The 144,179-nt window shown below is 48.8% G+C and overlaps 1 protein-coding gene across 1 annotated transcript; it reads left to right on the top strand.

Moving 5' to 3' along the window:
* Positions 1–36,339: 36,339 nt before the first annotated feature.
* LOC147665986 (uncharacterized) lies at positions 36,340–102,546 on the top strand. The gene is made up of 3 exons (XM_086949343.1): positions 36,340–36,448; positions 53,798–55,413; positions 100,682–102,546. Exons 2-3 carry the CDS (start codon positions 53,829–53,831, stop codon positions 102,058–102,060), a joined length of 2,964 nt encoding a protein of 987 aa, XP_086805469.1. The 5' UTR covers positions 36,340–36,448; positions 53,798–53,828; the 3' UTR covers positions 102,061–102,546.
* Positions 102,547–144,179: the final 41,633 nt, after the last annotated feature.

The raw sequence follows: 144,179 nt of genomic DNA, 5'->3' as shown, positions 1-144,179 counted from the left end.
TAGCGAAGGAACAAACCCAATGCAATTCGTGGAACAGTGGCTACAAGACACGATCGCCCGGAACGACTAACCGAATCCTTCAGCGTGGAAAGGGCACACAGAATCCCCAAGAGACCACCGATAGCTGGGGCACCACCAAGGCCAATAATAGTGCGAATACTTAATTATAAACATCGGGACACTTTACTTAGAGCTGCCAGGGAGAAGGCCTCAATTCAATTTGAGAACAAACAAATCTCGCCATACCTGGACTTTACGTTGGCAGTTCAGCACCAAAGAGCCTCCTTCCAGGAGGTCTAAAAGATGCTCAGAGCTCACAATCTCAAATATGCCCTCCTATTCCTGGCCCGACTAAAAGTGATATATGAACAGAATTCTTATTTCTTTGAAAACCCAGAGGAGGATGTGGAATAGACGTAGGTCACACAGGCTCCCGACACATTGCAGGGGTCGGCACAGTCCCCCAACCAGAAATCACAAAAGTCGCATAAATCACGTAAAGAAAGATCAGGCCGCAGAAAACCATTCCGTACAGACAAAGCTCAAGGGAACCGTATTGTGTTTCGTCATAAATGGAGCGCACACCGCTAGCCCCTCCTCCAGATCGCCCCTCGGGACTCTGGTACTTGCAGTTCTTCAGTGATCACCCAGGTGGGTGCAAGTCGGTACTTGTAGGACTGATGAATCTCTAGACCCGATACATATCCCGGGTTTTAGGATATCGCCCGAGACATGTCTCGGGTTTCGGGATGACTTCCCTCATCAGTAGAGAAAGAATGTTTAGGGGTGGAAGAGAAGGCCGCCACACAACAGTCAAAGGCTTTGATGCCGATAAGCAGTGAGAGCAGCGCGTCTGTAAGGCTGTGTATTGCGCCAGGAGCCCATACCTAGAACTGCATCTGCCCAATAAAATACAGGTACAAATAGAAGGAACCCCCTGGGCATACACCACAGAACTTGTACCAGCGCACTCCAAAAGTAGTGGTGACTCTTGAGTAAGGCCCCACCACCCTATAGAGACCTTGTTGTTTTTTTCTGGGGACTATCCGGCAAGTTACCTCACACTGCTTGCAAGGAGCAAAGATGCTGAGAATTACATGTGAAAGAAGGTGACACTGACCTAAAAGATAATCACCTCTTCAATCACGCCCTTGCATAACCAAAAATGGGCCGTACAAGGGAGAAACAACCAGACCCACTCGCATCGGGGGGAGCAGAACATAACGAGCAGGACGGCGCAGTCCAAGTACCTGATACAGACTGCCTTTCCCTAACAGCCGCCGAAGACCCTCAAGATAAACTAGATATTATCCTACAGGAAGTCAGGGAATCAAGGAAGGTGGTTGATCAACAAATAAGCACACTAGCAACAGGCTTTGCGCTCCTAATGGCGGATCACGACAAAACAGCTACGACTGTGAAAACCAATAAAATGCTCCTCACTGAAATGGTATCACAACACAAAGCCCGCGCAGAACAGATAGAACAACTGTGGTGCCATGTCTCCAGCCTGCAAGATAGGGTGGACGACGCCAAAGACCGTTCACGGCAGAACAATGTGAGAATAGTGGGGCTTCCAGAACATAGCGAAGGAACAAACCCAATGCAATTCGTGGAACAGTGGCTACAAGACACGATCGCCCGGAACGACTAACCGGATCCTTCAGCGTGGAAAGGGCACACAGAATCCCCAAGAGACCACCGATAGCTGGGGCACCACCAAGGCCAATAATAGTGCGAATACTTAATTATAAACATCGGGACACTTTACTTAGAGCTGCCAGGGAGAAGGCCTCAATTCAATTTGAGAACAAACAAATCTCGCTATACCTGGACTTTACGTTGGCAGTTCAGCACCAAAGAGCCTCCTTCCAGGAGGTCTAAAAGATGCTCAGAGCTCACAATCTCAAATATGCCCTCCTATTCCTGGCCCGACTAAAAGTGATATATGAACAGAATTCTTATTTCTTTGAAAACCCAGAGGAGGATGTGGAATGGACGTAGGTCACACAGGCTCCCGACACATTGCAGGGGTCGGCACAGTCCCCCAACCAGAAATCACAAAAGTCGCATAAATCACGTTAAGAAAGATCAGGCCGCAGAAAACCATTCCGTACAGACAAAGCTCAAGGGAACCGTATTGTGTTTCGTCATAAATGGAGCGCACACCGCTAGCCCCTCCTCCGGATCGCCCCTCGGGACTCTGGTACTTGCAGTTCTTCAGTGATCACCCAGGTGGGTGCAAGTCGGTACTTGTAGGACTGATGAATCTCTAGACCCGATACATATCCCGGGTTTTAGGATATCGCCCGAGACATGTCTCGGGTTTCGGGATGACTTCCCTCATCAGTAGAGAAAGAATGTTTAGGGGTGGAAGAGAAGGCCGCCACACAACAGTCAAAGGCTTCGATGCCAGAACCGGCACGCAGGTGCGTCTTCCAAGAGCCCGTCGGCCCCAAGCTCGAGGGAGCCGTTTTGTGTTTCATCATTAATGGAGCGCACACCGCTAGCCCCTCCTCTGGATCGCCCCTCGGGACTCTGGTACTTGCAGTTCTTCAGTGGATCACCCAGGTGGGTGCAAGTCGGTACTTTTAGGACTGATGAATCTCTAGACCCGATACATGTCCCGGGTTTTAGGATATCGCCCGAGACATGTCTCGGGTTTCGGGATGACTTCCCTCATCAGTAGAGAAAGATTGTTTAGGGGTAGAAGAGAAGGCCACCACACAACAGTCAAAGGCTTCGATGCCAGAACCGGCAAGCAGGTGCGTCTTCCAAGAGCCCGTCGGCCCAAAGCTCAAGGGAGCCGTATTGTGTTTCGTCATAAATAGAGCGCACACCGCTAGCCCCTCCTCCGGATCGCCCCGCGGGACTCTGGTACTTGCAGTTCTTCAGTGGATCACCCAGGGGGGTGCAAGTCGGTACTTGTAGGACTGATGAATCTCTAGACCCGATACATGTCCCGTGTTTTAGGATATCGCCCGAGACATGTCTCTGGTTTCGGGATGACTTCCCTCATCAGTAGAGAAAGATTGTTTAGGGGTGGAAGAGAAGGCCGCCACACAACAGTCAAAGGCTTCGATGCCAGAACCGGCACGCAGGTGCGTCTTCCAAGAGCCCGTCGACCCAAAGCTCAAAGGAGCCGTTTTGTGTTTCGTCATAAATGGAGCGCACACCGCTAGCCCCTCCTCTTGATCGCCCCTCGGGACTCTGGTACTTGCAGTTCTTCAGTGGATCACCCAGGTGGGTGCAAGTCGGTACTTGTAGGACTGATGAATCTCTAGACCCGATACATGTCCCGGGTTTTAGGATATCGCCCGAGATATGTCTCCGGTTTCGGGATGACTTCCCTCATCAGTAGAGAAAGATTGTTTAGGGATGGAAGAGAAGGCCGCCACACAACAGTCAAAGGCTTCGATGCCAGCACTGGCACGCAGGTGCGTCTTCCAAGAGCCCGTCGGCCCAAAGCTCAAGGGAGCCGTATTGTGTTTCGTCATAAATGGAGCGCACACCGCTAGCTCCTCCTCCGGATCACCCCTCGGGACTCTGGTACTTGCAGGTCTTCAGTGGATCACCCAGGTGGGTGCAAGTCGGTACTTGTAGGACTGATGAATCTCTAGACCCGATACATGTCCCGGGTTTTAGGATATCGCCCGAGACATGTCTCGGGTTTCAGGATGACGTCCCTCATCAGTAGAGAAACATTGTTTAGGGGTGGAAGAGAAGGCCGCCACACAACAGTCAAAGGCTTCGATTCCAGAACCAGCACGCAGGTGCGTCTTCCAAGAGCCCGTCGGCCCAAAGCTCAAGGGAGCCGTATTGTTTTTCGTCATAAATGGAGCGCACACCGCTAGCCCCTCCTCCGGATCGCCCCTCGGGACTCTGGTACTTGCAGTTCTGCAGTGGATCACCCAGGTGGGAGCAAGTCGTTACTTGTAGGACTGATGAATCTCTAGACCCGATACATGTCCCGGGTTTTAGGATATCGCCCGAGACATGTCTCGGGTTTCGGGATGACTTCCCTCATGAGTAGAGAAAGAATGTTCAGGGGTGGAAGAGAAGGCCGCCACACAACAGTCAAAGGCTTCGATGCCAGAACCGGCACGCAGGTTCGTCTTCCAAGAGCCCGTCGGCCCAAAGCTCGAGGGAGCCGTTTTGTGTTTCATCATAAATGGAGCGCACACCGCTAGCCCCTCCTCCGGATCGCCCCTCGGGACTCTGGTACTTGCAGTTCTTCAGTGGATTACCCAGGTGGGTGCAAGTCGGTACTTTTAGGACTGATGAATCTCTAGACCCGAAACATGTCCCGGGTTTTAGGATATCGCCCGAGACATGTCTCGGGTTTCGGGATGACTTCCCTCATCAGTAGAGAAATATTGTTTAGGGGTGGAAGAGAAGGCCACCACACAACAGTCAAAGGCTTCGATGCCAGAACCGGCACGCAGGTGCGTCTTCCAAGAGCCCGTCGGCCCAAAGCTCAAGGGAGCAGTATTGTGTTTCGTCATAAATGGCGCGCACACCGCTAGCCCCTCCTCCGGATCGCCCCTCGGGACTCTGGTACTTACAGTTCTTCAGTGGATCACCCAGGTGGCTGCAAGTCAGTACTTGTAGGACTGATGATCTCTAGACCCGATACATGTCCCGGGTTTTAGGATATCGCCCGAGACATGTCTCGAGGTTCGGGATGACTTCCCTCATCAGTAGAGAAAGATTGTTTAGGGGTGGAAGAGAAGGCCACCACACAACAGTCAAAGGCTTTGATGCCAGAACCAGCACGCAGGTGCGTCTTCCAAGAGCCCGTCGGCCCAAAGCTCAAGGGAGCCGTATTGTGTTTCGTCATAAATGGAGCGCACACTGCTAGCCCCTCCTCCGGATCGCCCCTCGGGACTCTGGTACTTGCAGTTCTTCAGTGGATCACCCAGGTGGGTGCAAGTCGGTACTTGTAGGACTGATGAATCTCTAGACCCGATACATGTCCCGGGTTTTAGGATATCGCCCGAGATATGTCTCCGGTTTCGGGATGACTTCCTTCATCAGTAGAGAAAGATTGTTTAGGGGTGGAAGAGAAGGCCGCCACACAACAGTCAAAGGCTTCGATGCCAGAACCGGCACGCAGGTGAGTCTTTCAAGAGCCCGTCCGCCCAAAGCTCAAGGGAGCCGTATTGTGTTTCGTCATAAATGGAGCGCACACCGCTAGCCTCTCCTCCAGATCGCCCCTCGGGACTCTGGTACTTGCAGTTCTTCAGTGGATCACCCAGGTGGGTGCAAGTCGCTACTTGTAGGACTGATGAATCTCTAGACCCGATACATGTCCCGGGTTTTAGGATATCGCCCGAGACATGTCTCGGGTTTTGGATGACTTCCCTCATCAGTAGAGAAAGATTGTTAAGGGATGGAAGAGAAGGCCGCCACACAACAGTCAAAGGCTTCGATGCCAGAACCGGCACGCAGGTGCGTCTTCCAAGAGCCCGTCGGCCCAACGCTCAAGGGAGCCAAATTGTGTTTCGTCATAAATGGAGCGCACACCGCTAGCTCCTCCTCCGGGTCACCCCTCGGGACTCTGGTACTTGCAGTTCTTCAGTGGATCACCCAGGTGGGTGCAGGTCGGTACTTGTAGGACTGATGAATCTCTAGACCCGATACATGTCCCGGGTTTTAGGATATCGCCCGAGACATGTCTCGGGTTTCGGGATGACATCCCTCATCAGTAGAGAAAGATTGTTTAGGGGTGGAAGAGAAGGCGGCCACACAACAGTCAAAGGCTTCGATGCCAGAACCGGCACGCAGGTGCGTCTTCCAAGAGCCTGTCGGCCCAAAGCTCAAGGGAGCCGTATTGTGTTTCGTCATAAATGGAGCGCACACCGCTAGCCCCTCCTCCGGATCGCCCCTCGGGACTCTGGTACTTGCAGTTCTTCAGTGGATCACCCAGGTGGGTGCAAGTCGGTACTTGTAGGACTGATGAATCTCTAGACCCGATACATGTCCCGGGTTTTAGGATATCGCCCGAGACATGTCTCAGGTTTCGGGATGACTTCCCTCATCAGTAGAGAAAGATTGTTTAGGGGTGGAAGAGAAGGCCCCCACACAACAGTCAAAGGCTTCGATGCCAGAACCGGCACGCAGGTGCGTCTTCCAAGAGCCCGTCGGCCCAAAGCTCAAGGGAGCCGTTTTGTGTTTCATCATAAATGGAGCGCACACCGCTAGCCCCTCCTCCGGATCGCCCCTCGGGACTCTGGTACTTGCAGTTCTTCAGTGGATCACCCAGGTGGGAGCAAGTCGGTACTTGTAGGACTGATGAATCTCTAGACCCGATACATGTCCCGGGTTTTAGGATATCGCCTGAGACATGTCTCGGGTTTCGGGATGACTTCCCTCATGAGTAGAGAAAGAATGTTTAGGGGTGGAAGAGAAGGCCGCCACACAACAGTCAAAGGCTTCGATGCCAGAACCGGCACGCAGGTGCGTCTTCCAAGAGCCCGTCGGCCCAAAGCTCGAGGGAGCCGTTTTGTGTTTCATCATAAATGGAGCGCACACCGCTAGCCCCTCCTCCGGATCGCCCCTCGGGACTCTGGTACTTGCAGTTCTTCAGTGGATCACCCAGGTGGGTGCAAGTCGGTACTTTTAGGACTGATGAATCTCTAGACCCGATACATGTCCCGGGTTTTAGGATATCGCCCGAGACATGTCTCGGGTTTCGGGATGACTTCCCTCATCAGTAGAGAAAGATTGTTTAGGGGTGGAAGAGAAGGCCACCACACAACAGTCAAAGGCTTCGATGCCAGAACCGGCACACAGGTGCGTCTTCCAAGAGCCCGTCGGCCCAAAGCTCATGGGAGCCGTATTGTGTTTCGTCATAAATGGAGCGCACACTGCTAGCCCCTCCTCCGGATCACCCCTCGGGACTCTGGTACTTGCAGTTCTTCAGTGGATCACCCAGGTGGGTGCAAGTCGGTACTTGTAGGACTGATGAATCTCTAGACCCGATACATGTCCCGTGTTTTAGGATATCGCCCGAGACATGTCTCGGGTTTCGGGATGACTTCCCTCATCAGTAGAGAAAGATTGTTTAGGGGTGGAAGAGAAGGCCGCCACACAACAGTCAAAGGCTTCGATGCCAGAACCGGCACGCAGGTGAGTCTTCCAAGAGCCCGTCGACCCAAAGCTCAAAGGAGCCATTTTGTGTTTCGTCATAAATAGAGCGCACACCGCTAGCCCCTCCTCCGGATCGCCCCGCGGGACTCTGGTACTTGCAGTTCTTCAGTGGATCACCCAGGGGGGTGCAAGTCGGTACTTGTAGGACTGATGAATCTCTAGACCCGATACATGTCCCGTGTTTTAGGATATCGCCCGAGACATGTCTCTGGTTTCGGGATGACTTCCCTCATCAGTAGAGAAAGATTGTTTAGGGGTGGAAGAGAAGGCCGCCACACAACAGTTAAAGGCTTCGATGCCAGAACCGGCACGCAGGTGCGTCTTCCAAGAGCCCGTCGACCCAAAGCTCAAAGGAGCCGTTTTGTGTTTCGTCATAAATGGAGCGCACACCGCTAGCCCCTCCTCTTGATCGCCCCTCGGGACTCTGGTACTTGCAGTTCTTCAGTGGATCACCCAGGTGGGTGCAAGTCGGTACTTGTAGGACTGATGAATCTCTAGACCCGATACATGTCCCGGGTTTTAGGATATCGCCCGAGATATGTCTCCGGTTTCGGGATGACTTCCCTCATCAGTAGAGAAAGATTGTTTAGGGATGGAAGAGAAGGCCGCCACACAACAGTCAAAGGCTTCGATGCCAGCACCGGCACGCAGGTGCGTCTTCCAAGAGCCCGTCGGCCCAAAGCTCAAGGGAGCCGTATTGTGTTTCGTCATAAATGGAGCGCACACCGCTAGCTCCTCCTCCGGATCACCCCTCGGGACTCTGGTACTTGCAGGTCTTCAGTGGATCACCCAGGTGGGTGCAAGTCGGTACTTGTAGGACTGATGAATCTCTAGACCCGATACATGTCCCGGGTTTTAGGATATCGCCCGAGACATGTCTCGAGTTTCAGGATGACGTCCCTCATCAGTAGAGAAAGATTGTTTAGGGGTGGAAGAGAAGGCCGCCACACAACAGTCAAAGGCTTCGATTCCAGAACCAGCACGCAGGTGCGTCTTCCAAGAGCCCGTCGGCCCAAAGCTCAAGGGAGCCGTATTGTTTTTCGTCATAAATGGAGCGCACACCGCTAGCCCCTCCTCCGGATCGCCCCTCGGGACTCTGGTACTTGCAGTTCTTCAGTGGATCACCCAGGTGGGAGCAAGTCGTTACTTGTAGGACTGATGAATCTCTAGACCCGATACATGTCCCGGGTTTTAGGATATCGCCCGAGACATGTCTCGGGTTTCGGGATGACTTCCCTCATGAGTAGAGAAAGAATGTTTAGGGGTGGAAGAGAAGGCCGCCACACAACAGTCAAAGGCTTCGATGCCAGAACCGGCACGCAGGTTCGTCTTCCAAGAGCCCGTCGGCCCAAAGCTCGAGGGAGCCGTTTTGTGTTTCATCATAAATGGAGCGCACACCGCTAGCCCCTCCTCCGGATCGCCCCTCGGGACTCTGGTACTTGCAGTTCTTCAGTGGATCACCCAGGTGGGTGCAAGTCGGTACTTTTAGGACTGATGAATCTCTAGACCCGAAACATGTCCCGGGTTTTAGGATATCGCCCGAGACATGTCTCGGGTTTCGGGATGACTTCCCTCATCAGTAGAGAAAGATTGTTTAGGGGTGGAAGAGAAGGCCACCACACAACAGTCAAAGGCTTTGATGCCAGAACCGGCACGCAGGTGCGTCTTCCAAGAGCCCGTCGGCCCAAAGCTCAAGGGAGCAGTATTGTGTTTCGTCATAAATGGAGCGCACACCGCTAGCCCCTCCTCCGGATCGCCCCTCGGGACTCTGGTACTTACAGTTCTTCAGTGGATCACCCAGGTGGCTGCAAGTCAGTACTTGTAGGACTGATGATCTCTAGACCCGATACATGTCCCGGGTTTTAGGATATCGCCCGAGACATGTCTCGAGGTTCGGGATGACTTCCCTCATCAGTAGAGAAAGATTGTTTAGGGGTGGAAGAGAAGGCCACCACACAACAGTCAAAGGCTTTGATGCCAGAACCAGCACGCAGGTGCGTCTTCCAAGAGCCCGTCGGCCCAAAGCTCAAGGGAGCCGTATTGTGTTTCGTCATAAATGGAGCGCACACTGCTAGCCCCTCCTCCGGATCGCCCCTCGGGACTCTGGTACTTGCAGTTCTTCAGTGGATCACCCAGGTGGGTGCAAGTCGGTACTTGTAGGACTGATGAATCTCTAGACCCGATACATGTCCCGGGTTTTAGGATATCGCCCGAGATATGTCTCCGGTTTCGGGATGACTTCCTTCATCAGTAGAGAAAGATTGTTTAGGGGTGGAAGAGAAGGCCGCCACACAACAGTCAAAGGCTTCGATGCCAGAACCGGCACGCAGGTGAGTCTTTCAAGAGCCCGTCCGCCCAAAGCTCAAGGGAGCCGTATTGTGTTTCGTCATAAATGGAGCGCACACCGCTAGCCTCTCCTCCAGATCGCCCCTCGGGACTCTGGTACTTGCAGTTCTTCAGTGGATCACCCAGGTGGGTGCAAGTCGCTACTTGTAGGACTGATGAATCTCTAGACCCGATACATGTCCCGGGTTTTAGGATATCGCCCGAGACATGTCTCGGGTTTTGGATGACTTCCCTCATCAGTAGAGAAAGATTGTTAAGGGATGGAAGAGAAGGCCGCCACACAACAGTCAAAGGCTTCGATGCCAGAACCGGCACGCAGGTGCGTCTTCCAAGAGCCTGTCGGCCCAAAGCTCAAGGGAGCCAAATTGTGTTTCGTCATAAATGGAGCGCACACCGCTAGCTCCTCCTCCGGATCACCCCTCGGGACTCTGGTACTTGCAGTTCTTCAGTGGATCACCCAGGTGGGTGCAAGTCGGTACTTGTAGGACTGATGAATCTCTAGACCCGATACATGTCCCGGGTTTTAGGATATCGCCCGAGACATGTCTCGGGTTTCGGGATGACATCCCTCATCAGTAGAGAAAGATTGTTTAGGGGTGGAAGAGAAGGCGGCCACACAACAGTCAAAGGCTTCGATGCCAGAACCGGCACGCAGGTGCGTCTTCCAAGAGCCTGTCGGCCCAAAGCTCAAGGGAGCCGAATTGTGTTTCGTCATAAATGGAGCGCACACCGCTAGCCCCTCCTCCGGATCGCCCCTCGGGACTCTGGTACTTGCAGTTCTTCAGTGGATCACCCAGGTGGGAGCAAGTCGGTACTTGTAGGACTGATGAATCTCTAGACCCGATACATGTCCCGGGTTTTAGGATATCGCCCGAGACATGTCTCGGGTTTCGGGATGACTTCCCTCATCAGTAGAGAAAGATTGTTTAGGGGTGGAAGAGAAGGCCACCACACAACAGTCAAAGGCTTCGATGCCAGAACCGGCACGCAGGTGCGTCTTTCAAGAGCCCGTCGGCCCAAAGCTCATGGGAGCCGTATTCTGTTTCGTCATAAATGGAGCGCACACTGCTAGCCCCTCCTCCGGATCACCCCTCGGGACTCTGGTACTTGCAGTTCTTCAGTGGATCACCCAGGTGGGTATCAGTCGGTACTTGTAGGACTGATGAATCTCTAGACCCGATACATGTCCCGTGTTTTAGGATATCGCCCGAGACATGTCTCGGGTTTCGGGATGACTTCCCTCATCAGTAGAGAAAGATTGTTTAGGGGTGGAAGAGAAGGCCGCCACACAACAGTCAAAGGCTTCGATGCCAGAACCGGCACGCAGGTGCGTCTTCCAAGAGCCCGTCGGCCCAAAGCTCGAGGGAGCCGTTTTGTGTTTCATTATAAATGGAGCGCACACCGCTAGCCCCTCCTCCGGATCGCCCCTCGGGACTCTGGTACTTGCAGTTCTTCAGTGGATCACCCAGGTGGGTGCAAGTCGGTACTTTTAGGACTGATGAATCTCTAGACCCGATACATGTCCCGGGTTTTAGGATATCGCCCGAGACATGTCTCGGGTTTCGGGATGACTTCCCTCATCAGTAGAGAAAGATTGTTTAGGGGTGGAAGAGAAGGCCACCACACAACAGTCAAAGGCTTCGATGCCAGAACCGGCACGCAGGTGCGTCTTTCAAGAGCCCGTCGGCCCAAAGCTCATGGGAGCTGTATTGTGTTTCGTCATAAATGGAGCGCACACTGCTAGCCCCTCCTCCGGATCACCCCTCGGGACTCTGGTACTTGCAGTTCTTCAGTGGATCACCCAGGTGGGTGCAAGTCGGTACTTGTAGGACTGATGAATCTCTAGACCCGATACATGTCCCGTGTTTTAGGATATCGCGCGAGACATGTCTCGGGTTTCGGGATGACTTCCCTCATCAGTAGAGAAAGATTGTTTAGGGGTGGAAGAGAAGGCCGCCACACAACAGTCAAAGGCTTCGATGCCAGAACCGGCACGCAGGTGAGTCTTTCAAGAGCCCGTCCGCCCAAAGCTCAAGGGAGCCGTATTGTGTTTCGTCATAAATGGAGCGCACACCGCTAGCCTCTCCTCCAGATCGCCCCTCGGGACTCTGGTACTTGCAGTTCTTCAGTGGATCACCCAGGTGGGTGCAAGTCGCTACTTGTAGGACTGATGAATCTCTAGACCCAATACATGTCCCGGGTTTTAGGATATCGCCCGAGACATGTCTCGGGTTTTGGGATGACTTCCCTCATCAGTAGAGAAAGATTGTTTAGGGATGAAAGAGAAGGCCGCCACACAACAGTCAAAGGCTTCGATGCCAGAACCGGCACGCAGGTGCGTCTTCCAAGAGCCCGTCGGCCCAAAGCTCAAGGGAGCCGTATTGTGTTTCGTCATAAATGGAGCGCACACCGCTAGCTTCTCCTCCGGATCACCCCTCGGGACTCTGGTACTTGCAGTTCTTCAGTGGATCACCCAGGTGGGTGCAAGTCGGTACTTGTAGGACTGATGAATCTCTAGACCCGATACATGTCCCGGGTTTTAGGATATCGCCCGAGACATGTCTCAGGTTTCGGGATGACATCCCTCATCAGTAGAGAAAGATTGTTTAGGGGTGGAAGAGAAGGCGGCCACACAACAGTCAAAGGCTTCGATGCCAGAACCGGCACGCAGGTGCGTCTTCCAAGAGCCCGTCGGCCCAAAGCTCAAGGGAGCCATATTGTGTTTCGTCATAAATGGAGCGCACACCGCTAGCCCCTCCTCCGGATCGCCCCTCGGGACTCTGGTACTTGCAGTTCTTCAGTGGATCACCCAGGTGGGTGCAAGTCGGTACTTGTAGGACTGATGAATCTCTAGACCCGATACATGTCCCGGGTTTTAGGATATCGCCCGAGACATGTCTCAGGTTTCGGGATGACTTCCCTCATCAGTAGAGAAAGATTGTTTAGGGGTGGAAGAGAAGGCCCCCACACAACAGTCAAAGGCTTCGATGCCAGAACCGGCACGCAGGTGCGTCTTCCAAGAGCCCGTCGGCCCAAAGCTCAAGGGAGCCGTATTGTATTTCGTCATAAATAGAGCGCACACCGCTAGCCCCTCCTCCGGATCGCCCCTCGGGACTCTGGTACTTGCAGTTCTTCAGTGGATCACCCAGGTGGTTGCAAGTCGGTACTTGTAGGACTGATGAATCTCTAGACCCGATACATGTCCCGAGTTTTAGGATATCGCCTGAGACATGTCTCGGGTTTCGGGATGACTTCCCTCATCAGTAGAGAAAGATTGTTTAGGGGTGGAAGAGAAGGCCGCCACACAACAGTCAAAGGCTTCGATGCCAGAATCGGCTCCTGGGTGCGTCTTCCAAGACCCCGTCGGCCCAAAGCTCAAGGGAGCCGTATTGTGTTTCATCATAAATGGAGCGCACACCGCTAGCCCCTCCTACGGATTGCCCATCGGGACTCTGGTACTTGCAGTTCTTCAGTGGATCACCCAGGTGGGTGCAAGTCGGTACTTGTAGGACTGATGAATCTCTAGACCCGATACATGTCCCGGGTTTTAGGATATCGCCCGAGACATGTCTCGGGTTCCGGGATGACTTCCCTCATCAGTAGAGAAAGATTGTTTAGGGGTGGAAGAGAAGGCCGCCACACAACAGTCAAAGGCTTCGATGCCAGAACCGGCACGCAGGTGCGTCTTCCAATAGCCCGTCAGCCCAAAGCTCAAGGGAGCCGTATTGTGTTTCGTCATAAATGGAGGCACACCGCTAGCCCCTCCTCCGGATCGCCCCTCGGGACTCTGGTACTTGCAGTTCTTCAGTGGATCACCCAGCAAGTCGGTACTTGTAGGACTGATGAATCTTTGGACCCGATACATGTCCCGGGTTTTAGGATATCGCCCGAGACATGTCTCGGGTTTCGGGATGACTTCCCTCATCAGTAGAGAAAGATTGTTTAGGGGTGGAAGAGAAGGCCGCCACACAACAGTCAAAGGCTTCGATGCCTGAACTGGCACGCAGGTGCGTCTTCCAAGAGCCCGTCAGCCCAAAGCTCAAGGGAGCCGTATTGTGTTTTGTCATAAATGGAGCGCACACCGCTAGCCCCTCCTCCGGATCGCCCCTCGGGACTCTGGTACTTGCAGTTCTTCAGTGGATCACCCAGGTGGGTGCTAGTCGGTACTTGTAGGACTGATGAATCTCTAGACCCGATACATGTCCCGGGTTTTAGGATATCGCCCGAGACATGTCTCGGGTTTCGGGATGACTTCCCTCATCAGTAGAGAAAGATTGTTTAGGTGTGGAAGAGAAGGCCGCCACACAACAGTCAAAGGCTTCGATGCCAGAACCGGCACGCAGGTGCGTCTTCCAAGAGCCCGTCGGCCCAAAGCTCAAGGGAGCCGTATTGTGTTTCGTCATAAATGGAGCGCACACCGCTAGCCCCTCCTCCGGATCGCCCCTCGGGACTCTGGTACTTGCAGTTCTTCAGTGGATCACCCAGGTGGGTGCAAGTCGGTACTTGTAGCACTGATGAATCTCTATACCCGATACATGTCCCGGGTTTTAGGATATCGCCCGAGACATGTCTCGGGTTTCGGGATGACTTCCCTCATCAGTAGAGAAAGATTGTTTAGGGGTGGAAGAGAAGGCCGCCACACAACAGTCAAAGGCTTCGATGCCAGAACCGGCACGCAGGTGCGTCTTCCAAGAGCCCGTCGGCCCAAAGCTCAAGGGAGCCGTATTGTATTTCGTCATAAATGGAGCGCACACCGCTTGCCCCTCCTCTGGATCGCCCCTCGGGACTCTGGTACTTGCAGTTCTTCAGTGGATCACCCAGGTGGGTGCAAGTCGGTACTTGTAGGACTGATGAATCTCTAGACCCGATACATGTCCGGGTTTTAGGATATCGCCCGAGACATGTCTGCATGCCGGTTCAGGCATCGAGGCCTTTGACTGTTGTGTGGCGGCCTTCTCTTCCACTCCTAAACAATCTTTCTCTACTGATGAGGGAAGTCATCCCGAAACCCGAGACATGTCTCGGGCGATATCCTAAAACCCGGTACATGTATCGGGTCTAGAGATTCATCAGTCCTACAAGTACCGACTTGCACCAACCTGGGTGATCCACTGAAGAACTGCAAGTACCAGAGTCACGAGGGGTGATCCGGAGGAGGGGCTAGCGGTGTGCGCTCCATTGATGACTAAACACAATATGGCTCCCTTGAGCTTTGGGCCGACGGGTTCTTGGAAGACGCACCTGCGTGCCGGTTCCGGCATCGAAGCCTTTGACTGTTGTGTGGCGGCCTTCTCTTCCACCCCTAAACAATCTTTCTCTACTGATGAGGGAAGTCATCCCGAAACCCGAGACATGTCTCGGGCGATATCCTAAAACCCGGGACATGTATCGGGTCTAGAGATTCATCAGTCCTACAAGTACCGACTTGCACCCACCTGGGTGATCCACTGAAGAACTGCAAGTACCAGAGTCCCGAGGGGTGATCCGGAGGAGGGGCTAGCGGTGTGCGCTCCATTGATGTCTAAACACAATATGGCTCCCTTGAGCTTTGGGCCGAAGGGCTCTTGGACAACGCACTTGCGTGCCGTTTCTGGCATCGAGGCCTTTGACTGTTGTGTGGCGGCCTTCTCTTCCACCCCTAACGATCTTGCTCTACTGATGAGGGAAGTTATTCCGAAACCCGAGACATGTCTCGGGCGATATCCTAAAACCCGGGACATGTATCGGTTCTAGAGATTCATCAGTCCAACAAGCACCGACTTGCACCCACCTGGGTGATCCACTAAAGAACTACAAGTACCAGAGTCCCGAGGGGCGATCCGGAGGAGGGGCTAGCGGTGTGCGCTCCATTGATGACTAAACGCAATATGGCTCCCTTGAGCTTTTGGCCGACGGGCTCTTGGACGACGCACCTGCGAGGCCTTTGACTGTTGTGTGGCGGCCTTCTCTTCCACCCCTAACGATCTTTCTCTACTGATGAGGGAAGTTATCCCGAAACCCGAGACATGTCTCGGGCGATATCCTAAAACCCGGGACATGTATCGGGTCTAGAGATTCATCAGTCCAACAAGCACCGACTTGCACCCACCTGGGTGATCCACTAAAGAACTACAAGTACCAGAGTCCCGAGGGGCGATCCGGAGGAGGGGCTAGCGTTGTGCGCTCCATTGATGACTAAACACAATATGGCTCCCTTGAGCTTTGGGCCGATGGGCTCTTGGACAACGCACCTGCGTGCCGGTTCTGGCATCGAGGCCTTTGACTTTGTGTGGCGGCCTTCTCTTCCACCCCTAACGATCTTTCTCTACTGATGAGGGAAGTTATCTCGAAACCCGAGACATGTCTCGGGCGATATCCCAAAACCCGGGACATGTATCGGGTCTAGAGATTCATCAGTCCAACAAGCACCGACTTGCACCCACCTAGGTGATCCACTAAAGAACTACAAGTACCAGAGTCCTGAGGGGCGATCCGGAGGATGGGCTAGCGGTGTGCGCTCCATTGATGACTAAACACAATATGGCTCCCTTGAGCTTTGGGCCGACGGGCTCTTGGACGACGCACCTGCGTGCCGGTTCTGGCATTGAGGCCTTTAACTGTTGTGTGGCGGCCTTCTCTTCCACCCTTAACGATCTTTCTCTACTGATGAGGGAAGTTATCCCGAAACCCGAGACATGTCTCGGTGATATCCTAAAACCCGGGACATGTATCGGGTCTAGAGATTCATCAGTCCAACAAGCACCGACTTGCACCCACCTGGGTGATCCACTAAAGAACTACAAGTACCAGAGTCCCGAGGGGTGATCCGGAAGAGGGGCTAGCGGTGTGCGCTCCATTGATGACTAAACACAATATGGCTCCCTTGAGCTTTGGGCCGATGGGCTCTTGGACGACGCACCTGCGTGCCGGTTCTGGCATCGAGGCCTTTGACTTTGTGTGGCGGCCTTCTCTCCCACCCCTAACGATCTTTCTCTACTGATGAGGGAAGTTATCCCGAAACCCGAGACATGTCTCGGGCGATATCCTAAAACCCGGGACATGTATCGGGTCTAGAGATTCATCAGTCCAACAAGCACCGACTTGCACCCACCTGGGTGATCCACTAAAGAACTACAAGCACCAGAGTCCTGAGGGGCGATCCGGAGGATGGGCTAGCGGTGTGCGCTCCATTGATGACTAAACACAATATGGCTCCCTTGAGCTTTGGGCCGACGGGCTCTTGGACGACGCACCTGCGTGCCGGTTCTGGCATTGAGGCCTTTGACTGTTGTGTGGTGGCCTTCTCTTCCACCCCTAATGATCTTTCTCTACTGATGAGGGAAGTTGTCCCGAAACCCGAGACATGTCTTGGGCGATATCCTAAAACCCGGGACATGTATCGGGTCTAGAGATTCATCAGTCCAACAAGCACCGACTTGTACCCACCTGGGTGATCCACTAAAGATCTACAAGTACCAGAGTCCCGAGGGGCGATCCGGAGGAGGGGCTAGCGGTGTGCGCTCCATTGATGACTAAACACAATATGGCTCCCTTGAGATTTGGGCCGACGGGCTCTTGGACGAAGCACCTGCGTGCCGGTTCTGGCATCGAGGCCTTTGACTGTTGTGTGGCGGCCTTCTCTTCCACCCCTAACGATCTTTCTCTACTGATGAGGGAAGTTATCCCGAAACCCGAGACATGTCTCGAGCGATATCCTAAAACCCGGAACATGTATCGGGTCTAGAGATTCATCAGTCCAACAAGCACCGACTTGCACCCACCTGGGTGCTCCACTAAAGAACTACAAGTACCAGAGTCCCGAGGGGCGATCTGGAGGAGGGGCTAGAGGTGTGCGCTCCATTGATGACTAAACACAATATGGCTCCCTTGAGCTTTGGGCCGACGGGCTCTTGGCCGACGCACCTGCGTGCCGGTTCTGGCATCGAGGCCTTTGACTGTTGTGTGGCGGCCTTCTGTTCCACCCCTAACGATCTTTCTCTACTGATGAGGGAAGTTATCCCGAGACATGTCTCGGACGATATCCTAAAACCCGGGACATATATTGTGTCTAGAGATTCATCAGTCCAACAAGCACCGACTTGCACCCAACTGGGTGATCCACTAAAGAACTACAAGTACCAGAGTCCCGAGGGGCGATCCGGAGGAGGGGCTAGCGGTGTGCGCTCCATTGATGACTAAACACAATATGGCTCCCTTGAGCTTTGGGCCGACGGGCTCTTGGACGACGCACCTGCGTGCCGGTTCAGGCATCGAGGCCTTTGACTGTTGTGTGGCGGCCTTCTCTTCCACCCCTAACGATCTTTCTCTACTGATGAGGGAAGTTATCCCGAAACCCGAGACATTTCATGGGCAATATCCTAAAACCCGGGGCATGTATCGGGTCTAGAGATTCATCAGTCCTACAAGCACCGACTTGCACCCACCTGGGTGATCCACTAAAGAACTACAAGTACCAGAGTCCCAAGGGGCGATCCGGAGGAGGGGCTAGCGGTGTGCGCTCCATTGATGACTAAACATGTCCGGATACCGACCTCTCTCTTTATTAAACACTGAATATAAAATATTAGGCAAAATATTATCCCGTAGACTACTTCAATATTTGCCAAAACTAATAAACATAGATCAATGCTGTTTCATGCCTGCCCATAACACCTCCCTCAGTACTAGGCGACTATACCGAGTATTGACTTCTACAACTACGGATAACGCTGGAGTTGGTTGCATCTCCCCATAACTGAGGCAAGCTTTTGACACACAAATCTGGAAATACATGCTAATTGCCCTTTCAAAATGTGTTATCCAGCGGGAGTTTGTGAGATGGGTTAACTTATTATAGACGCACCCACTGCACGGGCCCGCACGGGTGCCCACATTTCACAGCCCTATGCGGTAGCCCGTGGCACACGTCAGGGATGCCCGCTGTCTCTGCTTTTGTTCATATTAGCACTCGAACCATTAACCATCAAACTATATTCCGTTGCAACAGAAAAGGGTTTTAAGATCGGAAACACCACCCATATTCTCTCATCATACGCATATTATATTATTCTTTATTTAAACAACCTACAGGGTGATCTCGAGCCCATCCCAAATATATTTGTTCCCTTCCAAAGTCTTTCAGGCCTTTCCATGAATGAGTCCAAATCGTATGCCTACTATTTCAATGACACAGCACGGGTAGAGCCGATCCGCTTTGGCCCCTGGGCATTCCCAGTTGAGCCCACTACTTTCAAATACCTCAGCATACAAATATATAGGGGAACGCAGGAACTACTGGACGGTAACTTTTTACGTGCAACCAAGGCACTTAAAATCAGATCGCATTCTGAACCTCATTTCCACCTCCGGTGGCGGGAGAGCTGCCATTTCAAAAATGGTTATGCTCTCAAGACTGCTATATTATGTCACAAATCTTCCCTTAGTAGTAGAACCAAAAACCATCTTCAAGACCTTGAACAGGCTGCTTTTAGAATTAATATGGGGTGGGGCTGCAGGAGAGTGGGGCTCTTTAAAATTCAGCTGAGTACTGACCAGAGAGGCTTAGAGGTCCCGGACTTTAAGGCACACTGCTATGCGAGTCAACTTCAATGGCCATCACACTGGACTGCAGGTCATAACCTCCATGAGACAGGGACGACGCAACAGACACCAGAGCAGAGGACCCTCCATGAGACAGGGATGACACAACAGACACCAGAGGACCCTCCATGAGACAGGGACGACGCAACAGACACCAGAGCAGAGGACCCTCCATGAGACAGGGATGACGCAACAGACACCAGAGCAGAGGACCCTCCATGAGACAGGAACGAAGCAACAGACACCAGAGCAGAGGACCCTTCATGAGACAGGGATGACGCAACAGACACCAGAACAGAGGACCCTCCATGAGACAGGGAGGACGCAACAGACACCAGAGCAGAGGACCCTCCATGAGACAGGGAGGACGCAACAGACACCAGAGCAGAGGACCCTCCATGAGACAGGGATGACGCAACAGACACCAGAGCAGAGGACCCTCCATGAGACAGGGATGACGCAACATACACCAGAGCAGAGGACCCTTCATGAGACCGGGATGATGCAACAGACACCAGAGCAGAGGACCCTCCATGAGACAGGGAGGACGCAACAGACACCAGAGCAGAGGACCCTTCGTGAGACCGGGATGATGCAACAGACACCAGAGCAGAGGACCCTCCATGAGACAGGGATGACGCAACAGACACCAGAGCAGAGGACCCTCCATGAGACAGGGATGACGCAACAGACACCAGAGCAGAGGACCCTCCATGAGACAGGGATGACGCAACAGACACCAGAGCAGAGGACCCTCCATGAGACAGGGATGACGCAACAGACACCAGAGCAGAGGACCCTCCATGAGACAGGGATGACGCAACAGACACCAGAGCAGAGGACCCTCCATACCCTGTTATTGCCTGGAGAAAGGACCCCAATAGCGGCTCCCCCTTTGCTGAAAACAGCCCTCCGGTATTGAAAAAAGACAATCCAATACACTAAGAGGTTACTCCCCTGCGCCGCTAATGTTCCATGGTTAGGGATCCCCACACAAACAAGAGTAATAAAAACTAGAAGCATCTCCAGAAGGACACGAGAAGGTGTGAACACGGTTGGGAGGCTGTTCACTTTCAGTGTTGTATTAGACCATGAGAACTTTGATAAAAAGCAAGGGGTACCAAATTCCCTTTACATTCTACATGCGGCATCAGTAGGTACATAAGACGGAACTTGACACCAGATAGCAGAGAGCCCCCCACACACAATTTAGTACATACATTACACCTTATGGGCAATGGAAGGCATTTAACCCCATGGCTGTACAAGGGAATTCACTCCTGCGCGAAGTTTCACTGGAGGCGCTCAGAGAAAAGTGGAGCACTGATATAGGTAAAGAAACAATTGACAAAGAATGGGACATCACATTAGAATACTCCAAAGAGGTATCCTGCAATGCCAAATTAAAACTTATTAAACACATGTATGTATGTATGTATGTATGTATGTATTTGATATTTGTTAGGCGCATGTATCACCCGTAGGTCTCACAGCGCCAGCAGGTGTAAGAGAGGGATTCACAGTGGAAGACTCACTCGTTTCGGAAAAGCCACGTTTTCAGGAGTTTGCGAAAGCTTTTGTGATTAGTTACATCACGTAGCTGAATTGGAAGGGAGTTCCATGATTGAGGGCCTAGTTTGGAGAAAGCTCTATCCCCTGTTCTAACAGTTCGCACTTTAGGTACGGTTAGAAGTTGCTTACTGGATGAGCGGAGAGCTCGAGCTGGCACGTAGCGTCTTAGCTTGTTTGCTAGGTACATAGGGCCTTTGCCGTTTAGAGTTTTGCGAATTATGCAGCAAGTTTTAAAGATACTCCTCGAATGAGAGCAAGGAGGGAGATTAAGGACCACTCTTGCTGCCGTGTTCTGCAATACCTGAAGATTGGCGAGGTGTTCCTCATTGCTGCCTGCGAGTAGTGCATTGCCGTAATCTAAACGGCTAATGATAAGGCCTTGAACAAGAGGCATCCGAGAAGAAAGCGTAATCCACTTGAAGATTTTGTTTAGAGTTCTCAGGATGCCAAAACTGGTGCGTACACTTGTGTTTATGTGCTCGGCCATGGAGAGCTTGTCATCAATGAGGAAACCTAAGTTACGTGCAGACTTTTTTTGGGGGGGGGACATGGACCTAGGACCAATGGCCACCAGTCGTTGGTCCAAACTCTATGCGCATTACCGAGGAGCAGGATCTCTGATTTTCTGGCATTCATTAACAGGTGGTTCTTAGTCATCCAATCATTAACTGAGGCCATACAGTTGGAGAATCTGATTTTGGTGTCACCAGGGTCTGTTCCGATCTTGATCACCAATTGTGTGTCGTCAGCGTTCGACACTGTGTCAAACCCATAGTTTTGGATGATTTTTGCTAAGGGGGACACGTAAAGATTAAAAGGCGTCGGGCTCAATATAGACCCCATGGGGGACACCTTTGTCAATATTCAGTTTTTTGGAAGTGAAGGCGCCAATTTGGACCTTGGAAGACCTGTCAGACAGGTAGCTCCTGATCCACCCCAGGGGTCAGGCCTCCGACACCAATCTCCGACAGACGAAATAGCAGGGTGTTGTGGGAGATGGTGTCGAAGGCCGCGGAACGATCGAGCAGGATAAGGACTGCGGATTGCCTGGCATCAAGGGAGAGCCTGATGTTATCTACGATTTCAAGGAGGGCGGTCTCTGTACTATGGCAGGCCCTGAAGCCAGATTGGGATGGATCAAGCAGTTTATTTTCTTCCAGGTAGTGACAGAGCTGGTGGTTAATCAGTGATTCCATAGTTTTTCCGAACAGAGGTAGAAGAGAGATCGGACGATAGTTGGACAGTTGAGTTGGTCAGCAGCGGGCTTTTTTAGAATAGGACGAATGGTGGCTTCTTTCCAGTGTATGGGGACAGTGGCTTGTGTGAGGGAGAGGTTGAAAATATTGGTAAGGTGAGGAATCAAGACTGGGGCGATTTTAGAGATCATTTGAGCAGATACTGGGTCGTCTGGGGATCCGGATTTGATCTTGCTGAGGGCTAAACCCACCTCTTCCTCCGTTATTGTATGAAATTGCATAAGAGAGGGGGAGGATGGCATGCCGATTGCATTTATTTCCAGAGGGGGATTGGTGTGAAGCGGAAACTGTTTGTAAATATTATCTATTTTCTCTTTGAAGTAGGCTGAGAGGTCATCGACCCACCCGACTTGAGAGGCATTGAGGGAAGTTTGGCAAGCGGGGGGGTTGGTGAATTCTTTGACTATTTTATAGAGTGCCTTTTGTGAGTTGAAGGCTTGATCTATTCTGTTTGCAAGGTATGTTCTTTTTGCTGAGGCGATATGGCCCATGTAGATTTTATGCAGTTTTTAATATTTTTGCTTGTCTTGTTCATTTCGTGATTGTCGCCATTTGCGTTCAGCCTTCCAAGCCATGTTCTTGTCAATTTTTAGATCGGGGGTGAACCAAGGCGAGAGTTTAGCTGGGCATTTGCTAGCCTTGACGGGGGCGATAATGTCCAAGGTGTTACTAATTGCTGTTTCCAGGTCTTTGGTGTATATGTCAATTTGGGTAGTTTCTGTAACAGAAGAGATGGAAAAATGGATTGAAAAGGGCTCTGTTTGAATACTTCTCCACGGTCGGCATAGTTTGAGTTCACGTGTCGGGGGAGATTGTCTTTGTGTCCCTTGGATCTGAAATTTTATTATACGGTGGTCTGACCATAAAACTGGGAATTGTTTGATAAAAAAAATGTGAGGTGTGCTCGAAAATAATAGGTCTAGCGAGTGGCCGGCAGAGTGTGTGGGACCGGTGACTATTTGGTTTAGTCCAAGCATGCTTAGTCTGGTGATGAGATCAATGGTGTGGGGGTCAGTCACAAGCTCTGCGTGGTAGTTAAAATCGCCTAACAGAAAAAAGTTATTGGAGGCGAGGATGTGAGGGGCGATAGCTTCAGACAGTTTATTAATAAAGTGAGTTTTGGAGCCCGGCGGGCGGTAAAGAATAGCTCCTCTCCGAGGATCTTTATTGGAGAACTCGATGGTGAAAACACAAAGTTCTCCCCAGTCTGACTGGTGAGATTCCATGATGTGAACCTTCAGTTTACTGTTAAAAACAATAGCTAATCCTCCACCTCTTCTGTCCTTCCTGTCCTATTTGGTTATGCAATAGCCGGGTGGAAGAGTTGTACCTATGTCAGGCAAAGAAAGCTCTTGCAACCAGGTCTCGGTAATAAAAAGGAGGTCAGGTTTTTCTGAGTCTAGTAAGGCCCAGATATCCAGAGCATGTTTGGGTAAGGAACGAGCATTTCAGTAAAGAGAGGTCAGGTTGTGTGGCTTATGTATATTGCTAGACTTTAGAGTGGTGTACACTGTATTGAGATTTTCACTAATGGTGGGGTGACTGGAGGGAAAGTGAAATTCAGCTTTGGAGTTTTTAATCTGAGGCAGAGTAGTCAGAGGACCCAGATGGGCATCCAGAGGTGCTCTGTTCAGATAATGTAGCTCACGGCTAGTATATTTGACAGTTGCCATCTTGAGTGTAACAGGGAGGAAGATACAAGGCAAAGAGGGTAGAGTGTCTGGCGCTGGTCTGGCGCGGGCGGGCGCAGACGGGCTTGCCTTTGGCTGCGCACGTCCGCTCGGCGCACCTCTTTTTGAGTGCGAGGTGGGCGGGACCGCTGCAGCGAGGAGTGGAGCGCTGACCTGCCTTGTCAGCTGTGGTGGGAGGCGGCAGCCTACGTGAGCAAGATGGTGCTTACCCCTCCGCACAAACGGCACAAGCAGCGGAGGACCGGGGGGTCACAGAAGGAAGAGCCAGGTACAAATACAAGGACAAACAATTCGCTACCAAGTAAGTGTGGCAATTTTAAAAGAAAAACAATACAAAATTGGTTTAAAAAGACGGGCGCTCTATTAAAGCGCGACTAGCGAGTCTGTCTCACACAGATGGTTCAGTGTCTCAGTTTCTAACACACCGCTGCGCGCGTCCGCTCGGCGCACCTCTTTTTGAGTGCGAGGTGGGCGGGACCGCTGCAGCTGTGGTAGGAGGCGGCAGCCTACGTGAGCAAGATGGTGTTACATAGGGCCTACCTTACACTGCACCGATTAAAAAAAGATGTAACCGGAGGTGGGAGATCACTGTCCCCAATGCTTTGAAGAGGCTGCTAATCTGCTACGTATGTTATGAGCTTGTCCTCAATCGGTCCCCTTCTGGGCAAATGTGATGAAGGTCTAAGGAACTGTTACGAACATAATAGGGGGACACACCGCAGAATACTGTATACTAGGACTGCGCCGTAAACGCAAGAAAACAACAGTGCAACCCGATTTGCGAACTTAGCCCTGAAATTGGAAAAACCCTCAATTACTATGAGGTGGAAATCCGCATTGCCCCCTGCAATGCTCACCTGGCATGGAGAAGGAGTCAGATGGGGAAGGGCCGAAAGCATGGCAATAAGGAGGGAGGAAACCAGGGGATTAAGAAAGACCCCTATTTCACTAGAATGGGACGCAGGGCTTGAACTCTTTATATCCTCTGAAGCTTCATTACATTAAGACGCTGTCGTTTAGATACTCACCCACCAATACAAAACGTAGAAAACCAAAAGCAAATCCCCCCCAGACATTAACAAACCAGATACGCACACAGTTGTAAACCAATTATTTGAAATATACATACGAACAGGGACCAAACCAAATATTTATCGGCTCATGGGAGGACAGGAGGGAGTAGGAATGTTTATGCTGTAAGTTATAGGAAGGCGGGGGTATGTTAAGTTGATGTAGAACGAATGAATATACCAGTGACACCAGCACTGCTACTACGAGTTAAAACACTGTCACAGCATCTTCTACAGTGGTAACACCTTTTTATAGGATATAAGTAAGTTTTAATGATCGTCCTCTGATTACAGTAGGAAACTCCGATATGCATTTTGTTACATATGATTCGCTGTCTCGCTGGATTGTTAAGCATAAAAATCAATAAAATATGTTTTTTTTTAAACAGAGAAGCATGGGAACTTTTGATAGTACATTTGCGATGACGGTTGTCTGGCTTAAGAATGTTATAAACTAATCCCTCTCCTGCAGTACATAGCAACACATGACATGTGGCCTCAGAGAATCATAGAGATGGAGAGGCATCATACATGCATCTTACACAGCTATTCACGCACACTGGAGTGTATGCCATAATTGAACATTTAAAGGGCTTTCTGTGAGCTGGATATTGTTCATATTACTGGAGTGTACAACGTAACAGAAGATTTAGATGGATAAAAGGTTTAGCAAGTTTTGTGCCAAGAACTATCAATTCTATTAACTATACGAAGGTGAGGATTATGCTCCTCAATCTTTGCTGCAATATTCACAGCGGCCATTAAGAACAGTCAAACACAAAAAACTACATTTACCATCAACTCAATGAATAATCAGCGCATACACTAGCAATTACACTAGCAAAAAAGGCTTTTTTTGCAAAAAGAATTGACTCAGCTTGCAACATCAGCAAGGAAATATTTAATATAGTCAGGGACTTCACCTCCCCCCCTGCTCTAAACCCCAAATTCTCTCCCTCTGAACTCTGGGTCAATCAATTGGCTAGCTTTTTTTACAATAAAATTCTGAACATCCAGGCATCTTTTCCGCCTGTTGTCCCCACCATCGATTCTGCTCCCTCCTCCTTTACTGGGAACACATCACAGGGTACCCATATTCTGTCTGATTTTCCTCCCTTATCGTTGGAGGCCTCGCTTGACCTGTTACTAAAACTGACATCAGGCTCCCCCTCAGACCCTTGCCCCGCCAATATCCTCTCAAAAATGGCCCCCGTTCTTAATTCTTTGATAAATCCTCTCCTTAATGCCTCCTTTACCTCGGGCGAGGTCCCAAAGGCCTGGAAAAAGGCTCATGTCATCCCTCTCATAAAAAAATCTAATTTGAATCCGTTGGAGCACTCTAATTACAGGCCTATATCTCTGCTCCCTGCCCTGGCCAAACTCGCCGAAAAGCATGTCCATTCTACCTTGTCACAATTCATAGAGGCCCATGACATTCTCCACCAGACGCAGTCAGGTTTCCGCTCTAACCTCAGTACAGAAACAGCATTACTGGAGGTAACGGAGACCATAAAGGGAGTGACTGACCGCGGTGGGAAGGCTATGCTGGTACTATTAGACCTCTCAGCGGCCTTCGACACCGTCCCTCACAACCGGCTCCTTTCCAGACTTCAGGAGATCGGGATTAGAGGGACGGTGTTCAATTGGCTTAAGTCCTTTCTCGCCGAACGTCAACAATTGATCTGGTCACCCCCTTTCTCAGCAACAGTTCCATCTCTTGATGTGGGAGTGCCACAGGGATCTGTCCTTAGCCCCACTTTATTTAACATTTATCTCTCCCCTCTGGCCGAACTAGCAGAGACCTTTGGCGCGCGTATCGTGTCCTATGCGGACGACACGCAGCTGCTATTTACCTGTGACAAGAACACTGATTTCGCGGGTGACTCTATTAAAAGCTGTTTAGAGGCAGTTTTTTCCTGGTTTCAGCTGAACCAGCTTAAATGTAATTCAGACAAGTCTGAAATTATATTTTTTGGCTGTTCTCCTGACACTCAATGGAAATCTTGGTGGCCGGCAGATATGCATCCTCCTTCCTCTCCTACTGCGGTCGCTAAGAACCTGGGCGTCAAATTTGACAATGGTCTTACCTTCAAACCCCAGATCCTTGCTTTGGTCGGCCAATGCTTTGGCCAGCTACGAATACTTAGGAAATTTCTTCCTCTATTGTCTCAGGCTCATAGGAGAATGTCGATTCTCCAATTATCATGCTGAGAGAATCTTGATTTCATTAAAGACAACGGAGGCTGACATTATGCAATAACCTTTTATTGCTCCCAGGACATGCAGCCCTTTAAAGTGTAACAAACATCATAAAGAAACATTCCATAGCAACAACAAAGCACCATGACGACCAGCCATCTTCCTCTTAGAGCTGCAAACGAATAAAACAACTTCTTCCAAAAAAACATGCTCCATAGATTCTTTTATAATTATGAAGATTCTGAAAGGAAGAAAGAAATTAATGGTAAAAAACGCACAAAAATTAGAGGCATAAAAAGCAGGCAAGGATTAAAGATGTGACATCCTGCAAAAGTTAAAAAACACAGAATAAACAAATCAACCACCAGGGAGTGGTGGGGGGGATAATGTCAGCCTCCGTTGTCTTTAATGAAATCAAGATTCTCTCAGCATGATAATTGGAGAATCGACATTTCATTACAAGACCGGAGGCTACATTATGCACGTTTAAAGCTCTGTAAAGCAACGTTACTCACATGTTCGACAGGTTTAAGATAAAAATTAACAAAAGTGGAGGCATTAGACCAATCAGCTGCTTTGAGGATATCTGAAATAGAGCCACCACTCCAAAAAACCTTGCTGGCCATAGCACCTCGAGAAGAGTGAGCACCAAATTTGGCTAGATCTATGCCAGCTTCAAGCATAACAGTTCTCACCCATCTCGAAATTGTAGCAGAAGAGACTGCCCGAAAGGGTTTAACATATGAAATCAGTAACGGATTTTCATTTAAAGGTCTTAAAACACTCATCTTTTGCTCATAAGCTTTGATACAATTAACAACACAGAGTTTGGGACAATCCAAAAAGTAAGGATAAAAAATATTTTCAGACATAGTTTTGCTTTGTTGTTGCATGGAATGTTTCTTTATGATGTTTGTTACACTTTAAAGGGCTGCATGTCCTGGGAGCAATAAAAGGTTATTGCATAATGTAGCCTCCGGTCTTGTAATGAAATCACTGTTCAAGCAATGATTGGATCCAGGCTGGACTATGCCAATGTGCTCTACTTAGGGCTACCAGAATACCTCCTATCTCGCTTACAGTCTGTCCAAAACTCCGCTGCAAGGGCCATCTTCGGTTTAAGCCGCAGATCTCATACCTCGCCCCTCCTTGAGGCACTCCACTGGCTTCCGGTAAGGAAACGTATCATCTTCAAGACTTTAACCTTGACCTTCAAGTCCTTACATGGTACCGGTGCAGTTTACCTCAGGAAACATGTTCAGTTCTACCATCCCACAAGATCGCTCCGGTCAGCCACTCAAGCCCTTGCTGTTATTCCACCTGTAAAGCATTCACGCATTGGAGGCCGCTCTTACAGAGCCTGTGCCCCGCAGCTTTGGAACAAGCTCCCCCTCTCGCTGAGGAAAGCTGACAACCTCCTGTCCTTCAGGAAAGGCCTAAAGACCTGGCTTTTCAGCATCTAGTGCGCCTGTTCTACGCCCACGTCTCTCCACAGATCTACACAGCGCCGGGACACTCTGCCTGAGTAACCGCGCGCTATACAAACCACTTGTTAACTTAACATAACATACATGTCCCTTTATCAATCAGAGGCACCAAAACTACTCTTGTCTCTTTGCTCAATTGACCAAAAGATCAACACCTTGGAACTTCACTTCCAGAAGAACGAAAAGTCACTGTAATCAAACGGAATTGTAACAATCCGGAATTCCACTATAGAGTAGAACCCTCCGGGAGGTCATGGAAGGGAAACTTGTGTCACTAAAGACAGCAACTCCAGATGAATCACAGATCCAACCTGTTAATGGCGCAATGCCTATAAGACCTGGCCACTTCCTAAAGAGGCCTTTCCTGCACTTCTGCTCAGTACATCAAATAAGGTAACGTCCCACCCAAAACAGAACATTCAAATAATAGAGAGGGACTTCAAATGAACATATTCAAACAAGACACAATTATGGAATATAATATTATGGGCTTGATTTATTACTTGGAGGATGGCCTGCAGTTTTGCCAATGGAACAGAATATATTACTTCATACCCATGGTGGACAGCCTGCTTGGCAGTCATTTATCAAAATATGACGGCGGTTCCTGGCAATGTGTATTACTCTCTTCTACGGGGCTGTGCCAGCAGGACGCAGCCCAGTAGCATGGAGTTATTGTTTATTGTTTGCAAAAAGAAAATCCTGAAACTAGGTTTTCTTTTTGTAAACAAAAAATATAATGCTCCTTTCACCATGAGAGTCTTCTCCCATGGTGAGTGGAGCATTATAATGCTTTTATTGTTCCTTCTGGCGTTAAGAAACAGCATAAAGTTACTACATGTCCAGGATCTAAACTGGATGGGCTTGTAACCATTTCTCCATTGGCCCTTACTCCTGTGTGTTGTTGGAGAAGTTATGCCACGGTGGAGACAAAGTAGTCTCATTTGGGACACACTGAAGGCCCACCTGCAATTAAATCAAGCAGATGGACCCTAATGTTGGTGGTATGCATATTCTGTCACTGTTGTGATGGAGTATACCCAACACCAACTTAATATTCAGGACCTAATTCATATCTAATGCACATGTTGACTAACACTGGGATAATCCTCACCCTGTGCCCTTAATAGAATTGAAAATAATTCTTGATGCAGAAGCTAGATCATTTTTTATTCTATGTCAGGACCGGAGGCTGAGATTATGCTTGTATAAAGCTGGTCAACGAGCACAGATGGCACATTGGATATTGGTTTATAATAAAATATCTTGAAAGTAAAATCAGATGACCAATCTATACAATCATTAGATCATCTAACCTGGCACATAATAAAAATGTTTTGGGCACTACTGAGCCCCTGAGTGTGCCCAAATTTACTCATGTCAACCCCGACTTCTGCCATAAAATGCCCAACCCATCTGACCAGATCAGCTGATCTGACAGGACCATATGGCTTTTGGAAATCAACAAATGGCCTTCAGCATCTTGCTTGAATCCCATCGAGCAAAGCTCATACGCTTATAAACATTGTACAACACAAAATGTAGGCTCATTAGGAAAACCTAAATATGAAACATTTGGGAAAGGTGATATTCCGTCTAGAAATGTGGAAAGACATCCTTTCAGGGGAAAATAACTCTTTGATCTTAAGCTCTTATAACCAAAGATCCGCTACATGACATCCAGCATAAAAGCATCGTCAGTCTGAACAACAGTTGTTTCACAATCAGGAGAAATGGCTTTTCTCAACCCGTCTGCCTTTTAGTTAATTAATTCAATAGAGCTCCCCACTAGCCTCAACTCCACTCTACTCCTCTGGACTCACCTCCCCTCTATACCCCTGGACTGACCTCCCCTCTACACCCCTGGACTCAGCTCCTCTCTACACCCCTGGACTCAGCTCCTCTCTCCACCCCTGGACTCAGCTCCTCTCTCCACCCCTGGACTCAGCTCCTCTCTCCACCCCTGGACTCAGCTCCTCTCCCCCCTGGACTCACCTCCCCTCTCCCCCCTGGACTCACCTCCCCTCTACACCCCTGGACTCACCTCCCCTCTACACCCCTGGACTCACCTCCTCTACACCCTCTGGACTCACCTCCTCTACACCCTCTGGACTCACCTCCTCTACACCCTCTGGACTCACCTCCCCTCTCCCCCCTGGACTCACCTCCTCTCTACACCCTTGGACTCACCTCTCCTCTCTACACCCCTGGACTCACCGCCCCTCTACACCCCCGGACTCACCTCCTCTCTACACCCCCGGACTCACCTCCTCTACACCCCTGGACTCACCTCTCCTCTACACCCCTGGACTCACCTCTCCTCTACACCCCTGGACTCACCTCTCCTCTACACCCCTGGACTCAACTCCTCTCTACACCCCTGGACTCAACTCCCTTCTATACCCCTGGACTCACCTCCTCTACACCCCTGGACTCACCTCTCCTCTACACCCCTGGACTCACCTCCTCTCTACACCCCTGGACTCAACTCCTCTCTACACCCCTGGACTCACCTCCCTTCTATACCCCTGGACTCACCTCCTCTCTCCTCCCCCTGGACTCACCTCCTCTCCTCCCCCTGGACTCACCTCCCCTCTAAACTCCTGGACTCACCTCCACTCGCCCCCCCCTGGACTCATCTCCCCTCTCCACCCCTGGACTCACCTCGCCTCGCCCCCCCCTGGACTCACCTCCCCTTTCCCTCCTGGACTCACCTCCCCTCTTCCCCCTGGACTCACCTCCTCTCTACACCCCTGGACTCACCTCCCCTCTACACCCCTTGACTCATCTCCCCTCTCCTCCCTGGACTCACCTCCCTTCTCCCTCCTGGACTCACCTCCCCTCTCCCCCCCCTGGACTCACCTCCCCTCTACACCCCTGGACTCACCTCCCCTCTACACCCCTGGACTCACCTCCCCTCTACACTCCTAGACTCACCTCTCCTCTACACCCCTGGACTCACCTCTCCTCTACACCCCTGGACTCAACTCCTCTCTACACCCCTGGACTCAACTCCCTTCTATACCCCTGGACTCACCTCCTCTACACCCCTGGACTCACCTCTCCTCTACACCCCTGGACTCACCTCCTCTCTACACCCCTGGACTCAACTCCTCTCTACACCCCTGGACTCACCTCCCTTCTATACCCCTGGACTCACCTCCTCTCTCCTCCCCCTGGACTCACCTCCTCTCCTCCCCCTGGACTCACCTCCCCTCTAAACTCCTGGACTCACCTCCACTCGCCCCCCCCTGGACTCATCTCCCCTCTCCACCCCTGGACTCACCTCGCCTCGCCCCCCCCTGGACTCACCTCCCCTTTCCCTCCTGGACTCACCTCCCCTCTTCCCCCTGGACTCACCTCCTCTCTACACCCCTGGACTCACCTCCCCTCTACACCCCTTGACTCATCTCCCCTCTCCTCCCTGGACTCACCTCCCTTCTCCCTCCTGGACTCACCTCCCCTCTCCCCCCCCTGGACTCACCTCCCCTCTACACCCCTGGACTCACCTCCCCTCTACACCCCTGGACTCACCTCCCCTCTACACTCCTAGACTCACCTCCCCTCTACACCCCTGGACTCACCTCCCCTCTACACCCCTGGACTCACCTCCCCCTCACCTCCCCGCTACACCCCTAGACTTACCTCCCCTCCACACCCCTGGACTCACCTCCCCTCTACACCCCTGGACTCACCTCCTCTACACCCCTGGACTCACCTCCTCTACACCCCTGGACTCACCTCCCCTCTAAACACCTGGCCTCCCCTCCCCTCTACACCCATGGACTCACCTCCTCTCTACACCCCTGGACTCACCTCCCCTCTCCCCCAGGACTCACCTCCCCTCTACACCCCTGGACTCACCTCCTCTCTGCATCCCTGGACTCACCTCGTCTCTACACCCCTGGACTCACCTCGTCTCTACACCCCTGGACTCACCTCCCCTCTACATCCCTGGACTAACCCCCTCCCCCCCTGGACTCACCTCCCCTCTACACCCCTGGACTAACCTCCTCTCTACACCCCTGGACTCACCTCCTCTCTACACCTCTGGACTCAGCTCACCCCTGGACTCACCTACCCTCTCCCCTGGACTCACCTCTGCTCTGCACCCCTGGACTCACCTCCCCTCTCCCCTGGACTCACCTCCGCTCTACACCCCTGGACTCATCTCTCCTATACACCCCTGAACTCACCTCCCCTCTCAAACTGGACTCACCTCCCCTCTCCCCTTGGACTCACCTCCCCTCTAAACCCCTGGACTCCCCTCCCCTCTATACCCCTGGACTCACCTCCCCTCTACACCCCTGGACTCACCTCCCCTCCCCCTCTGGACCCCCCTCCCCTCTACAACCCTGGACTCACCTCCCCTCTCCCCCCTGGACTCACCTCCCCTCCCCCTCTGGACTCCCCTTCCCTCTACATCCATGGACTCACCTCCCCTCAACACCCCTGGACTCACCACCCCTTTCCTCCCTGGACTCACCTCCCCTCTACACCCCTGGACTCACCTCCCCTCTCCCCCCTGGACTCACCTCCCCTTTCCACCCCTGGACTCAACTCCTCTCTTCACCCCTGGACTCAACTCCTCTCTCCACCCCTGGACTCACCTCCCCTCTACACCCCTGGACTCACCTCCTCTCCCCCTCTGGACTCCCCTCCCCTCTACACCCCTGGAAAGACCTCTCCTCTCCCCCCTGGACTCACCTCCCCTCTCCACCCCTGGACTCACCTCCCCTCTACACCCCTGGCCTCTCCTCCCATCTACACCCCTGGACTCACCTCCCCTCCCCCTCTGGACTCCCCTCCCCTCTACACCCCTGGAAAGACCTCCCCTCTCCCCCCCTGGACTCACCTCCCCTCTCCCCCCCTGGACTCACCTCCCCTCTCCACCCCTGGACTCACCTCCCCTCTACCCCCTGGACTCACCTCCCCTCTCCACCCCTGGACTCACCTCCCCTCTCCACCCCTGGACTCACCTCCTCTCTACAACCCTAGACTCACCTCCCCTCTATACCCCTGGACTCACCTCCCCTCTACACCCGGACTCACCTCCCCTCTACATCCCTGGACTCACCTCCCCTCTACCCCCCTGGACTCACCTCCCCACTCCACCCCTGGACTCACCTCCTCTCTACACCCCTGGAGTCACCTCCCCTCTACCCCTGGACTCACCTCCTCTCCCAACCCTGGACTCACCTCCCCTCTACACCCCTGGACTCACCACCCCTTTTCCCCCCTGGACTCACCTCCCCTCTCCCCCTTGGTCTCACCTCCCCTCTCCCCCCTGGACTCACCTCCCCTCTCCACCCCTGGTCTCACCTCCTCTCTACACCCCTGGACTCACCTCCCCTCTACACCCCTGGACTCACCTCCCCTCCCCCTCTGGACTCCCCTCCCCTCTACACCCCTGGAAAGACCTCCCCTCTCCCCCCTGGACTCACCTCCCCTCTACACCCCTGGACTCACCTCCCCTCTACACCCCTGGACTCACCTCCCCTGGACTCACCTCCCCTCTCCCCTCTGGACTCACCTCCCCTCTCCCCTCTGGACTCACCTCCCCTCTACACCCCTGGACTCACCTCCTTTCTACACCCCTGGACTCACCTCCCCTCTACACCCCTGGACTCACCTCCTCTCTATACCCCGGACTCACCTCCCCTCTACACCCCTGGACTCACCTCCCCTCTACACCCACGGACTCACCTTGCCCCTCCCCCTGGACTCACCTCCTCTCTACACCCCTGGACTCACCTCCCCTCTACACCCCTGGACTCACCTCCCTCTCCCCCCTGGACTCACCTCCCCTCTACACCCCTGGACTCACCTCCCCTCTACACCCCTGGACTAACCTCCTCTCTACACCCCTGGATTCACCTCCCCTCTACACCCCTGGACTCACCACCCCTCTACACCCTTGGACTCACCTCATCTCCCCCCTGGACTCACCTCCTCTCTACACACCTGGACCCACCTCCCTTCTAGACCCCTGGACTCACCTCCCTTCTACATCCCTGGACTCACCTCCTCTCCCCCCTGGACTCACCTCCCCTCTAGACCCCTGGACTCACCTCCCTTCTACACCCCTGGACTCACCTCCTCTCCCCCCTGGACTCACCTCCCCTCTACACCCCTGGACTCACCTCTCTTCTACACCCCTGGACTCACCTCCTCTCCCCCCTGGACTCCCATCACCCCTACATCCCTGGACTCCCCTCCCCTCTATATCCCTGGACTCACCTCCTCTCCCCCGTGGACTCACCTCCTCTCCCCCCTGGACTCACCTCCCCTCTACACCCCTGGACTCACCTCCTCTCCCCTCTGGACTCACCTCCTATACACCTCTGGACTCACCTCCTCTCCCCCCTGGACTCACCTCCCCTCTATACTCCTGGACTCACCTCCTCTCCCCCCAGGACTCACCTCCTCTACACCCCTGGACTCACCTCCTATCCCCCCTGGACTCACCTCCCTTCTGCACCCCTGGACTCACCTCCTCTCCCCCCTGGACTCACCTCCCCTCTACACCCCTGACTCACCTCTCTTCTACACCCCTGGACTCACCTCCTCTCTACACCCGTGGACTCACCTCCTCTCCCCCCTGGTCTCTCCTCCCCTCTACCCTCCTCTGCCCCCTTCTCCCCCCCCTCCTCCCCTTCCTCCCCCTCTCCTCCTCCTCCCCCCTCCTTCCCCTCTCCTCCTTCCTCCCCCCCTCCTTCCCCTCTCCTCCTTCCTCCTACCCCCCTCTCTCCTCCTCTCCCCCTGGACTCACCTCCTCTCTACACCCCTGGACTCACCTCCTCTATACACCCCTGGACTCACCTCCTCTATACACCCCTGGACTCACCTCCTCTATACACCCCTGGACTCACCTCCTCTCTACATCCCTGGACTCACCTCGTGTCTGCACCCCTGGACTCACCTCCCCTCTACACCTCTGGACTCACCTCCTCCCCCCCTGGACTCACCTCCTCTACACCCTCTGGACTCACCTCCTCTACACCCTCTGGACTCACCTCCCCTCTCCCCCCCCCCCCCCCCCCTGGACTCACCTCCCCTCTCCCCCCCCCCCCCCCCCCCCCCCTGGACTCACCTCCTCTCTACATCCCTGGACTCACCTCGTCTCTACACCCTGGACTCACCTCCCCTCTACACCCCTGGACTCACCACCCCTTTTCCCCCCTGGACTCACCTCCCCTCTCCCCCTTGGTCTCACCTCCCCTCTCCCCCCTGGACTCACCTCCCCTCTCCACCCCTGGTCTCACCTCCTCTCTACACCCCTGGACTCACCTCCCCTCTACACCCCTGGACTCACCTCCCCTCCCCCTCTGGACTCCCCTCCCCTCTACACCCCTGGAAAGACCTCCCCTCTCCCCCCTGGACTCACCTCCCCTCTACACCCCTGGACTCACCTCCTCTCTACAACCCTAGACTCACCTCCTCTCTACAACCCTAGACTCACCTCCCCTCTACACCCCTGGACTCACCCCCCCCCCCCCCCCCCTCCTTCCTCTCTCCTCCTCCCCCTCCTCCTCTCACCCTCTCTCTTCTCTCATGGGTTTCTTCTTCTTCTTCACTGTTGGAAACTAATGAACAGTTTCACTTCCGGGTCACCCAGGGCAGAGTCGGCATCAGCGGCGGAGGCTGAATTATAGCTCTAATTGTACTTTGTATACCTTTGTATCCTGCCTACATGTCACTTTTTCCTCGTGTATTGCACTGTTTGCTCCTCTTGTATTTTGTTTGCTCACAATTGTCACTTTTGCCTCATGTAACGTAATGAAGCCTCCTCTCAGGACAACATTACCCCGCCCCCTCCTCTCACAATGGCTGCTTCCGGGTCAGCAGTGGAAATGTCAGCTGCAGTACCGGATGCTGGTAAGCTCTCCCTAGGCCTGTGAGTAGGACTGTGTCCGGGTCACAGGGGGCAGAGTCAGCACAAGCAGCGGAGCCCCAACTCCTGCAGAGGAGAGAGGAGCCCTGAGGGTCTGTCTGTCCAGTGGAAGGAAGAGCCCTGAGGGTCTGTCTGTCTGTCCAGTGGAAGGAGGGTCCCGGAGGGTCTGTCTGTCTGTCCAGTGGAAGGAGGAGCCCTGAGGGTCTGTTTATTTTATTTATTTTATTTTATGGGTTTTTATATAGCGCAGACTTTACCCGAAGGCGTCAGAGGCTTCACAATAGGAACAGAACTGATACATGAGAACATTACAAGTGAGCAAATTACAGACATTGATAAAGATATTTTTGCGATTGAGTCTAGATTTTTTCTTGCAAAACGTTTTTATGTGGTTGTCCAGTCAGCTTGTTACTCCTATTGCAGGAAATCCTGTAATGGGTTATGTGTTCTAAGTTTAGTGGACTAGTGCATAATATTACAATTAAAAAGACTTATACATAAAGCACTAAAAAGTGTAGCTTTAGTTGCTGAATATTTGTAATTACAACTAAATCCCCTTTCACAATAGGCATTCCTGCTGCAGCAGCGAAATTCAAAGCACTGCTCTGAGGATTTTCACAGTCCCATCTAATAACTCCCCTTTATTTCTCTTCCCCTGCCTTGTCCATCTCAACTTATATATATGTGTAAACCTACAGCTAAACCCGAGCCGCTTTCAGTGGCGGGCTATGGCGGGGTCGCGAACCCCAAATCTCAACAACAATAGTTTTGCTGGTTTCCCACAAACGATGCCAGGGCCACAAGTATTCCTTTTCAGTGTGTTTTTATTTTAAGCCAAGTCACTCGGCGCGTTTCGGAGGCAACCTCCTTGTTCATGAGTGCAATGCAAATCACAGTGTTTATACAATATTTATTTATTTATTTATTATAAGTTTTGTATAGCGCTACCTGGACCCAAGGGTATCAGTGCGCTTCACATCAGGTACAACAATGTGCCTTGGCGGCGAAGGCAGAATCCACATCTGGACAACTTATGAGCCTTGCTAATAACATTATCATACAGATTATTAGGTCTACAGGGGGGTTCTATGATCTTCCCCTTCAGTTCAGGTGCACTCAAGGAAGAGGGCTTTGAGTAAAGTCTTGAATTTCGGGAAATAGGAGGTCATTCTAATGTGGGGGTTAATGGCGTTCCAGATCTTGGGTGCATTACTCGCAAAGGATTTACTCGTAGTTTTGCGTTTCCGAGATTTCAATGGAATGAGAAGGAGCGTGTTGGAGCTTCTGAGATTCCTGGACTGGCCGGCCCTTTTGAGTATCGCGGCCAGGTATTCTGGTTTGCCTGTGTGAAGGGCTTTGTGTGTAAGACATGCTGTTCGAAAGTTGGCTCGTTGTTCACTAGGGAGCCATTTCAGATCCTTGAGAGCGGGAGAAATGTTATCGAATTTCTTGGTTCCTGTGACCATTCTAGCTGCGGCGTTGAGGGTGGTTTTCAAGGGGCCTAGGTGCGATTTCGCTGATCCGGTCAGGGCTGCGATTCCATAGTCAATTCTGGAGAGCACTAGTGCTTGAGTGGCCCGTTGAAGGTCTTTTGGAGGAAGGAAAGGTTTTATTTTGTAGAGAAGTTTCAGATTGAGGAAAGCGCTTTGGCGGAGCCCGCAATGTGTTTTTTCATGTCTAGTTTGGGGTCTAGGGTGATACCTAGGGACTTAACCGAGTCCTTCGGCTTGAGGGTGCCATTGAGGGCGTCGATGGCTTTGAGCCATTCTTCGATTTGGGCGTTTTCGTCTCTGTTGGAGATGAGTAGAACTTCAGTTTTTTCTTGATTAAGCTTCAGGTGGTTCTGTGAGAGCCATTGTTGAACGTCTTTGAGCGTGACATTCAGTTTGAGCATGTCATCCATGGAGGTGGTTTCCAGATAAAGTTGCGTGTCATCAGCGTAGAGGTGGAAGGGGATGTGGGAATTCCTGAGTAGTGTGGTGAGGGGTTCCATGTAGATAGTAAGTAAAAATCTTTATTCGGTTTCAATTTACATGAAAAACCATAAAAGTATTTACACATTGCATTAGATCATTTAAAATAAATTTTAACAAAACTGGTACAGATTTAATGTGAATTCATTTAAAATTGGTATTGTAGTTCCTTAGTCCAAATGATCAAACATTGTTGTATTAAAGATTTACTCTGTGTTTAAAAATACATTTTAAAAAAGTACTCACAGTTTTACATATATGTTCGGAGCTTAAGAATTGCAGCCACAACATGGCAGGACGACATTTTCTAAGACCTAAGGTTCTCAACAGGGGGATTAGCCAGAGCTTGCGATGTGCAGAATAGTACTTGCAAAACAGTACGGTGTGAATCGTTGACTGTTCAGATGTTTCATCACACGGACATACCGTTAAGCTTTCTTCCAAGCTATTTCTATTAGGAAAGGCTACAACCCTGTGAAAAATATTCAGCCTGAATCTTGCTAATAGGAAGCGCTCAAAATGTGAATCAACATAAGTTAAATAGGGTTCCATTTCCAATGTAGTCATAACCGCTAAGGAATGTTGTACTGATGGTTTCTTGATCTCTAAGGTGATACGTAACTCTTCAATATGGCTCAGCGCCCTTGCCTTTAACTCTTTCTTTGGGATTTCACCAATTGTTGCGAGGTTGGAGTAGTACTCAGCCATCCCTAAGTCAGTAAGAAGATTTTTTACGTATCTTAGCCAGTCTATTTTTTCGACGTGGTCCAGTGTCATACAGTCTGCAACAATCTCTTTGGTAAAAGGGTTTTTTGTTGACACCCAGATACGGCGCCAGAGAAGTAGAGGTTCAATCTTAGCCAAGTCATCAATGTGGGGCATTCCCAACTCTGCGTGACAAGCAAAGGTAGATACTCGTTTTGGGACGGCCAGTAGAAATCTCATGAAGGTATTCTCCGCTACCTGCAAGGCTTTTGTATTTTTATGGCCCCACAGGCCCGCCCCGTAGAGTGCGATGGAATGGCATTTAGCTTTATAAATGTGGAGTAGTTCAACTGGAGGCTTTTTCCCTAATTTCTGGGCGAATTTCATAAGTACCGCAATAGAGCGCAAAAGTTGGTGTTTACGGGCTTCTATAGCCGCTTTCCAGTTAAGCTTCTCGTCCATCATGATCCCTAAATAAGGGTATTGGGGGGTTGATTCTAATTTTTCGTTATCAAGGAAGATGCTCTTTCCATATTTCTTTGTTTGGCCTGCCACCATAACGTATGTCTTTTTAATATTTATGTGAAGATCTAGATTGCTCATAAATTTGGCATAGCTGTTCAAGGCTTTTTGTAGCTCTCGTGGGGTGCGTGCTAAAATCACTGCATCATCTGCGTAAAGGAGCGTGGGCACCAGGCGGTCTTTCACACGGGGCAGGTCCAAGCCCCCCTTCAACATCTCTACCTCAAGACCATTGGTGTAGAGGGAGAAAAGAAAGGGGGCCAGGACACATCCCTGCCTCACGCCGCGCTCTACTGTAAAGGGGTCTGACATTTCGCCCCGTACTCCAAAACGCACCCTGGAGGAGGCGTTAGAATAGAGTTCTCTAAGGAAGGTTACAAGAACTGTATCTATTCCCATGTCGATCAGAACTGACCATAATTTTGCGTGGGAGACGCAGTCAAAAGCTGCGGAAAGGTCAACATATACCATATACAACTTTTCGCGCTTGGCCGACACATACTTTCCCATCATCAGGGCCAAGTTCAGGGCTTGTTCCGTTGTCCCGAAGCCCTCTCGGAAACCATACTGGATATCCGAGAGGGTCCCGGTATCATCCGCCCACTCCTGTAAACGCTGGAGAACCACTCTGCCCAGTACTTTCCCCAGCGAGTCCAGGAGTGAGATCGGGCGATAACAAGTCACCTCCTCTCTATTTCCCTTCTTAAATATGGGTACCAGAATTGATTGGGTCCAGGATGTAAGTAATCCGCACTTCATTGTGGTGTCGAACACCCTTTTTATGATAGGGGCCCACAGATCTAATTTAAATTTGAAGAAATCGACTGGTACCCCATCCGGGCCAGGGGCTTTTCCGCTCTTACTTGCTTTCACTGCGTTTATTACCTCATATAGTTCTACTTCCAAAGGGATTGGAAATGGTTTGCCCTGATTTAGTCTGTTGTTTCCTTCTGTTAAAACTACTTCTGGGGGTTTGCCAAAAAATTTTGAAAAATGGTTTACCCTCAATAGCTACTTCTATATTTGGCTGGCCCTTTGTATCCATCAGAAAGGGTGCTTTCACCACCTACCAAAATAATTCGCTATTTCTACTTAGTGATCTCTCGTGGAGCTGGTTCCATAAGGCTTTCTTTAGTTCCTCTTTTCTCACTTTACATGCCAACCTATATGCTTTTCTCAGGGTCCTAACCTCCTCTTGGTCTCTAATAGTTTTTGTTAGCGCTCTCTTTAAATTTTTATGGGCTGCTGAGCAATCGTGGTTAAACCATCCTTTTTTCACTGCCGTGTTCCCTTTTTGCTTCACTGTCAGGCTTTTATTTACCTTTTCTAGGATCACCTTAAATTGGGATAAGACTTCCTCATCTCTTGCCTCAGTGTCTAAACACTTCAGTATTGCTGGGTACGCTGCAATTACTACCTTATTTGTTAGTTCATCAGGGTCTATCTTCCCCCACCCAAGAGTATAGCCATTAGTTTTTGTAAGTTGTATATTATTCTGGGCGAGGGTGGTCATTAAGGTTTGTGCTGATAAGTGGCCCTGGTCCATAATTAGATCAAAGGCTAAAGCAGCGTGATCACTTAATGTGTTTATTATAACTTTAAAATTATTGGTCCTGTTTAAAAGGGTCGCTGTAGTCAGAATATAATCGATTGTTGTTTCGCTTCCCCTTCCGAGATAGGTAGGGTCCAATTTCCCACAAAGGAGATTTATTTTGTTTAATATTACTAGGTCCAAGCTAGATAGAGTTTCATTTAAGAAATCTCCCACCACTGAGTGGCTGAAATGGGTTGTTTGCTCATCTGTTTCATGCCCCATACCATGTAGATATTGAAGAGTTGGGGAGAGAGTACTGACCCTTGTGGGACTCCTCTGATGACGGGTATGGGGTCGGATTCAAAGTTTTTAATTTTTACTCTTTGCGAGCGATTGTGTAGAAAGGAGGAGAACCAGTTTAGTACCGTCATTTCCATGCCTGCTCTTTCTTGAAGGACTTTGAGGAGCAATGTGTGATCAACTGTATCAAACGCGGCCGATAAGTCAAGGAGAATGAGAAGGTAGCATTGGTCTGAGTCAAGTGATTTGTGTAGATCGTCTATGACGTTTAGGATTGCAGTTTCAGTGCTGCATCCCTTTCTGAATCCCGATTGGTGTGGGTCGAGGAGCTTGATGTTCTCCAAGTGTTGGGTTAACTGTGGCAGAACACATTTTTCCAGTATTTTGGATAAGAGAGGTAGGTTTGACACAGGTCTAAAGTTGTTCATATCTTCTGTGTCTAGCCCTGCTTTTTTTTAGTAGCGGCGTGACTTGGCCGACCTTGAGGCAATCCGGGATATTTCCTGAGCTCAGCAAGGTGTTGATGATCTTGCACCAAATTGAGGCTAGGGTGTGTTTCAGGTCTTTGACTAGATTTATAGGAAGCTGATCCAGGGAGTGGGATGACGGTTTGGCGTTGGCGATCAGAGTGACTATCTCTGCTTCCTGAATAGGTGTGAAGACGGACCAGTGAGTGGGTGGGTTCAATAGGGTGCTGTCAGTCAATGATGGTGTCTTGGTCTCCCTAAGAGAGGGGGGGGGGGTTTGTGCTGAGAGAGAGGTCGAACTTGATGATTTTTTCGTTGAAAAAGCTGGCAAAGTTGTCGCATTGTTCTTTGGAGGCCACTAACTCGGATGTATTAGGTTTGGATGTTTGGCTTCTGATGATGTTAAAGAGTTCTTTGGGACGGTTTTCAGCACTATCTAGAGCGCAGCAGAAGAAAGAAGATTTTTTTGTCCTTGATGAGTTTGTTGTAGTTTTTGCGTGTTGCCTTGAGTTGTTCACGGTGATGGGTGGAGGGATTGCTCCTCAAGATTTTTCCTAGGGATCTGAGAAGTCTTCTTTCATCATTGATGTCAGAGGTGAACCAAGATCTGGATGGGGTATTTCTGTTTTTTTTTTTTGTTTCAAGGGCGCCAGGCGGTCTAGGGTGGAAGTCATGTTGGAATGGTAGAGAGAGGTGAGATCTGTGGTTGAGAGGTGCTCCGTCATGTTCGGGATGAGTGTGCTTAATTCTTCTTCAAGGATGTTCCGTGGGACTTGGGCAGTATTCCTGACCCATTTGCAAGGAGATTGTTTTATGGGTTGAGTCAGCGCCGGTTGGATGATATAGAAAAGAATTAAGTGGTGGTCTGACCAGTCTACTGGAATGATATAGTCAATAGTGATAGTGTAATTGTACGCAATGATTGCGTCAAGTATCGCTCCTCTGTGGTGCGTTTCTTCAGAGCAGTGTTCTGTCATATCATTTTCTAGCAGAAGGCTGTTGAGGGATTGGATGAGCTGGTTATTTGTTTCATTCCATCTGATGTTGAGATCGCCCAGGATTATGTTGTTGGCGTTGTTGAGCGCGCATTGGGTGATTAGGTCAGTGAGCTGCATTCCAAATTTCTTTGAATTGCCTGGTGGGTGGTAGAGGAGATGGCATAGTATTGAACTCTTTGCGCATGATTTGATGTTGATTGAGAGGCAGCATTCGAAGGAGCTGTACAGGCACGATGAGCTTTCCGTGATAGCGAGATTACTTTTATGAATGATAGCTGCACCTCCACCTCTCTGCTTATGATGGTCTTTGTGGGTTATTGAAAATCCGGGCGGCACCAGCATGTCCATGATGGGGACTGACAGGGAGTTGAGCCAGGTTTCCGTGATAAAAGCTACATCTAGGTCATGGGAGAGGATAGCTTCTGCTAATTCTGTTGCATGTTTGGAGGCAGATCTGCTGTTGATGAGCATGCATTTGATGCAGGGTTCTTCATCGGGCCTCGACTTGCTGGGTTGGGCTCTGGTTAGGGAAGTTAGGTGTGCCGGGGGTCTGGGGAATCTAGAGGGGGGATGTTCCCTGCCCACTCCTGAGATTACTTGAATAGAGGACTTGGGTGAGGAGATCAACATGGGGTCCTGTGTTAGGGCAGGTGGAATCCCTCTCTGTGAATGCTGTGAGGTGTTCTGAACGGGGGTCCTCAGGAGGTCATAGGATGAGGCGAGTGTGATCGCTTCCTGGGGGGAGAGGGAGGGTTTCACTCTTCTCGGTCTGTCTGCTCGCTTCTCTGACTCTGGTATAGTGATGGGCGGAAGCGATCTGGGGGGAGCAAGGGTCAGGTTGGGGGGAGGCGAATTGGGTAGTCTGGGAAGGGCGGGGGTAGGGGGGCGAGCGGGCTGTTGGGTGGACACTTCAATTTTGGCTAGGGAAGAAAGGGTTTCGTTCAGGCCACGGACCAGGGTTTCGAGCTGAGCTTCCAGAAGGGTGAGGCGGTGCAAGATGTTGTTTGTGTGAGTAGGAGGAGGAAGGAGGATGGTGCTCTGTGTTGGTGGTGAGTGTGTGCTAGTAGCAATGTTTCTGGTATATATCATGTGACCCACCTCTACGTAGTACACAGTGACAACAGATTCAAGGTGTTTGAACGTCTTTGGAGCTGGAAAAACAGACTTGTTTAGTCAAAGTTGGGAGATACATCGTGAGACATTGCATTAAAATCATCATGCAGTATGTAAATTAAACATTAGGTCATTGCTGTTAACCTAAAAAAAATTCTTGAGTTTTTTACGTGCTGTTGTGAAAAGCATTAATTGCACCTCATCATTTCCAACCAAATAAGTGCTGGCGAAAGTTCACTGTGATTATAAGATAAACCACGTCATCTGTAATTCTACGCGCTTGGTGTAAAACACATTCAATCATTAGTGCTGGTGACCAAGCACACAGAATTACAGATGACGTGGTTTATCTTGTAATCACACAGAATTCAACTCTGAGTTGAGGCTGGGTAGACCACTCATACACAGGAGAATGTGAGGGTTGAGGCTGAGCTGACCAAGCATGTACAAGAGAATGTGAGGGTTGAGGCTGCACAGATCAAGCATGCACAAGAGAATGTAAGGGTTGAGGCTGGGCAGATCACGCATGCACAAGAGAATGTGAGGGGTAAGGATGGGCAGACCAAGCATGCACAAGACGGTGTGAGGGTTGAGGCTGGCATACCAAGCATGCGCAAGAGAATGTGAGGGTTGAGGCTGGGCAAACCAAGCATGCACAAGAGAATGTGAGGGTTGAGGCTGGGCAGACCAAGCATGCACAGGAGAATGTGAGGGTTAAATCTGGGCACACCACGTGTGCACAAGAGAATGTGAGGGTTGAGGCTGGGCAGACCACGCATGCACACTACGGAGCAGATTTATTATTTTTCAGTGCAACATAGTTCAGCAGTTAGGTGCAGCTCTGTGATGTGCGAGGGGGAGAGAGCCGTGCTGAGCCAGATTTATGAAATAAGGCACGCTGCTGCTCACTACCCCTGCACTAGTACACAGTCTACCTAGTGCTACACAAAACCTTTAGACCATAGGCCAGAGGTGCGTGAGCTGTCTAGCATAGGATTCGTACTGGAAGCACACCATTCCAGTATAAAATCCTATACATAGAGTAATCCTTAAATACTCCAGAGTTTGTGTTTGTGCTGTAAAGTGCAGGGCAGGTCGTGTTTGTGCTGTAAAGTGCAGGGCAGGTCGTGTTTGTGCAGTAAAGTGCAGGGCAGGTTGTGTTTGTGTTGTGAAGTGCATGACAGGTTGTGTTTGTGCTGTGGAGTGCAGGGCAGGCTGTGTTTGTGTTGTGAAGTGCAGAGCAGGTTTTGTTTGTGCTGTAAAGTGCAGGGCAGGTTGTGTTTGTGCTGTGAAGTGCAGGGCAGGTTGTGTTTGTACTGTGAAGTGCAGGGCAGGTTGTGTTTGTGCTGTAGTGTGCTTCACAGGTTGTGCAGCGCACATGCAATGTGTGGAGTGTTTGAAGAAGTGACAACGTTTCTCCGTGTTATCACCTGATTCAAGGTTTTTTTTTAACATAAAATTCACAGACCCTCAGTACTCTCACAATACGATATTGAAGCCTTGTACATTTTTCCATATTTCCGCGTGTCGCTAATATATGAAGTATCGCGTGTCCATGGCGGTGATAGAAAGGAGGAGTTTATTTCTTACCGAATGCTCCACCCACAGATCTGCTTCCTCCTCAGATACTGACAACTTCCAACTCCCTCAGATGCATTCCACATTGGGTGATGCCTCAGAGACTCTGGGATGTCACAGCTCTGTTGAAGAGTGACCCGTGATTATTTGAGGTGTTGCATGTGATTATGCAGATCTGTGCCCACCCTGTGTGTAAGTCTCTGGGAGTAGGTGATACCCGTGAATGGCCTGGACGAAGCCTAATCTTTCAATACAAAATGTATGGAAGTGATTTGTGTGTGCAAGACAGTGTATATGTGCTTGTTTGTGATTGGTCGTCTTGGGTGGATACATTATATATGAGCGTGTAAGCGACTGATCCGTTTGATTACTTATTTCCAGTGTGTAGGTCTTTGTGCCTGGTGATGAATTGTGTTTCACGTGTGTGTTTCACATGTGTGTGTGCACTGGAGAGCACAATGCCTGTGTAATTATGCGGCATTGAAGATGTGGTTAAGAGATACCTGGTTTGTTACATTAATCCATTTATAAATAAGGTGTGAGACTGTACAAGTGAGAGTTGGAGTTTGTGTCACATCTGTGAGTACACAATTGAATGGACTTTTTAAAGAGCAATTTTTTGTGTGTGTGCGTGTTTGTTGCAAACATTTGGCGTGTGTGTTGCAAGCATTTTGCCAAAGACAAGCCTGTCTGCTCTCAGGCACACCTGGCCGCCACTGCTGGGACCAGAAGTCATGTAGTATACTCAATATTTCTCATATTCTGCATAAGATCTAAAGTCTTTCAGGTACGCAGATTTTAGTATCTCCCCCATGTTTGTCTTGTTTTTAGAGGCAAATGGCGTGTATGCCAACCACACATATAGAGTAATCTGGTACTCAACAGACCTCAGTTTGGACCAACAAACAATAAGACTCTTCAACATCCTCAGATTGAGGAGTCGTTAAAAGCGGCTTTACTAAACCCACCCTCCCTAGGCAAAGATAAGGTGGAAATACTCAAATTATTAGAATCTTCTAAGACGGATATCCTGTTCTTAACTGAAACCTGGTTGTCAGAGGAATCTACTCCAGATCTCCAGAAGCCATACCCGAAGATGACCAAAAGAGAACAAGCTCAGAGGAAGGAGTGAGATAGCAGTAATTATTCACCAGTGGATCCACACATCTCTTTTACAAATTACTCAAACTGAAGGGGCAGATCTGCTTCCCTTTCTCAAGTTTCGAGTTGATGACGACAACTCGGTCCCTAAAGATAATGAATTTGCTGATTTAATGATGTTGAATTTACACCAACACATTACATGCTCAGATCACATAAAATGAAATCCCTTAGATCTGATCTGGGCGTATAATTCGAATTGACTGAATATAATCATCCTTTCTTGCATACAGTCCAATCAGTATTTGATCAGCATTTGTATTCCGGTAGATTTTTCTAGCTTGATCCACAAGCAGGAAGTGAAACCATACACACATTGTAGTGTAGTTCTTATTTTCCCTATAGGCCCTGCACATTGGAATAACATAAGCAGTGTAGACGTAGGACTGAGGTCAACCAGGTCTCTACTGACTATGTTAAACTTAATTTAGGTTTGCGCCAGCTAGCTCAGAGGTCACTGGAAACTTTCTTGACTGAATAGGAAGGGATCAGCTTCCCTGGCTCAGACAAGAAGGGATTCAGCTTCCGACAACCGCATAAACATGACAACTTTGCTCCCTCAGAATAAGAGTCAATCTCTAGAGTCGTGTGAAAACAATAGACAATTATTTCACTCAGTCAGATGTGCGTTCTTAGTTTCACCAGAGTGCAGAGAAGAGAGAGACGGGCTTTTTCAATAAAAGGTATTATTTATTGAACAGTTTTCCTTCTCATGAAAGAGAAATGGATTGCCACAATTGTAATACTTAATATAAAGTAACATACGTACAGTAAGAGGAGTATTGTGGAATAATACTGTAAAAGCATTGATATGATGTCTTAGCCATAAGATACTTAAAATGAATAAAATATATACAATATATACATTCATACATACATTGGCTAACATACTCAACTGGTGCTTCTAACTATGCCTACCCCGGTGTACCTGACCTGAGCCTAATACGTGGAAGGGAGTAAGTAAGTAGCAGTTTAAGTTAAGTTGGTTTTGCCAAGAATCTGAACCAAGAATTCTCTCTAAGGATTTAGCCAGCACCGTACCTTTGGAATAGAATGTAGGAGGTCTGGTATCTCCCTCTCGGGACTAGATATCCCAGTCACCCGCAAGGGTAGGCTGGAAACGCCGGAGCTGGATTTTCTCGGCAAGAGAAAAGACAGCGTCTTTCTCAGCGCGTCAAAGAGGAGGGGCAGCGTCCGTGGGCTTCTCGTATCCGCTGGGCTCTCTGCAAGGGTACAGCTGTTCTACTCCAGAATTCACCACCGTGTGTTTGCTTAAGGCACCGTTGGCATATTTATATCTGAAAGGTGCCGGGTTTGACGTAAGGTTGGACATAAGACGTCAATAAAGATGTCACTAAGAACTGGTCGTTCTTACAGTGCTAGCAGAAGTTCTTATTACAAATCAAAACAAGCAAGCGGGGCTTTCCCAGGTTGCTGGGGGTTTGGTGTGTCGAAAGAACTCGGTGTGCTCTCTAGGAATCTAAGGAGGTAGCTTCTGCTGTGTCATGGACTGCAGAGGCGAGTTACTGAAATATGGCTCTGATTATTATGCCATTATAGGGATATGTATTGATTATAGCCGTATAGGGGCATAAGATCACAATATCGATCGGGTTCCTAGATAAAACACATCAACATGGCGATACATTAATACAGAGCCAGTGTTATCAACACTTTCAAACCCCTCCCCCCTCTTCCCTTCAATTGAAGACATTCTCTCTAAAGTAAAATAATCCATTCTGTGGCTTAGACATGCTAGTGACCCACACCCCTCAAATCCAACAGCGTGTTATAAACCGCACCAGACCAGTGCCCTGGTACAAGCCAGAGTTAAAGGAGGCGAAATCTGCATTGCGTCAACACTGGCGGGAAAGGGATGATGAAGAGAGCAAAATCACATTTTAAATGGAGCTTGAGTAATATAAAGGCAAACTCGTTCCATGCAAAGTCCTCTTAATAGGCAAAAAAAATCTTAGAAGCAAATGAAAATAGTTTTTTGATATCCTGAATAATTAGTCACCCCCAGATGAAATGAGAACTTCCCTGACTCCTATCGAGGCATTCTGTGACAATCTAAATACTTAACAAAAACATTCTTTAAAGATAGTATAAACAATTACAGCAGCAGTAATTCTGAAGTTGAGTCTGAAAAGAACTCTACTCTCCTTATCCTTGTTTGAAGAAATAAACAGGCTTCATGAATTTATGAACAAGGTCAAATCCGGGTCACCAACTGACCTTTGCCCTCCAGCAGTCATAGAATCTCTGACCTCCGCAATCAATCAATCAATCAGCATTTATAAAGCGTACCCCAAGGATATCTGGGCGCTGACTGTGCTGTGTCTCCGTCGAAATGCGAGTTCTTGAGCAATCCTCTGCAAAGCGTTTTCATCAATTCAGCAGCTCAAGCTGTCACTCCAAGCGTGTTTCATAATGCTGCAGTGCTCACGATACTGAAAAACCAGGGAGAAGTCCCGGATATAACCAAGAATTATAGGGCCAATATCTCTGCTCCTTTAACCTGCAAAAACCATTGGTCAGAGACCTGTCTTCAAGCGGTTCCAGGCTTTATAACTACACCAGCTCTCAGATATTTCTTATCAATGGAATATCAGCCTCACAACTCTAGTATCAAAATATGATTCAATTTGATGATTACTTGATGAGGGTGAATCAGCTAAAACTGAATATTGACCAAACTGAGATTGTAATTTGAAAGAATAAGACCAACGTTTGGAGCCAACTTTACTCTCCAACAAAAATGAGATAGTTACCGGAGCCTAAACCCACAGCTAAAAGCCTCTGAGTGATAATCGATATCAATCTTAGCAAGAACCAGCAGGCTGGAGCAGTAGGATCTAAATGCATTTGTGCTGAAACTGCTTCAGAAACTGTTAGAACCGGGACCCTGGCCGGCCAAGACTCGCGTCGAGGTCAGTCAGGGATCGCCATTTCTAAGTGTCAGGGCAAGGGAGTCACACGCCAAGATAACCCCTCACTCGCCCTCTAGGTAACGTGGCGCGAGCAGTCAAGGCTAAACTTGGAGGCGATGTAAGTTAAGTATTTGCGCACGCACCCCAGCAACAACACCCAAGGCCCACCACAAAGAAACACTCCACACAAGGTTATGTAAAACTAGCCTTTGTATTATAATAAATATACATCAGATAAAACACACATCTTATTACACTGTGCCAACAGACACGGGCGGAATTTACAAGGGATATTTGTACAGGACAGGACCACTTGGATCACTGTCAAGGGTATCAGCACTTCTAGGAATAATACTTTCAGAAATAAAATCAGTGTAGCACACAATATAAAAGTAAAGCATACAACCAGTAATCACTGGTAACAGGGCCTCACTAGCACCACCTGTACTAGGGAGAAAACAACCACCTACACGTCACACTACCTGTAGGGGTGCAAAAGCAACACACATGATGCCGTAACATTCAGAGGTGTAAAAGGACAAAGAGAACACATGATGAATAATCTACCCATTCAGAGGTGTAAGCAAAACACATGATGCCGTAACATTCAGAGGTGTAAAGGCACATGACGCATAATCAATACATTCAGAGGTGCAGAATCAATAACCATTTCCCCAAACTCACCAGTCACCACCTGTGACTGTCCCGGTGTCCCAATGTCAGGGCCTAAACGTGGCAGTTGCCCACAAAGTGCTGGGCAACTGGAGCAGGGAAAGTTAGCGCAAAGTTGGAGCCTCTCTGGGCTCAAAGAACCACCACTGTGGCACTGGTGAGCCTCTCTTAGGCTCTCTCACCAGTAAGGGGGGCTGCTGAGCCTCTCAGGGCTCCAGCAGCGAACAGGTGCAGCCTCGCTGGGCTGGGGGGTCCCTCGCTCTGGGGACCCAAAGCAATGATTTTTGCCAAGAGCCACGCTGGGCTCTAAATCAACTGGTGCCCCCGGGGCAACTCGTGGCTCCAAAACGCGGAGATGCTCCCTGAGCCCTCAGGCTCAAAACACACGGGCGCTTCTCTTTGGGAGTCCCCCCTCTGGGGACTCGAAGTGAACGTGGGGCGCTCAGAGCCTCTCAGGGCTCGTGAAATAAGGAAATGTCCCCTGAGCCCTCAGGCTCAAAACAACCAGGCGCGAGGTCGCGCTACAGAGAGGGGGCGGGGCGGACACCGGCAATGTGTCCCGACGCTCCCCCCCTCCTCTGCAGGCACCGGCACTCACCGGTCTAGCGCTGGGCTCTCCAGCGGCGGCGGGTCTCTCCCGCTGGTCCCGGGGCTCTCCTTTCCTCTCGGGGAGCCTCGGCAGGCTCTCTCGCGGCTCGGCGAGGGAGGCGGGACTTCCGGTCGGCCTTTCCTGGGCCGCGCTGTGATTGGCCGGGCCTCCTCACTACTTCCGGGTCGCCGCGGGCAGCGCGGCGGCTCGCTTTAGGCAGGCAGGCGGGCTCCCAGATGATCCGAGGAGTGGGCTCCCTCGTAGATCGATCCAAAACCGGCAAAACAATACGGCAATGAGCGGGGTGACACCCGCGCCGTCAAACCACCACACAGGGCGGGCAAAATGTAGCGCTCACAGCACTCGGGCACAATCCAGCGCTCTCCAAGCGCTAGGCAGGCGATCTCAGCGCTCCCAGCGCTGAAGGGCAGAGAGCAGCGCTCTCAGGCTGTAGACAACGAAGTCCTCAGTGCTCCCCAGCACTGGAGGACAGGACAGGGCTGGTGCCCCCGGGGCACCTCGTGGCTCCAAAACGCGGAGATGCTCCCTGAGCCCTCAGGCTCAAAACACACGGGCGCTTCTCTTTGGGAGTCCCCCCTCTGGGGACTCGAAGTGAACGTGGGGCGCTCAGAGCCTCTCAGGGCTCGTGAAATAAGGAAATGCCCCCTGAGCCCTCAGGCTCAAAACACCCAGGCGCGAGGTCGCGCTACAGAGAGGGGGCGGGGCGGACACCGGCAATGTGTCCCGACGCTCCCCCCCCTCCTCTGCAGGCACCGGCACTCACCGGTCTAGCGCTGGGCTCTCCAGCGGCGGCGGGTCTCTCCCGCTGGTCCCGGGGCTCTCCTTTCCTCTCGGGGAGCCTCGGCAGGCTCTCTCGCGGCACGGCGAGGGAGGCGGGACTTCCGGTCGGCCTTTCCTGGGCCGCGCTGTGATTGGCCGGGCCTCCTCACTACTTCCGGGTCGCCGCGGGCAGCGCGGCGGCTCGCTTTAGGCAGGCAGGCGGGCTCCCAGATGATCCGAGGAGTGGGCTCCCTCGTAGATCGATCCAAAACCGGCAAAACAATACGGCAATGAGCGGGGTGGCACCCGCGCCGTCAAACCACCACACAGGGCGGGCAAAATGTAGCGCTCACAGCACTCGGGCACAATCCAGCGCTCTCCAAGTGCTAGGCAGGCGATCTCAGCGCTCCCAGCGCTGAAGGGCAGAGAGCAGCGCTCTCAGGCTGTAGACAACGAAGTCCTCAGTGCTCCCCAGCACTGGAGGACAGGACAGGGCTCCAGCAGGGCTGGAGGCAGGCAGGGGGGGCAAGGCTGGGCCAGAGCCAGCACACTGGGTCTCCAGGCAGGGAGACTCCCCAAGTGGCGGTCCTTCTGGCCCCAGCAGCGGCAACAGCCCCCTCTGGCAGGATTCCAAAGTAGAACATTTTCCAAGGGGACACAGCCCCTTCTTATACTGTAAATTCCTTTGTTACAATGTGCAGGGTGGGGGGAAAACCAGTCGCAGCTGGTTCTGGAGCACTCTTGATGGCCCAACCACCCATTCCTTTCACTGGGGAGGCTAGGGTCATTAGACACACCACAGGGGGGCGGAGCCAGCATTGTGTGGGGAAAACCCAGCCCATCCAGGACACAGGTACACTCCTCCCACACATCACTCATGCTAATCTCCCACTCACCACCGGGCAGACCCATCCAGACTTCCTGGAGCCTGGCATGCCAGCCAGCTCCAGCCAATCACGCTCCAGCACCCTTACTGCACACATATCTCAATGTCCAGAAGTAGCACTTCCCAACTAGACACATACATGCCGCAGACACCATCTTGCAGCATTCGCTCTCACGAGTTCAGGCATACCAAACTCGAGCCTGCACTCCCCACGCATCAGGAACTACCAGGGATACACACATTCCCCATGCATTCCTATGGGAGGGCAGGCCAGCCATACTACACGCACGCACTTTCACTCTGGGACTCAGGGGAAAGTGCGCAGAGACCCAAAAATCACTAACACAGGGTCACAAATAAGGCAAAAAGTCTAGGGGTGAACCTGCCCTGCGGGCCAAGTCCAACAGAAACTAACCCCCCTCCTCCCACTTTAGACGAGAAAAGCAATAGTGGTGGCCGCAGTCCTGTCTAGATCGCATTAAGCCAACCGAGTATATGTAAGAATACCCAGTATAACCATTCATAGACTACAAGTAATTCACAGCGACACAGCTTGCTTACTACATCATCTTCAGAAGTGGGCACGAGCCACACCTATATTGAAATAACAAATCCACTCAGAGACCCTCTGCCTCAGCCCTGAAGGGATGAGAGGTCTAGCCCCTCACTTCATTGCAAACCAGGTAGAAATGCATACACCCGTACAAAAGCAGAGATCTCCTAGCTTGAATTTACTTGCTATTGCAAAATTACAGAGGATCAGATCAGAGGGACACAGCTTTGCTACAAATTCCTTTTATCCAGAAATCTGACAGCCCACAAGCCTATTCAGACTAGATTCTTCCCCGTTATGGTTCGTTTTCTCCTCTTTTATGCATTTCTGATTCAGTTCCAAGAAACCCCAGGTTGAACATACTCTCTATATATGCAATGACATAATAGGCGTTTTGTAGATCTTGTAGAGGTTTGGTATGTTGGCTGGCGTGTGCTTCAGTCACTGACCTGAATACTGTAAAAGAGAGGTGTACAGTGCAAGTGAGGATGATAGTGCAGTCTTGTCTGCCAGGGTATTATAAACCTTTCATTGCTGCAAGGCTGTTACAGTATCCTCTTTTTGTGGTTGCACAGTATACAATTTGAACAGACCAAGGAACAGACGTAATGTTGGAAACACATCCGTGCCTTTCATAATATATGAACTATGTTGCGGGTATTGTGAAATTTTAATGATTCAATTTTTTTCAGGTTTTAGAAATTCGCAATTTTCTCTGATCAGGAGTATTTTGACCTAACTGTCCTGTGATAACGTGTTGTCTTTTCTCTTTTCCTTTCCTCTGCAGACACTTGAGACTTGAACATCAATTTACCAGAATGGGCAGAAGACGGGCTCCAGAAAAGAAAGTGACAGCGCAGTGTTCACATGAATCCGTAAGAGCCACAGTCTCATCTTTACCTCTTCATGACGTGTCAACTTCAAGATCCCGAAATGATATTCAGAGGGACCAGGACCTGGAACCGCTGTCAGAGAACCTGCCCCACATTATTCTTCTATCCATGCTGGAGGAGTTGGAAGCCAAACTGGATAACTTGCTGAATACTGTGGAAGACGTACCTTCTAAAGTCGCTGGACTGATTAAGAAAATCTGGATAGAAAAGGATCAAGGATTCCTAGATAATGGTGCAGTGTCTTTGGAGATGATCTGTTCGGCTAGCATTAGAGATTGTGCTATTAGCCGGTCTCTTGCAACATCTCAATTGGACAGGCCAGGGGAACCGAGCTTGTGTCTTCAGACAGTGTGTTATGATGGGCATGCACCAAAGCAGGACTGTACGCTCTCCTCGCCAACTGATGTTCAAGGGCGTCCAGAGAAGCCAAACCTTTGTCTACAGCCAATGTTTCCTGATCGACATCACCCACAGCAGGACCAGTGCTTGCAGCCTGGGTTTCTAGATAGAAATGGAATACAGCAGAATTGTCCTCTATCCCGGTGCCCTCAGACAGATCCTCCATGCCGATCACAGGAGGTAAAGCTGTGTCTTCACTCGGAATTTGTTGATGGGCAGACACTACAGCAAGACCAGAGCGAACAGACGGCGTTCCCAGAAGAGTGGGAGCCAGATGAGCCCCTGAAGCAAGAACCATCCCCATTGTCTACTAATAGCTGGGACCAGCAACAGAACCTCTGCCCACACCCACTATTTCCTGAAGGACACAAACCACAGCAAAACCACCGTATACAACCCACACTACCAGATGGGAACGGACCTGATTATCCCTTGGAGGAAGAATTGATGTGTTTTGATTTCCAAGATCCCCAGGAGAACCGCAGCCTACAACATATGTCACCTGATGGGATGTCATCACACGAACACTTAGAGTCTGGGCTGTTGTCCTTTGATGAGTTGGGGTCACAACAAACCCAGTGCCTCCAGCAACACCTATGCTTGGAGCAGGAACTTCCGTATGCGCAGGATCCAAACGTGAACTACGAGCTAGAATCTATGCGCCCTGAAGCACAGGAACCAGACAAACATGACAATCTAGACCCGGCCTATACTGATGCACATGGTTCAGATCAGAATTACAAGCTAGAACCACTGCACACTGCGGCACAGGACCGAGAGCTAGAGTCTGTGCTTCCTGAAGCACAGAAACCAGGTCAGAACGACGAGCTCGAACAGACCTGTGCAGATGCACATGGTTCAGATCAGAAGTACAAGCTAGAACCTCCTTGTACTGATGCAGAGGGTTCAGATCAGAACTACATACTCGAACCACTGCACCCTGAATCACAGCATCAACATCAGTACTGCAAGGCAGAACTGCTCGGTCCTGATGAGTGGGGTCAGTGGGTGCCTCCATCATTCCTAGGACTGGATACAAATACTGCAGATGAAGACTCAATAGAGAGAGGAAATACAAAATCAAATTTATTGCTGTTCGAAGCTACCCCAGGTATGTGTTTTACTATAAATGGACTCTCGGAGTGCATACTAACACATGTAACCTCTTCAAAATGCGTATGGGCATATTTTAGAAAGTCTCCGAGGGGAGGATTGTGGTTTGGATGGAACCCACTGGGTGCTACTGACCCCCAGAGTAGGAGTACACAGGGTGCAGATGTTTCCCTGCATTCTCCTCCTCTGTTTCCACACAGGACTGCATCCTTCCTGTGCAGAAACAGACCTGGTTATGGGACTCTGCATGAGACAAATAGGCTAGTAGCTCCCGTCATTCCTTGTCCGTCCCTATTCCAGGCTGAGGAACTGGAAATAGCGCTATTCATGGGAGGAATTACTGGCCAGAATCACACGTAATAGTCGGATGCAAGTGATGTGGTGTTCATTGAGAATAGCAAACATGTGAAGTCTAGAGAGGGAACTGTGTTTCTAGTTGCACAGTTACATTGGGTAAGACACAGTCGTCTCCAGTTCCTGATATAAAAATCCTAGTCTGTATTCAGCCTCAACAGCAGGGCCGACCAGGGATGTTGTTGTCACTGCAGGGTTCTCCAGGAGTGCACACCACCTCATGATAGACAGATACACAAAGGTTTTGGAACTCTGAGGTGAGTTGCAATAATCTTATTATATGCACCAGGTGGTACTTTATTCCATATTTCAAATGGTCACACATCCACTTTCCCACAAACTTTGGTGCGTAGCTCCTACATATGCAGCAGCTAACATGTTTGCAAACATGAGGAATTAACTTAAAACCTCTTGTGCAAAAGTAAAAATAAAAACTGTTAGATATTTGTTGCAAAAAGATGTTAGAAACCGTTCAACAAAAGTCCATTAAAAAGAAAAAGCTGCAGTAGCTCGAAACGTGTAGAAACATGCAGAAAGATTCCACCCTTTCTTTATCTAAGGAAACTAATAAACATATTCCCTCTGCTTCTCATAGTAAGCTAGTAACATACAGCAGAAGTAATAAAAGCAAAGTTCTGTTTGTTGCTTTAAACAGCTGCTTCAATTATGCTTCGTGACTTGACCTTCTTTTCACATCAGCTGCTGGCGCTGGCAGCAGGCATTGTGCCCTCAGGACTCGGCTGTAATAACTTATAAAAGCCGAGTTCTGACGTCTCTTCTTCATAATCACTGACTTGGTGCGTCACAAATTCCTGATTATAAAGAAATTAGAGACTGCCATTTATACAGGGATTACAGAATCCCATGTAATATAATTATATATATATACACATATAATAACTTTGGCACAGTTCAATGAATCTGCACAAAACTATTTGGGATTGGCATGGCTAGTTTCATGCAGTGTTTTTTTGTGGTCCTCAAATTAAGCCACTAGTCATTTAAGATAGAGCTAGCTGGACCTTTAGCCCATGAATGGTTCGTGCATCTGGACTCGTGGACCCAAATGTAAAAATATATTGGATCCGATTGGATGAGGGAGCTTGTTCACCCATCCCTTTCGGATACGTAAACCCAAAGTTGGGTCTACGGACCTGAAGCTCCCTGATTAGCTGGCTACATCTTGAACCATTACATGATGAAGAGACTTGTTCCCCGCTTTCTGTAAAAATATTAAAGAAGCCTTAAAGAGCTGTGGTGCCATCCTGTCTCTCCCTGGCACAGGGGCTGCCTAATGTTAAAATGTAAAAAGAAATTGCTGATTTTGAACAGAGGTTGGATTCCACATCATGACCCTTGAGGTCCGCAAACCTTAGGCAGGTGTCTGAGCAGGCACAGTAATTGGCCTTGTACCCTGGTACACATTTGTGATGTTCGGAGACCTGCTGCTCGTTCTGAAACTCTATCGATGTCCAATAAGGATACACAAGTTTGCAAGGGTCCGAGCACCCCAAGGAAAAATAAAAAAGCATAAGCCAGGCCCTTTAGGGAATGCCCTGCTGTGCCCAGGCACCGTTGAACACCTGGCCCTGCTTGGTGTTGGCTGCAGGGAACTGTTGCATGTGTATATGATTGAAACAAAAACCCACTGAAAACAAGCATTGGTTAAGCAAATAGGTGTCTCCTATCCGAAAGCTATTGGCTTTGGCAATGGGTTTTAGTTATTGTGTACACCAGTATGACTGCTGTTCGGCATGGCTAAAAGTTAGTGGCACGGAGTCGGGTGGGGTAGATAGAAGGGGGATAGATTGGGGTAGAGTGGAATTGGGTAGATTGGAGTCAAGTGGGGTAGATTGAATTGGGGTAGATTTGGGTGGAGTGGAGTAGATTAGTAGATTGAGGTGGAGTAGGATACATGGGGGTGGATTGGAGTGGGATAGATTGAGAAAGAGTGGGGTGGAATGAGGTAGATTGGAGTAGAGTGGGGAAGACTGGAGTGGAGTAGATTCGACTGGAATGAGATAGGTTTGGGTAGAGAGGGGTGGAGTGGAATTGGATAGATTGGAGTGGAGTGTTGTGGGGTAGATTAGGGTGGAGTGGAATGGGGTAGATTGGGTGGAGTGGGGTAGATTAGATGGAGTGGGGTAGATTGGATGGAGTGGGGTAGATTGGGTGGAGTGGGGTAGATTGGGTGGAGTGGGGTAGATTGGGTGGAGTGGGGTAGATTGGATGGAGTGGGGTAGGTTGGATGGACCTGGGGTAGATTGGGTGGAGTGGGGTAGATCACAGTGGAGTGCAGTAGATTATGGTAGATTGGATTGGGATAGATTATGGTAGATTGGATTGGGATAGATTATGGTAGATTGGATTGGGATAGATTATGGTAGATTTGAGTTGGGTAGATTGTGGTAGTTTGGAGTTGGGTAGATTGTGGTAGGAGTGTAGATGAGTTGGATAGAGTGCAGTGGGGTAAACCCTTGACCCTTGGAGTGACCCTTGACCCGGTCACTCCACTCACCGCACGGCCCCCGTGTGCCCTGGTCACCGCTGCTGCCTTTTGCTGCCTTCCCCCCTGTGGGCTGCAGGTGCTGCTTGGGCCTCTGCCCTCAGGCTTGCTCCCTCGCCGCTTCGTCCCCGCGCCTGGTTTTTCCCGCCCTTGTCTCCCCCCGCTCCCCGCCGCTGCTCCCCTGCGGGCCTGCCCCTGTCCCACTTGGCCATAAATTGCGGGAACCACGCGGCAGTGAGTTGTGACCCTTGACCCGGTCACTCCACTCACCGCACGGCCCCCGGGTGCCCTGGTCACCGCGGCTGCCTTTTGCTGCCTTTCCCCCTGTAGATTGGATTGGGATAGATTATGGTAGATTTGAGTTGGGTAGATTGTGGTAGTTTGGAGTTGGGTAGATTGTGGTAGGAGTGTAGATGAGTTGGATAGAGTGCAGTGGGGTAAACTCTTGACCCTTGGAGTGACCCTTGACCCGGTCACTCCACTCACCGCACGGCCCCCGTGTGCCCTGGTCACCACTGCTGCCTTTTGCTGCCTTCCCCCCTGTAGATTGGATTGGGATAGATTATGGTAGATTTGAGTTGGGTAGATTGTGGTAGTTTGGAGTTGGGTAGATTGTGGTAGGAGTGTAGATGAGTTGGATAGAGTGCAGTGGGGTAAACCCTTGACCCTTGGAGTGACCCTTGACCCGTCACTCCACTCACCGCACGGCCCCCGGGTACCCTGGTCACAGCTGCTGCCTTTTGCTTCTTTCCCCACTGTGGGCTGCAGGTGCTGCTTGGGCCTCTGCCCTCAGGCTTGCCCCCTCGCTGCTTCGTCCCCGCGCCTGGTTTTTCCCGCCCTTGTCTCCCCGCCGCTGCTCCCCTGCGGCCCGCCCTCCTCCCACTTGGCCATCAGTTGCGGGAACCCCGCGGCAGTGAGTTGTGACCCTTGAACCGTCACTCCACTCACCGCACGGCCCCTGGGTGCCCTGGTCACCGCTGCTGCCTTTTGCTGCCTTCCCCACTGTGGGCTGCAGGTGCTGCTTGGGCCTCTGCCCTCAGGCTTGCCCCCTCGCTGCTTCGTCCCCGCGCCTGGTTTTTCCCGCCCTTGTCTCCCCCCCGCTCTTCGCCGCTGCTCCCCTGCGGCCCGCCCTCCTCCCACTTGGCCATCAGTTGCGGGAACCGCGCGGCAGTGAGTTGTGACCCTTGACCCGGTCATTCCACTCACCGCACGGCCCCCGGGTGCCCTGGTCACCGCTGCTGCCTTTTGCTGCCTTCCCCACTGTGGGCTGCAGGTGCTGCTTGGGCCTCTGCCCTCAGGCTTGCCCCCTCGCCGCTTCGTCCCCGCGCCTGGTTTTTCCCGCCCTTGTCTCCCTCCGCTCCCCGCCGCTGCTCCCCGCCCCCCCTCCCACTTGGCCATCAGTTGCGGGAACCCCGCGGCAGTGAGTTGTGACCCTTGAACCGTCACTCCACTCACTGCACAGCCCCCGGGTGCCCTGGTCACCGCTGCTGCCTTTTGCTGCCTTCCCCACTGTGGGCTGTAGGTGCTGCTTGGGCCTCTGCCCTCAGGCTTGCCCCCTCGCCGCTTCGTCCCCGTGCCTGGTTTTTCCCGCCCTTGACTCCCCCCCGCTCCCCGCCGCTGCTCCCCTGCGGCCCGCCCTCCTCCCACTTGGCCATCAGTTGCGGGAACCGCGTGGCAGTGAGTTGTGACCCTTGACCCGGTCACTCCACTCACCGCACGGCCCCCGTGTGCCCTGGTCACCGCTGCTTCCTTTTGCTGCCTTCCCCCCTGTGGGCTGCAGGTGCTGCTTGGGCCTCTGCCCTCAGGCTTGCCCCCTCGCCGCTTCGTCCCCGTGCCAGGTTTTTCCCGCCCTTGTCTCCCCCCCGCTCCCCGCCGCTGCTCCCCTGCGGCCCTGCCCCCGTCCCACTTGGCCATAAATTGCGGGAACCACGCGGCAGTGAGTTGTGACCCTTGACCCGGTCACTCCACTCACCGCACGGCCCCCGGGTGCCCTGGTCACCGCTGCTGCCTTTTGCTGCCTTCCCCCCTGTAGATTGGATTGGGATAGATTATGGTAGATTTGAGTTGGGTAGATTGTGGTAGTTTGGAGTTGGGTAGATTGTGGTAGGAGTGTAGATGAGTTGGATAGAGTGCAGTGGGGTAAACCCTTGACCCTTGGAGTGACCCTTGACCCGGTCACTCCACTCACCACACGGCCCTCGGGTGCCCTGGTCACCTGTGCTGCCTTTTGCTGCCTTCCCCCCTGTAGATTGGATTGGGATAGATTATGGTAGATTTGAGTTGGGTAGATTGTGGTAGTTTGGAGTTGGGTAGATTGTGGTAGGAGTGTAGATGAGTTGGATAGAGTGCAGTGGGGTAAACCCTTGACCCTTGGAGTGACCCTTGACCCGGTCACTCCACTCACCGCACGGCCCTCAGGTGCCCTGGTCACCACTGCTGCCTTTTGCTGCCTTCCCCCCTGTGGGCTGCAGGTGCTGCTTGGGCCTCTGCCCTCAGGCTTGCCCCCTCGCCGCTTCGTCCCCGTGCCTGTTTTTTCCCGCCCTTGACTCCCCCCCGCTCCACGCCGCTGCTCCCCTGCGGCCCGCCCTCCTCCCACTTGGCCATCAGTTGCGGGAACCGCGTGGCAGTGAGTTGTGACCCTTGACCCGGTCACTCCACTCACCACACGGCCCCCGGGTGCCCTGGTCACCGCTGCTGCCTTTTGCTTCCTTCCCCACTGTGGGCTGCAGGTGCTGCTTTGGCCTCTGCCCTCAGGCTTGCCCCCTCGCCGCTTCGTCCCCGTGCCTGGTTTTTCCCGCCCTTGACTCCCCGCCGCTGCTCCCCTGCGGCCCGCCCTCCTCCCAATTGGCCATAAATTGCGGGAACCGCGCGGCAGTGAGTTGTGACCCTTGACCCGGTCACTCCACTCACCGCACGGCCCTCGGGTGCCCTGGTCTCCGCTGATGCCTTTTGCTGCCTTCCCCCCTGTGGGCTGCAGGTGCTGCTTGGGCCTCTGCCCTCAGGCTTGCTCCCTCGCCGCTTCGTCCCCGCGCCTGGTTTTTCCTGCCCTTGTCTCCCCCCCTGCTGCTCCCCTGCGGCCCCACATCTTCAACAAAGCCAACTCCATCATCGCACCCCAACTCCGGAACATCATCAACAGCTCCTTCGCATCCGCCACCTTCCCGGAGAGTTGGAAACATGCCGAGCTGAGCGCCCTCCTGAAGAAACCCACCGCAGACCTCAAGAACTTCCGCTCCATCTCGCTCCTCCCTTTTCCGCCCAAAGTCATAGAGAAGACCGTCAACAAACAACTCTCCGCCTTCCTCGAGACAAACGGATCCCTTGACCCCTCACAGTCTGGTTTCCCAGCAAACCACAGCACCGAGACCACTCTCATCGCAGCTACCAACGACATCAGGTCCCTGCTCGACAACGGGGAAACTTCTGCCCTCAACCTCCTAGACCTCTCAGCAGCCTTCGACACCGTATGCCACCGCACCCTGATACAGCGCCTCAGCAACACCGGTATCCAAGGAGCGGCCCTGGAGTGGATCATCTCGTTCCTCGATGGAAGAACCCAGAGAGTCCGCCTCACCCCGTTCCGATCCGCGGCCACCGAAGTCATCTGCGGCGTTCCGCAAGGATCCTCACTCAGCCCCACCCTCTTCAACGTCTACATGAGCCCTCTCGCAGCCATCACACGCCAACACAACCTAAACATCATCTCCTATGCCAACGACACCCAGCTGATCCTCTCCCTCACCAACGACCCCGCCACCGCCAGAGCCAACCTCCAGGAAGGAAGGAAGGAAAGACATCGCGGAATGGATGAAGCTCAGCTGTCTGAAACTGAACTCTCAGACAAGACGGAATTTCTCATCCTGGGACCATCCCCTTCTGCCTGGGACGACTCCTAGTGGCCCCCTGCCCTGGGCACCACACCCAAGCCAACGGATCATGCACGCAACCTGGGCTTCATCCTGGACTCTTCCCTCACGATGACCAAGCAAGTCAACGCCATCTCGTCATCCTGCTTCAACACCCTGCGCATGCTCCGAAAGATCTTCCGGTGGATCCCCACCGAAACCAGGAAGACGGTCACCCAGGCCCTCGTCACCAGCCGCCTGGACTACTGGAACACCCTCTATGCTGGAACCACAGCCAAACTCCAGAAAAGACTCCAGCGCATACAGAATGCTTCTGCACGACTCATCCTGGACATCCCTCGCCACAGCCACATCTCTGCCCATCTGAAAGACCTGCACTGGCTCCCCGTCAACAAGAGGATCACGTTCAGACTCCTCACCCACGCACACAAGGCTCTCCACGACATGGGCCCGAAATACCTCAACAGCCGCCTCACATTCTACACACCCACCCGCCAGCTCCGATCCGCCAGCCTCGCCCTCGCCTCCGTCCCACGAATTCGCAAATCCACCGCCGGAGGAAGATCCTTCTCCTACCTGGCGGCCAAGACATGGAACTCCCTCCCCACCCACCTACGGCTGACCCAGGACCATCTCTCCTTCAGGAAACAACTCAAGATCTGGCTGTTCGAGCAGTAGCGACTCCCTCCCTCCCAGCGCCTTGAGACCCTAGCGGGTGAGTAGCGCGCTTTACAAATTTGTTGATTGATTGATTGATTGTAAATTGAAATGGAGTTGGGTAAATTGGACTGAAGTAGGGTGAGGTAGATTGGAGTGAAGTCAGTTAGATTGGAGTAGATTAGAGTTGGGGTAGATTGAAGTGGAGTGGGGTAGACTGGGGTATGTTGGAGCAGAGTGGGGTAAATCTGAGTGGAGTGTGGTAGATTGGGGTGGAGTCGGGTACATTGGGTTAGATTGAGTGTATTAGGGTAGATTGGAGTGCGATGGGGTAGATTGGGTTAGAGTGGGATACATTGCGGTGGGTACATTGGTAATGGATAGATTGGAATGGGGTGAATTGGAGTGGGGTGAATTGAGGTACTTTTGAGTGGAGTGGGGTGAATTGGAGTTGGGTAAGTGGTGTGGAGTGGAGTGTTGTTTCATGGAGTGAGAGGCATAGATTGGAGTGGAGTAGTGTGGAGTTGAGTGGCGTAGTGTGGAGTATACTTGGTGTGGTAGCGTGCTGCCATTACAAACAACACATTTTCAATTGAAATGATCATTACATTTACACCGAAATATGGTTTTACTGCACATAAATGATAATGTTTGCAAATGTTATCCCCTAGCGTATTAATGTGTTTCAATATTATTCAAATTTTTTTCTCCACACTTCAGGAATGCAAAAAAAATGTGCTTCATTTGTACTAATTCTGATATATTCTGAAACATCAGCCAAGTTCTTTTTTTTAGGTCTTGCCGCAACAGCGCTTAACTTTGTGGGCTTACTGCCCACTCATTGCTTTTTATTTGTTTCTTCGAATCTCCTTTAAACAGCCTTGCTTCCAAATGGCTAATCTTTCCTACTTGTCCCTCCTTTTCGTGGATTGTTCCCTCCCACGAAGCACCGTCCCATTACTTGTATCCTTGCAATGGTCCAATATTATCTACTGCTTTAGGCACTTTTTCTTTTTTCTTTGTCTAAGAGCACTTCATATGAGCACTTTTTTCACTAGCTCCAAGCTGTTTTGTAAATGGGTGTAATTCTTGTTCATATCTCGTCACATTTGCTGTTTATTCACAGACCTTGATCAAATGTCAGACGATGTTTTGTTCTTTCTCTGACTTCAAAGTAAGAGAGCCAGTTCCTCACCGTCTCACTCATCGCTGCTTGCCTCTCCTTGCTCATTATTTATAAAAGCAAATTACTTCATTTTCTTGCCTTCACCACCTCCCCTTCGCATAACGGTAGCAGCCGTTTAAACTAAAGTGCTCATGTCTACTGCTGCAGACCAGAAACTTCACTGTCGACTGTAAAGTTGGCACCTAAGGTAATGGAAGGACGGCTGGGGGTGGAGGGGACATTGGCATGTACAGAGGGCCGTGCCATTGAAGCATCTTCTGGCAGCTCTCACCAGCAGCATCATGACGCGACCCTGCCACATCTGTATAAAGGTTCCGGGCCGAAAGCAGTATAGGATAATAGCTATATATTGTGTAACCAGTCTGTTTGCTACGTACAATCCACTGTACTAAATGATATGAGGTATTCTTAGTACATATATTTCTAAAATGTCAATTGTTGTAATGTTTAGGACACATACTATTGTAATGCAAGTTGATCTCTAGTAATGTTTAGGACATGTATTATTTGTAAAGTAGAAATGCTTTCCACTTAAAATTGAACATATATACTTGGTAGTTTGTTTAACCCCTTGGCTGCGGCGGTAATTCCGCCGCGGCGCTAGGGGGGAGGGGGGGCGCGCGGCGATGCCATGCTTGTGACGGAGTGGTTCCGTCACAGCCCCGCCCACTCAATAGAACGTGCCGCGCAGGCGCGGCGGCCGGGCCGTGACGGAACCATTCCATCACCAGCACAGCCCAACCGTGCCTCGTGACGGAATGGTTCCGTCACGAGCGCGCAAGGGGTTAAAGGACTAATCAAACCAAATGTCAGAAGTACGATGCTATAGAATTGTGAAGCACTCAAATACCCACTTGGGCCATGTTCGCACTATATAAAACACTGAATTAATAAATGAATAACACACCTGAGTGCGGGAAGACCCCCCCCCGCCCCCCACACCTGGTGCCTGCTGGGATGAGACTTGCTTCTGAATGTAAATGTGAATAAATATAGGTCTGTAATTGTTACGGTTGTTCTAGTCGGTGTCTGTGTTGTTTGATGAGGGGGGTGACTTGGCCGAGTTTGAGGGAGGTTGGCATGGAGCTTCTCGAAAAGGAGGAGTTGATGATTTTGGTCCATGCAGGCGAGATATGATGTGACTGAGATTCTTGACACGCTCAGGAGGAAAGGGTTCAGAAATGTGCGATGTTGGTTTCATGCAAGCGAGTAATTTGAGCACTTCTTCTTAAGAGACATAGTCGAATTCAGTCCAACCGGCAAAGGGTGAGTTTGGTTGAGACGACCATTAGTTGGAGGTAGGGCCTTGGGTAGATCCTCTTTGCTAGGGGGAACATCTTTGGTGTAGGACGGAGAGATGGGTGGGTTAAGAGAGATTTCCATATTAGATATTTTTTCAGAGAAGAATGTTGCAAACTCTTCGCAGCGCGTGGTAGAGTCATTATTGAGTGTTGATGGAAAGAGCAGGTTTGCTGTTTGATGATGTTGAGAAGGTCTTTAGGTCTGTTCCTAGAACGGTCAAGTTGGGCTTAGAAGAAGGGAGATGTTTCTCTGAAGATGTGTTTTTTATATATTTTTTTGAGATTGAAAAGAATTAGGTGGAGGTGAGTCCAGTCGGTGGGTAGGATAGAACGGAGGGATAAGGTGTTCTGCTTAGAGATGATTGCATCAAGGGTAGAGCCCTTGGTATGAGTTTGTTTATTGCAGTGTTGGGTGAGATCGTTCGCTTCGAGGAGGGTGGATAGGGCTTGTACTGTTGGATCATCGTCATTGTTCAAGTGCAGGTTCAGCTTTCCTAGTAGAAAGTCTGCGCTGCCTTTAAGGTAGTTTTGCATTAATAGGTTTGTTTAGTCCTCAAAGATTTGTCATTTTTCACCAGGAGGGTGATAGATGACATACATTTTGATAGAGTTGAGGCCTTTGGACGAAAGTTGAAATCCTACATATTCAAAGGTAGGGTATTTCGTGTTGAGGAATGGAGTTAAGCACAGATAGTTTTTGTGTATGATGGTTAATCCACCGCCAATACTATCCTAACGGTCGTACGGATGATCGAGAAGCCCTGTGGGTTGAGGAAATTGATAAAAGAGGATGAGTGGTCGTTCAGCCGGGTTTCAGTGGGAAAGCAGAAGTCAATTTTGTATCCTTGGATGGTTTCGGCTATTTGAGTGGCATGCTTGACTGCTGACTGATAGTTTACTAGCATGCAGCAACGTGTAGGTAGTGATCTTGGACCAGGCTGACAGGGTTGGATGGTTGTTATTTGGGTAGGCCGCCTGGGAGGGCGAGTGGTGTTCAGGGTTCTACTCGTGCCAAGGATATCCGGGATCTGGCGGCGACAAGGCTTGCTCAGGGCATTGTCATACGTGTTGCTCTGCATTTCAGCTTCCCGTAGCGTGATTTCAGTCGTGGTGCATCTATAATTGAGTTAGTGATGGATATAGGGGATAGTTTGTCTAGGGGTAAAGGATAGTGGATCAGAGTGTATGTTTGTGGCAGGATCAGTGTTCACTATAGATGCGTGAAGCTGGGGCCGGAAGTAGGTAATCTTTGCGTTCTTACGAGATTTCATCCCGAAGAGTGTTGATTGTGAGTTCAAGCTGGGCTGTTGTAGGGACCAGTTGAGTGGCGGTTGGGTCAGTGGTAGGAAGTGGAGTGTGATGGAGCTCAGCAGAGTTCGGGGCGGAGGCTAATGCAGGAGTGGCCGATGCAGGTAAAAGTGGTTGGACCGGGTGGGGGGGATACAATAGACGACAACGAGGGGGAAATTATTTATTTAATTTTCCCTTGTCATCGTCTGTCGCATTCCCCTGGCCCCCCACCGCTCTTACCTGCACAGGCCGCTCCTGGGCTAATGTAGTATCCAGCCTGCTGTGGTTGGAGGACTGAGAGGATTCCGGTGGGATAGATAAGTCAAGCTGGGCAGTGGAGGTGAGCCATGCCGAGGGGGCAAGTAGTTTTGGTATCGAAATAGAAGCTTCAGTGCGTCTGGGGATCAGAGATGCTGTAGGTGAGGTAGAGGTGGGGGCAGTGCGAGGGGGTTTGGGAGTAGAAGGTTCAGCTAGTAAATGAGGGCGTGCATGGGAGAGAGTGGAGGGGTGGTGGTGGGAGTGAATGGCATGGCGGTGCAGAGAGCCGGAAAGTGGAAAATAGATAATTTTGTTCAGTGGCTTGGATTAGGATGTTCCCATTTCTGTATATAGTTATGGCCCGATCTCCGCTAAATTTCTGGGATAGGTATATAGTTTGTTTAGATCCATAAGGGACATTGGTGGCATTAGTTACATGAAGGCGTTGAATTATGTTTTCTCTCCTTTTGGCGGGTTTCGTAGTGTAGAAGATGAAGTCCATTTTAAGACTTGCGTGTGTTGGATTGTAGAAGATGTCTGGTATTAGTGTCTCTGGGTGTTCTTTCAGGATTTTCTGTTTGTACTTTTTAGCAGCGTGTTTGGAGAGGCTTTGCAGAAATGAGTTGGGGGCGTACCTTTCCACCCTCCCGAAGTTGAAGTGATACTCAGAAGTTGTTTCTGAGGATAATCAAAGTTAGACTTCAGGAGAAGCATTCAGAGGTGTGCATAGTGGTCAAGCGGCAGCCTCCAACAGCTGAGATGGCCGCCTGATTGTAACATTGGGGCCTTCAGTGGATGGTTGGTGGGCACTTCTTTGGAAGAGTGGGATACGAGTGTCAGAGGCTTGTGAAGAAGGTCACCAAGGCGATTTGGTAGTATCCCTTTGAGGAACAGGGGGCATTGAATGCCGAAAAGCGCCAGAGGGCCTGTTGATGTCACTGGGTTCTTAGTGGTCATGGTATCTTGGAGCTGGAGGTTGTGATGGAGTTTATTGGTCAGTCTGCAGAAACGTCCTTTATATTCGAGGGCATATATACAAGTTACACACCCACATCATAGGTAGTATATCAATATCACCATAGACTAGTAGACATCACCAAGGATGGGTCACTGCTATAGGCACATGGTAGGATAGGAAGCAGCATCAACTTGAGATGACAGTATATGCACGAGATAATATGGAATAAGATGGGCAAAACAATCCCCATGTAGGCTTAGACTAACAGTGTAGATATAAAAACACAGTATACTCGCAAGAGAACATCTTGCACTTCAGCATTGTGGAACTTCGTTGAGAGTTTTTATGGTGAGATATGTTAGGAGGGGTCACTAGGTGTCATTGATGTAAATTGTCTCAGACACTATAATTTTGTGGGACTTTGTTGAGAGTTGGTTTTACTGGCATGAAGTATTAAAAGGGACAGTGGGTGGCACTGGGACCTCATTTATTCTTTTGCGGTCTGGAGTCCATAATTTATACCTGGCGCCCACTAGTAGGAGTTTCTAGAGGCTTCCACCGCCATGACGTGCCAGGCATCTGATTCCTCCTTGCCATGGATCCAGCTTGTCTGGAGTCACAAAAGACCAGTGATAACTCCTTTGTGAGAGTGCTCATGCAGAGCCTTTGTGATGTGCAACTGTGATAAGTGACAGCTGCTCCCCCTCGTTAAGGCAAAGAGGCCTATCCTGCCAACACCTCGCTTCCAAATGAGCAGAGGAATACCGAAGCACTCAGCGAAGTCCAATGGCCATGCCTTGTGTTCAGTAAAGTACTGCAAGATCAGAGATGTTTGTTGTGATTTATTGTTTCCACAATTATTCACCTTTCTTGCGTTGGAGACGTAAAATCCATTACAGACAGGCAGACGTCAAGTGTTTCGTCATAGAGACTTTTTCAAGGCTGCAAGAGGATATACAAAGTATCTTACACAATCGTAACAATGACATAGGGATAAGAAATGCATCTGTTAAGTCACCATCACCAGATAGAACAAGAAGAACACCGTTGTGATCCTGAAGGATACCCTGTGAAGAGCCAAGTGCATCGGGTGATCCTAAAACAGATTGTGCCTGATGATCTGGCCATGCTAAGTTATTGTAACTTGCTGTAAAATCATACTACTCCCCGGATAAAGTCATTGTGAGCCAAAACAACAGTATTCAAATCTATTAGCATTTCAGAATGCTCAAGTAGAGTGGCATCTCAGATTTCCAAAAAATGCTGTATGGCGGCGATCCCCCCAGATTTGGGGATACTAGTATATAATGCACAGAAGTCCAAGGTAACCAGTATGTTGCTGTCAGTCTACTCAAATTTTTTTCTTATTGCTTCATCACCCCTACCCCCCTTCTGCCGCATACACCAGAAGCTACACTACAAACAACCCCCTCTCCTTTCACCGCTTCAGCCGTGTAGTTTAAGGTTTATTTTGTAACTTTAAAGCTGAGTGCGGTGCTCGCTCTTCCCTAGACTCCACCCACATTTCATCTGTGTTGGACTTGGCCCTTTTGGCAGGTTCTCCCCTGAACTTTTTGCCTTAAGCTCTGACATGGTGGTAGTGATTTTAGACCTCTGTGGACTTAAGCACTGTGGCCCAGTGTAGAATGCGTGCGCTCTCTGAGTGCGTGTGGTGAGATTGGCCTGCCCTCCCATAGGAATGCATGGGGGATATGTGTGTCCATGGTAATTTCTGGTATGAGAGGAGTGCAGGGTCGAGTTTAGTATGTATGAACTCGTGAAAATAAATGCTGCGCAATGATGTGCACAGATTTATGGTGAGTGGTGGAGAAATGCCACTTTTCGAAGTTGGCATTGCTGTGTGTCTGCCTGCCTGATGTGAATTGCATGTCTGGCTTGTGAGTGATGGAGCTGGGTGGTGTGGGTGGCTCCAGGAGACAGGGTGAGTCAGCCCAGTGATGAATAGAGAGAGCTGCATGCAGATGGGATGGAGAGTTGCACCTGGGACCTGAATAGGACTGTGCCTTCCCTCCACAATGCTGGCGCCGCCTCCTGTGGGGCGTCTGATCACTGAGCCCCCACCTAACAATAGAGAGGAGGAGCCTGGTGCACAGACCAGTTGCATCTGGTTTCCCAAGCCCAATGCTGTAACACAAAGGAAATTGTCCTTTAAATGTAGGGGCTGTGACCCCATGAAAGTGTTGTGCTTGTTCTTACTTTGGAAGGACACTCTGCCAGGAGGAACCGCCGTGGGACCCAGCTGCTGTTTCCTGGGGGTCCCTGTATGCTGGCCTGCCTGGCTGCACTTTGCTGGGGTCTCCCCAGCACCAAGGACTCTCTTATTTCTGCCTTTTTGAGGACTTTTGTGGCCTAGCGCCTCGTGAGTGCTGTATTTGGGTCGCCTAAGGGGAAAGGAGCAGGCCCTGCTGCAGCACGCGGCTGCGAGGGAATCCTGGCGTGTGGGATTCCCCCTGAGCTCCTTATTGAAGCAGGAGCCCACCTTGCATTTGTGTGTGCTACTGGCGGGTGCCCACCCCGCAATCATCTTTATTGAAAGAGTGGGTGCCCACCCCGCATTGCCTCTGTTTCCACGTATTAGTACTTTTTAAAAAAAGCAAAGCGGAGCCCACCCCGCCAGTTCTGGCCCACCTCGTGAGGCCGCCGCCGAGAACACAGAGGATCTACAAGAGGGGCCGCACTGCTGCCCGCGGCGACCCGGAAGCCAGCCAGAGCGGCCTGGTTGTGGGCGGGGTGCTCCGCAAGACGCCGGAAGCAGACGAAAGCCTACCTTGCGCTTCTGTGGAAAAAGGAGATAGGAAGCATACGGGAGCCTACCCCGCGCTCCTTGGACCAAAAGAAGAGAGAGACCGCCCGACCAGGTGTGGAGGGGCCCAGGAGTGGGAGAGAGACGAGGCACGTTGTCGGTGCCTGCCCCCACCCACCAGGACCCAGAGAAATATACCAGTGCGCCCCAGTGACTGAGTGGGGGCTGAATGCACCTCAGTATTGGTGCCGCTTGAGGCACATTGTCAGTGCTTTTGGCATTTTCTCAGCTGCGCCACAGAAGCGGGCAGCTGCAACGTTCTGGGCCCTTCTCCAGTCTAATCTCCAATGAGAGGCCCGTGCTCTTCCCCGTGTTGGCAAGCTTTTGTTACAGTTGCCCCGCGTGACAGTGGGCAACTGCAAAATTTGGGGCAGGGTTTATTTTCAGAGTCCGAGGGTGGGACTACCATGTCAAGTCAAGTCAAGTCAAATACTTTATATAGCGCGCTACATACCCAGAGGGTCTCAAGGCGCTTGAGGAAGGGTGGGGAATTACTTGTCGAATATCCAAGTTTTAAGTTGCTTTCTGAATGCTTGGTGGTTCTGAGTGAGTCGAAGGTGAGTGGGAAGTGAATTCCAGGTTTTGGCTGCCAGGTAGGAGAAGGATCGTCCTCCCATGGTGGTTTTGTTGATGCGAGGTACAACAGCCAGGGCTTGGTTGGAGGAGCAAAGCTGGCGGGAGGGGGTGTAGAAGGAAAGTCGTGTGTTGAGGCATTCGGGTCCAAGTTCGTAAAGTGCTTTGTGTGCGTGGGTTAGGAGGCGGAATGTTCTCCTCTTATTGACGGGGAGCCAGTGGAGGTTTTTCAGGTGGCTAGAGATGTGGTCTTTACGCGGGATGTCTAGTATGAGTCTGGCTGACGCGTTCTGGATGCGTTGGAGTTTTTTCTGAAGTTTTGCGGTGGTACCGGCATATAGGGTGTTACCGTAGTCCAGGCGGCTCGTGACCAGTGCGTGGGTAACCGTTTTTCTAGTTTCGGTGGGGATCCAGCGAAGGGTGCCAGAGGCACAGTGAGTGCCAGGACTGCCAGTGCCTTCCCTTAGCTGCCCTGCGAAGTGCAGGCAGCTGCAACGTTTAGCCCATTTATTTTGTTAGAGTCCCAGTGGGGGACAGAGGGTGCCAGTGCCCTTCTTTTTGGATTTCACAGCTGCCCAGCAAGTAGAGGGCAGCTGCCATGTTTAGGCAAGCATTCCTTTGGGGGGATCTCTGAATGAGGTAGGAGTGAGATGCACTCCTCTGCCCAGCGCAATTCTGCTGCATTGGCAGCAGCCCTGACATTTGGAACATAGGGCATTAGAGCCCCTGAGAAGGCCAGTTGGCCAGGGGGACTAATAGGTTTGAGGTCGGCAGGCCCAAAGGTGATTTATGAGTATGAGGTCTATACTAATGTGTTTATGCCTAATGAGATAGTGTAGTGTAGTGTAGTGTAATGTGTGTTTGCCCAAAGTGATGCAGACATAATGTGTTTATTACAGGTGATAATGCTGAGGTCATTATGGTACCAGTAGTTACTGTTTGTTTCATTACTTGTGTTTTACTTACCTGTTCTGATGGTTATGACCAGGGCCCGATTGGCCTGGTCCTGTATATAATCCCCTGTGAATATTGCCTAGTGCCAGTTGGCACAGTGTATATTATGTGATTATGTTTCGAATGTGTTTATGACAATACAAAGGCTATTTTGTATATAACCTTGTGTGGAGTTCCTTTTGTGGTGTGCCTAGGGTGTTGCTTCTGTGTGTGTGTGTGTTGTGCAAACGCTTTACACATTGCCTCCGGGATCAGTCTTACTGCTCGTGCCAAGCTACCAAGGGGGTGAGCAGGGGTTATCTTTAGCGTATAACTCCCTTGCCCTGACTAGAGTGGTGGTCTCTGCCTGGCTTTGGCACAAGCCTTAGCCAACCAGAGATCCTGTTTCTAACATTGGTGGTGAGAGGTGAGGATAGGACTTGCGTTTGCGCAGTACCAGAGCGACAACTGGTTGCACTACAAACCCTGGATTTAGATAATCACATGTTTGGGTATTGTTGTTTCCGAGTTTTATTTTATTTTTTTCTTCTAAAACTGTAATTTTTGAATGACGTACTCCTGTTGCATCTATTGCACCTAGGTCTCCTGTGTTGCATGTGTCTGAGCGTCCTGCCAAAATGGAGTCTGCCTTTAATATCAATGGTCTGTTTAGATATGGTATGTGGGAGTTGGTGGGATTCTGTGAGGAGAGAGACATAGCAGTGAGTGGGTCAGACACCACATCAAAACTTCTGGAAAACTTGATCCAATTGCAGAAGGATGAATGGGAACATTAGCACAATGAGGAGATGAGGGCCCTGGTCGCAAGCCAAGAGGGTGGTGGGTCTGAGGGGGGCCTGTGGAGTCTGAAAGGGAGGAAGAAAATGACAGGACAGGGACACTAGTAGGTAGTGAGGACCCCATAGGTCTCTAGCTGGGTCCAGTGTCGGGGGCAGTGCCCCAGCCACGCTCGGCCCGGTGCAGCTCTCCGAATAACAACATGTTTTAAATGTAGCGCTTCAATAGCACCTCTATCGCTCTATGTGCTGTAAACATTACTAGCAGCAACCAATTCAATGGTATTGAGTTTACCGACCATGAATTACTATTAATGCAAGCCGTTGTATCCGCAAGTATTCGTATACGCCGATCTTCTTCATATAAAATAATTGTACTTATTAATATTCATATTATTGTTATTGCATTCATCATAAACTGTGCACCATATTGTAGTTGATGTTCTGTACTTTGTCATGTACAACCCTGACAATCCTCGAGGGACACTCTTTGCCAGTAAGTTTCATGTAAATTTGAAATTGGCATGTTATTTTTCAGTCCGCATGTCCTGCACTAACGTTTTATTATAATTCATTGGATATACAAGTCTCCTTTGCGCGCACCTTGCCGCAGACTCTGTTATTGAGAGAGATCTGGGAGGGGGGGATGAGAATACTCTGAAATGGCAGCTTCACGCCTGGGTGGGGGTAGTTTATACATGGGAGGTGACTCAGGCGAGAAGGGTTTACTCTACAGACACCCCCATCAGATACCCTCCCCCCTTGCTAAATACAGTCGCCACTCGCCAGGCCACCACTGGTGACAGCAGCAGGGCCCGGAATAAGTGGCTATCTTCCGTGTGAGACGGAGAGATCGACGTGTGTGTCCTGCAGAAATTCCACCCCGGCCCGCAATTAAAAACAAAAGCCATTAGGCCCCGGCCTACCCATGATAATCGGCAAGGAGGCTCCTGATAATGAATAACCAAAATACAGGGCCTGCCTGGAGTTTGCTGGAACTGGCATCGCAGCCGTGAAAGGGTGTCTTTGAATTTAAGACACGTGGAGCGCTGTTGTTAACATACATTACGAATTGTTCTCGAGAACTAGAGCAGGTACTGGTAGACACAGACACACAACCAGATAAAGATACAGAGAGAGGAACAATAGAGCAGGGGGACACCAGTAGAGCAGAAAGATACAGGCACACAACTGAACACAGATGCAGAGACAAGAACAGAAGTAAATGAACAGACAGAGACATGTACACAACCCGACACAGAGGAAGAGAGGGAGAAACTAGAACTTAAGAGACGTGAGCAGAAAAACACACGCACAAAACCAGGCAAAGAGAGAAACCCTAGAACCCATGGACATGAGGAGAGAGACACAAACACACCTCTAGACAAAGATACACCATAGAGAGGACTACTACAACCCAGAGGCACTGAGTGTAGGGGGGCTGCTGCAACCCCAAAATAACCACCTTGGAGTTTAGAAGTGAATTAAGAATAAAACGCCTTAACTTGTGTTTTTATTTTGTCACGTTTACTGTGAGTTCATAGACGGAGGTCAAACGCCAGGCCATGCATGCCTTTAGACAAATCAATGCTTATTCTTTTAACCTGGAGTTGATGTTTTCTTTATTTTCTGCGTCAGCTGTTAGGAAACCAGAAAATAAGCACTTTTTGTAATTTAGAAGTGTGAAGGAAACAACGATTTTACTAGGATCAAAACAAAGTCACAAGACTTTACATGGGGATGTACACAACAAATATTTGCTGAAAACAGATTTCCACAAATATTATTGTTTGTGCTGTAGGTAGTTTCACAAGTAAAACTGGATACCTGTGCACATGTAATGCCCATCTCGATGGAAAAGGTGCTGTCTGTAAATGACTGTATTACTATACACTCCGTTAGTAGTATATTTGTGAGAGTGTGACCTAATACACATCAGGCTACACACCCCACCCACACCCCTCTCCTGCCTAAGGGGCGTGGCTCATTTGTAACACTAGCTGTTTGTGTGATGTTTGGATGTTTCACTACTCCTGTGACTTCAGTGCAGTTACCTTGATGGCAGCACCCCCACTCTGAAAAATGAACCAGCACCATTGCTAGAACAGAGCGACACCAGCAGGAAAGAAAGGATAAGGCACACAACCAAACAAAGAGAAAGAGAAGAGAACACTAGAACATAGAGACACAACCAGACACAGGTACAAAGAGAGCATCACTTGAACATAGGGACACTAGCAGAGAGGCACAGGCACACAACCAGACACAGGTACAAAGAGAGCATCACTTGGACATAAGGACACAAGCAGAGAGGCAAAGGCCCACAACCAGACACAGGTACAAAGAGAGCATCACTTGGACATAGGGACACTAGCAGAGAGGCACAGGCACACAACCAGACACAGGTACAAAGAGAGCATCACTTGGACATAGGGACACAAGCAGAGAGGCAAAGGCACACAACCAGACACAGGTACAAAGAGAGCATCACTTGAACATAGGGACACTAGCAGAGAGGCAAAGGCCCACAACCAGGCACATGTACAAAGAGAGCATCACTTGAACATAGGGACACTAGCAGAGAAGCACAGGCACACAACCAGACACAGGTACAAAGAGAGCATCACTTGGACATAGGGACACAAGCAGAGAGGCAAAGGCCCACAACCAGGCACATGTACAAAGAGAGCATCACTTGAACATAGGGACACTAGCAGAGAGGCACAGGCACACAACCAGACACAGGTACAAAGAGAGCATCACTTGAACATAGGGACACTAGCAGAGAGGCACAGGCACACAACCAGACACAGGTACAAAGAGAGCATCACTTGGACATAGGGACACAAGCAGAGAGGCACAGGCACACAACCAGACACAGGTACAAAGAGAGCATCACTTGAACATAGGGACACTAGCAGAGAGGCACAGGCACACAACCAGACACAGGTACAAAGAGAGCATCACTTGAACATAGGGACACTAGCAGAGAGGCACAGGCACACAACCAGACACAGGTACAAAGAGAGCATCACTTGAACATAGGGACACTAGCAGAGAGGCACAGGCACACAACCAGACACAGGTACAAAGAGAGCATCACTTGAACATAGGGACACTAGCAGAGAGGCACAGGCACACAACCAGACACAGGTACAAAGAGAGCATCACTTGGACATAGGGACACAAGCAGAGAGGCACAGGCACACAACCAGACACAGGTACAAAGAGAGCATCACTTGGACATAGGGACACTAGCAGAGAGGCACAGGCACACAACCAGACACAGGTACAAAGAGAGCATCACTTGGACATAGGGACACAAGCAGAGAGGCAAAGGCACACAACCAGACACAGGTACAAAGAGAGCATCACTTGAACATAGGGACACAAGCAGAGAGGCACAGGCACACAACCAGGCACATGTACAAAGAGAGCATCACTTGAACATAGGGACACTAGCAGAGAGGCAAAGGCACACAACCAGACACAGGTACAAAGAGAGCATCACTTGGACATAGGGACACAAGCAGAGAGGCAAAGGCCCACAACCAGGCACATGTACAAAGAGAGCATCACTTGAACATAGGGACACTAGCAGAGAGGCACAGGCACACAACCAGACACAGGTACAAAGAGAGCATCACTTGAACATAGGGACACTAGCAGAGAGGCACAGGCACACAACCAGACACAGGTACAAAGAGAGCATCACTTGGACATAGGGACACAAGCAGAGAGGCACAGGCACACAACCAGACACAGGTACAAAGAGAGCATCACTTGAACATAGGGACACTAGCAGAGAGGCACAGGCACACAACCAGACACAGGTACAAAGAGAGCATCACTTGAACATAGGGACACTAGCAGAGAGGCACAGGCACACAACCAGACACAGGTACAAAGAGAGCATCACTTGAACATAGGGACACTAGCAGAGAGGCACAGGCACACAACCAGACACAGGTACAAAGAGAGCATCACTTGAACATAGGGACACTAGCAGAGAGGCACAGGCACACAACCAGACACAGGTACAAAGAGAGCATCACTTGGACATAGGGACACAAGCAGAGAGGCACAGGCACACAACCAGACACAGGTACAAAGAGAGCATCACTTGGACATAGGGACACAAGCAGAGAGGCAAAGGCACACAACAAAGTCGTGATCAGCTCAGACTTTTAAATTAGCGGCAGGGCTGGACGAGAGAGCCGCTGCAGATTACAAGGTACAGAAACAAGTGCTGGTCGGAGGCAGAGCAGGAAAAGGATGAAAGCGAGAAGTGTATGGTTTAATGATCAAGGAGCAGGGCTTGAACCACCTGAACTGTCCTTGTTGTCCATGCTTAGTGGAAGTGTCTGCATTCCTAGGCATAAGGGTGGCTCAGTCTGGGTGATGGGACCAGAGCCCTGGGGTAAGCCTGGAACCAAGGCCTGCTGCCTCAATGTATTTGACAAGAAGGTAAACATTATGAAATTCGTTATTTGTAATGACATAAGCTTTTTCCATGCATAAAAGTGTCAAATAAAAAGACAAGTTGTATGCGTGAAACCAGAGGATCTCTGTGTCATCCCTTATCGGCACTCACTGTTGTCGTATCTCCTTCATGGAAGAAAACACTTTCAAACCATTTTCATTGCGTATTTCATTTATTTCATGATTTTCATTTGTTGTTTATATAGTTGCTTGTCACATCTCATCATAGTTATAATCGTTCATAAATCAGGCCTTTATCAAAAAGCATATCCAATGCATTTCGGGCATTGAGGTGGCATGCCCTTCATCAGGGAATTGACACTGTGAGTTGTGTGACTCGCGTCTTAACCGGAGCTCGTCTTCTTGAATTCGCCGGCGAATTCAAGAAGACGAGCTCCGGTTAAGACGCGAGTCACACAACTCACAGTGTCAATTCCCTGATGAAGGGCATGCCACCTCAATGCCCGAAATGCATTGGATATGCTTTTTGATAAAGGCCTGATTTATGAACGATTATAACTATGATGAGATGTGACAAGCAACTATATAAACAACAAATGAAAATCATGAAATAAATGAAATACGCAATGAAAATGGTTTGAAAGTGTTTTCTTCCATGAAGGAGATACGACAACAGTGAGTGCCGATAAGGGATGACACAGAGATCCTCTGGTTTCACGCATACAACTTGTTATTCAGACGTCGTGGGCCCTCGACGCCTCCTCATTGAGCACCACCAAATTGAATCAATCACAACAAAAAACAAAAGAAAAAACGCAAAGAATTCTAGCAACAAAGCTGTGCATCTTCCTATACCTTACCAAATAAAAAGACAAGACATGTGACGTAGCAAGATATTGCAAAAATAGAAATGCAACGGGGAGAAAAAAAAGTGGTAATAGAATTTTTTTTCTGCATTGAACTTAAAGCGCAGGATCGGCAGCCTCGATTCTCTTGCTAGTAACTGGCTTTAGATATATACTGTATTGGCGCGCACATACATCACATTTCTAGCTATTCCAGAAAGGGTGGATTGTAGGTGAATGATTTTCTGGTGAGCTGTACTTCCGCCATTACAGTCTCAAGCCTGAGTGATGACAGCCATCAGTGGCAGCAGCCTGAGAGATGCCACTTGTAGCCGATGCCTTTGTGGCCTAGATAACAGGGGTTCCTATCCCCAGGGGCAGACGTAAGCCAGTGTCTGAAACAGCTCTCCAAGCACCGCTGCACACAAGGAGCATACGTTGATTCAGCACCTTCTGAGGAGCATTTTCAGGTCCGTCTTACATTGCACACAGGGATGACGAATCCCGGACATGTGTTGCTCCGCTTGGGAACGGCTTAACCCCTGTAATTGTTTTTATAGTGACACTATATGCCGTAACACAGTAAAAGCATTCATTCTGTTCACTAACAGACACAATAACCGCTTCGGATATTCCAGAAAGCCAAGTTGATCATCATACCTGAAACCCAAAGGCGGAGAAACAGCATCAGCCCCTGAATACAATACAGGTGTGTTACATTACCTGGTACTATATACTTGATAATGCACACACAGTCACACCTATCTTGCTCCATCTGCTGAATATGTGCATCTCTTTGCCTGAATTTGTACATTTCGCATCAAAGTCTACAGTGGTGGCTTTCTGAATACTTTTACCTTGGTCCCTGCTTGTGCCTCGCAGCGCCAATGGTGTTAGCCTGATACCACAGGCTCTGCAACTTATCTGGTCAATATGGGCAATGATCATATGGTGTGCAGAACTGGTATCAGATGCAGCTACCTCTTCTAAGCAGTGGTCAACCTGATGCCATCTTGCAGCACTCACACTGGGTGGGACGCGGACTTTGGCCGCACAGTGATTCCTAGGAAACTGGCCTGAGATAACTCCTCTTAGTACCAAGAGAGCTCTGGAGCTTCAGGCAGCCCTAGTCAGTGCAGCCTATAATTATAGATCTAACGCTGGTGCTGGTCCAACTTTCAGTGCATCCGGCGTGACATAGTGAAGAGCCTGGTGTTTGTAGTAGCTCCTTGGCAGCCACCACCTGTTGCTGTCATCTGGTGCTGCGGAGTTGTGCAGCAGGCAGCGGGGCGCCCACTGGGGCAGACACCGCTCAGCAGTGCTGGTAATCACTTTTATTAGGGTTGAGCAAGCAGTTCTATAGTCCAGTCTAATACAGTGTCCTGGCTGGCTGTAATGTGTGCCTCACTCTCCTGATTTCTGGTGCTTTGCAGCAGTTGCAAGATCTTCTTAAAGTTTCTCGATGCTCCAATGGGTGTAATGTCTGATATTTCTACGTTTCCCTCCTCTTCATTGCTTGATTTTTGTTTGCAAGAAAGTGTAACTCATAGAAGTTGAAATGTCACTCATAATTACACTGAAATTGTGAAAATGCCACACACAACATTCTGAAACCTTGGCAGCTATGTTAAACGAATCGTAAATATGTAAATGTATGTAAATGTATTGCGATTTATATAGCGCACATATCACCCGAAGGCATCAAGGCGCTTGCCTTGGGAACCCGTCCTGGTATTCCTCTGTGAGATAACCCCAGCAGGGTAACCACAAGGTGAAAGCCAGGCATCCCGCCGCGAGGGGCCGTAGTGGAGATTATGCAAGCTATTGCCCAGAGTCGCAGAGTGTGAACCTGTGAGTCGAGTAGGCACCGGAACGAGAATTATCGAGTCCATGGAATTTTTGAGCCCAAGACCCGCTGAGGCGGGGAATTGAACCCTGGTCCAGGACCGATCTCAGCTTCCGGGTCTGCCGCCTCTATTCCCTGAGCCACACTTCTCCACTACTGCTGCTGGTCTTCTCATTGGTATGTAGAAAATAGCCATTCCCTCCCTGAAGTAGCCATGCTGGCTCTGGCCGTGGAGCTGCATCATGTTTAAAACCATCATGCGTCACATAAATGGACTTCAGAAACAACATCCCTGCACACCTAGACCAGAACTTGGCAATCTCAGGTTGACAGTGCACACAGGAAGCCAAAACATTGCCAAATTGGAGACCTGAAGACACTGGGCCAAAAGACTGGAACGCTGCCCTCTATAGCAGGAGTCTGGAGCAGCATCCAGACTGACCTAAAAACTGCTCAAATCCTGCGGTTCAGAAGATCTCGAAAAAGCCCTTGTTCACTAAATACTGCCACCTTACTTGTTGGTTACACATTTACAATGTACCTTGGGCTCCTGACCTTTATTGCTCCATTGCTTCTCCAAACACATTCATGCTTTAGAAGTACTTCCACATCTATTTTGTAATCTTGAATTACGTAAATGATTCTCGTTTGGATTTAGATGCATGCAAATTTCTTTTGTGGGCATTCTAAATCTGCCATGGCTTTAGCTGTTTTCAACCCACATTCTCCTATATGGTTACTAGTTGAGGGTATCTTATCCTTCTCAATGAAATTTGTGTGAAGAAACCTTGCAGTCATTCTGCCCATGCTAACGTGTTGATGCGTGTTGGCAAAGCATGCACTGTCGCTGTGCTTTACTGATCTTTTGCATTAAATAAAAACAAAAAAAATACTGCAGACCGTGATATGTACCTGCCTGAGGGGGAAGCTTGCACTACTTCCTCTTATGTTCCCTTGCGCCCGTGTGTTAGGAAAGTGCGCATGCTTGATGCACATCTCGTAACTGTGCTGTCTGCATTAGGGAATCTTGTGCTGTGGATGGACATTTCGGAAATGGTGAAGCTTGAATTCACTTGCATATGCAAAACATTGAAATTGTATAGAATTTTTTTCTTTAGTAGCAGCCATGTTTTGTATACGGAGATTTACGAACTGACTCATGTTTGAGAATGCAGCTATTAATGTAGTCTGTTTTGGGCTCGTTTGGGCCTGTGTGCCAGTTCACTTTTACTTTGTTCTTGCAGATTCATTACTTGTGCCTATTTTTGGTGCTCTCTGAAAGAATGTCTATTAGTACATATGACTGGGTGGGTAACCTGGTGCTCTTTAAGGTCATCATCTACTATTTACTGTGCTTTGAAAGTTGATACAATCGAATATGTAATGGAAAAAGGTGCTGTAAAATTCACCATTTTGGTCTGTCTTTTTCCAAAAATTTAGTGGGGGGAATACCCCCCTAGTAGCAGTCGGGCTCGCTCGCTGCACTCGCTCGCTACGCGCCGGGCGGGGGCTGGTCTGCCAAAATTTGCCAGGGCTGCTTTCAGTTCCCAGTCCGGCCCTGGGTGCAACCTGAGGGTTTAGACCCTAGGTTGGGAGACCAGTTGCTGGAGAGAGTTCCTGAACTGGTGGGAGACTTGTGTTTAAAGGGTACCTCTCAAAGGTGCAGAGTGCGGAACCCTAGGAGGAGAGGTATGGGGAGAAGAGCCTCACCCGTGACTTCTGGTCAGCCTGAGGGTACGGACCCTAGGCTGGAGGATCAGTGGCTGTCTAGAACTGCCCTGATGAGGGGAAGACTGGAGAATGGCTACTATGTGCCAGGGGTAACTACCCCCACTCTCTGGATGGGTAAGGACCTGTGGCATCTGGGTGGTCTAGGGCCTGGTCCTGGCCGCGGACAGCTATGGAGTACCAATGGGGTAGCCTAGTTAGACAGCTATGGAGTACCAGTGGGGTAGCCTAGTTGGTCCTGAAAGCTTTTACAAAGGGTACCACATGGGTTCACAGTGGCGTAGAACAGGTGGGTGTCCTAAGGCCAACAGAAACAAATTCAATCCTTCATGAGTGACTTCCAAGGTATATCATTGGTAAGCGCTGGAGAGATGAGATAAAGGCCGGCGTAGAATGTTGAGTTCTGACGTACACGCAGTGTAATCAAGACGTGTTCAACTACTCTCCGTGTGTGGCTTGGTTATTGGCGAGTACCTGGGCTGGAAGAAAGCTATAATTGGTGATAAGATAAGGGAGACAAAGCACGTACACTGAAAGCGTTCTTCCAGAGAGTTTGCTGTGGTCCAGCACACTGCTCGTGCGTGCCACATGTGCCTCAGTTGAAGTGCAGAATCGATGCTGGCACTGGTGGTGTGGTAAATATTTTACCGTATACTATTTTTCCATATAATTTCAGACAGGTTACACAAGAATAGCTCAATCAAATGAGAGGCAGAGTCCGTGGTGTCTGAGTCATAAGGGCTTTAATCATAAAGAATGACTAAATGACTCGAGTCAATGGAGATCTAGTCCATCAATACAAGGGTTCGGGTATGCAATGATGGCAGGAAAAGATGTCAACGATTTATTCACAGTACATGACATATATAGTAAAATGACACAATAGCATTGAATACAGTAGGCGTGACAAGTGAAATGTATATGATAAGAACACATGTGCGTAGCAAAAAAGCGTGAACATGGGTGTGCACAGAGGCGTGAACTAGAAACGTCACAGAAAAGTGTCATAAGTGGGTGGATGCTTAGAGAATTCTTGCAGAGTCAGCTGAAACCTATGGCCTGGATGCGCGCGCAGCTAATATGACGTGTGATTGACGTGCAACGGGAGGAAGCTAAGAGTCTGACTTTTAACACTAGTAGAAGAGACAGAAGTCTGGCATGTCAGATCGACCTGTCCCTAAACATATCTGATATCATGTGTTTGGAGGATGTTTAATCTAGAGGAAAAGGTCTCTTGGGCAGAGGCTATTCCATACTGAATGTATGCGTGTCTAGGTGCAAATGCTCAGAGCCAGGGGCCTACCATGGTAACGGGAACTGTAAATTACTTGCACGGAGACAGGGAGACTTGCTCTTTGCTCTGCAGCCGGGGATATGTTTTCGTATTTCACTAGACAGGAATGTGTTTTCGAGGAGCTGAGCTGGCTACGCTGATAACTTGAAGGCAAAATACTGTTTTTGGCAGGCAGACCAGGCCGAGCCGGGCACCGCTCGGTTGGCAGGAAGTAAGGCAGAGGTCAGGGATGCGTCTCCATGCTGCAGCTTTCAGAGGCAGAGGCAGAAGTGGCTTGAAGACGGAAATCAGGGCCTAGCTCGGCAGAGCCAGGAAAACGTGAAAGTGCACCACATAAAGATGGTGGCACGGCATACTTAGGAACAGAATTATCGATCCATTCATGGTGGATCTGATAGAGAACATGTTAACGTTGGACGCAAATGTATTTGCGTCTTCAGATTCGGATGTGGAGGGAAATTACATGTACTTGAAGTGCGTACATGGAGCCGTTGGGGTCTACGTTAGGGGACACACTTGACCATAAAAATTCCAATTACCTCATTCCCTCCTTGTCCCCTACTGACCCTTCATGATATGTTGATGTTCATGAGACCATCAATCTGTTCATATAACAACATTTGCTCTTCTTTCTTTCTTCTGGAATGGGAACGTGCACTTGAATGGGGAACACAAGCTGTGGCGCACAAGCCGCAAATCGCTGGCCCACATTGTAAACATAGGCAACAACTGAAGACTATGGCCAATATGATTCCTAGGAATGACAGTAGCTTCCATCCCCAGGCTGTTACTACACTCCAGAGCCAACCGGACCAAGTCCAGGAGCCTGGATTCTGGTGTATCAGATGAGCAATTTCGTGAAGTCGGGTAATAGCTTTATAGACTGATGGCGCATTATTTGGAATAAATACGCAGCAACTGGATCCGATGACTCTACAAGCCCCGCCCCTATCGGCCAGGATGACGTCAAGGACAAGGCGGTTCTGAAGAACAAGAAGTCTCATAGCAGACTGCTCCTCTGTTAAGTTGCCCAAAGCTGAAGTAGTCTCATTCACTACTGCTTCTAATATTCTGGTTAATTTGCGTATCAGTTTGCTATTGGAGACAGTTCCTAGATAGGGAAAGAATCCTTTATTGAAATCTGTATATTGTTCCCATGTAGTTTCAGTCTGATCAACTATTGGGAGGTCTCTTTTGTGTCTAACAATATTAAGGCGGGAATTCCTGTGATAGTCAGATGGGGCTAGAAATACTGGTGGTAATAAGAATGCAATGAAACAGGTACCATCCCAGTCTGGAGGTAAACGGACATAAGCTGTCTGACCACAAATAAAGTAGGAGTGTCGGGAAGCTCTGAATGTAGACTTGCCTTGATCACTGAATTCGACCACAGTAGTACAGTCACTGTGACCTAGATGTACTGAACCATTCTTTCTGACACATAATACACCTTTCGCTGGTAGAACTGATATGGATGGTAAGTCTGGACTTGTTTCTGACTGAACATTTAGAATCATGAGGTTAAGTGTAAAATTGCCTAATCCATACACTTCGTTTTCTAGATCTGTCCCTGTCATTTGTGGAAAACCCTCTTCGTTCGGGAAACATGCTTTGTTCATGACTGTGTTCAGATTTCCCCATATCCAATTGCCTTGGGAAACCTTAGAGTCAGTGTCTATAGAAGATATTAAACTAAACCAGGCACCACAGGAACCATTATGTGTAAACGGGTAAGGAAAGAGAGGCAGAGCTCCCTTATAATTCTGGTAGGGAGGGAGTCGGCCACATATCCAACAATTAGTGGCATTGTTGATCTGGTTAGAATGGTGTAACATACGAATGAATGTATTGTTGCGCAGCGCAAGTCGATAAGACAATTTGTGTGGGGGTAGAGCACTAAACGTGTGTTCTGCAGTGTTATTAGAAAAATGTGCAAGAGGAAAATACATATAAAGCATCCAACTTAAAGCAATAATCGCAAGACTCAGAAAAAACATAATAAGTAATGTGCAGATACATCTGCTCCGGAGACTTTTACAATATTTTCGTTTCTTGGTCTCCTGACTATCTCTCTCTCTATTTGGGTCTAACTTTAACATTGTCAGAACTGCCTAACCGCTTCACCCAGGGGGGGACTTAAACAATTAAACTGTCTGACTTACTAGACCTCAGTTTCTGGCGATACTCCTCTTGGGGAGTTTTCTCTAGAAGGGGAAGTTTGGTATCAGTCACTGGGACGTGGGAGTTCTGGGATTCGGATTTTGGGGAAGTCCATGAAAGCGTTTGACGTGACTGGAGTGCACCCACCCCTTCCGCCCCTCGATTTTCACTGCAGTCCTTGTTGTTAACAAAACAATCTTCGGCTCCTTCCAGCGGGGCTCCAACGGGCTTGACCTGTCGAAATTGCGTACGACGACTACATCGCCTGGTACCAGTTCATGGGGCTTCACCTCGGTGTTGTCTGGGAAGGCTGCCGCGACCGGCGTTTGCTGTAACAAGGTGTCGCTAAAACTGGTGCTTGACATAAGGCTTTCTTTAATTCGTCAAACGCTTGTGTATGTTCCTGTGTCCAGGAGAGAACAGACGAAGCCGCTGCCTCCTGTGTTGTCAACTGTATGAGTGGTTTAGCTAGAAATGCATATTGTGGAATCCATTGTCTGCAATAAGAAGTGAGTCCAATAAAGGCTCGTACTTCTTTCTGTGTCTTGGGTTGCGGAAGATGTGCAATTAACTGAATTCGTTCAGGTGTCAGCTGCCTACCCCACTTGGTCAGCAAGTGCCCAAGGTACACCACTTGCTGAGCACAGAATTGTAGCTTCGAAGGAGACACCTTGTGTCCCTTGTCCGCCAGGAAAAGTAAAATTGTCAGTGATGCTTGTTCACATTCTGGTTCACTACGGGCGGTGATCAATAGATCATCGACGTATTGGAGTAGGGCAGTGTTGGCAGGCATGTGAATACTGTCAAGTTGTTGTTTTAATGCTTGGCTGTAGATGCTGGGGCTTTCTGTGAATCCTTGAGGTGCGCGTGCAAATTTGAAGCTTCGGCCATTTAAACAGAATCCGAAAAGATACTGGCTTTCCGGGTCAATAGGAACACTAAAGAAGGCGTTCTTGAGGTCAATTACAGTAAAGAACGTCGCTTTGGAATCAATAGCTGTCAATAGAGACGAAATGTCTGGGACCACAGGATATTGTGGTACAATGCATTTATTCAATTCTCGTAAATCGATAACTAATCGATAAACTGGAGGTGCATTTGGATCAGTACGTTTAAGAATTGGAATGATAGGGGAATTACAAACATTGGAGTCGGTTTCTACAACCACTCCTTGTGCAATGAGCTCGTCAATGATTTTCAGTAAAGCCACTACAGCATCTGGTGGTAACTTGTATTGTCGAATGCGTGGTAGTACTACTCCTGGCTTGAGTGTGACACGATATGGAGTAATGTGCATGCAACCTACATCAGTGGGGCCTTGTGCCCATAAATGTGCAGGTACATTCTGTAACCTGGGGTCAAAATCTCTCAATACATAATGGCCTTTGAAATCACGAAGGAACAACCTTACTCCTTCCGGAGAACAACAAATTACAGCTCCTAGAGCCTTCAGGGTCTTTATACCAAGTAAGTTTTCTGGGCATGATTTTGTGAGCAGTAAATCTGTAGTGCGGGACAATGGACCAACTGCAAGGGGAACTGGTTTCGATACTTCATTAACAATAGGCTTTCCTGAAAATCCAAGGGAAACATTCTGTGAGCCTGAGAGGGGTGCCCCTGGAACCTCGTTGTGACTGATTGTTGTTCTGCTTGCCCCTGTGTCAATTAAAATTTTTCTATCCTTCCCTAATACCTGACTGTGTACATAAGGGCCTTCTTGATCTACAGGAACCTCGATAAGGGGCAAGCCAACCTCCCTCTCTAGGCTGTTTCATGTGTATTGCTGGTAATCGGGGTAGTCGGACTGTGCATACTGGTACATCTGCTGTGTGACATGTTGTGTTGCGGCAATGGGCTGTGGCTGTGGTACCGCTACGGTCTGTTGTGGAACCTGCATAGGCTGGACATTCTGTGGAACGTGTTGTTGGACCTGGTCCTGTCTAGGAGGACGCGGTCTCTCTTTAGTTTTACCTGTAGCTATGTTGTGTTTCAAAACTGCACAATCGTTTACATAGTGACCTGGCTGTTTACAATAGTTGCATATCCCTTTAACAGGAGCTGCTGAATTTGAATTATTGGATTGTGTCGTACCCCTTTTATGACCGTCAGCTGGAACTGACTGAGCAACTAGTACTTTCATTTTCGTGTCTTTCATACGTCTCTGTTCGTGATCATGTTCCTCTCTAATTCTGTTCTGGTGATACTGTAACATTTGTAACATTTGGGAAGGCGAATTAGCTTGCCATGTGCTCTTGACTTTCAGTACACGGTTCTTAACCTGGGGTAATGAATTCTCGACTAATTTGGATACAAAAAGGTGTGGGTATGACTCGCTACTTGTTTTCAGGCCACTATTAATAATAAAACATTTCTCAAATCGGGAATAAAAATCACTAGTGTCTTCGTCGGGTTTCTGTTTGCAGGCTGAGATTGCATCCCAGTCCTCCTTTTTAGTTGCTAACAATCTTGGCAAAACCTGTACTAACAATCCTGGTAATGCTTTAGTTTTATCCCCAAGACCTACACCTGGGGTTCGAGTCGTTTCTTCGGCTTCTAATGCAGCCCAATCAATCTTTTTGTCTCCCACCTCCCATTCTTTTTCTTTGAGTTTCTCGTACATACCGGCAGGCAATAACACTTTCAATATTTTCATAATGTCGGGATAGGTATAATCTCCCATGAGTAACATTTCTTTTATTTCACGGTGGAAACCTGCAGGGTCTTTATCATGACTGGGCACTATTTTCTTCATTTCCAATAGTTCCATTTTAGTTATGGGCGTGTATACATACACACGTGCAAAGGTATCATCAGGGTTCCGGATTGGATGTACTTCTCGTAAAGGATTCTGTTTGTCAAAGTGATATGGTTGCCTGACTGGGGGTGGAACGGAAACAAGATGGGGAGTCAAGAAAGTTCTATATTTGTGACGTTGTTCTAAAATCGTTTCAATTAGATCGGTACCTAGACCTCTCCATCTTCTCAGGAGTAAGTCTTGCAATAAACTATATAACGGACCTGGATCAGATGCTTGGTTTTCGTACTGTATAATGAGGTGTTGGGTCATGTATATACCAGCTAGTCGCTGTTCTTCTGGAGTAAGACTTAAAAATGTTTGCACTACTGAATCGTCTTTATATATGCTGTCATCTCCGGCCCACTGTACCGCGGACCGGGCTAGTTCCTGATCACGTAGGGTATTGAGTTCATGATAACCTACCCTTTCTTTCAATACTTTGTCGGTAATTTGGAATACATGTTCAAGGGTACATCGCTCTGGTATCGGGCAAAGGTAACGTTTCTTGTTTTCTAAACGAATGGGTCTGTCGAAGGGCCTATCAAGAGGATACGGTCTAGGGAGTTTCTCTCTACCTACATATGCCATCATTTTTCTATCTGACTGTTGCGATGTTTCTGCTGAATTCTCTTGTTCATCCTCCTGCGAGGAGTCCTGATCGTCTGATTCGAGTGGCTCTTCAGATTCTCGACGGGCATGTATTGCTATTATTTCTTTACGGATCTTTCTAACCATAGCATGTACACATTTCTCTTTATCATGTTTACCCTCCGAAATATTCTGGCTCCATCTGTTCAATCTATCCATCTCATCTTGTGGAAAGCCTGTCTGATCTTGTTCCCTTATCAAACAATTAACCAAAAATCGCATAATTAAACCTTTGTTCTCAACTTTCTGACGTGACATGGCTTCACCAACACACTCCGATCTTTCTCCTGTTCTAATAAAACGATACAAATTGTCTAGATGGTCTGGCATTTCTGGTAGCAATTGCAAATAATCTGTAACACGTCTTAAACGTAGGGATGCTAACAACATGGGTCCTGTCTTTCCAGGCACTGTGTCATATCTGCAATCTGTAAGCTGTTCTCTGAGCTTTTCGGCTGGGGCACCTTTAGGTGTTCGCGACATTGCGAATTCTCTCATTGTCACTCGTTGTAACTGTGGCGGGGTGCGATAACCTCCTGTAGCACCTCCTGAGGCGGAGGCTTGAGCATAACCTGGCTGTAGGGTCGGTATCTGCTGTAACGGGGTTGGAACCTGAACCGTGCCAGTCCCAAAAGGATTAAGCGGATGAATAGAGGGAACAACAGGTATGGGTGCAGGAAGCGGTGCGGGAGGGGTCTGCTGTTGCGGACCCGGGGGCAGATGATCATGGGGTAGGTTAATGTCAGCAGGTGGTACATGGGCAGGTACATTGGTATAGGCGGGAGCTACGTCGTCTAAATAGGATGAAAGGAAAATGTCTGCTGCGGTCTTGTGACGTAATTTAGTCGGAACCAATGGAGGGGGCAGATTTTTCGGTGTTTCCGGGGTCGCCTTGGGCAGGCCCTCGGCCAGGACTGGATACAGTCCTGTCAAAATAGCATTACTCTGTCTGTCGTGTTGTTCCATTCTAACTCGTTCTCCTTCTTCTAGTAGTTCTTTTTCTTTGGCTTTTTCAGAATCCTCTCTACTTTTCTCTGCTTTTCTGAGTGCTTTCTCTGTCCGTCTATGTGATTCTTTACGCCATAATTCAATGGCATCTTTCTGTGACTGTCTGGCTTTCTTTTTCCACAACGCTTCCTCTACTCTCATGATGCACTCGGCATCCCATGTCCCTGTAACGGGCCATCTCTGATTCTCTGCTAAGTCTTTAGTGTATTCCACCCACAAGTCGAGAAATAATATGGTATCTAAGCCGTGCTTGTGGTACATAAAATAACCAGGAGTGTCCCTGGGTGGGATGGGAACAGCTTCCTCAAGTATCCCTTTCCTAGTTCCTATCTGTCTCAGTTTAGAGAATAAAGGCATCGCTGCCTCGATCTAGACACTATACACTAAAAACACAGTAAAAATGCGAACAATCACTCATACCACGACATTAAAACACATTTAAAACATTTTGAAACGAACAACAATAGCTGTATAATTCAATACTAGATGCACTGCTAAACAGTACAGATACACTGCTAAAACAGTGCAGACCGGGTCTGCGTACCCAAACCTGTCTTGACCGGACACAAATTAATGCACCCGTCTAGATGCGTCCCCAGCAACGGTACTCACCGGGAAGCACGGAACGGAAGGCCTCGGAAACTCGACTGGACTGACGTCACTGCTTCTGCCGCGCACTACGCATGCGCCTCGACACTACAGGTAGGTCTCTCGATACCTCGGACACTGCTCTCTCGGTTGGGCTCTGGTCGGGATCCTCCGCACTCCTCACCGCCTCGTCTGGATGTCGGCCGCAGTCTCCGTCACCTCCGTAGGCCTGAGGGAGATACAGGAAATCCTGCAGATGCGCATGGGGTCCGTCACGGCTGTAGTCGGGGGCAGAGCCTGCGACGCATCGCCGGCGCGTGGGGTGGGGGAGGGTCCCTGTTCGGGCGCCAAATTATGTGGTAAATATTTTACCGTATACTATTTTTCCATATAATTTCAGACAGGTTACACAAGAATAGCTCAATCAAATGAGAGGCAGAGTCCGTGGTGTCTGAGTCATAAGGGCTTTAATCATAAAGAATGACTAAATGACTCGAGTCAATGGAGATCTAGTCCATCAATACAAGGGTTCGGGTATGCAATGATGGCAGGAAAAGATGTCAACGATTTATTCACAGTACATGACATATATAGTAAAATGACACAATAGCATTGAATACAGTAGGCGTGACAAGTGAAATGTATATGATAAGAACACATGTGCGTAGCAAAAAGGCGTGAACATGGGTGTGCACAGAGGCGTGAACTAGAAACGTCACAGAAAAGTGTCATAAGTGGGTGGATGCTTAGAGAATTCTTGCAGAGTCAGCTAAAACCTATGGCCTGGATGCGCGCGCAGCTAATATGACGTGTGATTGACGTGCAACGGGAGGAAGCTAAGAGTCTGACTTTTAACACTAGTAGAAGAGACAGAAGTCTGGCATGTCAGATCGACCTGTCCCTAAACATATCTGATATCATGTGTTTGGAGGATGTTTAATCTAGAGGAAAAGGTCTCTTGGGCAGAGGCGATTCCATACTGAATGTATGCGTGTCTAGGTGCAAATGCTCAGAGCCAGGGGCCTACCATGGTAACGGGAACTGTAAATTACTTGCACGGAGACAGGGAGACTTGCTCTTTGCTCTGCAGCCGGGGATATGTTTTCGTATTTCACTAGACAGGAATGTGTTTTCGAGGAGCTGAGCTGGCTACGCTGATAACTTGAAGGCAAAATACTGTTTTTGGCAGGCAGACCAGGCCGAGCCGGGCACCGCTCGGTTGGCAGGAAGTAAGGCAGAGGTCAGGGATGCGTCTCCATGCTGCAGCTTTCAGAGGCAGAGGCAGAAGTGGCTTGAAGACGGAAATCAGGGCCTAGCTCGGCAGAGCCAGGAAAACGTGAAAGTGCACCACATAAAGACGGTGGCACGGCATACTTAGGAACAGAATTATCGATCCATTCATGGTGGATCTGATAGAGAACATGTTAACGTTGGACGCAAATGTATTTGCGTCTTCAGATTCGGATGTGGAGGGAAATTACATGTACTTGAAGTGCGTACATGGAGCCGTTGGGGTCTACGTTAGGGGACACACTTGACCATAAAAATTCCAATTACCTCAGTGGAGTCTCAGCGCAATGCCAGCCTGAATAAAATGCTTAAAGATAATGACAGCGACAATGAAAGTCTACATGTCACTGGACAGGAACTGAACGAAACAGCTTCTAATAGAATATATGGCGCCATTACGCAAATGAATAGCATTACGCTATGTGGAGTAAGAAAACTAAGGTGGACAAGCGCACAGGAATAGTTCAGTACATATTACACTGAAATTCACATGCTATGAAGCAGAGATTAACCAGGTGTTTGTGAAGAAACATTTCAGCACAAAATCTACCAATGTTATCTGCTTTCATGTACTTGTAGTGTACAACGATTTATCTCCTTCTGTAAACCATCAACAAATCATCGTCTCACAACATGCTGGAGAGCAGTCCCCGAAAGAGGGTCGGGTTGGGGGTGCTGAGTTTCCGCAGACGAAGCGGCCCACCACCAAAGCTGCTGCCTAAGGGGCCCAGAACAACTCCTTAGACAGCCATAACATACAGAGCTCCAATGGAGAGCCAGGACGAGATCCAAGCTCCAAAGGTCATTAAGGCTGACCCCGAAGCCAGCACATCACAAGGCGCTAGAGAAGCTCTGTCTGATCAAGTTCCACAGGAAGCACCTGAGAGACCACTACTGTCCTCCAATGTATATACGGCTGCTGCATTCTTAAAACCGCCAACTGTGTTTGATATTGCAAAAAAACAGAATATTGGCGATAGATGGATGGATAGAGACTTTTGAAGGGTTCAGAGATGCAATAGATGGAAAGGATTATAAAGTGCTCAACCACAAAGAAACCCCTGCGAATTATCATGTTTGGAAGAGTCATGACAACCAAGCTTTCCCAATGGAAGGGGCTGGGTATGACGGGGGATACATCCTCATTCGTCTGCATGCTGATAGTCTTCTTGGGCTGAGAGAGATGTGATTCACGCTTTCATTTGAATTGGTTGTGTCCTGCCCTCACTCAAAGGGCTGATTTAACCCTTACAGATCGTCCGGAGCCAGGAATGGGCTGCAAGGGACTGTTGCACACTTCTGAGGGTTCATTTGAAGTCACCCGTTCATCAAAGACATTTTTGAGTATATGTACTGGAGCTCTAATTCAATGTTTTTAGACGCTGCTTGGGACTTGTAGCCAGACACTGTTGGCTCTACAAACTGCTCATTGCCATGAGGACTGCTGTGATGCCAGGAGCAACCACCATTTTGACTAACTGCCTTGTTGTGTTGACCTGCTGCTGCTGGGCTGCAGGAGGGACTGCCAATTTCCAACCTAACTGTATGTGCTTTCTGCTCCCTGCCACCTCATTTTGTGCCCCCAAGTGCTCTCCAAGGGTTGTTTGCTTGCCCCCTGTTCTCTCGAGATCTCAGGGCCATCAAAGACCTTGTTGCCTCTTTTCTCCAAGACTTCTGCTGGGTGAGCCCATTTTACAAGATCTAGCATGTTGACATTGCTCCCTTCTTACAAAAAACAGTGGACCCTAGTAGTTTCGGGGATCAAGGTAAGGATAGACACAAACTGAATAGTATTTATGTCCTTTGTCCAGCCGGACAGGAATTTATTTGGCGATGCACAAAATCAGAAAATAACGTCAAGGGGGCACAGCCCGTGACCTACAGTGAACAAATATAGGCACGAGCGAGCAAATCGGTCTGAATACTTCTAATCAGTGAACAGACTTGATTATAGTTTGAGTGACCATTGTACATAGTATTCACAAGCATATTCAGTACATATGATCCTTTTGTGTCGACGACGTTTCGATGCCGAAAAACAAGATACATGGCATCATCTTCAGGACAAATATATAAATCATGTTTGTCTTGGAATTATAAACAGTTGCCTTTCATGCTACATACAAACGACAGTTGTGGGAAAAAATGAGGGAGAGAAGAGAAAGACACTGTGAATACGTGGCCAGGCATGTTAAATTAGAACAGAAGCGACATGAATACACATAGTGGTGCAGTTTACTGTTCGCACCTCAAGGACCGTTCTTTTCTGGCATGCTGAGTGCTAGAACAAAGATGTCATGCTGTGCACTAAACAACGGTGCAGTGACGTTTGCCTAGGAACTCTGATCGGTGCTCGACGCAGTGTGAAATGGTGTTTGAGTTAAAAACCATAGTTCAGGTTTGGAACAATAAGGGACACATTTCGGATAAAGGCGAATTAAAAAACAGATTGTTATATAAATGGCGCGGTGCGAGGCAATATTTAGAGTAGTAGTGAAAGGATCTAAATTGGTCCGTGCATTAGCGGAGACTTCACATTACTGAGTACACCGTGGTCTCTTCAGTGAACAATTTAGTGTGAACGGCGCAGTGACATATGAGGAGAAGGTATTAAAGACGCTGATTATTGGGAGTAGAATTGTCTATACAATGAGCAATTTTATAAAAACGGCGCAGTGACATTTGTGACTATACAATGAGCAATTTAGTGAAAGCGGCGCGGTGACATTTGAGGGAAAAAGTTTTTACCAAGGCTGATCCTTAAGGCGGGGAAGGTGGCTCAGGTTGAAAGGAGTGGTTAGATTTAAGACCTATGGGGAAGGTAGCAAGGATATGTATAGTGCAGTTAGGGCAGATTGGGCGTGAGAAAAATGGGCAGAGTATATTTACCAATGGTAGCGCGTTAATGTCAGGATATTCCGCGTATTTGTCAAGAAACCGCCCAAATCACGGCTCGCTAGGGAAAGGAAGCACGGGCACAATTCAGATTTATGTGACAGTGGGGCCGAAGCAAGGCTATGCGGGTTAGGGTTGGTGTACTTACAGTTGTACCGGTTGCAGGATCGCAGGGCACGGCATCTCTGGCGGGGATCGCTGTTAAACTGTACTGGGAGAGCTGGTTAAAAAAGCTAGCACTGGGAATGTGGTCTGGGAAAATAGAGGAGGGACTCACGATAACTGTGTGGTGGCCATTTTGGATTGGGATTCGGGTAACTAGGACACGGTGGCCATCTTGGTGTGTAGAAATAAGAGGTTGTGAAGTGGTTGTGGTGGTGACGTGAGTTACAGTGAAAAATTCAAAAATGTATTAACAATGTACATTCAAATTGACATATCAACTATTAGGAAATGGAGACAGATGATCGCATTGAGAGAATATTTTCTATCCATAGACGGAGACAGAACATTTCTTTGACATAGTGATTTCTAACCAGACATATCTTGGGGATGTTTGCACATTCAGTTAGAGGAGGGTTGTCCAATCCTCAAGGCGGTTGAGTCCCATGCGGATACTGTTAGTCCTTAGTATCCAATGGAGCTCCTCCTTGTTTCGAAGCTGTGATACATCCGCACCACGTGGTGGTGGTTTGATCTGTGTGATAATTGTCCAAGTCAAGTCTCTTTCATTGTGTGCCTTTTCCATAAAGTGTTCCATCAAGGGGGCGTTTTCCATGTTGCATCTTATCCTGCTCCGGTGCTGCCCAATGCGAAGCTTTATTTTCTGGGTGGTTTGACCTATATATATTTTCATACATGGGTAAAAGATTGCATACACCACATTTGATGAATTACAATTAGTAAATTGTTTTCTTTCAAACTTGACTGAGTCAAATGAAAAGGTTTTAACTTCAATAGTGGAGTCACAGGCTACACAGTTGCCACATTTCGTGTGGCCAGTTAGTGCGGGTAGTCCCCATACATCATTTAATGTGACTTTGGGTGTGGGTTGTGGGAGGGACGCACGTACCAGGTGGTCTTTGATATTTTTGGCCCGTTTGAAAGCAAACATGGGGCATTCTAATTGTAGTTCCCCTGCATTCAGTACTGGCCAGTGCTTCAGTATGCTTTTCCATATTTTTTCGGGTACCCTCTGTTCCTGAGTTTATCGCTGAGAATTTTAGCCTCCTTAAAATAATCTTCCTTAAAGTAACAATTCCTTCAGATACGCAGGAACTGAGAGTAAGGGAGGGAGTCTCTCAGGGCACGGGATGATGGCTGTTATAGGTTAACAGAGTATTACTCTCAGTGGGTTTACAATGGAGAGTAGTGGAGAGCGTGTATTTAAGCCACCACTGTTGTTTTTTTTTTTGTTGTTTTTTTTTTTTTGTTGGTTTTTTTTTTTTTTTTGTTTTTTGTGTCCTCATTAGCCAAAAAGTCGATCCAACTATGCTCTTATCCTCTCAACCGCGAGGACCGACCCCCCTTTGGCGACCCGGAGCCCAAAACTGGGTTCCAGGTACCCCGAGGGTCTTCCTCCACGTCGCCAACAGAGCTTGGACGGACTTACTCCCTTCGGACCACTTCGGCCAGTTGTCCTGTAGTTGTTCGATACCACCCTTTAGGACAGAGAGATTTTTAGGCCTAATCATCGGACCCGGGGGGAAAAAAAAAAAAACCCCGGGTTATTAACTATCTCTCCTCCAATTGATCAAAAGGTCCCAAAATTTAAGTGACCGAGAGCTGCAAGTTCTCGATAAATCCAGCTTTGATGTTGCATAAAGTGAAGCCAGCCACTCTGCATGGTTTGGGGGATGTATATTAATCCAATTCTTACAGATTTCTCTTCTTGCCAATAAAATGGTATAAAACAAAAAATCTCTCTCTGGTCCCCTAATATTGTGGTTTAATCCGAAGATAATTAAAGACCATGAGCACGAGATAGTGATACCTAGGATAGATTCGAGTGTTGTTTGGGAGAATGTTGGTAGAGGAGAGTCCTTTAGAAAATATCTTAGTTGAGAGACCTGCGGGAAAAAAGGAAGTTGCACTCTTCTATTGGCACATTATAGAGGATGGAGAGCGAGATTCTAACCTCCCGGAAAAAGTATGGGGTGCAGAGGGAGAACCAGACAGAGAGGTCATTTGGGAGGAATCTTTCACCCTCCTTTACAAAATCATCAAGCCAGCATGGTTGAGGCGCAACCATTTCTTTTCACTCCACAGAGCGTACTATTCTCCTAAAAGGCTGTCGAAATTTCAAACAGGAAAATGCTGCAGCAAATGTTCTTTACCGACAGCCTCGGACCTTCATATGTTTTGGGAGTGTCCGAATATTGCCACTTTTTGGGATGAAATCAAAACAAGCCACCACTGTTGTTGTTGAATCAGTGTAGCAGGTGGGTGAGAGAGACTGTAGAATCAGTCCATAGTAGAAAGATATCGTCTATGTACCGTTTCCACAGGGCTATGCCACTGTGGAAAGGATTCGAGGGGTTCAGGATACATGATGTTTCGAGGTGGTCCATGTACAGAATGGCCAGGTTGGGAGCAAAAATAGCTACCATGGAAGTCCCACGTACCTGGCCATAGAATTGTCCCTCAAAAAGAAAGAAATTCTTACTTAAACAAATTTCCAGTAGTTGCAAAATGAATAGTGAGGGGACATTATGTGGGCGCGGTCGTGTATTCAGAACTTTTTCAATTACCTGAAGAGACTAATTGAGGGATGATGGTATATAAAGACTCCACATCCAGCGTGCACATGGTGCTGGATCTGGGGTCAAACGGATGGTCCTCAATCATGTTTATCATGGACATGCTATCTTTTATGTAGCATTTGGTATCCGGGACAAACTGTTTAATGAAGAAATCAATGTAATGTCCGAGGGGCTCTAACACGGAGCCACACCCCGAGACAATCGGGCGACCATGTGGACTGTCGGAATTTTTATAAATTTCGGGGAGGCATTAAATCACCGGTATTCTGGGGGCTCTTGTGTTAAGGAATTCATGTTCCTTTTTGGATAGATATCCTGATTCGAGTGCCTCGTTAATGACATCATGAATCATCTTGTGTATTTCCTCTGTCGGGTTGCGTGGAAGTTTACAGTAATGTTCGGTGTTCTTGAGCTGACGGAAGATTTCGTTCCAGTAGTTGTCTAGTTCTTGGATCACAATTCCACCCCCCTTGTCAGCTGGTTTAATGACAAGGGATGGGTTGTTTTTAAGAGATGCAAGGGCGTTTTTTTCATTGATGGAAATGTTATATGGAATGAATGATTTCTGTTTTTCCATGGTGGTGAGGTCATTCAGAACCAGTTTCTCGAAGGTGGGAATTTCAGGTGGAATCATTCCTCCAGTGGGAGAAAATTTCGAGGGTGGTTTGAAGGGAGTGTTGGCATGCTTCAAGGGTGATGTGTTCAGAAGAAAAAAGCTGTGAAGCCTGATTTTTCTGAAAAATCTAAGTAGCTCGGTTTGGGTATCAAGGTAGTTCGGGCGAATGGTAGGAACGAATGAGAGTCCTTTGTTGAGTAGTGACATTTCACCACTGGACAGTGTGTGCTGGGTAAGATTGAAAATAGGGAGAAGTGCATTATCTTGTTCAGTTATATTACTGAGACTGACAGGTTCATTGGTTACCATCGGTAGTGTTGCCGACGGGTAAAGCGTTCACCTGGGGGGTTGGGAGGGTTTGGCCATCTCTGTGGTTGTTTTCCTCTCCAGACTCCTAGAGGTTCGTGCTGGCCTCTGCCTCGGCCTAAAAAATTCCTGTGGGAAGGGCCCGGGCTATCGCTGTAGTCAGAGTGTTCAGATGAATCTACTGAGCTATCGGAGAATCCCACAAAGTTTTGGCGTCGGTTGAACCGACCCCAGGGTCTTTGGTTCTGAGGTCCACTGTAGGAGTGGTTGATGTAGTAGTCTTTACTGGATATGTTCTCTCTTGGGAGACGCTTTTAATATCCTTTTTAACTTTTATAGTTTTTTTATTGAGTTCACATTTATGGAAGTCCTCAATAGTTTTCTGTATTTGTTCAAGAAGTTTTTTGGCCTCAGTGTTAGTGTTTTTATCCTTGAGTTGTTTCTCAAGTTCGCGTATTTCAGTAATTACTTTTTGTAGCTCTTCTGTGGCAATATCAATCCCCAGCACCATCCAGTGCCGGAAGCATGTTGTTCTGATATAGCTGAAGCCGTTAAGGAATTTTGGGTTATCTGTGAAGACACCCGGAATATTGTGAACTTGCAGGCCAACTGGGATGGTATTAGCCTTTAGGTAATCTGTCTAGAGTTTTATCATCAGAGTTAGTCTTATTTCTTTTTTTCTTATTTTTTTCAGTTCTTCAACAAGTGAGGTACTGGGTTCGTTTGGGGTATCTACGGAGTCTGTCAGAAGGGAGGGGCCCTCTAGGATTTTGTTATTATAGTCAAGAGTGTAAAGAGGTGGGTGGTCAGACATGCCTAGCCTAAGCAACAAGAAACGCAAGAGTGTGTGTGAAGGGCGGAAGGAGGGAACAAAAGGGTGGTGCTGGGAAAGCCCCGTTGAGACAGGGGAGAGGATCCACAATCCCTTGCAATCGTGCGATTGCGCTGCATATAGTTATGAGAAACAAGGGTCCCAAAGGCAGTACACTAGGGACCTTGGGCGTTAACTTATTACAAAAAACTGTGGACCCTAGTAGTTTGGGGATCAAGGTAAGATAGACACACACTGAATAGTATATATTGCTCCCTTCTGCACAAGGTAAAACTTTGTGCATTACAGAACAGTGCACCATGGGACTACAGTGCAGCGCTCTGACCAGGGGAGTGCCTTTGTGCATTCTAGGGAAGTGCTCCATGTTTTACAAACCCACATGTGGTGAGCGTTTTTTCTCCAGTGAGAACAGCGTTGTTTCCACTGGAGGCATTACCAGAGAAACAAACACGACCTTGAGCCAGCGTGCTCACTGAAGCTGAATTGTATTGTGAACCTCACCCCTGGAGTCTGGCAAGATATCGCCACCGTCAGATGCCACCAAGAACAAACTAGTGCGGCCCCTCTGGCGGTGAGACTCGAGGAACAACCTCCTTGAAGACTTGTACTGCTCTAAGGTGGTACAGTGCAGAGTCTAAGGCTGCAAAGCGACAGGAGCTGCACAAAGCCTTCAAGGCAGGCCTTTCGACGACACGTTGTTCTGTAACATTCGGCGGGCCAGCATTCTGAGGCTCATTCCAGCCAGCCTCGCCCTCTGGTTTTAACGTGTATACTACACAAAGCTCACCACATCGGGTCCCACTCTCGAGACATGACAACATTGTTAGCAAGTTACAGATGCCCTGAGGACAGTGACCCTGCACCCACAAAGGTACTGTGAGGTGGGTTGGGTCCAGAAGAGTGGTAAAGCCGCCCTGCTCTCCTTCACAGCATTGTCTCTGCTCTAGAGATGACCTCAAGAATGGCGCAGGCCGTCCATAGAGGAGAACTGCTGGAAGACTCAAGCTTAATTACTGTTTAGCGTTTAGTAGATGCTCCTGCGCCCTAAGTTTGGTTTCTAAATGCAATCACTTCAACCACGTTCACTACAGTTACCATATGAAGTGTAATAGGAGCACAGGTTCGCTGTGACCTCTGTTTTCATAGTAATGTGTGTTTTTCTCTGTTAACCTGCATTATTTGCACTAACGGTGTGATTTAAGTCATTTTGGTCTTGTTTGATGTACAATATAGAATCTATTTGTACTTAATCCTGCGTGGATTTCCTTTGGTGGTTTACTCACTGTGTTGCTGCGCGAGTGTGTTGCACAAATGCTCTGTACATTGCCTCTTTAAACTATCCTGACTGCTCTGCGCCAAGCTACCAGAGGGTGAGCGCAGGTTATCTCAGGTGTATCTGGCTTACCCTGACTAGAGTGGTGGATTCTGCCTGGCTTAGATGCCTACCCTAGCCAACCAGAAACTCCATGTTCAACAGTGGTTCTTGTGAATCACTTGATTTCCCAGCATGCTCCTGCTGCAGGACCAGGTCAACGTACTTTGTGTAGGAGGACTAGCCATCATTTGTGTCTCAAAGGGAAGTGTGACTCTTTTTCTTACACTTTTTTCTCTGAATTGTAACTGTTCACATCTCCATATTATACCAATGCAGCTTTTTCAAGAAATATTTTCTTCATGTAATTTTCAATGTTTTTCTATTTTGCAGAACAACAATCACATCTAGAAAGTATGAATGGGAAAGAAAGCCATAAATGTTCCAGAGGAAAGATGAATTTTACTCAAAATATCGACTTAAAACACCAGCACAGAATGCACATGAGCGAGAGATGCTTTGCTTGTAATATGTGTGACAAAGAATTTATCAATGAGACACTTCTTGTGAAGCACAAAAAAGGACACACCAGCCTCAGGCCATATTCCTGCGAAACGTGTAAAAAGTGTTTCACTCAAAAGGCAACTTTTTTAGAGCATCAAAGAACACACACTGGAGAGAGGCCGTATCACTGCACAGTGTGTTCCAAGCGCTTTGCTAATAAGAAAGGCCTTGTACGGCATCAAAGCGTACACACAGGAGAGAGGCCTCATCACTGTACAGTGTGTTCCAAGCACTTTTCTCAGAAGGCAACCCTTGTACGGCATCAACGCGTACACACAGGAGAGAGGCCTCATCAAAGTGTACACACAGGAGAGAGACCTTATCACTGTACTGTATGTGCAAAGAGCTTCACTCAAAAGCAAATTCTCCATGAGCATCAACGCATACACACAGAAGAAAAGCATTATCACTGCACCATGTGTGAGAAGAGCTTCAATCAAAAAACAAATCTACTGCAGCACCAAAGAAAACACAAAGGGGAGAAACCTTATCATTGCACTGTGTGTTCAAAGTGCTTTTCTCAGAAGGCAACCCTTGTGTTGCATCAAAGAACACACACAGGAGAGAAGCCGTATCACTGCACTGTGTGTTCAAAGCGCTTTTCTCAGAAGGCGACCCTTGTGTTGCATCAAAGAACACACACCGGAGAGAAGCCGTATCATTGCACTGTGTGTTCAAAGCGCTTTTCTCAGAAGGCACACCTTGTGTTGCATCAAAGAACACACACAGGAGAGAGGCCTTATCACTGCACTGTGTGTTCAAAGCGCTTTGCTGTTCAGGGAAGCCTTGTACGGCATCAAAGAACACACAGTGGAGAGAGGCCTTACCACAGCTATGTATGTGCCAAGAGCTTCATTCAAAAGAATATTCTCCGTGCGCATCAACGCATACACACAGGAGAAAAGCCTTTTTGCTGCACCATGTGTGAGAAGAGCTTCAATCGAAGGACAACTCTACTAAAGCACAAACTAACACACACAGGAGAGAAGCCTTATCACTGCACTCTGTGTTCCAAGCGCTTTGCTGATAAGGGATCCCTTGTACGGCATCAAATCGTACACACAGGCGAGAAGCTTTATCACTGCAGTGAGTGTTCCCAGCGCTTTGCTTATAAGGGAACACACACAGGAGAAAAGCCTTTTCGCTGTACTGTGTGCGAGATGAGCTTCAATCAAAAGGCAAATCTACAAACGCACCAACTAATCTAATTTATTTATAAATGTGCTGAGCGTTTCTCACTGCTAGTTGATTCTATTGTACCAACCGAATATAGGATTCATTTACCACCTCTCTCATGCATTACATGAGGGCACAGCCGCAACGCTCTCACGCCGTCTTACAAAACACACACGAAACTACTACTTACATGTCACAACAACTTTTAGCTCACAGCTAGGGCTCTCAGCACAGCCCCCTATTTGTAGATGCCAAAGTCCTAACAAATCGAAGCCCGTAGCCCCTCTGCAGCGCACAGAGGTACTCGCCTCGTGGAACGGACTTGCTTCCATCTTCAGCCCAGGTACTGCTCTCTCTTTGTGGTGCCTGATTAACGTTGGAGCTGCAGAAAAAAAGTGGACTCTTTTCCCTTCCCATCATACCTTTTCCCACATATGTTTAATAGTTAGTAGTTGAACTGTGTTTATTGCAGATGTATGTAGACATCTTTTCCTAAATAAATCCTGCTGTATCTTTCATTTCAATGGGTTCGAGTCAGCATTCTGTTCATTTAAGATCCCCTCTTATAGGGCTCACATTTATTTTTTGGTCACTCTGTAAGCTCTACAGCGCTCAGGCTTCGTTAGTGAAGAGTGCTGCCGAAACCAATTGGAAAAGCAGCGAACCCACTGAGCAGCCCCGTATCCATGAGCGCCGCCAGGTATAACTTGATTTACCTCTTGTAAGGAGTAAGTTCTGATTTCTTAATTTATTTTTTTCATCCCAGCCCTTTTTTGCTTTTCTCATTCGAAGAATGCAAAATACAACAAGACTTAGGGCAGGATGTACTAGCATCAGGAATACTGATTTCCTAATTTTGATTCTCTCTGAGTCGCAATTTGGAAATCGGAATTCCTAATGTAGGAAACTCTTTTGAGTTTCATTAGCGATTGCTAGCGAGTGACAAATAGACCTACCTCATGCATTTAAGTGTGGTAGGTCGCAATTTGAGACCCATTAGGAATCACAGCCATCACAGAGATGGCAGCCTGCTGAGGACAGCAGACCACAATGTCTATGATTAGTTTTTAATGAAGCAGTCTGTTTTTTTTTTTTTTTAATGCAGCCCGTTTTCCTTAAAGGATAATGGGATGCATTTAAAAAGAAAAAAAATAAGCTTTTTTGTTACATTTTTTAAGAGTAGACAGTGGGGTCCGTGAGACAGCTGCCTGCTCTTAAAAATATTTCTTTTCCATTCTTCAAAGGACCCCTATCTATTTGCAAATGGGTTACCACCTCCTTCAAGGAGTCAGTAAAATGTGACCTTAATTCGGTCGCAAAACTTTCATACAGCCCATTTGGATTCAGTAATTGGAAGAAATGCCGTAAACACGCCCCTTTTAAATACCAAATCGCAAACGTAAATTGCGAGTAGGTAGCGTGTTACCGAATCACAATTTGTATTTGGTACATTTGTAAACGCATTTTTGCGGTTGGACGTTTCCGACTGCAAAAATGCTTCGCACAAGTGGCCCCTAATGAATTACTCCCCAAGCAGCAGAACTAGCCAATAGGGCACTAAACTAATGGTGCAGCGTCTGCTTTGCACGTGTGCAGCAACAGCGGTGGCTTGAGCACTGCCACTTAGTTAAAAAAATATATAATAATTTGTTGGAAGGGGCGGTCCCTGGGTGGCAGCGATAGGTACTGCTGATCACACAGGGGCCTCTCCCTCCCAGGAACGTTGCCGAGCGTTTGGGGTCTGACCCTCAGATGTGAGGGTTAGGCATTTATAGTTGCACACAGAGAGATCCCACTATACCACATAAGAACAGCACACCAGGTAATTATAGGTCAAAGAGGTTCTTTATATAACAGTTGTCATCGAGATTAAAAGGTCCACAAGTATACTACGTTGTCAGGATAGGGGTGGGGGCATCCCTCGGCACGAAGGATCCAGGGGATAGTCTGAACAGGATATAGCTGCGATAGGTTCTCAGTACTCACAGTCCACAGGCCGAAAGTCTCTCGCCCGGGACGGTCTCGCAAGAACGTGAATATCAGCAGTGGTGGGGCCGGCTGGCAGCTGGCTCTCAATCTTGAACCACGGGGGTATTGATGGAAGGCTGCTGCGGGCGTATCGGGCGTATGGATCCCAATCCTTGAGCCGCGTGATACGAAGGTGCCCACGCGCGAGGCGTACCCAGTGTACTGCCCGCACTCCTTGGTCGTGGTAATCCTTCAGGCTAATAGGGCAGCCGCGCTGCGTACCGGTGGGTGCGTCCAGGAGTACGAGGTGTACTTGCCGGGTGAAGGTCACGGATGCGCACCAGCGGGTGCGACCAAGAGTACGAACCGTACTCGCAGGATGCGGATCACGGAGGCGCACCAGCGGGTGCGGGCACGAGTACGAACCGCACTTGCAGGATGCGGATCATGGAGGGGCACCAGCGGGTGCGACCAAGAGTACGAACCATACTCGTAAGCTGAAAATCACCGTTGCGCACCAGCGGGTGCGTGCAGGGGTACAGAGCGTACCGGCGGCTGCAAATTCACGAGGCGCACCAGCGGGTGCAGGCACAAGTACGAGCCGTACTCGCAAGCTGGAAATAACGGTTGCACACCAGCGGGTGCGTGCAGGGGTACAGAGCGTACCGGCGGCTGCGAATCCACGAGGTGCACCAGCAGGTGCGGGCACGGGTACGAGCCGTACTCACAAGTGAGAGCCGCAAAGAAGTCAGCAGGGGTCTCGGGGGTTCAAGTGGCAGTGCTGCGACAACGTCAGCAGGGCTATGGGGTCCGAGTTGCAGAGCCGCGACAACGTCAGCAGGGCTCTGAGGGTCCAAGGCAACCGAGCCGCAACGAGGTCAGCAGGGCTCTTCAGGTTCCGAAAAGACAGCTGCAGCCAGTGGGGAAGGGCCTTCAGTTATAGGGCCTTCCCCTCTTTGAAGTTCTTTGATCGGGCCAGGCGGTTCCTGGGGGTTCTCATCCTGATTGTCCGGGCTTCCTGCCAGCTGGCCTCTCGCTTTCCTCACGTTGGTGGCAGGGTCATCAGACGACCAGCGGTAAGTGGATCCGGCCTCGGGGGAGACAGGACGTTTTGCCGAAACTCCTCTACCCACCTCACTTAGCACCTGCAGGCTAACACCAGGCGGGGAGATCACTTGGCAGGAGGTTTCGGGCTCCCATGGTTTGGTGTTGGGGGTAGGGAGTCAGGGATCCTACAGGACCGGGCTTGTCCTACACTGGGGGGCGCTACGGGTCTTTGCTGGTTGTGGGTCTCAGGGTCCCGGGGGATGGGGGCGCTACTCTGTAGTTTCGGTTGCTTCCCCGGGGTCGGGTAAATCTGTGGGGACAGGGGTTAACTTACTAGCGTGAGGCCTCACACAGTGTTCTGGGGTGGAGCATGAGGGAGTTTTAGCGGGGAGAATGGGGCTTACACAGGGGTTTTGGGGAGAAGGATGTAAGGGGGCCCACACCAATGAGGTCAGGTCTAACATAATTCGTCACTGCAATAATTCATTTATTTGTGCTCTCATGATTGAAGATGTCTCTTTCAGCCTTAGGCTTGGAGATAATGGGCCTGATTCACAGAACTAACTTCAGACAATATCCTAAACTTACTACTTTTGATATTCACAGATTGGATTTACGACTACTAACTTTATGTCCGCACTCGGGCCGGTGATTCCGGCTGGTGGCAGAGACTTAGCCACCGCTGAAATGTCCACAAATGGGCCAGAATCTCCGGCCCGGAATCCCCACCACCGTGCTGGAATCTCCACCTCCGGGCTGGAAGCTCCTGCTGTACTTGGTCCATTCATCGCACACTCCTGCTGGTGCTTGCTGACTCTTTATGCTTCTGTGCACTTTACCATTGGTGCAGCAGGTACAGTGGCACAGGGCCCAGGGCTGTGAGGGTCTCGTAGAACCTTGTAAATTACTGTATATTAGCAGCCCAACAATAGTCAAATAGGTGATTTCCTTTGCTTGCACCTGAGCTCATGGCATCCTGGTCTTTCCACAAACATGCATAAACCCGAGCTGGGGGTCACTGCTAGCACTGATGGAGGGCTGTACGTTTTGGAAGGAGAGTCGATCTCTCAGGACCATGCTCAGATAAAGTGATCATTATTACGAGTCACTGCACTGCCGACGCCTGAGCAGCAGTAACCCTTCGTCTACCTCTTCTTGGTTCATGCTAGATTTCATTCTGCCTAAAACAAGTTTCCTGTATGTTTCATTTAACAACACAGTTTGCTTCCTAAATGCAACAGCAAAGTTAGATTTTAGTGTGATGAACAGCACATAGGATTATACCTGCAAGCGTTTTGGAAATACAAAACAGACACACACACGCATCAACCCTTTTAAGAATATCCACACATTATGTCCATTATACTCCACTCCACGTGCTGTATTGCATTCCCCATCATAGGGAGGGGCGCCTTCACAAAAGAAGGGCCGAGGACGTGTTGCATCTTAAAAGGCTTCAAGCCTGTGCTCTGCATGCTGCAGATGTCCGCAGTGGGTCCGTTAACCATCTGCGCTACCTTACATGCTTACTAAGACACAGGAACAATGGTGTATGTGTGTAAATTGTAACTGAGGATCAACAAATGTGTTGGTTTAGAGGATCGCCTAAACCTTTTTGTTTACAAGCACTTTCTTTCTTTCTGTGGCACTTTGCATTTCATATTCACTGTTCTGCGGCTCACCATTACCAGTCCACCGAAAAACTAAATACACTGGATGCGTGACACGTTATTTCATTCTGCTTTACTTAGAGGATTTGTGTTTCCAAATGTTGTGTAGTACTATAGTATGCAACACATGGCACTTGTGCAGTGTATACTGTAAACTGTGCTGCATTCCGGTGTGTTATTGAGTAGAAATTGTGGGTGTGTGATTATGATGGGATGTGATTGACCGCTCTGGATTTGCTCAGGAATATTCCTCCGATTCCCAACCTTTACTTTGTAAAAAAGATCTCCCATCTTTGTTAGCCCTTGCGTTTGCAGGGCAGTTCTCGTATTTGATTCCAGTACTAACGAGAGCCATGTGCAACGCTCCAGTTTAACATGCGAGTGTGCCCGCTTATTTATCTCACAAGCTCCACCATGCATGTGATGTAGTGTTCAGTAGATCAAAGACTCCAATTTGGTGGGTTGGAGCCTTGAAAGTTTCTGTGGGAGTGTATGGGGGTGTGCGGTGTCTCACTCCAAGCACTGATTAGGTAGATCGTGTGGGCCATGAATCCAGTAGTAGGCGAAGGAGTTTTGCACCACTTTATAGTACAATTCTAGGTCTGGCGCATTAAGAACCCCCATGTCATAAGGTAGAGTGAGGACCTCCCACCGAACCTTTGGCTGCTTTCCCGCCCATGCTCATTTTGTAGGAAAACTGCATAATGTCGCAAAAATCGCTTTAGGCAGGAGAATAGATATGTTCAGAAACAGAAACATAGGGATGACTACCATTTTCATAAGAGCTATGTCCCCAATGAGAGAGAGTGGTGGTTTGACCCAGCGGTTCACATCTTCTTCTAACATTTGTATTGCCTTACCGTAGTTCTCAAGTATGACTATTGCTGGATCTGTATGAATCTGTATTCCCAAATACCGTTCTGCTTCTGTCGTCTATCGTAAGGGGAATTCCAATACTGGTGGTGTCGTGGATGGGGTAAGTGGAAAAATTATGGACTTATCCCAGTTAATCTTTAGCTCTGAAAGACCCCCAAATCGTACCACTTCTCTTAACATAAGCTTAAGATTCTCCCCTGGTTCCCGTACATACAGCAACATGTTGTCAGCGTATGCTGATATGACTAGTCTGTAGCTCGGGGATCGCGGCCCTATGTGACCATGATATTCTCGGAGCACGCACGCCAGCAGCTCCACTATGAGAGCGTATAGCAGGGGCAATAGTGGGCAGCCCTAACGGGTGCCTCTTGTAATCGAACTTTGGGACGTTGTTATTGCACCAATATGAATACGTGACACCGGTTTGTTGTGCAGTGTCCTAACCAATTGTTGAAATACTTCTCCCACTCCAATTCGTCTCAAGTTTGCTCTTGTGAATACCCACTTGACTGAGTCAAACGCCTTTTTGGCGTCTAAAGAGACTGCTGCCGCTTCTGTTCCGGGATCCAGGATCTGTACTGCTTCCAGCAGCGTCCTAAGATTAGTATGCAGACTCCGAACCAGGACAAATCCCGACTGCTCGCCCCACCACCCTTGGTAATATCAACGCCAGTCTTTTGGCAAGTACTTTAGCGTATATTTTTGCGTCAACATTTAATAACGATAAAGGCCCACAGGAGGAGCAGGCATTGGGAGGTTTGCCAGGTTTAGGTATTGCAACTATGAGGGCCTCGAGCATCAAAGGAGTATTATCCCGGTCTGTCCCATTTCTTCATAGAGCGTGACTAAGTGTGGTATCAGGACATCTTGATATGCTTTATAAAAAGCCACCGTTAGGCCATCCATCCCCGGCCCTTTCCCAGGTTGCATCCCGCCACTGCTGCACGGATCCCCTCCGGGTCCAGCGGAGCCATCAGATGCTCCCAAGTCATTTTAATGTGCTCCAAATGGTCATTCATGGCTGCCTCATCCGGGATTATTTAAGACCTATATAACTCAGCATAGTATTTGTGAAATCTCTCGGCTAGATGGTGCGGCTCCTGTAGGGGTTTGTCATCTTCATCTAACTCTTCCAACAGAGTCTCTACCTCTCTCATAGGGCGCACCAATGCCCCTAGCATTGTCCCTGGGTGTTCCCTTCTCCGTATGCTCTGGCTACCGCATACTGTCCCATATGCTGAAACTCCTGGGCTGCTATTTCATTGTACTCTTCTAGTCTAACCTGGAAGTACCTTAACGTTTGTTTATCTCCCAACCGTTGTTGTTTCGTTTCTAGCGCTGATATTTTTTTTTCTAAGAGTGTTCACCTACTCCGAAGGGATTTCAGTACCCCTGAGTGCTTTGATATAACCATCGCCCCGATATAAACTCTGAATGTTTCCTACACTGCAGCAAATGTATTCACCGAGCCTACATCGTTTGAGAAAAACTCACTTATTAGCTGGCTCAATTCCACTTTAAAGGCGGAGTCTAGGAGAGAGTACGGTGGGAATCTCCAAGTAAAGGAAGAGGTCTGGCATTGTCGAGGCTCCAGGGTCAATATCACTGGCGAGTGATCCGAATATGTACGGGGGAGAGGTTCACATTGGGTAACCCTAGGGACTAGTCTCTTAAAGATTAACCAATAATCTATCCTAGTGGGTATGTCATGTACGGTGGAATAGTGGATATACCTGCCTTCCGTATTTAAGCAATGTCTCCATATATCCACCATTCTCAAACAGTCCATTATATCTGTGATGGTTTTTGCAGCCGCTGCCGGTCTGCGGGTCGGGTCCCTGATCTATCTTTAGCAGGTTCCAGGAGGCAATTAAAGTAGCCCCCCCCCAAAAAAAATTTGAGGCAGGCCATCGTCCTGGTGCAGGTAGGTGCCGAGTGTGTGGTAAAACTGTGGATCATCATAGTTAGGACCGTAGAGTCCAACCAACAGGATTGCCACGTCTTCCTTATAACAATGGGTCACCACAAATCTACCACTTGGATCAATGTGTACATTTTGCATCCTCTCACCTGCCTTGTTGTCAGCCCAGATACGGATCCCTCTAGGATGTGAGGTAAATCCAGATGCAATAAATTGACATGTTGTCGTTTCGCCCCCTTTCTCATTGGCTCCAAGTCTGCTTGAACAAGGGTACCGCCCTAAATAGAGTGATCCTAAGGGATTGTATGGCTCTGGACCATGCCCACTACGTTCCTTAGTTAAAATACATCCGGGGTGGGGATAGGACTCTTGGTAGGGCGATCTCTATAGTAATCCGAATTCAATAGAAAGAAAAGATCTTCTTTGGGCCGACAAGACTTTTTTTAGACAGCGGCTGGGGAACAGGGAAGAGCGTGAGTTAATGAAGCCCAGTGCACGTAAACATATTATTCTTAAGACGGACCTACAATTGAACCGTATCTCCTAGGACTTCCCAAAATGCATGACCGTTTTTTATTAACAAGATTAAGTTTTGATTTATTTCACCTTCTCCTCGCCCACCCACGGGGGAGTAGAAAAGGCGAGACTCTGTTGCCATGGCAAATCCCCTCAGGATATCATTTATTTTTTAATGTTTTGTAGTTATTATGAGGTGCCGAGGGAAATGTTTGTAATCCCCGTTTTAAAACAATTAAACTTTACCCAAGTGCGCCCTGCTTTTACCTTTTTAGCCATGCTTTCAGGGTCCACTTTATGGCACCTTCCTGTTATGTTATGTTATGTTATTTATTTTATAAAGCGCAAATCACCACTGGTCTCTAATTGCTTCTAGAGAAAGAACAGGTCGTTAGCGTTGGAAGGTCTAGTGCCTGCGGAGGCGGAGCTTAGACCGATGTCAATGTCTCTCTAAACAGGTAGGTCTTTAGAAGCTTTCTAAAGGAAAGCAGAACCAATTCCTTTCACAGGTTCTCTGGTAGATCGTTCCAGATCTGTGGAAGGAGGACCAAGAACGCTCTGCCCCCCTGGTTTTAAGGTTGTACCTGGAGGAGGCTAGCCTACAGGCCTCGGAGGAACGTAGAGCCCGGCCGGGACCATACTTTTTCACTCGATCTTTTATATGTTCCATGCATCCCCATAAATGGCTTTGTGGGCTATACAAAGACTCTTAAAATGCACACGCTATTCAATGGGCAGCCAGTGCAATTTATGAACTACAGGCGGATTAGCTTAATCGATGCTATGCAGAAAGTAGCTGGCAGGGTCATTGTAAATAGAATGGGTAGGTGGCTAGAGGAGGGGAATATACTGTCCCACTTCCAGGCAGGCTTCCGCAAGAATGTGTGTACAATGGACCAGATTTTCAGGTTCTGGGCAATATACTGGAAAACAGTAACCATTACGAAGGGGAACCTATAACCCTTGTGTTACATCAAAGAACACACACAGGAGAGAAGCCTTATCACTGCACTGTGTGTTCAAAGCGCTTTTCTCAAAAGGGAGGCCTCGTACAGCATCAAAGTGTACACACAGGAGAGTGACTTCATCATTGCACTGTGTGTTCAAAGCGCTTTTCTCGTAAGGCGACCCTTGTGCTGCATCAAAGAACACACACAGGAGAGCGGCCTTATCACTGCACTGTGTGTTCAAAGTGCTTTTCTCAGAAGGCAACCCTTGTGCTGCATCAAAGAACACACACAGGAGAGCGGCCTTATCACTGCACTGTGTGTTCAAAGTGCTTTTCTCAGAAGGCAACCCTTGTGCTGCATCAAAGAACACACACAGGAGACCGGCCTTATCACTGCACTGTGTTCAAAGCGCTTTGCTTATAAGGGAAGCCTTGTAGAGCATCAAAGAACACACAGTGGAGAGAGGCCTTATCACTGATCTGTATGTGCCAAGAGTTTCATTCAAAAGAATATTCTCCATGAGCATCAATGCATACACACAGGAGAAAAGCCTTATCACTGCACCATGTGTGAGAAGAGCTTCAATCGAAGGACCACTCTACTAAAGCACAAACTAATACACACCGGAGAGAGACCTTATCACTGCACCATGTGTGAGAAGAGCTTTTCTCAAAAGGGAGGCCTCGTACGGCATCAAATCGTACACACAGGAAAGAAGCTTTATCACTGCACTGAGTGTTCCCAGCGCTTTGCTTATAAGGGAACACACACAGGAGAAAAGCCTTTTCGCTGCACTGTGTGCGAGAAGAGCTTCGATCAAAAGGCAAATCTACAAACACACCAACTAATCTAATTTCTTTATAAATGTACTGAGCGTTTCTCACTGCTAGTTGATTCTATTGTACCAACCGAATATAGGATTCATTTACCACCTCTCTCATGCGTTACTTGAGGGCACAGCCGCAACGCTCTCACGCCGTCTTACAAATCAGACACTAAACTACTACTTACACGTCACAACAACTTTGAGCTCACAGCTAGGGCTGTTAGCTCAGCCCCCTATTAGCAGATGCCAAAGTCCTAACAAATCGTAGCCCGTAGCCCCTCTGCAGCGCACAGAGGTACTCGCCTCGTGGAACAGACTTGCTTCCATCTTCAGCCCAGGTGCTGTTCGCTCTTTGTGGTGCCTGATTAACGTTGGAGCTGCAGAAAAAAACGTGGGCTCTTTTCCCTTCCCATCATACCTTTTACCACATATGTTTGAGAGTTAGTAGTTGAACTGTGTTTATTGCAGATGTATGTAGACATCTTTTCCTAAATAAATCCTGCTGTATCTTTCGTTTCAATGGGTTTGAGTTCGCATTCTGTTCATTTAAGATCCCCTTCTATAGGGAGCACATTTATTTTTGTGTCACTCTGTAAGCTCTGCAGCGCTCAGGCTTCGGTAGTGAAGAGCAACTGCAAATCAGCTAACCCACTGAGCAGCCCCGTATCTATGAGTACCGCCAGGTATAACTTGATTTACCTCTTGTAAGGAGTAAGTACTGTGTCCAGACTGATTTTTTAATTTCTTTTTTTCTTCCCAGTTCTTTTTTCTTTCCTCATTCGAAGAATGCAAAATAAAACCAGACTTAGGGCAGGATGTACTAGCATCAGGAATACCGATTTCCTAATTGTGATTCTCTCTGAGTCGCAATTTGGAAATCGGAATTCCGGTCACTGGGCCAGGGACAGACTGATTTGCATATAGCCAGGTTCTGAGCTGGGATGGTGCAGTGAGCTAAATAACGGTGATGGATCAAGCCCTGATCTTTGGACTGGGTAAGAGTGGTCTGCTTAATTCAGACATTCTGTTCATCACCACTCCCTTTTCTGAATCGTTCTTTGGCCACTATAGGTGTGGCAGGGTATACTCAGACATGCGTCCCTTGCTCACTGCACCATCAGGATTCAAGCAAGCCGGGCCGACGACGGCTGAAATGCCAGAAACCGGTCCCCGGTAGCTTGTCTCCTTTCTGGTGAAGAATTGGCTTGGTAGTTTGGTCTGCCCTGTTCCCATGATGCATTGGGCCAGGGACAGACTGATTTGCATATAGCCAGGTTCTGAGATGGGATGGTGCAGTGAGATAAATAACGGTGATGGATCAAGCCCTGATCTTTGGACTGGGTAAGAGTGGTCTGCTTAATTCAGACACTCTGTTCATCACCACCCCCTTTTCTGAATCGTTAACCATGAATACGGCGTGACAGGGTCATATGTTGCCATGTCGGCCATATGTCAAAGACAGACTTCCCCACAGATGCTGCAACTGATGCACGCGTTACCCCTTCATCATTCAGTGGCATATACCTTCCCCCAAAACTCCCTCTTTCCCATGAGCACTCCACTCCAGGCAGGCATTTTCGAAAAACACCTACTGCACATTTAGTGGCGTAGGCTAGACAACATACTACCATTATTCAAACAAACTCTCCGCCTTTGTAACTCCTCTGCTACTGAGAGAAACTTGCTGACTTTGAGACAGTATACATATTTTAGATAATACTTCTAGAAAGAAAATAAGAGAAGAATTGCGCCCTTTCATCGCCTCACTGGCAGTGGATTAGTCACCCCACTGAGAGGCTGTGCAGGGGCGAGTGGGCAGTCTCAGCTTCTGACATCTCCCTCTCCACAACTGTTTGTGACTTCTGCTGCTCTCTAGTGTCGTCGCTCCCCACCCAATAACATGAATAACATTAATCGAGGATAACGAGTGGATAAATAAGTAATGGCATCGCTTGACGCCAGTTATACGAGAGTTCTAGACCAGGTAAGTTTCAGGCTAATAAAAATTACAAATGATCATTACAATGCTAGTAATAACCGCAGTTGTTGGTGCAGTGTAACAAAGATACTTTATTGGTTCCGGACTCGGAGTAGCGTGCTACTACTCCCCGTCGCTGAAAAAGCGCTTCGAAGCCTCGTCACTCGTCAGGGCCCAGGGTAGTGCAAATGCAATTACAATACAATATGAATAGTGTTCAGAACGGTTCCTACTAATGTATTACAATACCGACTCCATGTGCCAGCCTCAGTTAGGCCTTTCTCTGGATCGCAAATAATTAACATACGGCAAACGTGCTATTTGCATTTATAACAAACAAATAGCAAAGCGAAAGCAGTAGCAGCCATGCTCTTAGGGACTGCCCAGCTCTGGATGAAAAATTACAATTTAAAAAAAACCAGACTTTCTCGGCAGAGAGCCGGCTACGACGGACGGTCATTCGGCCTTGCACACATTTTCCACTTACAAAATACATGATTGCAGTGCAGAAGTTATTGTTTTAATATGATTTGACCTGCTAGCACAGTAAGTTTAAGTTTGACATAATACATTTCCATTCCGACTGACTCAGACTCTTACTTTTTTAATTTCAGTGAAGGATGGATCGGTCGGATCTACTGTGACAGTCACCACGACGACGACGAGCTCAGCCAGTCAGTACTGTAATTCAACTGTACAACAGAGCCGAGCGTGAGGCGGGAGGCAGTGACAAATGGCCAATCACTGCATGGCTTCACATGAAGTCACACAGTGATTGGCCATAAAGTGCGGCTGAGTGAGGCAGTGTGTAACCATCCACGCGTGGCATCCAATAATGGATTGTCTGCCCTTCTGCGCGGTGGACCAGCCAATCCTAGCGCTGCGTGCAGCGCCAGGATTGGCTAGGGGGGCACATTTACTATTCGCCCGTTCAACCCCGTTTTCAGCAGCCCGGCTGCTGTAAGAAGCAGCATCCCCCCCCCCCCCCCCCTGGTCCCTATCTATGGGGAAGGTAGGGAGGTACTCTACGCGTATGCTCGGGCTAGTTAGAGCCCAAAACTTCACATGCGCAGGACTGCTGCAGCTGAATGTGGACTGTCACTCAAGCTGCAGCAGCCCAGCCAGCCCCACCCCCTGCGCACTCCGGATTGAGTCAGGTGTGTCCCGGATTCCCGGCAGGTAGCGCTGCGGCGCTTATAACATTCTTTAGGATTCCCAATGCCAAAAATATTTTTAGTGTGCTTGACGACCGTGCGTCCATGTGGCTTAGTGGGGCTACACCCCTACGCACCAATGGACGCACCACGCCTGAGGAACATTGACAAAGCAAACCAGCAAGTTACTGTTGGTGCCTGTTTGCACAGGGTGGTCACTCCTTGACCACAAGGGAGATGTCTTCAGTCTTCTAGAGTCGAAATAGAACGTCGAAGGTCCAAGAGTTTCATATCAAAGTTTCGTTCCAGGATAATCTAAAGTCCTGGGGACACATCTCCTATCTTTATACTGATTTTAGGGGTTGGACTACCTGTAAGGTCCCTCCTATGGGTGGACCTGGGAAGGGGGTGGTTACACCCCTTTCCTTTTGTCCAGTTTTGTGCCAGAGCGGGGTTGGAGGGCCACAGCAACTGGTTTGAACAGGGCTATGCATGGAGCACCTTGTGTGCCCCAGGCAGTGTCTGGAAAAGCATCTTTCCATTCAACCCACCCTGCCCCAATACACTACAGCCTGTCTGGGGAGGTGCTAGCGACAGGAAACCTATTGTCCAGGCCTCCCTTGCCGGAGTGTCGTCCAGCTGCAGGAGGTCAGACTCGTGTCTGTGGCAGCAGCATCCATTTTGTGATGCTGATGGCCTGTTTAACTTTAACCGGGTAAAGCAGTAACTACATGTCTTCTCCTTCTAGAAGGGTGGAATGCTACCCCCGCCGCCAGGACTGTTGGAGGTTAGTATTCCAAAGTGTTTGACACCTTACACAACATGTTTTTATAAAGCCAAACCAAAGTTAGCATTCACCGCGAGGATTGTAATGCACTTAAGAGTATATGGTATGGCTATATCATTGAACAGTTGTAGGGAGATGGTTCTGAAAGCTGCAGAGGGGCTCAGCTCATGCTAGGGCACCCTCTCATATAAAACCAAGCACTCTGACTCCAGGATTGTTAATTAAACAACAAGGGGTGGTGATGGACAGAGTTTCTGAATTAAGCAGAATACTCTCACCCAGTCAAGAGATCAGGGCTTAATCCAACACCGTTTTTTAGCTCACTGCACCATCCCAGCTCAGAACCTGGCTATATGCAAATCAGTCTGTCCCTGGCCCAGTGCATCATGGGAACAGGGCAAACCAAACTACCAAGCCAATTCTTTAACTGGGAAGGAAACAAGCTACCGGGGACCGGTTTCTGGCATTTCAGCCGTCTTCGGCCCGGCTTGCTTGAATCCTGACGGCTGGACTACGGAAACACCCTCTACGCCGGAACCACAGCCAAGCTACAGAAACGACTACAACGCATCCAGAACGCCTCCACCCGACTAATCCTGGACATCCCTCGACGCAGCCACATCTCCGGCCACCTGAGGAACCTGCACTGGCTCCCCGTCAACAAGAGGATCACGTTCAGGCTCCTCACCCACGCACACAAGTCTCTCCACAACCTGGGCCCCAAGTACCTCAAAGACCGCCTGACCTTCCACACGCCCACCCGCCAGCTACGGTCCGCTAGCCTCGCCCTCGCCGCCGTACCACGCATCAGAAGAGCCACCGCCGGAGACAGATCCTTCTCCTACCTGGTGGCCAAGACATGGAACTCCCTCCCCATACACCTTCGGCTGACCCAGGACCACCTCGCCTTCAGGAGACAACTCAAGACCTGGCTGTTCGAGCAGTAGCGGCCCCCTTCCCCCAAGCGCCTTGAGACCCTTCCGGGTGAGTAGCGCGCTATACAAGTGTTATGATTGATTGATTGATTGATAGATATAGATAGACTATATCTAAGTAAGGGGTGATTACACCACCTTACCCAAGCTGAGTGATCAGCCTGTGGTGTCAGTTTGTAAATGATGTTGTACATTCCCCATTCCTACCAAATCTTACTGTGGCCCGTGCACCTCTGTATAGCTCTCTCAGGAAGTTAATTATGTTCAAGTCCACATCAAGTTTCTCTAGAATCAGCCACAACTTGGTATGAGTTACACAGTCGAATGCCGATGACAAGTCGACGAATGTTAAATATATGTGTTTTTTTCTTGCACTTACATATTTATCTAAGACAATGTGCAAGTTAAGGCCCTGCTCTATTGTACCTAGGTGTTTCCTAAAACCGTATTGGAGGTCACTGATTATAGAGTGGTCCTCAGCCCAAACCTGTAATCTGTTCAGGATTACCCGCCCAAAGATCTTAATGGTAGAGTCAAGCAGGGATATCGGACGGTAACAAGCACAGCTTGATCTGTCTCCCTTTTTAAATATTGGTATTATGATTGACTCATAGCAGGAGGATAGTAATCCATTTGAGCAGGATGCGTTAAAGAGTTTGGTGAGAATTGGACCCCATAAGATCATATTGTGTTTATATAAGTCGACGGGAACCCCGTCAGGGCCAGGAGCCTTCCCCCCTAGACTTGCCTCTATGCCTGCCATGACCTCATTCAGTCTTATATTTAGATCTCTGTTGTTACTTTTTGAGGTTGCCTCATCCTGTACAGCTATTAACTGCAACTGATTCACGCATTCTGTACCCCTTATGGCTATCTCAATTTTAGCTTTACCTTTATCTTCCAAAAGGCTGCTGCGTCCCCGCTCTGGGAAGCCTCACACAGAGACTCCCAAGCTTCCCTTGTTATGATTTCCTTCCTTTGTTTTTGTTCAGTTTTATATACCTTGCGACATTCTTTAATTAGATCATAGTTTCGAGGAAGATCTTTTAGAGCTTGTTTCAGGTTAGTGTGGGCCTTTGAACAAAGGGTATCAAACCATCTCGGGTCCTGTATTTTTGTGTTTTTCTTGTTTACCCATAGACTATTTTTGATCTCCAGATTTATGGTTACAAAATAACTAATAACCGCAGAATCTGAAGTGTTAATGTCGAGGCACTTATCAAAGCTCGTTTTACATTGCCTGATAAGTTTTCGCAGGAAGTTTTCCGGGACCACCTTGGTCCATTTTAAAGCGTATCTGTTTTGGCGCCGTAAAGCGATGTCCTCAACTGTGTCCCTTTTTACGATGCCTCTATCATGAATATAATCAGGATTTGTAACTTCTAGACTTAGTGGGAAATGATCACTTATTGGTGTGTCTAAAGTTTAAAATTAGTCACTTCATTTCCGCTTCCAACCCACTCTAAATCACCATGCTCGAGGTCATGTAGACTCCTCACTCAGAGCAGGTTTGATTAATGCTAGGTCACTGGTCAAACATGCAGCAGATATTTTTGAACTGCTGCTTGAGAATCAGCTGGACCTACTTTTCATTACTGAAACCTGGCTTAACGACACATGTGCCCCATCAGCCGAGCTCGCCATCCCACGGGGTTTTAAAATTACAAGGACTGATCGCCCGCTTGGTAGAGGAGGCGGAATTGCGGCGGTCTATAGGGAGCAATGGGTTCTCTCCCACGAACCCCAGGATCAGCTGGCTAACGCCGAGGTGCTCCACTTCTTCCTAGCATTCAATTCTCATCTTACCGTAGGCGGTACACTGGTGTACCGGCCTCTGGGATACGTTGGGAATTTTGTGGGGGCACTGGAAGAGGTTATAATCCCACGGGCACTAAGATACTCTAGGTATCTCCTTCTGGGGTATTTTAACATCCATGTGGATAGCCTGGACTCTCCGGAGGCCGTTCGCCTAAACAAAGCTCTTTCCATGGCCCAGCTCAAACAATGGGTTGTGGCACCCACTCAGACGGGAGGTCACGTCCTGGACTTGGTCTGCTCCAACTTTGATATTGTTATGGCCGGTCCTGAGATAGTGACTTGGTCAGACCATAAGCTGATTAGGTTTTCTTGGTCTCTGGCTATTGCCGCAGAGAGCGGTCCCCAAGTTGCTCACGCACAGAAGATCAATTTAGATATCCTGTCAGATTGCCTAGCTGTTTCCCGTCCACTACTACCCTCAGAAATTGAAGCGGCAGTCAGCTCTTTCAATACATGGGTCGAACACGGGACCGCTGCCTCCGTAAATAAAGGCGGGGTCCGCAGACTACGTACTACCCCCTCCAAACCCTAGTTTTCACACACTCTTCGTGAACTTAAATCGGGTTGCAAGAAACTCGAACTGGTTTGGAGACAAGCATATCTACCTGAGGCAAAGAAAGATCTACGGGTGGCGCAAGAAAAGTATTATGCGGCCATTAGATCTGCCAAGAGCTGCTATTATGCTGGACGAATTAATAAAGCTAATAATAACAGCAAGGAATTTTTTTCAATCGTAAAAAGCTTTGTTTCACCATGTGCCGCCCAACCTTTGCTGCCTTCATCTGAGCAATGGTGCGAAGAGCTCTCTGTATTTTTTGTTGATAAAATTGCCAAAATTCAGGATGATCTGCTCGCTGTCTGTAACAGCTTTCCCTCCCCCCTGCATTCCCCCCCTCTACGATGCCTCAACCTGTTGAACAGTTTGCTAATTTCACTCTGTCCTCTAAGTCTGACATCATCGCTGTCCTTGCGGCCTTGAAATCGGGATCCCCCTCCGACCCCTGCCCTGCTAGAGTCCTCTGGGGTCTAGCGGAAACAGTTGGAAATGAGGTTACTCAGATCATTAACCTTTCTTTTCTCACTGCTACCGTCCAGGCTTGTTGGAAGCAAGCAAAATTGCTTCCACTTTATAAAAAAACCGGGCTAGATTCTGCCGTTCCCTCCAACTATCGGCCTATATCATTATTGCCAGCTCTAGCCAAAATCTGCAAGAAGATCGCTTTTAAACAGCTGGACAATTTTGTCGAATCCTCTCAGGCACTCCACCCAGCACAGTCAGGATTCAGGGCTTCTTACAGCACCGAAACAGCCCTAGTTGAAATATCCGAGGCTATCCGGGAGTGTTTGGATGGAGGTGGCAGAGCGGCTCTGATTTTATTAGACCTCTCTACCGCCTTTGATACGGTACCCCACTCCCTCCTACTTACCAGACTAGCTACTATTGGCATCACCGGCCCTGCACTTGACTGGCTGACATCTTTTTTAGATAATAGGACTCAACAAGTCTGGATGCCTCCCTTCGCCTCTTCCCCAAAGAAACTTGCTACCGGAGTCCCACAGGGTTCCACCTTGAGCCCCTTGCTTTTTAACATTTATCTTACCCCATTAATTTACCTAGCAGAACAGGTAGGGGCAAAAATTATGGCCTACGCCGACGATACCCAACTTCTGTTTACCTGGCCTAAGAACAATTTGGATACGTCGGCAGCCCAACTTTGCCTATCATCAGTTTTTCGTTGGCTAGCACTTGCCCAGTTAAAATGTAACGAAGGCAAGTCCGAGGTTCTGTTGTACGGTTCCTTCCCTGATAATTTTAGCGACCTTCTTTGGCCCACTGATTTGCCCTGTCCAAAATCCATTGGCGGCCCAGCTAAAAACCTAGGAGTCTGGTTTAGTAATGACCTCAAATTTGAGGTCCATATAAAAAAACTTACGGGGATTTGTTTCTCTACTTTGAAAACCCTACTTAGGTTCTTTCCCCTCCTCCCTAGAGAGGCTAAAGAGACTGTCACACGCGCACTAATACTCTCCCGGTTAGACTACGCAAATGGCCTGTTTTGCGGGCTACCGGCCTATCTGACCCACCGTCTTCAGGTCATACAAAATGCCGCCGTAAGACTCCTGTTCAGTGTTCACCTCCTACTTCGAAGCCTCCACTGGCTCCCAGTTTCTCATAGGATCATGTTTAAAACTCTTGTCCTCTCTTATCGCGCTGTCCATCAAACTGGCCCTGTTTACCTGAGGAAAAGGTTCACCCTTTATGTTCCCAACCGATTCCTCCGGTCTGCCAATCAGTGCCAACTGTCCGTGCCTAAATTTATGTACTGCAGATTAGGTGGCCAATCCATCGCGGTCAGAGCCGCGAAGGCCTGGAATGCTCTCCCCCTCCACCTCAAGACTGCTCCTACCATCTTGGCTTTTAAAAAAGGACTGAAAACCCATTTGTTTAACATCACTCTGTAAATCACCTCCCTTCAGTCCTCTCATGAACCCTTTGCTTCGCTCTCACCTTCCCGCGCCAGGATACTATTTTTAGTAATAGAGCGCGCTACAAAAGCCTTTATTTCATATCATATCATTTACATGTCTAGATGAAACCAAAATGAAGTCAATTGTAGAAAATGATCCTCGCCCATTAAATATGGGACGAAAATTAACCACTGGTTGACATGCTTTATTTGCAAAGCACATGTCATTTGAAAACAGAATTTCATTTAGTAAGTTTCCCCAACCAACATGGCCAAAGTGTGATAAACATGTTTCCCTATCCAAAATGGTACCACACGCCCCTTGCTCTCCCCTTCTACATAATAAACAATTAAAGTCCCCTCCCCAGACTGTGAGGACTTCCTTGTTTTTCCAACACATCATATTTATGAGGTCTATTGAGCATTGTTTCATCACGGCCTCCAGGGCCTCAGGTGGTATATTATTATAGAAGTTTACAATCATAAGGCATTTCTTCTTACTAATGTGTATCTGAACCATTTGATAGTATTTGTTAGTGACTGGGACTTCTATTTTGTCACATTTCAGGAAGTTTGATATATAAGTACATAACCCTCCTTTAGCTCTGCCTGAAGCTGAGTCTAGAGCCGGGGAAAAAAAGGTTTTATACCCAGCAAGATGGTAAGCATCCTTTGCCCAAGTTTCCTGCAGATTCACTATGTCAAATTCATTTACCAGTTTAGACCAATTTCCATCTGTCTGCTTGGATCTTAAACCTGCAATGTTCCAGAACAGTATTGACCAGGTTCCAGCCTTCAACTTATTCTTCTTCAGGGCAACACTTTTTGGAGCATGACTTGCGGTAATCACTTTTTCTAACTGATTATTTTGCCTCATCGTGCCATCCCCGAAGTTACTAGCTCATCCGAGTTATGATCCCCATCTATAGTTATTAATGCAATCGATGGGCATTGTTCTAAATCACCAGTTGTCTCAGTTAACAATGTATTGCTCATGGGGGATACAATAGGAGCTCTCAGAACAGTGGTTTCCTGACAAAGTCAATCTACTCCTTCAAGGCCCTCCTGTTCACTGAGGATGTCAAAAGGGTTTGAGGTAGGGACATTAAAATAATTATCATATAAGTCCCTACGAGACCCTCCCTGCATGCCCACGGAGTATATATTGGGATGGGGTGGGGGTGGTGGGGGATAAAAAAACCTCAAATCTACAGTTTGTATTCCACTCTCGGAGCTTTGAGGTCTCCACCCACAGATATATTTCACCACCCTTCTGTCCCTGAAGTTGACTAAGACACAGTCCCCTTGATATTCCTTCAGTTTATGTCCCACCCAGCTTATTCTGCGAACATGCAGAATTTCACTGTGCAGAACAGGGGGAATTGGTTTATACCTGTTCAGCCAATGACTGACTTTGTTCTTTAATTCTAGGTAGCTTTCTGTTTTGCCCTCTCCCAGTTCTGGAACCCCCATTAGAACAACTGTATATGGGAATGATTCTGGTGGAAGATTAATGCGTGGAAGTTTTTTCAGTCGTGTAATTTTATCCGATGTACCCCTGCCTCCGCCCTCCTCTGCCCCTGGATCTCGTGTGTTACCTTGATTCCCATTGTTTCCTTATCGCCAACCCCAATTACATCGCTTGATTCATCAAGCTGTATGTATGTATGTATGTATTGGCATTTATATAGCGCACTACTTACCCATAGGGTCCCAAGGCGCTTCGACTGCTGCGAAACCCTTCCTGGCTTCCCTGAGAGATGGTCCCTTAATGGGTATCTCCAGGGTGAGACCAGGCATCCCCGGCGGTCTGGTGGGGCCGTTAGTGAAGATGAGGCAAGCTAATGCCCAGAGTTGCCGAGTGTGATCGCTGATCAGAGTGGGCACCGAGGCGAGAGAATTATCGAGTCCGCTGACCCTGGTCCAGAAACCTGCCGCGCCGGGAATCGAACCCTGGTCCCGGGCCGCCCTCTGCTCTCGGGTCTGCCGCCTCTAACCAGTGAGCCACACTACTTCACGCTCCTGACCACTGTCACTTCCCTGCGAATTAAATGAATTTATAGTGACTGAAGGGGAACCCTCGTCACTGAGTGCTAAGTTATTTTCCCCAATATTCACTCTTACTTGGTGAGGTGTAGTTGAAGTTGCAATCACCCCCATGGATGACCGCCTCAAACATAGGGGTTCTGTTGAGAGGCGCCTCTCAGTGAGCGCAATTTCGTGTTAGAGAACATTTGTGGCTCTTATTATAAAATTATCCAGTGTTCCCACAACACTCCCCCAAACCCCCCCCTTTCTACCGAGTCCATTTCGACTTGTCATGAGCTTTCCACTAATATATCAAAGAGTCAAGGAAAGTGCTTACTATTCTTTCTCTCTCGTTGGTAATGAGGTGGCCCAGCCTCGTCCTACCGCGGACGGCCGTAGACGGTCCCGCCCTTGTCCCGGTCTTCGCCCGGCTCATGCCGCGAAGCGGGGCGCTGCGCTTGTTAAATGTTAAAAGCGCCTTCTGGCGCTGGTATGGTGTCAGTAGAGCGCGCCGCCGCTGAGACTGCCGGGAATTGTAGTCCCGGGGCGGCGGCGCTGCTGGTGGCGTCTGTTGACTCCTGGCGGTGGCGGCGGTTGCGGCAATAAGGTAGGGCTCTCACTGCCGTGCTCCTGCTTAGAAAAAAGGCTCCCAGTCAGAAACGTCGAAGAAACCCCCAGGAAGAGCACTGGCAATAGCACTAGCACTAGCTGATCAGCTGACCAGTTTATAAATGCACCAGGTACGTCAGACTCGCCTTGAACAGATCAGTGCTTCAGTCCCTTTAGGAGCCTTTTAGTTGCCCTTTAACAGCTCCTTTGGCCTTCTCCATAGCCCCAACTGTCACTGTAATATGTATTGGAATTAGGAACCCCCTTTTTTAATCAGTTTCATGCACCTTCCTTAGTGTTTTTAGCACTTTCTCCAAAGTCTCAGAAGTCTCAGGAGTATAATCTCCTCCTTACCATGCCTTCTGATATCCCCCGATAGTTTTTCTCACCCTGGTTATCCTGCAGCAAGCGGGTATTCGCCGGTGTTGGTGCTCTACGCTTGTGTTCGTGATGTTCTCTGTGTCCCCGCCTGAAACACGCCTGCAGAGCCTGCAAAGCCCTTCTCTCGGATGGACCGTGGGCTATGAGCTGTCGGTCGTCTTCTCCACCTGTCCGTGCTCCCGCTCTAGACTGTTCAAGGGAGGAACCCAAGCGTAGTGTATAGCGAGGCACGGCAGGCAAAAGGCAGGCAAAAAGCAGGCTCAGCACAGGCGCCACTCACAGTGAGCAGCGAGCAGGCTCAGCACGGGCTCAGCACGGGCGCCACTTACAGTGAGCAGCGATCAGGCTCAGCACGGGCTCAGCACGGGCGCCACTCACAGTGAGCAGCGAGCAGGCTCAGCACGGGCTCAGCATGGGCGCCACTCACAGTGAGCAGCGAGCAGGCTCAGCACGGGCTCAGCACAGGCGCCACTCACAGTGAGCAGCGAGCAGGCTCAGCACGGGCTCAGCACGGGAGCCACTCACAGTGAGCAGCGAGCAGGCTCAGCACGGGCTCAACGCGGGCGCCACTCACAGTGAGCAGCGAGCAGGCACAGCATGGGCTCAGCACAGGCGCCACTCACAGTGAGCAGCGAGCAGGCTCAGCACGGGCTCAGCACAGGCGCCACTTACAGTGAGCAGCGAGCAGGCTCAGCACGGGCTCAGCACAGGCGCCACTCACAGTGAGCAGCGAGCAGACTCAGCATGGACGTCACTCACAGTGAGCAGCGAGCAGGCTCAGCACGGGCTCAGCACGAGCGCCACTCACAGTGAGCAGCGAGTAGGCTCAACACGGGCTCAGCACAGGCGCCACTCACAGTGAGCAGCGAGCAGGCTCAGCACGGGCTCAACACGGGCTCAGCACAGGCGCTACTCACAGTGAGCAGCGAGCAGGCTCAGCACGGGCTCAGCATGGGCGCCACTCACAGTGAGCAGCAAGCAGGCTCAGCACGGGCTCAGCACAGGCGCCACTCACAGTGAGCAGCGAGCAGGCACAGCACGGGCTCAGTACGGGCGCCACTCACAGTGAGCAGCGAGCAGGCTCAGCACGGGCTCAGCACGGGCGCCACTCACAGTGAGCATTAGGTAGGCTCAGCACGGGGGCCACTCCAACGCGTCGGCAGAAAGCAGGCTCAACGCGGGCGCCACTCCACTGCGCTGAAAACAAACCCCGCAGCAGCCCAAGAATCGATCGCGGGACAGCGGGATAGCGGGACAGCGGGATAGCGGGAGACAGCAGATGTCCGGGTGTCCGAGAGCCAGAACCAGCGCCCGACATTCACTGCATTCACCGATCGTAATCAGCAAATCAGATGTAACCCTTATGCCTAAATATATTGCCGATTCTCCGACCCGGGGCTCCTCATAGATGGCAAACTGATTCTTTACTATTTGAATTTTAGATCTATCAAGTGCATATCTACTATATATGCCAAACTCTAATGCAATAGACGTGGTCTGAGGTGATGATAGCCACATCGTCGGCATAGGCAAGGATTTTAGATTCGACCCCCTGGCTTACTTCTGGGCAAATTTCCATATTGGACTCAAATAACCTTATTAGGGGTCCATAGAAACAGCTAATAGTAGTGGTGAAGTCGTGTCCCTCTCTGTATATTAAAGGGTAGAGTGTAGTTCCCGTTTAACCTTAAGCGAGCAGTAGGTGCCACTTATAGCATTTGAATAGACTTGATAAACCCTTCCCCCAGCCCAAACCATCTCATTGATTCCCAGAGGAAATCCCAGGAGACCCTATTGAATGCCTTCTCAGCATCTAAAAACATAACAGCCATAGTGTCTCCTGAGATCTCCATTGCATCAAAGAGAGTCATCACTCGATGCACATGTTGTGTGGTCCCCTGGCCCATTATAAATCCGTGTTGAATAGTTCTTTTTAAAACTGCACTGCATTACTTTTACGATTACCTACTTGATTAGAACTGACATCGGATTCAGGCACTTACTTGTATGCCCATGCCCCCCGGTTCGTCACGGCAAGTGCCGATTGTACGGAGGGGGCGGAAGGCGCGTTCAGCACGCACTAGCTCAGCACGCACTCACTTACGTTAGGAGACTGTGACGGGGGTGAGCGGGCTAGTTGTTGGAGCCCAGCAACTACTTAGAGGCGGATAGAGCGGACGCGGGGACTAATGAACACAGACTGCCACAGCTAGTGCTTAAAGGTGGTTGAGGCTTTTCTGCTCGCTGGTAAAATCTTTTTAAATTATAGCATTCTGGATTTTAAATATTTGTACTCTTAAAAAAACTGCACTGCATTACATTTACGATTGCCTACTTGATTAGAACGGGCATCGGATTCAGGCACTTATTTGTACGCCCATGCCCCCCGTGTGGTATTGGGTTCTCCAGGCCTACATACTCCGCAGAATACCCTCTACACCATAAGAACTGTTGGCACGGAAACTAGAAAATGCAAAAGACAAGTTTATTAAGACCCCATGGTACATTCCTACAGCACCCTTCGGTAATGCAAGAAGTATCACACCGAACATCGGTGTAAGTCCTTCTTTTATACAGTTTTACAGACATTAAAAGATGGGCGGTACATGGTTACAGAGTTTTAGGTACATATATGGTCATTTTTGGAACACAGCCAACTCATGGGAGGGGTTACAACACCACTGGTCAGTTTGGCGGAACATTCCTAAGTGATGACTGGTCAGTCGGAAATGTGCATGTGCGGGCTTGACCGTTACTAAAAATAGCCTGTTGCTGGGCAAACTCAGGTGGTCAGTGGGACGGAGAAAGGACTAAAGGGCATGCTGACCACGAGGCGACTCATTCTCTAAAATGGCCGCCGTAACATACAAAATGGCGTTTAACAACTAAGGCCAAGATAAGGGAATAACGTGTAGCAAAGCTTAACGCTAACCCAGTCATTGTCAAATTACGACAGACGACCCTTTTAGCGTTTAGCTGAAGCTACCTCATAATGGACATAATCGGGATACTCATCTTCTATATCGATGGACATAATCTGGGCCACTTCTTTATGAAGCATTAATTCATCTTGGGCGAAAGCTCGTCTAGATGGGATACAAGCTGATAAACACATAGAACATAATGCAGGGCCACATTGGATACATAAGCATAAGAAGAATAATATCCCAATTATTATACATAAGATCGTCAGTAACTTCCAGCCCCATGTACTAAGCATTGACCAAAACCACCCCGAAAAGGTCCATGTACCATTGTCTGGATGTATCTCAGCAGTAATTTTATGCAATTTGGATATGGCATCATATACAGATGGTGAATTATCTGGCACGTAAACACAGCAACTACTTCCGATAATGCGGCATGCCCCCCCTCGATCGGCTAGAACTACATCTAGAACCATCCTGTTCTGAAGCGTTACAATTCTAGAGATCTGAAGCTCCTCAGTTAGATTCCCCAATGCAAAAGCAGTATCATTGGCAACAGCTTCAACAACACGAGTTAATCGTCGTATTTTCCGACTATTCAGAGCAGCTCCCACGAAAGAAAACAAACCCAAATTGAAATCTACATATTGTTGCATTGCGGTATCTGTTTGATCAATCTCGTCAAGGACTACTGCTCTTTTAACTCTGTTCAATATAAAATCATGATACAACACATAATCATTATGATACATGGGCCGGGCAATGAATACAGGGGGTAATACAAAAGAGATGTAGCATGTTCCTAACCATCCTAAAGGGAGACGATGATAACCTTTATTGCCATATATGAAGTACGTATTTCGGGAGGCCACAAATGAAATGCCATTCGGGGTATCAAAGGTAAGAGTGGTGTTACATTCACTTCTGCCAACTGGGATTGTACCTTTATTACGTATACAGAGATCGGCCTTTGTATCAATGACATTAATAACATGAGAATTGGACATGTTAACATTTCGTTGATTACTGTAAACTCGCGGTGCAGACACATTGTCTGGGCGGTACTCTTCCCATTCGAACTTAGTACCTTCAGCTTGTGGATAGCCATCTCGATCATTGAAACAGTTTTTATTCAAACGGAAAAGAAGCCCCCCTTTTGTTGGCCAACGCAAAGTGAACAGGAGAGTATACCAGGCATTGCAAGACCCATTGTAAGAAAACGGGAGTGGGATGCCCAGGCAACATCCCACATACCCAACAGTTAGAAGTGTTCGTCATATTGTGGGTGTGATGCAAAATTTGAATGAAGCTATTGTTCAAGTCAGTCTGTCGGTGCCGTTCTTCATGGTATGGTAGGGTGAAATGAAAATGTTCAGATGGAGCCGGGGTAGTCGGCAGCAAATGTTCTCGCACAGGTACCACAAGTTCTACTACCCAGGCTATCACAGCTATTACCACAATTGTCAACACAAATAATACAGCACCAAGGATTCTTTTGTCTCGTGCTGCAGAAGACGCCATAGTTCAAGAGTTCACAATGTCTCAAATGTACAACTAAAAAATAAAAACGTCGAGACTGTTTAACTACCGCGACCGGGACATCATCCTACAAGCGGCACGTGTCTCGCCACCGGTGAAAATCCTCAACTCAACAGTGGCATTTTTCCCGGACTACACGGCGGAGGTGGCCAGGCGGCGAAAAACATTCTTGGATGTTAAAAAGGAACTTAGGAAACGTGAACTCCCTTATTCCATGATCTTCCCAGCCAGGCTTCGGGTGGTGGCGGAGAACAGGACATGGTTTTTTGACGACCCAAGCACTGCGCGAGACTGGCTGGACGGCTGGCGTCCTGCTTCTCACTCTCGCAGCCCTGGACGGACTAAGAACGGCTCGCCTCACTCTGATCGCAACGCTGCAGGAGCCGAGGATACGAACAGTGGCAGAAGCTCTCCGGTACGAGATGAGGCTACTCTAAGTCTGGAGGTGGACCCTTGAACACATGTACGTGCTATTGAAGTTTGGGACTGCGGCTGGAACCGCCAAGGACACTGGGCCGAGGGCTTCCGTGGAGGGTATGAGGGGTCGCTAATTCCGGAGTGCTCCTCACCCCCAACGAGCAAGTAACTGTGTGTTTTCTATGGGGTGGGTTTAAGCACTCTGCTAAATTGGGGTGGCGGGCAGTTTGGAGTCCGTGTAGCAGGGAAGCAGGGAGGGTGGGGATGTTGGGTGTGGGGGGGTTATGTTGGTTGATTGGTTTGAACTGTTCGGCTCTACTTCTCATTTTGAAAATGCTAGTGGACACATATGACCGTATTCCTGACACCGGGTATATTGCCTCCGATCCTCGAACACTGAATCGGTGCAAACACCCGCTTAGTTGCACGGGGTTGGGGAATTCCCTACTTGATATGGCTCCGTCCCACCCTCTAGGACACCCAACTGCACGCTTGATCACAATATGGCGGATCCCCCACAACCTGCTGTAGTAACGCATGACACTGGGGTGGGGGCGGTACCACCACTGCGGGTAGTGTCCTGGAATGTTCGGGGGTTAGGAGATAAAGTGAAGAGAGGGCTGGTCTTACAATGTATTAAAAGACTGAACTGTGATATCGCCCTCCTCCAGGAGACGCACTTAGTGGGGGTGGCCACCAAAGCCCTGGATAGGAGAGGATACCGCATGTTAATACACTCAGACTTTACTTCGGGGTCCCGGGGGACGGGTGTCTGGGTGAAGAGGGCGTCACGATTCATACATCACTCCACGAAAGCGGACAAACATGGCCGCTTCGCGGCGGTGTGTGGGCAATGGGAGGGCGTGCCCATTAACGTGGTGTCTGTGTACATCCCACCAGCGCTACATTCATCGTCACTTCCGGACTTGGGCAAATTTCTTTTGGAAGGGGATCTGTTAGTGGGCGGAGACTTCAATGCATTGGCTGATACTGATATGGACAGGTTCCCGGCTCGCTCCCTCCCTACTGGCCCAACGAAATTCAGGGACTTCTTGGAGGCACAGGGTCTGGTAGACATTTGGAGACAACTTCACCCTACTGATCGCCATTATTCGTACTATTCCTCCACCCATGCTTGCCTGTCACGCATAGACTATTTTCTCACACTGGGGGGCGGCAAACTCACTTTTGACAAAGTACAGATTGCGCCACGGGGTATTTCAGACCATTCCCCCTTGATCGCTACACTGTCCTGTTCGGCCACGGCTCGCAAACGTCTCTATCCCATTTATCCTGGTTATCTCAAAATTCCCCCGATCCGAAAATCCCTCAAAACTGCCACTAAACACTATTTCCAGGAGAACTCCGGGTCGGTGTCCTCACCGACGATTCTCTGGGAAGCATACAAGACGGTACTAAGGGGCCAGGCCATTGCGACCATAACCGATCATAAACGCAAACAAAAACTAGAACTGGTGGAACTGGAACTGCAGTTGGAACAGGCTAATGTGACTCATATGACCACACCGTCAGAGACCACTCGACACGCGCTGACTCTCTGCCAGCAAAAGCATGACGATCTTCTCCGCCGAAGGGTGTTAGAGCGTATAGAATCGACAGCATGCAGAGTATATGATGTGGGCGACAAAGCCAACAAATTGCTGGCTTGGTTGGGCAAAAAGCGGGACGGAGGCAGGCACATTCTGCAGTTACGGGACCAAATGGGGACGTATCACACGCACCCTCCTAAGATCGTTGACCTCCTGGCAGACCACTTCCAAGGGGTGTACACCCCAGAAGTGGTGGTCACGGCAGAAAGGGCGGAACTGGCACTTCAAGATGTAGAAGTGGAGGTGTTAACGCCGGAGGCGCAAACTGAGTTAGAGGCGGACCTCACGATAGAGGAACTCCGTATGGCGATAGGCGCACTGCACACGGGCAGAGCGCTGGGCCCCAATGGGATACCAATCGAATGGTTCCAGACGATGTCAGACACACTAGGCCCACCATTGTTGGCCATGTTCGAGAACTGCCGTGAGACCGGAACGCTACCCTTGGACCAGCGCTTGGCAACGATAGTAGCTATCCCAAAACCTGATAAACCTCCAGAGTGTTGTACATCCTATCGCTCGATCTCGCTCATCAATGCAGAGGCGAAGATCCTAGCGAAGGTGATTGCTAATAGATTGACCCCACACCTATCCCAGCTGATCCACCCAGACCAGTCCGGCTTTATGCCGCACAGGAGCACGGCATTAAATCTCCGTAGAGTGCACGGCGCATTGGCACGAGCGCACTCCCTGACAGAACCGGCGGCCATCTTGTCGCTGGACGCCAGGATGGCCTTCGATATGGTAGAGTGGCAATACCTGTTCGCAGTTTTGCATCGGATGGGCTTCGGACCGAAGTTTTTATCATGGATCCGACTACTCTACACAGGCCCAATAGCCCATGTGGCGGCCAATGGCCATATCTCCCGAGCGATCTCTTTAGCGCGTGGGACTCGCCAGGGCCGCCCCTTATCCCCGTTGCTGTTCGCGTTGGTCCTTGAACCCCTCGCGATCGTTCTCAGAACGACACCGCTGTTGAAGGGCATCAGATGGACGGAGACCTGGGAAGATAGAATATCATTGTATGCGGATGATATGTTGGTTTACGTGTCAGCCCCCGAACTGAGTGTTCCGATTTTATTGGCACTCTGCGACAAACACGGTGCGGCCTCTGGCTATACAATCAACTGGACGAAATCGGTCCTTTATGTTCTGAAGGGCCCTCGGCCAGTCCTCCCTGAACACTGTCCGTTGGTGGTGACCGATGTCTCCTTCAAATATTTGGACATCCATGTCACTAGCGATACAGCCGTCTTTACCGACCGGAACCTGGCGCCCCCCCTCCTCCGTCTGAAGGCAGACGTGAAACACTGGTCGTCCCTGCCACTCACACTCTTAGGCCGCGCCACACTGTTTAAAATGATGGCGCTCCCGCGCCTCCTATACATCTTTGAAAATACGCCAGCTGTGATCCCGCCCTCCTACTTGCAGAAAATCACCGCAGTTGTCACCACTCTGCTTTGAGGTGAGCGTCCCCCGAGAATAGCTCACCTCAAACTTAACCGCGGTTGGTACGATGGTGGAATTGCACTACCGAATGTGCAGCTTTATTACTGGGCATCCCAACTCAAGGTACTCAACCAGTGGATCCATGCATCACACACTGACCCGGCATACATGGCGGACAGGGCCCAACTGGGAACACAAAGTCTCCTGGCCCCCCTCTATAACCCATGTCTCCTTAAGGACCTGATTGGCCCCACTAAGCACACAATCACCTTATGGTACAGGGCACTCACCAAGCTACAGCGGAAGGGAATCATCACGAAGCTTACCCCGCTTTGGGATACCAAAAAACTGGGCTGCCTGAGGACCAGTAAAGGGTTCACCCAGTGGGATAATATAGGCATCTCTACGGTGGGAGATCTCTGGACGTCCACAGGGGTGGTTCCATTCGAGCAACTTCAACAACAATATGCCCTGGGCCCCACAGAAACATACAGATATATCCAAATCAGTCACGCTCTCCTGGCGGTGTTGGAACCGGGAACTACAGTCCCGGAATCCTCGCCCCTAGAAGACCGGCTCCTCACGGACTTCATGCAAACAAGGGCCACCTCGCTCACATATCGTAAATTGCTAAATAATCTCCCAGACCCCCTACAGAAACTGCGAGAAAAATGGGAGGATGAGTTGGGTGCTATGGATGAGACGGATTGGAATGCTGCTATGGCGTCCCCGAGAGAGGCTGGGGTTTCGGCCAGGTTCAGGCTCATACAGTTAAAAATACTACACAGAACGTACTATACGAGGACCACCCTACACAAAATGCACAGGGCTGACTCCCCTCGTTGTCTTAGGGAATGTGGGGAGGATGGCACATTATTGCACACACTATGGGGCTGCCCTCTCATCGCCAGATACTGGCAGCAGGTCATGCGCACGATCTCACAGGCCCTTGATACCTCCCTCACACCCGAGCCACGCCTTTGTCTCCTGAATATATGGGAGGGAACTGATCTTAACCTCAGACAACAGCAATGGGTTACAATTGGAACAATGGTGGCGAAGCGTGATGTGGCGCAGAGATGGGGGGTGGCGGAGCTACCTACTTTGGCGCTATGGTGTAAAAACATGGACAAATTGATGATAACTGAAAGAACTGTCTACAAACTCAGAGCGAACCCAAAGAAGTGGAACAGGGTATGGGAGGCTTGGAATAGGTACAGGGGGGACCTGTGTGACCCGCTGCAGGAGGATGAAGACGAGGATTCAGAAGATGAGGAGGGAATGATTGATTAACCTGTGGGTCACTGCGGGGTAGGACTAGAAATGTACTTTTATAGTTGGAAATTCAGCTCACGCTATGCTGGGGGGTGAAGGGGGTAGGCCTGGGGTCGGGGTTCGGCGTGTTCTACTAGCATCTTATGTTCTATATTGCTTCATGTCTATACACTATTATTGAGCCACTATGTTTGGTTTGGTTTTTATTTTTCATAAATGGAACAAAAACAAAAATGAACTTTAAAAGTAAAACTTCATGACTCCGATATTTACATCCTGGTGGTCTGCCATATCATCCTCATCCTGTGCTGTGCCGGACCGGAGGGTTGTCGGCTGAATAGCTGTGTAGAAGTACGTGACATTCTGTTTTTATCTCCTGTCATGATTACTGTGTAATTGTACTGTTGTAACGTGGATGATGAATATCAATAAAAGTTTTACACCCAAAAAAAAAAATAAAAAAAAAATAAATAAAAACGTGAGTGCTGAGCTCCGAGGTAGCCGTTGTTTTCTTCTCCGGGGTCAAGACGGGTGTCGCTACACTTGGCAGAACTGATCCCCCCCCCTTGAGATTCCCGGCTTCCGTTTCACAAACCCCAGAGCGGTAACTCAACGAGTCTCGCACCAAAAAAAAAATTCTTCTTATCGTGGTCGCAGATTGTATCTTTGTCGTCCAGAAACAGTGTGGTCCGGGAAGGCTCCCTCCGGTTCGGCAGATGTTACAGCTGGGCTCTTTTCCTCGTCCAGGATATCTCGGTAGTCGGACAATGCAGTTTGGCTCACCAGATCTGGAGAGACACGACGGCAGTGAGTAGCGTGCACCCACCGCTTCTTGTTGGTAACTCGCTCAGCCGTTCGAGTTGCGAGCAATACCTGCTCGGGGCCAAGCCACCTTGGTTCCAAGCAGTTCGTCCTCTCAAACGAGCGAATCATCACATAGTCACCAGGACGAAGATTGTGAGCCTCTCCAATGGAGTTGTCAGGGAGCGCTTCTCGAACCTGTTGATGAATAGAGAGTAAATCATTTGTTAATCGTGCCAAATAATCGCTCATCATTATACAAGGCACATCATGTAACAATCGAGGCTTAGGAACTCCCCATATGTTCATAGGCCTTCCAAACACCACTTCATAAGGTGTGAGGCCAGTTCGAGAATGGGGCACTGATCTAATAGAGAGTAATGCTAAAGGCAGGGCATCCGGCCACTTCAAAGACGTGGATGCCACAATCTTTGCCAACTTTAGTTTCAAAGTAGCATTGTACCGTTCAACAAGACCTGCTGACTGAGGATGGAACACAGCATGAAACTTCTGCTGGATTCCCAATCCCTTCTACACGTACTCCACAATTTTCCCAACAAAATGGGGACCATTGTCGCTCCACAAAAATTTGCAAACGCCATATTGAGGGAAGTACTCCTTGAGCAAAACCTTAGCTGTTGTCAAAGCTGTATTATCCTTTGTGGGGAAGGCCTCAACCCATTTGCTGAAAGCACACACCACCACTAAGACATACTTAAGGTTATTGCAACGCTCAAGCTGGATGTAATCCATTTGTAGTACCTCGAACGGCGCAGTAGGCGGAACGAACCCTCCTTTCGGAGTATGTGTCCCTTTTGCAGGATTGTGCTGTAAACATATCAAACAGGTCTGCACTACTCTCTTGGCTGTATTGGCAATCTCAGGATGCTCCCAAACTCGCGTTAGCAATCGAGTAATTGCAAGAGCTCCAACATGTGCCAACCCATGTGTCATCTGGACCATCGCTTGCAAGTAAGCTGCAGGCAATTTCCATCGTTCCATATCTTTGCTCCTCCAACAACCCTCGTCATCCAGTACTCCCTCTGCTGCCCAAGTTGCAAGTTCTGCTTCAGTCGCTGATTTCTGAATGTCTAATATCTCCGCTCTAGCATCATGCCATCGCTCGGCCTGCGACTTCACTACATACATTGGGGAGTCATTTCGTGACATAGCCGTTTGTCTTGCTATACTATCTGCAAAAGCATTACCTTGTCCCACTTTGTCAGTGACCTTTTTATGTGCGCTGCATTTTATTATCGCCTCTTTCTTTGGACAAAGTAACGCATTTAGGAGATCACGCACTAGCTCTCCGGGCATAATGTGTACTCCATGCGAAGTCAAAAACCCACGCTCTCTCCAGAGTAGGCCAAAGTCATGCGCTACTCCGAAGGCGTACCGGCTGTCTGTGTAGATGTTCACACATAAGCCAGCACTCAATTCGCAGGCTCTTGTCAAAGCTATCAGCTCCGCTGCTTGGGCCGATTTCTGTGGTATTCGTGCTGTTTCTACCACTGTCTTAAGTGTCGTGATCGCATATGCTGCAGAAGTTGTGCCATCTGGCAGCCTTAAACACGATCCATCAACCCACAGTTCCCCATCCACATCTGGAAGTGGCGTATCCTGTAAGTCGACACAACCCTTTGTTTGTTCTTCGGTCAGGAAAACACAATCATGGTGTTCTTCCTCCTGGCCCTCAGCAACCGGATACGGCAATAAAGTGGCAGGGTTCAGGGTAGCACATCTTTTTAGTGTGATATGTGGCGCCAGAAGTGTAAGCTCATATCCTGTTAAACGTGCACTCGTAAGATACTGGGTTTTTGTTTGATTTAGCAGAGCATCCACTGCATGGGGAACTAACACCAACAGTTTGTGCGATAAAACTATTCCCTCACTCTGCCGTATAGCTACGGCTGTTGCTGCAACTGCTCGGAAACACCCAGGTAACCTTCGTGCTACAGGATCAAGAATGGCTGAAAAGTACGCACAGGGCCTCTGCTTATCCCCGTGTGTCTGCACTAACACTGATAATGCGCACCCATCTTTCTCGTGCACATACAGCGTGAAAATCTTTGTGTAATCTGGTGTACCTAACACTGGTGCAGAACAAAGGGCTTGTCTCAATTGTTCAAAAGCATTTTGACATTCATCTGTCCATTCAAGGGGCATTGGTGTAGTTTTGGACAGTAACGCTAACAAAGGTTTTATAATGTGCGAAAACCCCATTATCCACTGTCTACAAAAGGACGTTAATCCTATGAAGGCGCGTACATCTCTCTGAGTGCGGGGGACTGGTGTATCTAATATCGCTTGAATCCGATCAGATGTTAATGCACGTCCCTCCTTAGACAAAAGATGACTGAGGTAGGTCACCTTTGGTCTACAATATTGTAACTTTTTCCTAGAGACTTTGTGATTATTCTGAGCCAAAAAGGAGAGCAAGGCAAGAGTACTCTCCTCACATTGTGCATAGGTGTCTGCAGCCAATAGGAGGTCATCAACGTATTGAATAAGGGCTACTCCAGATCGCAATTCAAATGAATCAAGCTGTCTCTTTAAAGCCTGGCTATAAATGCTAGGGCTCTCTGTATAACCTTGAGGAACACGACAAAATCTGTATGATTTATTATTTAACATGAAGCCAAATAGGTATCTGCTGTCGGGATGGATGGGAATGGAAAAGAACGCATTTTTGAGATCAATAACAGAGAAAGTCGTGGCAGTGGGGGGAACCAAAGTAAGTAAGGTGGTGATGTCAGACACCACCGGGTACTGGGGAATGACAATTTTGTTTATTTCTCTCAAGTCAATAATAAATCGATAGACTTTGTCGTCAGTATTTTTCTTAAGGATCGGAAGAATAGGGCTGTTACAGACATTGTAGGGAACTTCCTCCACTACTCCTGCAACAATCAAATCCTGAACGATGTGCATCAGGGCAATTTCACCTTCTCTAGATATCTTATACTGCGGTACACGTGGCAAAGATACTCCCTCCTTGACAGTAATTCGAATAGGCGGAATGAGCATCTGCCCCACATCCGTACCTGAGGTCGCCCATAACGTATGTGGGAGAGAGGCTAACGCTTCAATCTCTTGCATGGTACATAGTCTGCCTGAATCTGGATAATTGTCATTCAAAATAACCCGCACTCCTTCAGGAGCACAGCGTATCATTGCTCGAAAGTATTTGAGCAAATCTATGCCCATAATATTGTCTGGGGTATGGGACGACAACAAAAATGGGCACAGACCAAAAAATGTATCAATGCAAAATGCAAGAGGCTGTGATAATGGGCTTGGAGAGGGTGTGCCATCGAACCCTATACATGTTATCGTTTCGCCAGACAGGGGAGCCCTTGGAACCAAGTTTTTAGACAAAGCACTACGAGTAGCTCCTGTGTCAACTAAAAACTGATCAGTAGAACCCAAAACGCCCGCTGATACATATGGACCTCTTTGATCTACTGGCACCCCATCCTACGCATTCCTATGCGTGCACATAATCCTGACTCTCCACGTTCTCACCCTCCGATATCTGATACTGATTTCGCCGATCAAAACTATTTCGTTCGTCCTGACCACGACCCCTCGCCTCAAACCTACCACGATCACCTCCACCACCCCTCGCTCCCGAGTAACTATTCCGTGACCTTCCACCACCTCGACCACGCTGACTACGTTGCTCACGAAGCACCGGACAGTCTTCGGCCCAATGCCCAAACTCTTTACAATATGCACATTGGTCCTCAGCAATATCGGTACGACCATATGACGCATTACCCCCTCCTCGCCTGCCTCTGTCATTCCCTCTAGATTGCGCACCGCGAACCTGTGCCAACATCACCTTCGTCTTCAACTCCTTCGCTTTCTTATCTACACTTTCTTTAGCCTCTAATTCCTGCCGCTCGTAATACTGAGCCATAGTTAACAAAGACGCAGGGGTCGCCGTGGTCCAAGAACTTTCACTAGTTTTCAACCGCTTTGCAATCTCCGGTAGGAGATTAGCCACATACTTGTCGACAAATAGAGGCCTACCCGTATCATCTGTTAACAATTGTCCACTATAATCATGAAACGCTTCTTCAAAACGTGTGAAGAAGTCAGATACCGACTCGTCTTGTTTCTGCTTGCACGAGGCTAGCATGGTCCAATCAATCTTTTTAGGGGGAACAAGTGTTTTCAATTTATTCAAAATAGCTGTTGAAAGATCTAAAATCAACTGACAAGGTTTGCATGCAGGCTCCCTGTCTAAATATCTTTCCAAGTTGCTCCGAACATCCTTTGGTCATCAAACTTACGAATCGCTCTCCACATATCAGGGGGGAGTATTAACCCAAAGAAAAGATCTATATCAACGAGCGTCATAACACAAGAAGAAATAGCCCCCTCCACTCCTTCATAGAAAGCTGCCGGATTTTTACGGGGATCAGGTAAAGCGTTTTTCAATGCCATAACATCCGCTCTATTTCAAGGCGTATACACCCAATTATATATAAAATACCCTTTTGCATCCCCGGACGTTTTATCATCACTGGTACCTTGCCCTTTAGGGGGAACATACAAAGGTGCAGCTTCACGCATAGGCATAACATGCACTTTAGAACTCTTATCTGCTCCAAAGATAGAACACTCTTTGGATGACTCCGTCAACCCCGGCACGGACTTCTCTGCTGCTTTTCGTACTTCCCGCAATCTGGACGCCTCATCCCGTAGCTGGACCAATCGTAAGAAAAAGGCATCCGCATCTGAAAGAACAAATAAACCTTTACGCATATTCTCATGATGGACTTAGGTTCTAAATCCTCTGAATTCTTACGAAATCGTTCAATAACTTCGTCTGCAAAGGTGTTTAAAAAACACAACTGTTCCCGTTCTGACCACTTATTACTTTCAGCATTAATCTCTGACATAGTTATTCTATTCAAATTCAGTTTTCTGGTGAAACCACGTAATTCCGCGGCTCTATTAGCGGTTAACCTCGTACTCGCACTATCTCGATCTTCATCAGTGAAGTCCTCGTCCGGAGCCGTAGGCTGAACATACGGAGGCGGAGACCGATCTAATAATGAAAAATCATCAACTTCATTAGTAAGGACATGATAAAGCGGACGTCGAATAGGAAATTGACCGGTCGTTTGCAAATTACGTTCCCGTGCCTCCCTCGCTTTCTTCTCCTGCAACTCCTTCTCCTCCAGCTGTAAAGCCTTATCTCGAGCAGCCTTGCGCTGCTCTTTTTCCGCCAAGGCAATCTCACACTTCATTCGTTCACGTACTGCTTTCTCCCACATTCGTACACAATCAAACACATCCTGTCTAGACCTACGTTGAAACAAACATTGCTCCACAAACTGAACCTTTCGTAAATCAAACGACCCATGTAGTGGCCATTGCAACTCGGGATCAGACTTAGTGTATTTATTCCACAATTTACTGTACAATATAGGGGGAAGGCCAAATTTGATGTACATTTCACGGTTAGGGGTCCCCTCTGGGGGAGCCGGCTGAGATTCGTTTAATCTGTATGTGGTACCATTCCCAAGACAGCACATCCCTCGGAGTGTGCTTAAAACAGGCATGTTCAGAAAGTACCGCGGAAACGTGATACCGTAAAAATGGCACTTACTATTCTTTACACAAATGTGCAGCTCAAAATACAAAGAAAGTTAGAGAAACATCTCTACATGCCTGCCTATGTGAAGTGCACTACACATATAGAACCAAATACATAGACTCAAATGTTAGCTAACTCAAATCATATTCATATTCATAGAACCACAGTAAGCGTCCGCAGACTACCTTACCAATCACAATTCTTACCCAAATCTCAAATATCCAGGTTCCAACTGCCAAGGTCTTTGATCAAATCAGCCAAACAGGCACTGTACAGCAACGCAGACGAGCAGGATCTCAGTCGGGGACCGGCGCCACCTGGAAGGTCAGATCAGAAGGAAGGAAAAAAACACCATGGGTGCCAAGACTCGGGTCACTCAGTGGCAGCGTACGCGTCCATGGCGAGTTTCCAATCCTTCGTCACGACCTCTCCTTCGGGCATCCGAGTCGCAGATGAGTCCCTTCGTGGTCGCCAATTTGTGGTATTGGGTTCTCCAGGCCTACATACTCCGCAGAATACCCTCTACACCATAAGAACTGTTGGCACGGAAACTAGAAAATGCAAAAGACAAGTTTATTAAGACCCCATGGGGTGGTGGTACATTCCTACAGCACCCTTCGGTAATGCAAGAAGTATCACACCGAACATCGGTGTAAGTTCTTCTTTTATACAGTTTTACAGACATTAAAAGATGGGCGGTACATGGTTACAGAGTTTTAGGTACATATATGGTCATTTTTGGAACACAGCCAACTCATGGGAGGGGTTACAACACCACTGGTCAGTTTGGCGGAACATTCCTAAGTGATGACTGGTCAGTCGGAAATGCACATGTGCGGGCTTGACCGTTACTAAAAATAGCCTGTTGCTGGGCAAACTCAGGTGGTCAGTGGGACGGAGAAAGGACTAGAGGGCATGCTGACCACGAGGCGACTCATTCTCTAAAATGGCCGCCGTAACATACAAAATGGCGTTTAACAACTAAGGCCAAGATAAGGGAATAACGTGTAGCAAAGCTCAACGCTAACCCAGTCATTGCCAAATTACGACACCCGGTCCGTCACGGCAAGTGCTGATTGTATGGAGGAGGCGGAAGGCGCGATCAGCACGCACTAGCTCAGCACGCACTCACTTCCGGTAGGAGACTGTGACGGGGGTGAGCGGGCTAGTTGTTGGAGCCCAGCAACCATAAGCCCCAGGTTGACACGGACGCACAGCGGATGCTTGCCAAAGGCAAGCCCGTCTGTGCCCGTCCGCGCCTGGCCCGGGCCCAGGGCCAAAATCCCTGTCCAATTTCATGACGACCCACCCAGGATGGTTTATAGCCGTTTAGAACTCATGGAGCTGCGAATTACACAGAGTTGCGCTATCTTTGACCCTATGCTACAATCTAAACACTGCTCCAGCTGCTCGCTGATTTCTAAATACACTACATGTGAAGCAGTAGCCAACCATTGCCCGCAGGTCAAAACCAGACCACATACACTAATTAAAGCAGCCTTGCTAAATACCAGGTCGCTGGTAAAACATAATACTGAAGTAGCCAATCTGATTGACACGCATGATCTTGATATACTGTTCATTACTGTTCAGACCTGGGCGGACAAATCCTCAGACATTGATCTAGATCTGGCAGTCCCGGGAGGCTATTCTATCCACCGGTTCATAGGCAGGGGAAACGCGGGGAAGGGATAGCCATCATCAACAAAGATGAATATCAGGTGCGCTGTGTGGAGGGGGGAAACACCCAAGATTGGGAGGCCCTACCATTCAAAATCAGCATTACTAATAATTACACTTTTGATGGCCTCTTGCTGTATAGACCTCCCACGGCAAAAAAAAACATATCGCAAGCATTGGGCCCTGCTCTTGAATCCGGCATAATTGGAGCAGAGTACACCATACTAGGAGACTTTAATATACATCTTGAAAAGGCCTCAGATAGAAACACAATAATTATTACAGAGGCTATGGCAAGTAGTGGCCTTATCAATTAGTCCACCAAGGAACACACTCCAATGGCCATACGCTGGAAGGGATTTTTTCTTCTAACTCTAAAATCAACATTGAGGAAATCATCCCGGTACCCTGGTCAGACCACAAAGTTGTCAAATTCACTCTAACTATAGAACACACTAAACCTTTAATGGCTCCTCAGGGTAAGCATTTTACCTACCAGGAATGGGACAAAATTGACATAATCAAACTACACGAGCAACTCAGTACGGCTGCGCCAGGGTTGGATGACAATATTGATGTAGCCACAGACCAACTAAATAATTGGATTAAAGCGGCCATTCTTGTGGTCGCCCCCTAAAAAAGAAAAACCCCAAGAGGAAGAATGCCTCTGAGCCTTGGTTCTCAGAGAAACTAAGACTTCAAAAACAAAAATGTAGAAGGGCTGAAAGAACATGGAGGCGTAGCTATGATAATAAGGAGAAAGGAATCTATAGCAAGTCATTGCTAATGTATAAGAAGAACATAGCGGAAGAAAAAGCGGCCTATTATAAAAAAAAAATAGAGGATGCCAAACACTCTAGTAAGGCACTCTTTGCTACGGTAAAAAAATTAACAGTCAACCCCGAAACACATAGAAGGTAGTTTTGATCTCTGTAGCTAGGACAGTTCTTTATTGATAAAGTTGAACTTATCTATGACTCCATCGACACCATCAATAGTAATTGCAGGTCAACAAGGAATGGACAGCAAAAATCAAAATCAAATAGGGATTTGGAATGGAGTACGGCAGATTTTCAGTTCTCAGCCCCTTCTATAGAGCAGATATGCCAACTCACAATGACAACCAAGTCAGGGGGCCCAATGGACCCATGTCCACCCAGGGTACTGCACATGTTCCCGGAGTTGTTTAGTAATCAACTCTTATTACTCCTTTCCAAAATAATTCAGACAAGCTATTTGCTGAAGGCATGGAAAGATGCCTCTGTCTGGCCACTCTTGAAGAAACCTAACCTTGATGCATCGGTACCGGCTAATTACAGACCAATATCAAGAATTCCCTTCCCGGCTAAAAGCCTGGAAAAGCATCTGAACACACAACTTACCGGGTTTCTCAGGGCTTCTTAGGCATTAGATGTCTCACAATTTGGATTCCGAGAGGAACACGGGACAGAAACCGCTTTGATCATGGCGGAAGAAGGGGTCAGGTGTGTGCTGGATGCAGGGGGGAAGGCTGCCTTGATCCTATTAGATTTGTCTGCAGCTTTCGACACCGTTAATCACAGCATACTCCTGACCCGTCTAGAAGAAATAGGTCTGCATGCATCCGCGGTGGCACTGATGGCTTCCTTTTTAGGAGAGAGATCTTTCAGGGTCCAGTTAGGGGATTTCTCATCAAAATCCTTCAGAACCCCTTGGTGGGTGCCACAGGGCTCGTCATTAAGCCCAACACTTTTTAATATATATGTGGCCCCTCGGGCAAACATCATTAGGAACTGGGGTTTTCTCCCTATATCCTACGGTGATGACACCCAAATAGTGGTGTCTATCTTGAACAAGACAGGCGAGACAGCAAGTAGGTTTAGGCTTTGTATGAGCCAGATTAGCAGCTGGATGCAGACGAACTGCTTAAAATTAAACAGGGACAAATCCGAGGTCCTGCTGCTGGGGGCTGAACACAGTATTTGGTCACCAGATTGGTGGTCTGATAGCCTGGGTGACTGCCCATCACCGGTAGATTGTGTAAGGAACCTTGGGTTCATGTTTGATTCCAAACTAAATTTTAAGGCCCAGGTCAGTAAACTCTCCTCATCGTTATGGTACACTCTTAAGCTGATAAGAAAGCTCCTGCCATTTGTCCCCTAAGACACAAGGAAAACACTTGTAACTATGCTGGCATTATCGAAAATGTATTATGGAAATGCTCTGTATGCTGGGCTTCAAAAAGAGCCATTACTAAAGCTTCAACGCCTTCAGAATGCGGCAGCCAGGCTAGTCTTGGATATACCACGATTTGAGCCGGTGGCTCACAGACTGAGTAGTCTCCATTGGTTAACAGTGGAGAAGAGAATTCATTTTAAGTAGGCATGCCTGGCATTTAAGGCTATCCACGGGTCAGGTCCCCATTTTCTGAAACATAATCTTAGACATTATGACCCTCCGAGGACCCTCAGGTCCAGTAGTGCCATGCTACTTGAAACCCCCAGATTTAAACAACTTAGATGGGGGGAAGAAGTTTTGTTCTGCACACAGCAAAGATTTGGAATCAGATACCAGTGGTAATAAAAAATAGCCCATCACTGCTATCCTTCTGAAAGTCTTTAAAAACATGGCTCTTCTCAAAATAACGTATCTAAACTAACCGTTTAGCGTTCTGGTCCTACCTACCTTTTTAACATTACTGGCAGTCTTAAGTCATTTTTAGCACCAAGACGCCCTCGGGCAATCGTGCGCTTTAGAAATATGATAATCAAATCAAATCAATTCAAATCAAAATTCCATTTAAACGTGTTGCCAAAACTTTAGAAAAAATGTTCACATCGCTATTCAACAGTGTGATCGGACGGTATGAGCCTGGCTCTCTGGCTGGTTTGCATTTCTTCAGAAAGACCACAACGTCTGCTCCCGCCCAAG

This window comes from Lissotriton vulgaris, unplaced genomic scaffold (assembly GCF_964263255.1).
Source record: "Lissotriton vulgaris unplaced genomic scaffold, aLisVul1.2 SCAFFOLD_1095, whole genome shotgun sequence".
Taxonomy (NCBI): domain Eukaryota; kingdom Metazoa; phylum Chordata; class Amphibia; order Caudata; family Salamandridae; genus Lissotriton; species Lissotriton vulgaris.
The sequence above is the reverse complement of the archived record's forward strand: the minus strand, read 5'-3'. Positions and strand labels throughout refer to the sequence as shown.

What these genes read in the sequence shown, in the direction of transcription:
- LOC147665986 (XM_086949343.1), top strand. Translation starts at nt 53,829, where the DNA reads ATGGGCAGAAGACGGGCTCCAGAAAAGAAAGTGACAGCGCAGTGTTCA. An exon ending in GCTGTTCGAAGCTACCCCAG is followed by an intron (nt 55,414 to 100,681) that starts GTATGTGTTTTA and finishes TCTATTTTGCAG; the next exon opens with AACAACAATCACATCTAGAA.